At 34.1% G+C, this 144,179-nt stretch overlaps 2 long non-coding RNA genes and 2 pseudogenes across 2 annotated transcripts; all 4 read left to right on the top strand.

Moving 5' to 3' along the window:
* The first annotated feature begins 65,960 nt into the window (after window positions 1-65,960).
* On the top strand, window positions 65,961-73,713 carry LOC144287478 (uncharacterized). The gene is made up of 3 exons (XR_013355265.1): window positions 65,961-66,095; window positions 70,062-70,114; window positions 73,495-73,713. It is a non-coding gene; the product is annotated as an uncharacterized LOC144287478 (long non-coding RNA).
* A 6,645-nt stretch (window positions 73,714-80,358) lies between these two features.
* On the top strand, window positions 80,359-125,695 carry LOC144287477 (uncharacterized). Its single transcript, XR_013355264.1, has 4 exons — window positions 80,359-80,460; window positions 116,526-116,578; window positions 120,313-120,391; window positions 125,563-125,695. It is a non-coding gene; the product is annotated as an uncharacterized LOC144287477 (long non-coding RNA).
* Window positions 84,522-87,841, top strand: LOC144287600 (proline-rich protein 19 pseudogene; annotated as a pseudogene).
* Window positions 98,381-98,633, top strand: LOC144287476 (small ribosomal subunit protein eS21 pseudogene; annotated as a pseudogene).
* Window positions 125,696-144,179: the final 18,484 nt, after the last annotated feature.

The following is a 144,179-nucleotide window of genomic DNA, read 5'->3' as shown; positions in this document are numbered from 1 at the left end:
ATTTCTTTTTTATGAGAAAATTATACTGTTTTCTGAGCTCCTTAATATTTAGAAGGTTAGCTTTATTATTATAGAAAGATCTATATTTATGAGTTCTCATCAGCTATAATTCTTGAAGAAAAACACTTCTAGACCTTGAGGGCAATATGCTAAGTAATGTAAGTCAGACTAAGAAAGACAGAAAGTGTATAATATCACTTATATACAGAATCTAAAAAAGTAGATCTCATAGAAACAGAGTAGAATGGTGATTACCAGGGGCTGTAGGGTAGGAGAATTGGGGATATGTTGTGAAAGGGTGCACACTTATCCTTTAGAAGGTGAATTAATTTTGGAGATTTACTATGCTTCAAAGTTGCCAAGAGATCTTAAATGTTCTCACCACAAAAAAAGAAATAATTATGTGACCTATTAGAAGTGTTAAATACTGCTACAGTGATAATCATAGTTCAAATAAGTGTATCAAATCAACAGGGTGCACACCTTTAACTTACACAATTCTATCTCAATAAAAAATATGGTGGGGCACCTGGTGGCACAGTTGGCTCCTGGCCTAGGCTCAGGTGGAGATATGGAGCCTTGCCTTGGGCTCTGCTCTCAGTGAAGTCTGCTTAAGACTTTCTCTCCCTTTTCTTCTGCCTCCCCCTCCCCCTCAACCTACTCACATGCTCTCTCTCTCTCAAATAAATCAATAAACCTTCAGAAAATGTGGTAAGTATAAGGTACAAAAAAGGAAAGAAAAATTTTACTTTTGATATTTATAGTTAAAAAAGGACAATAACTATCATCCATGCTTTTAAGCTTTGATGAGTACAGACTGGTGAAATCAGAGATATTCTGTGATTTCCCCCTTAGAGCTTTGGATGCCATGTAACATCCCACAATCCAGTTTATAGAGATAAATAATGAAAACATTTGTACTTTACCTAAGTTTGTTTTGAAAAAAAATGTGCATACACACATACTCATATATATGGTAACCATGGTTAATATACATATATTCTTGAAATTTTCTAAGAGTAGATCTTAAGTGTCTCACCACACACACACAAAGATAACTATGACATGATTGGTATGTATTAGCTTGAAACAAGGCATAGTAGCAATCTTTAGATCTTAACTGGCATTCTTATTTTCATCCATCATCATCCCTGATATATTTGTTTTTAATATTTTTAAGAGTTCAACTGCTTTTTATTCAACAGGTTACAAAAGAGAGGTTTAATCAAAAAGATCAAAGTCCATGTCATCATCAGACCCCTCTGATTTTTCTTTCTTTGCTTCCACTTTCTTCTCCTCAGGTAGGGCACCAGTGGTAGAAGGACCTCTTGCTGGTGCAGCACCAGGTGCTTTAGGGTAGGAGGTCTATCAGCTCCAACATTGCAGATTAGGCTCCCTGTATGGACCTTTGCAAAGAGCCTGGCCAGAAAGTTTCAACATTTACATCTGCTGCTTTAATGAGGGCATTGATTGATCTTTTCATCCACTGTTTTCACCTCATCACCATGAAGGATGACTGCAGAGTAGGTGTAGGCAAGCTCAAGGTGCAGGTGGGGCTGAGTGGGTACTGGCTGCCTGGGAATGGCACTAGTCCTTTGATGAAGAATGGGCCTCACTCCAACCAGGCCTTAGCTTCCTCAGAAGAAAGGAGCACCTTGGCGCCAGGTGAGGAAAAGCTTCCCTGATATATTTGGATTTCTACCTATATATTTTGTCTCTTCCATTTGCCCCCCAAAACATACACCTTTTTTTCATATGTGTGTGTTTGTGTGTGTGTGTGTGTGTAATCTTTCTTTACCTTATTCTTATAGAACTTTTTTCTCTTATTCTAACTTTTCCATGTACTATTTTAGAATTGATGCATTCTATTTTTATGTTAGTGGTTATGCTAGAAACTTTACCATGGACACTTAAGTCAATGAGCCTAAAAATCTAAACTTATCTTCATCCTTAACAATGCAAGACTTTGGAAGACATGAACTCCAATCACTCTTCAAAGATTACATGCTACTATACAGTTCAGTTTAATAAGATAATTTTTGTTTGACTTTGTTTCTTTGATTCACTCATAGATGTACAATACCTTGCTTATATTCTTTTTTTTTAACCTCAGTCTTTTCTTCTGAGATCATTTTCTGTTAGATCTATAAAGTTAGAACTTCTTTGATCTTAAGCTGCTTCGCTCTTTATAATGTGACTCAAATGTAACTCACATTAATTTGTGTGGAAACTCTTTCTCCAGGAAAGGTTTGTGTCCTTTCCACTCTTTATCTTTCAAAATCTTTTGTCATTTACTCTTTGAGCATTTGTCAAGTCTTTGCATCCTAGACACCTGTCTTTATGATAAATTTCTTTCTATTGGATTTTATTTTCTTTGCTCTCTTCCTCTAGAGTTCATATTTAGTTGTATTTTGGATTTCTCATGAATGAATCTTCCCTCATTTTATCCTTTCGTTCTATATCTTTGGTATATTACTGACTTTTCTAAGTTGTCAATTATTTTTTATTTAATTTTAGAAATGTTATTGATTTTCAAGAGCTTCCTATTTTCTATTTGCTTTTTATGTTATAATTTTCTTGTATTATGGATACAATATTTAAGTGAAATACAATTATTTTAAAATCATTTTCTTTCCCTCAATCTGTTTCCTATAGAGCAAAGGGTCTCAACTGGAGATGATTTGGACATTAGCAATGTGTGAAGACATTTTTGATTATTACAGCTAGGAAGAACACATTCTTAGTTTCTACTGTATATCATTTCCAAGATGTCAATATTGCCATAGTAGAGAAACTCCTTTAGATTCACTTTTAAAATCTCAATCTTTCATTGTTCTACTGCTTCTAACATGTCCTTTCATATTTAAAGATTTATTTATTTATTTGAGAAAGAGTGAGAGCAGGGGGAGGGGCAAAGGGAGAGGGAACAAGAGAATCTCAAGCAGGCTTCACACTGAGTGAGGAGACTGATGTGAGCCTTGAGCTCATGACCCTGAGGTCATGACCTGAGCTAAACCAAAAGTTGGATGCTTAACTAACTGAGCCATCCAAGTGCCCCTGCCCTTTCATATTTAAGATTTATTTATTTATTTATTTATTTATTTATTTATTTATTTGAGAGAGAGAGAGAGGCAGAGACACAGGAGGAGGGAGAAGCAGGCCCCATGCAGGAGGGAGCCCGATCTGGGACTCGATCCCAGGACTCCAGGATTGCGCCCTGGGCCAAAGGCAGGTGCTAAACTGCTGAGCCACCCAGGGATCCCCTCCTTTCATATTTAAAAATGAGACAATAAAAGGTTGGTTTGGAACTGATGTGATTTATTCAATGGTAAGCTTTGTCACAGGATGAGTAGAACAAAAATAAGAATTTATACTTGGCATTTAATTGTTTTAGAAAAGAATAACTTAAATCTTTGCGTAAGTGCCTACCTTCCAGGCCTTTATGAAATGGTAAAAGAGAAGAGGTGATAGAATATTATGCTCGTATACAGAAGCCATATGTTGAATCCTCTTGTTTGGAACCAAACATTGATCTCACACTTTATTGTATGCAAGATTCTCAAGTTTCTATTTTCCCTACAGTTCTCCTATGACAAGACTGTTATTTCAGTCCTTATATTTGTACTAGACGCTCTGGCTTTTGCTGTCCTATTTCACCATTTGTCGCTTCATTATATGCTCTCAGCATTCAGAATTGTATTGAAATCTCTTCTCTGAAGATTGTACTTTACTCAACCTCTTGAATATTGTGAGTTTATAATTTTCGGGTTGTAACATTTTACCTTACTGAGGTTTTTGGGTATAAAGATAGACATGCAGAATGTATTGATCACTTGGCAGTGGTCATTGAAGAATATTTGCTTCTTTCACTTTTGGACTTGTTAAATCATCCGAAATTATTAAGAGCAAGTAATCTCGTTTTCACCATAGTTGAGGTGATCTTTTTAATATGCTTATTAAAAAAGATAACTGTCCTACTCAGAACCTTTTAAAAGCTCCCAATATCATTTTAGCTAAAACGTAAAATCCTTATCATGATTTCCTACCCAAAGTGTTTGATGATGGCCCTTGTATGCCTCTATAATATCACTCCTGTGATCACTCCAGAAATTTATATTATTTATATTTATATTATTCTTTCAAAGAATTAAGTTCTCTCCAGGTTTAGAGATATTATATATGCTGTTTCTTTTGCCTGGGAAAATCTTTCTAACTAAAGTATTGTTTCTACCAAGAGACCCTCTTGGACCATCACCCATTTCCTGTCTTGATGTCTAGTTGTAATAATTTCTTATTTTACTCCATATTTTTCTTTCAAATTACTTTCAAATTTTTTAACTATTACATAGTCACTATATGTGACTACTGTAAATATCTTTCCTTTCTACCAAGTGTTAAAGTTTTATGAGGGCATGGACCACATCTTTTCATTGAATACATTATTCTTGGTACTTATTACAGTATCTAGCACAGATTAAGCAGTAATTACATAATTATAAATGAGTTAGCAACACTTACAAATGCTATTTGTATCTTTGATGTTATCAAGAATTGTTATGACTCTTGTTTTCATTTTATTTTTTTTTAATATTTTATTTATTTGAGATAGAAAGTATGTGCACATGGGGGCATGGACAAGGTTGAGGAGCGGCAGAGGGAGAGGGAGAAACTGATTCCCCACTGAGCAGGGAGCCCTACAGAGGGCTCAATCCTTTTTTTTTTTTTTAATTTCCACAAGTATATCGAAGGTGTCCACTTACTGGACCAAATAGCAAAGTTGCTCCCTTCTGTGTCCTGAGAACACAGAAGTCTAGGTACTGTACATTCACTAAGGCTCCTTGTTTTTGCAAATCGCTTTTATGACAACCACAAGGCAAACAAATCTAAAGGAATGGTTATGAGTGTTCCTAGCATACAGACAGGTCTACTCTTGCCCAACAATACAGCATACACACCTGCACCTGCGGTTACTTTTGTGTTTTTTTGGGAGGGGACTCTGGAAAGGTGAAATTCTCGAGATATGTGCAGGAAGGGGAAACTGAAAAAGGAGAAAGAGGAAAATTATTTGGCTGGTGGTCAGATGGAAGAGGGGGATAAAATAAACTCCTAGGAAACTTAAATTTTTGCAGCATTTTTTTCAAAACTGGGTTGAACCAAAACCAGATGAAAATGTGTGGATGCCCATGGAGTGTAGGTTGTATTGTCTGGGAGCATTGCTGATGAGTTTGAGGCATGGGAATACAGCACAGCAAGTCTTTTTGCCTCTGCCTCTACTGACCTCGATGCTGTAAGCAAGGAGGAAGCAGGTGGGTTGCTCAGTCTAATTCGACACCTCACCTTCCTTCTGGTGCCTGACTGGTGCAAGAACCAAAGAGCTAGAGTCATGGGGAGGAAAAAGTGTAAAGGAGGAAGTCTAGGGCAGCTTTTAGCCCTGGCCAAGCTCATCAGTTCCTACAACAGGACTCTGGTGCTAAACTGCCTGACTTGAATAGCAACTATAAAAGTTACCGAACTTCTGTGTGTGCTCATTTGTAAAATGGAAAAACAATATAGTATCTGCCTCCAATCCTAGGACCCTGATGTCATGACCTGAACCAAAGACAGATGCTTAACTGACTTAGCCACCCAGGTGCCCTCTTTTTAGTAGATAAGCATTAGTTACCTAAAGTTTAATTGCTAAATGAATGGGAAGATAACTATACATAATGAAGAATGGGGAATATCTTGCAACTTGCATATGCATGTTTGCCTATGTGTGTGTGTCTGTGTGTATTTTCTTTTCATCTTGAAGTGACCAAAAGTCCTCATATTTTTAATGCTATCCAAAATCTTAGAGGTCAATACTAGATTATAACTTTTCTTGGTTTTTCAACTTTCTTTCCCCTTCTGACACATACACAGAGTTATGTGATCCTGACTTCTTTCCCACAGTGTTAATTTTGCTGCATGATATGGCATTTATATCTCTGGTATATACTATTATGAACAAAAATGCCTGAGCATTATGGTCTTGAAACACTATTATATAATAAGTTCCATGAGTTCAATAATTAAACTTACATACTATTGTTTTTTTTTCAGAAATATTAAGACAAAATATTTCTATATTTTACATTTGATATAGAATTTTCATCACTGAATAATAAAGCTCATGGGCAGATTTGTGTTTGTCATATAAACCAAAAATTTCATGTTATTTGAAAAGAATAAAGTGCTGTTACTTGATAGGGTAAATTTCCATTAGGTTTTAAAGCCACAAATAAGCACTCTACCGAAGTCCTCATTAACCTGTATCAGTAAATAGATGCTTTATATCTAGATAATGGAGAAATAGAACTCTATAAAGAGCTATGGTAATATTCACATCAGAATAGTTTCTTCAAACGTCCTTTTCCTCTCTACTAAATTACTTCATTATAATCATAAAAATGTAACTTTATGATTACATCAATGTTATATCCCTCTGCAATTGCATATGCCTTTTGACTTTTCAATACATGTCTGTATTGAGAAAAGAGTATCATGTTGAAAAATTAAACTTGCCTTGCCTCACAGACAAGTAATTTTTTCAGACTTCTTTTTGTTTAAGCATTTCACTACTGCCCAAGCTTAATCAATTCCAAAGTGCTGAATTCTATGTTTGCTTATGTGTATATGTAAGCAAAAATTTTTGGAGTTTTGTGGATACATGGCATTCTTCTTAGCACTTTTTTACATCTGTGAGGTAACTACTATCTAAAGACACAGGTCTAATCCACATGGTTGTCATTGGTGGACCCCTGATCTAAACCTAAGTTTACCTAATAGTAAAATCCACACTCTTACACTGAAGGCTACACTCTTAATTTATGATATATTTCACTGATGCTGATCACCTTGGAGTCTTAACATCTTAACATAAGTGCAAGAGAAAATATTTGCTTTAAATACATATTATACTAAATGTCATATTATTTTAAATAAATAAAATACTGCTGAAACCAAAATTTGGGGTATAACTAAAAATCTGTGATTCAGATCTGTAGATAGTAATACCATATAGTTCACATGCAAATATGGGAAGACAAATAAAATTGAAATATTATACAAAAATGGATTTTTTTTAAAGATTTTATTTATTTTTGAAAAAGACGCAGAGAGAGAGAGGCAGAGACACAGGCAGAGGGAGAAGCCGGCTCCATGCATGGAGCCCGACATGGGACTCGATCCCAGGACTCCAGGATCACGCCCGGGGCGGAAGGCAGATGCTCAACCACTGAGCCACCCAGGTGCCCCATAGATTTTCAATATAGTCCATATATTCTGATTCTTGTGATCTGTCTGTCTCTGTCTCTGTTTCTTTCTCTTTCTCTCTGTATATCTACATAATGTAAAACTCTGCCTTTTATGTCAAATTTTGAATAAAAATCTTATTTGTATGCCATAATCATAATGACTTCATCTCAGGGCAATGATAGAGTTTTTTTGCCCTCACTCTCCTCATGCTCAAGAGAGAAAATATATGAGATCATTGTCATTTGGAATTGGCCCAGAGGCAGAATGAGTTACAAGAACACAGTTGGAAGGTAAGCTTTATGAGAAAAGGGATCTTGTTCTCAATGATGGCTTTCCCCCAACACCAGCTGAGTGTCAAGCACAGGAGTGGAATAAAATTTTACTCAATAAATATCTGTTAATTCAATGAATAACTCTAATAATATCATTTCTATGATTAGATTTATGCTTAAGAGGTATATTTTTAAAAATATGTAGCCATTTACCTTCTAAAACTACAGTCAAAATCTTAAATTTATTTTTTTGCTCAAGTCCATATATGTACTATAATAAACTACTGGATAAAAAACATCTGTTTAAAATTGTTGGCTCAAGGGGTACCTAGGTATGCCAGTCAGTAGAGTGTGGGACTCTTGATCTTGGTGTTGTGAGTTTGAGCCCCATGCTGGATGTAGAGGAGAAGAAGAGGAAGAAGAAGAAGAAGAAGAAGAAGAAGAAGAAGAAGAAGAAGAAGAAGAAGAAGAAGAAGAAGAAGAAGAAGAAGAAGAAAGGAGAAGGAGAAGGAGAAGGAGAAGAGAAGAGGAGGAGGAGGAGGAGGAAGAGGAGGAAGAAAAAGAAAAATGTAAAAAAAAATTTTGGCTCAATATATTTAGTTCTATCATGAATTAATTTAGTTACATGACTTTTGATTGACTGAATAATTATGCAGGCATCATTTGTAAGGATTTAAATCAATTTAAAAAAGAACTATCCCTTTTAAGTTCAAATTAACCAATTTCCCAACACAAGAATGCTTTATGCTTTGTATGGCAACAAATTAAAAGACATGGTAATTATTAGATTTACTGGATGCAAGTCAAAGAAATAAAATTGCTCAAAAATTTATTTTTAACCCTTAAAATGATTTATCACATCAAGATCACCTGCAAATAAGCTCTCTAAGAGCAAATAGTGAATTTCCTGCCTCTTTGTATATACAAAGCCTATGGTATAACATTGAGTTACACCAAAAGGGTTTCTTGAATGTAGTACTGAATACCTTCTACATGGTCCAGGAAAGAACAAATTAGTTGTTCTCCTCCATTAGTTTGAAAGTATATGTTTAATTGATAAATAGAAAGCTTTAGGTGACTGATAAATAAAACCACTGTAAATTTCTGTATGTTTCCAAAATTGTTTGCAAGAAAACTTTGAACTCAAACACTAAATCGTATTATCAAATCTGGTAGATATAGTCATTTCTGTATTTCCTTCCAGTTTCATTATAATAGCAAACTTTTAAAAATCTTACTTTTCAATGAAATTGACTTATAGTTATTATGTCACTTAAATGTATTGGATGTGTTTTGAGGTTATTAATGCTATGCATTCCTGTTGTATAGCAAAATTCTATTTTGTGAGGCATCATCATTCTACTATTATACAAGAATCTCTGGCTGCCTCTTTGCTTATGATTTTGTTTTCCATTTAGGTTTAAGTCATATAGATCATACACACAGCTTATACCCTGATAGATCTTGATGCCATCTTTTATAGAAGTTAACTTTGGTTTAATTAAATTTAGTTAGCTATTTTGAGTTAATGAAACCTATAATAGAATCTGAAAGGAATGTTGAATTTTCTGACACAAACATCTATATAGCTCTATCATTAACATTTGTGGTATAGGTAACTACCTAATATTACAGGCAGTGAATATGTTTATATTTGAAACTGGCTATTTCAGGTAACAATTTACACTTTGTAAAATCAATTATGTACTAAGTGACCTCAAAGATGCAAGAAAAGGTAATTTCATTTACTGAAAACAGTTAATATCATCTCAAAATATTATTAATATATTTAGAATATGAAATTTTCATAGTGCTAACTCATTTGATGTCTAAGAAACTTTCTTGCAATGGCATACCATTTATAGTTAATTATGAAAGATTAATTTTTTAAGATTATGTTTAAACACCGAACCAAAATATCAAAAATGATTCTCAAATTATTACAAATGATTTCTCTGATACTCTTTTTTAGTTTTACACATTTATTTAGTTTGAGCAAATTAAATTGGTACAAACTGATACAAACCCAACTGGTACAAATATAAAAGGATATATTTCAAACATACCCATTTTTTATTTTATATACAACTTCAAATCAATATCTACAGAGAATTACAGTAACTAAGGATATAAATTATAAAGAAGTTTTAGAAAAACTTTATCAGTAAATGGCTTTTCTTGTTTATATATGTAATGTTTTATTGTGTATACATATATGTATGTGCTTTGTTCACATGTTGCTTTAAATTGAGTCCTTAATCTAAAGCAAAATACTATTGTATAACCTGTGAAATACTATAATACATTGTGCAAAATACTATATTGATGTCAAATTATGAAATATTTCATATGTGAAATATATGAATATGTTCGTGATCACATAAGTTGAATATTAGTGATATTTGGTTAAGAGCTTCCTGTGACTCTTTCCCCTTTCAAAACACAAATATAATGAATATACCCATCAAAGTATTTTCAAAGTATTATTTGTGGAAAGCAAGTAAGCACGTATATGAAAAAAGAAGTGTGGTAGAGATTAACAAAATATTTATTATTTCAAATGATAACAGCATTGCTTAGCATAAGGTAGAATTTGAGAATTTGAATAAAAAGTTATAATAATTTAAAGGTGGAAAGCTATTTACATAACAAAGAACATAAAAACTCTCAAATAAAAGATCCATATTTTTATCATTAGGCAGTAAAATAAAAAAAATTATCTCTACATAGTTTGTTTCTTTCATTATAGATGTAGTCCTATTAAACATACTTCCTCTCCGCACATTATTTAGCATACTTTTTTTCTTTAAATAGAAAATACTCCCAGCAAACTCTCACTCCTTACATCATTATCTTATGCCTATTTGGCTAATGCCAATGTAATATTTATATTAAAAAACATTTTGATCTTAAAAAGCAATTCTGTATTACTGGGGTACCTATTCATGATATATATGTTTTAAAGATATCTGGAGAAATTATAAGGATATGTATATGAGGACTACAGATGGATTTTCTGCTATACAAAAAAAATTAAATGTGTTTTTAATGTTCAAAAATGAATGGCTCCCAAACAACAAAAATCAAAATAGTTATAAACATTTTCTCAGGAATAAAATTTATTTCTAATTTACCTTTATGGCTCTTTTAATTTGAATTTATTTTATATTTTGAACACTCTAGTTTTAATTAATTTCTTCATAATAAATTAATTTTCAAATGGCAAAGCTATTATCTACTATACATAATAGAGGAATTCTACTTTCATGATTAGTTTATACTGTTTTTAAAGCACTAAAATTTTACTAAGATATTGAAAATTGCAGCATACAAACCATATTGTTTTTTCCGGTCTCTAAAAGTTATTTAAACATACAGAAGGGAAAATGCAAAGCCAAACAATTACTTCAAAAACCATATGTTGACAAAATTATTGTTATAAAAACTTCAAATATAAAACTCACAGTACAATAATTTATTATTACCTTCTTGGAAAATTTGGTTTGGATGATTCTTTAGTACCTTTTTAACTTCTTGCATTAAGACATCCATGAGCTAGAACATCAATTTCTGCATACTCTGACTATATTTCTATAATACACACAAAAGAGGCATAAGTATAACATACTGGTCTCTGTTTCTTAATCACACTTTTACTTCAAATTCAGCTTACATCAAGTCAACTATTTTTTTTTAATTTTTATTTACTTATGATAGTCACAGAGAGAGAGAGAGAGAGAGAGACACAAGCAGAGGGAGAAGCAGGCTCCATGCACCGGGAGCCCGACGTGGGATTCGATCCCGAGTCTCCAGGATCACGCCCTGGGCCAAAGGCAGGCACTAAACCGCTGCGCCACCCAGGGATCCCAAGTCAACTATTTATATGACATTCATACAGCTTTTACCATTTTATCTTCACAAGAAATTGTGAGGTTTACAAAGCTTTTCTCACCTTATAGAGAAATAAATTGGGGAATAGAGAATATAAGTAAATTTGTAAAATTCACAGTTGATAATTCCCAGACATGTGTACTTCTTTTCTTTATTTATACTTCTGTAAGAGCTAATGATAATGGCCTCTGAAATAAATTATTGCCTGATATCTGAATAATGTCCCTGAAAAATGTTACCTGTGTTTCTTGCTAAAATTATTTTGTGAGTTATAGATGGGATGGAATGAGTCTAGGGAATGGTTCAAAATATCTTATAGTGGAGCAAAGTGTGTGGGATATAGAGAAAAACAAGACTGGCCATGGGATAATAAAGCTGAGTAGTGGGTAAATAGAGGTTCATTATATTCTACTTCCTACATTTGTATATGTTTGAATTTTTTCATTAAAAATTTTAAGAATGTATTGCAAGTACTTCATTCAACAACAGCAGAATGCATATTCTCAAACACACATGGAACATTCACCAAGATAGACTACATTCTGGACCATAAAACACACTTCAAAAAATTTTAAATAATAGAAATCTTATAATATCTGCTTTCAGACTACAAAGGAATTAAACTAGAAATCAGTATCAGAAAGGTAACTCAAAAATCCCAAAAGACATAGAGATTATACAATATACCTCTAAACACATCGGTGAAAGAAGACACCTCAAGAGAAATTAAAAACAAAAACAAAAACAAAAACAAAAAAAAAAACAAAAACAAAAACAAAAAACAAAAAAAAACAAAAAACAAAAACAAAAAACAAAAAACAACGGGCAGGCTGGGTGGCTCAGCGGTTTAAGCGTCTGCCCTTCTGCCTGATCCTGGAGTCCCAGGATCAAGTCCCACATCGGGTTCCCTGCATGGAGCCTGCTTCTCCCTCTGCCTGTGTCTCTGCCTCTCTCTCTGTCTCTCTCTCATGAATAAATAAATAAATCTAAAAAAAAAAAAAAAAAAAACATTTGGAACTAAATGAAAATGAAAACACACATATTAAAATATGTGAGATGCAGCAAAAACAGTGTTCAGAGGGATATGGGTGTTTATAGTGTAAAGAAAGAAAAGTTTAAAATCATGATTTAAGTTTCCACATTAGGAAATTTGAAAAATAAGACAAAATTAAATACAAAGAAAACAAAAGAAAATAAATAATAAGATTTAGAGCAGAAATCAATTAAATCACATACATGAACTCAATAGAGAAAATCAACAAAACCAAAAACTGATCTTTTCAAAAGATTAATAGAATTAATAAACATCTATCTAGCCAGTACAAGAAAAAAAGAGAAAAGATACAAATTACTAATATTAGATGTGAAAGATCATACATGACAGATCTATGGGCATTAAAAGGATAATAAAATAATTCTATAAACAACCCTATGCTGGACACATTTGATAATCTAAGTAAGTGGACCAGTTCCTCGAGAGATACAAATTACCATGGCTTATATAAGAAGAAATATAATCTGAATAGGAATATGTTTACTAAATAAATTGATTTCATAATTATGAACCTCCTAAAATAGAAAGCATCAGACTTAGGTTTGTTTCACTGATGAATTCCATCAAACACAGAAGGAAAAATTACACCAATTGTCTATAATAAAAGTACTCTTACCACATGACCCACTAATCATTTTCCTTGGTATTAACCTAAAGAAGTTGAAATTTATGTCCACCCAAAGACCTTCACACAGATGTGTAAAACAACTTTATTCATAATTCTCAAAACTTGGAAGCAACCAAGGTGTCCTACAGTAGGTAAATGGATAAATTTTGGTACATCCAGACACAGAAATGAAAGAATATGAAAGAACCTTAATTATATATTATAAGTGAAAGAAGCCAATCTGAACAACTACATACTGTATCATTTCAGCTATATGACATTCCAGAAAGGGTAAAACTATGGAGACAGTGAAAAGATCAATAGTTGGTAGAGATGGGGAGAGAAGATAGAGGAACAGGTGGAGCACAGAGGATCTTTAGGTGGTGAAAATATTTTGTTGGATACCATAATAATAGATATATATCATTATGCATTTGTCCAAACTTATAGAATGCATAATACCAAGAGTGAATCCTAAGGTAAACTATGAATTTTGATGTAACAATGTTAATCAATGACTTATACAAATGTTCCCTCTGGTGAGAGATGTTGATAATGAGTGAGGCTATGCATTTGTGGAGGTAGAGGGTTATGATAAATCTCTGTATCTTCCTCTCAATTTGGTTCTGAATCTAAAACTGCTGTAAAAATTAGGCCTTTAAGAAATAAGAAAAAAGGGATCCCTGGGTGGCGCAGCGGTTTGGCGCCTGCCTTTGGCCCAGGGCGCGATCCTGGAGACCCGGGGTCGAATCCCACGTCGGGCTCCCGGTGCATGGAGCCTGCTTCTCCCTCTGCCTGTGTCTCTGCCTCTCTCTCTCTCTCTCTCTCTCTCTCGCTCTCTGATGACTGTCATAAATAAATTAATTAATTAAAAAAAAAAGAAATAAGAAAAAAATGTACTATAAGAAACATTTATGGGAAGAAATAACATTGTAAATGTAGACTGAACACCACACTATACCTAATAAATCCCAGCCAAACTTAAAAAATATAGAGTGAATAAAATAAAAGCCTTAATCTTTTTTTGTCCTGTTTGGGTAGACTTTGGGTAGACAAGTAGAAATTATGGTAACATGCTATCAGGGTCATTGATTGAGCTGTGAGGAAAAAAAAAATTGACAACACAAGAAAAATATACCAATGAAGTTAAACTTGAAATAATTAGTAAAAACAACAACAAAAAGACAGATTATAATACAAATGATGGCATTATTTTATAAACATTTTACTTTGTTATATTTATAATACATAGTTTTTAAATAATGTATAGTTTTTTAAATAACTCTTGGACACTAACCATGTTAATAAATTGTCTAAAATTCATAAAGTGGAAATTTCCTATTGACTCTTGCTCATTTACAAGATATACTAAATTTCTGTCTATATCTTTTTCCAGGAATTAAGGTCTGCTTGTGTTGAAAATTCACCTCTGCCATTTATTAGCTATGTAATATTAGGCATATTACTTAATCTCTGTATGCTTCAACATTTATATCATAAGTGAGGATAACAATAGTATGTATTTTATAGAGTTTATTTTGAAGAGTCATGGAATCAATATATGTTAAGCTATTAAGTATATAAAACAAAGCCTGATGTATACACAAAATAAATGTTAATTATGATGATGAAGATGATGATGATGATGGGGGATATAACAATCAGTCATGGTTTGAGCTTTTATTTTAATATTCACAGTAGAATAAATCCTTACTTAACCAGCATAGAACACAGATAGTTAATGAAATATCTAATGTCACCTGGCCTTATCAGAACCTCATAACGTTTTCCTTCTCCTGCAGTCATATTCTTAAAAGTCTACCGAGGAGGGAAAGGGGCTTCTGCTTACATTCTTAACCTAGGACCATTTTGATGAAGATTCCATAGAGTTCCCATTATTCCCATGCTATACTGATTGATAGAAAATAAGGAGAGAAACAACTGGAGGTTATGTACTTCTTTCTATTTTAGAAATCTAATCATTGGGGATCCCTGGGTGGCTCAGCGGTTTAGTGCCTGCCTTCAGCCCAGGGCGTGATCCTGGAGTCCTGGGATCGAGTCCCCATCAGGCTCCCTGCATGGAGCCTGCTTCTCCCTCTGCCTGTGTCTCTGTCTCTCTCTCTGTCTCTCTCTCTCTGTGTCTCTCTGCCTGTGTCTCTCATGAATTTTTTTCTATAGAAAAAAAAAATGACTCTTCTTGTTTCTTAATATTTATGCTTTAGTACAAAAATAATTGCCCGGGAATAACATTCAATTTTTTTATTTTGGACTTGACTCATGCCATAATCTCTAGGTATAGGAGCCTATCTCTAGGGATGAATTCTGCTCCCATGTAAGTATACTCCAACAAAATGAGATTCTCTCAGCTTTCCAGTTACTCTTCAATCTCTTCAGATGAACTGAAGATGAATTTCATTTCATCTCACATTAATTACTCTCAAGAGTGAATGATACATAAATGAGGTTCCTATATGATAGCTCAATGGACTGGTACATAACGCTATTTCAGAGACCTGATTATTACTTATGGAGTATATTTGACACTTGGTCATTCATTACCAAGTATTATATACGAAAATTTCCCACTAGCTAGTCTTTCTATCTAAGACTATATCTCTACCATAAAATCTAATATAACACAATGTTTGTAGTCCTTTTTTCACTTTTGGGTTTTTTGTTTGTTTTGGGGGGTTTTTTGGAGGGCTTAATTCATGATCTATTATGTGGGTTTCCCTATGCAGGAAGTGAGGATGATTAAGCCAGCCATTCAAACAATGAACACAAAATATTGTCAATCTCTGTTCAATCAATAGCATGTTCAGTTATTATATATCTTTATTTCTACAGCTATTGAATGAGTTTCAGAATACATATATCACTTATGCTTATGGATTTTCTTCTAGGTGTTGGAGTTGTAAATATAATGAATCACCATTATTATTTTAAGTTAGAATAGTAAAATGTTGCTTATGCTAAACCATGCAACAAATTATCATGGTACTCATTTGGCACTGACAACACTTCATTAGAGTTCCAATGAAAAGAAGATAACTAATTTAATTTCGATATTTAACACTGTAATATGGGAATGAGGTGAGAATGTTTATTACAAAAACAACCATCTTTCCCTCAGCCTTAACATCTTAAATATCTCTATATATCTTAAAATTCAGTTTTTACATTTCTAAAAAGGATCAGCTCTGATACTTTAGACAAAGGTAAACATTTCCCATTGTGTTTCCTCTGTTGTTTTCTCAATTTCATTTTTTAAATAATTTGGAATCTGCTAAATGCCTTGGATTGCACCTCAAATGCATTCTTCAATGATTCAACAAGCTTATTCTTTTTTAAATAAAATGGTAACAATGTAACTAGAACATTAAATCAATCACTCATGGAGCTGTTTCCTTCCAACCCACTGTATTGATGGTTTTCATCAGTGCCATTCATATGCCGTAGAAAATAATACCCCACTTATGCTGAGATGACTTTTTCAGTAATGTCAAATATTTAGAACAGTTAAAAACATAAAAGCAATAAACTCACACCATTCAATCATGTGCAAAAAATTATACAATTTCCTTAAAAAAAGTTCTTCAGACTGCCATTCAGAGCCTGTGCATGCTAATTTTAGACATCATTTTGATGAGATTATTTAGTTGTTATTTGAGTTTGGAGCACATTAGAAGCAGTAAATTAGAAGTCTTTCTGTGTGTGTGTGTGTGTGTGTGTGTGTGTGTAGTTGTAAGTGTGACAAAGGTTAAGACATATATTAAAATATTGGTAACAATAGAAGAAATTGTAAGTAGATACAGCTAGTGTAAAGACCCTAAAGTGAGAACAGCACTCATATCTTGAGAGAGTAGGAGAAAGTAAGATAAGAGCTGTAATGACGAACCCAGTCATGTAAAGTTTTTCAGGCCATTGTAAAAATCAATAGGACTTATTGGAGTGTGTTGAGCTGAGAAGTGACATGATCTGACTTAAATGCTAAAAAGATCATTCTGGTTTCTGTGACAACAAGCTGTAGTGGGTATATGGAAAAGTTAAGAAATCAGAAAGCAGGCATTAAAGCAATCCAGATGATACATGATATTTTTCTGGAGCAAAGTGGTATTGGTAAGGGTGGTATAAAGAGGTAGATACAGATAATTTTGAAGTTAGAGCCAGTTGATGTAGGTAATAAATGTCCTAAATCATTACAGAAAAGTTAAATTATTTTTAGTACATGTTATTTAAAAGGCAAGAACATGTATAAACAATTTTGGAAAAATTTTCATTAAAATGGTTAAACCAAGGTTACATTAAATGTTTAATTTTAAAGGGTAGGTTTCTATTCTGGGAAAAACCCTTACATGGTTTAGCATATTATCCGGTAATCTGAGGAAAAATGAATTTCTAAGTAATAAAACAATATCCCTACTAATGAGCTTCTGGAACACAGCCACTGTGATAGTTAATTTTATGTGTCAACCTCACTGGATTACAGATATTTGGCTAAACATTATTTCTGAATGTGTCCATGAGGGTGTTTCTGGGTGAAATTAGCATTTAAATCAGTAGACTCAGCAGTTTATGCTTCCCTATGTGGGTGGACATCATGCAATCTGCTGAGGGCCTGAATGGAAAAAAAAAAAAAAAAAAGAGAGAGAGAGAGAGTAAGTAAGATTTTGGCTTTTTCTGCCTGCTTACTTCAGTTGGACATCATTCCCCTGCCCTCACTGCTCCCAGTTTTCAGGCCTTTGGACTCATACTGAATTGCACCACCAGCTTTCTTGGGTATTCTGTTTACACATGCAATCAAGAAGGTTTCCAGCCTCCGTAATTGTGTGAGCCATTTCCTTATAATAAATATCTTCATAGCCTATGGATGGAGATATACATATCCATTCAATTGATTCTATTTCTCTAGAGAATCTGAACTAGTACAGCCACTATTCCTGCATTAAAGTCACAGTTCTTATTTATACCACTGATTCATTAAGTCCTACTATTAGGATTTCATAGGGCAGCCTGGGTGGCTCAGAGGTTTAGCGCCGCCTTTAGCCTGGGGTGTGATCCTGGAGACCCGGGATCGAGGCCATATCAAGTTCCCTGCATGGAGCCTGCTTCTCTCTCTGCCTGTGTCTCTGCCTCTCTCTCTCTCTGTGTGTGTCTCTCATGGATAAACAAATAAAATCTTTTGGAAAAAAAAAAAGGATTTCATAGAAACTGCAATGATGTGGAGTAATTACAAGAAGAATGTCTGGAGAAATTCTGAAAAGCCACCTTGAAGCAGGAGCACAAATTATAGATAGGGAGATTATTGGCTGTAAAGTGAAAAAGGAATGTAGAACCAGACCAAAGAGAGATATAGTTGGAAGTTAATGCAATAATCAATGTGGCGAATAACGAAGGGATAAATTAACTCAGTATCCCTAGTACGGGTGGTAACCAAATTTTGGTGATAGGATCTAATTAGGTTTTCTCAAAGCTGTTGTTGAAACATATTTGCAATTATAAAAATAAATTATATAATGTAGATTGTTCTGTTATACATATTTTGAGAAGTTGAGTGATCTATTTTATAGTATTAATATTTGAAAGTTGTAAAATCCATAACGAATATTTTGGAAAGCATGAGACTGTCAGATCATTACAAATTTAGTAGTAAATGATCACTTTGGGTCCTAACACCATGTTGGATTCCTGGGAGAACATAAAAATAAATGTAAAATGTTGCTTTCAGGATACAGAATTTAGAAATGTATACATACATAAAGTGGGTGAAACAATGTTACATATAACACAATGAAACACTATGACAATAAAGATTCCACCTGAGAGAGAGATTCGGAAAAATAATTTCTCTGTTTTTGAAGATGACATTTGTGTCAAAACCACCAAATATACACCTTCATCCAAATCTGCTTCTTCTACACTTCCCTCTCCATTGCCAGCTCATACTGACATTATACCACACTCCATTAGATCATAACCTAATACAGTACAATGAATTCATTAGTTTCTCCCTAGAGGGGCTTCTTTTGTGTTTATTATTTCTGTTGAAATTCTGTGCTTGCTTTCATTACTTTTCTCACAATATTTAGAAATATTAAAGTTACTCTTCCTTCATTTTTTTCCCATTTCTCATATCCACTCACCTGCTAAATTCTGTCAGTTATCTTACTACTGCATTTTGCAAAATTCTCTGCCTACTGTTTCCTCTTGTTAATATTTTGGTTCAGGTTTCCATCATCTGATTTATCTGTTGCAATATCTATCCAACTAGTCTCCAGGCTTCTGGATTCTAATCTTTTTAATCTGTTCTTCACATTGCCATCTGAGTTATCTTCATAAAAACAGGTAAAATACTGTCATTTTCCTTTTCAAAAACTTTCTGTGGTACCTCGTTATCTACAAAGGACAGTTCAAATTCTTTAACATAGCATTCAAAGATCTCAATTATTGACTGAATTACCTTTCTATTTTCATCACTTAAAACCAAATTACCTTTCCCTTTTCACAACCTCATCACTTGCATCATTTCTTTCAGAAACTCATGAGTTAATCATAACAGTATTCTCTCTACTCTTCAAATATGCCCTTCCAATACACGACATACACAAATTACCCACCCACGGTGCTGCTTTTTCATCTTAGATATGACCTCAAACTTATTTATTTTAATAACAAAATACCAAGCAAAATGTGTCTTTGACTTAAATTTAAAAAAGGTTGATTTTTTTTTTTTTTTTCAAATCATGGATGTCAGAACTTTTATGAGACTGATGCACTACCTACTGCCTTAAAGAGGCTGGTGGATTTCAGAACTTTTAACACAAGAGTTTACATCAGCAACCCTGGGGGTTTATGTCTGTGGCCCTGCCCAATAAGAATTTTTTAATTAAAATTTTTATTCAAATAAAACATTCCATATAGAAAAGTGCACAAGTCATACCTGAAGAGTTTGATGAATTTGCCTTTGTGAGCACAATCCCGTAAACAAGGATCAGATAAAGAAACAGAACTCTGACAATGCTTTTCCCCTCCGAGACTACAGTGCACCAAAGAATCTCTAACCTAATTTCTGCCACATACACATGCTCACATGTGTTTTGCTTTCTCTATTTTTCCTTAGATAAAATGGAATTATGCAGCATTGCTCTTTTGTGATGATCTTATTTGCTCAACATTTTATTTATGAAACCTATGTTGTTACGTGAAATTAAAGTTCACCCTTACTACTATATATATTCATTCATTAAATATCCATTAAATGAATATGCCATGGCATAATTATCCATAGCAACATTGAGGAACATTCCTTTTTTTTTTTTTTTTTTTTTTTTTTGAGGAATATTTCTGGTTTTGTTTACAATATTTGGCCATTTTTAATAGTCAAAAGTCTCATATCAAATTTAGTATGAAATATATACTGTAGAAGTCTCTATATTTAGTTGATTTTGGAACACATTTCTATTTGGTAATATTAGGCACTAAATTGCTGGGCAAAAGTGTTGGTAGAGTCTATTAAACAGTTTGCCAATGTGCTTATACAATAGCCTTCCCCTCCCATTCGTGGTGGCATTCCAAGACCCCCGCAGTGGTGCCTGAAACCATGGGTAGTAACAAACCCTATATATACCATGTTTTTCCCTATGCATAACTATGATAAAGTTTAATTTATAAATTAGGCCCAGTAAGAAAATGGCTAATAATAAAAAATTAAAAATTATAACAATATGTTGTTATATGAATGTGGTTTCTGTCTAAAGATATCTTATTGTACTGCTCTCACCCTTCTTGTGATGTGAGATGATAAAATGCTTATCTGATGAGATAAAGTGAGGTGAATGATTTAGGAAAACTAGTATTGACTTTCTGGTGATATATTAGGAGGAAGATCATCTCCTTCTTGATCTTGACTGGCCACAGGCAACTGAAACTGTGGAAAGTAAAATTACAGATGGGGGATGGGAGGTGGGGGTGGGTGGGTGAGGGCGGTTCCTCATTCCATATACCTACTAGTATTTAATATTTTTGTCTTTCTTATGCATTCAATTGTGTATACAGCAGTATCAAGTTTAGGGTTTTAATTTTAGGTTTTTATTTCCCTTGATGATGAGGAAAGTTGAGCACACTTTCTAATATTTATTGGCCATTTAGATTATCTTCTGTTGTGAAGTGCTTATTTAAGTGTTTTTCCCATTTTTCTCTTATATTGAGTGAATTCCTCCTTGTTTATTTAGAAGAGGTCTTTAGACATTGTGAAATTTTCATCCGATTTATGTGCTGCAAATGCTTCTATGACATGAATTGTCTTTTCACTTTCTTACTGGTCACTTTTGATAAAAAGACATTCTTATCACTAATGTAGCAATATTTATAATTTTTAATTTGCTGATTTTGCTGATCACTAAAAAATAACTGCCTGTTCCATAATTATAAAGATATTCTTATCTGCTACTTTCTGGAAACTTTATTATGTTGCTTTTCTTTCTTTTTTTTTTTTATGTTGCTTTTCATATGTAAATCTATAACACATCTGAAATAGTTTTTTGTTTATGAAGTGAGAGATCAAAATTCATTCTTAAAAAGAATAGATACCCAGTTGACAGAGCATCACTGATTGAAAATACAACATTTTCCAATTGTACTGCAGTATCAACTTTTTCATAAATTATTTTGTTGCAAATTTGTTATGCTTTTTTTACTAGAGCTAATACCCATGTTATCTTAGTTTCATTTCTTTTTTCTTTTTCTTTTTTAAGATTTTATTTATTTATTCATGAGAGACAGAGAGAGAGAGAGAGAGAGAGGCAGAGACACAGGCAGAGGGAGAAGCAGGCTCCATGCAGGGAGCCCGATGTGGAAAGATCATGCCCCGGGCTGAAGGCAGCGCTAAACCGCTGAGCCACCCAGTCTGCTCTAGTTTCAGATGTACAACATAGTGATTCCACTGGTTTATATATTATGCTATGTTCACTACAAGTGTAGTTTCTATCTCCATACAATATCATTGTATGATAATATCACTGATAATATTCCTTATGCTGTGCCTTTTATTCTCATGACTCACTCACTCCAAAACTAGCAGCTGCATCTCCTACTCTCCTTCATCCATTTTGCCCAACTTTTAACCCTCCTCCTCCCTAAGCAACCATAAGTTTGTTCTCTATATGTCTGATTCTGCTTTTTGTTTGTTTGTTGTTGTTGTTTGTTTTAGATTCTACTTGTAAGTGAAATCATATGGTATTTGTCTTTTTCAGTCTGACTTATTTCTCTTAGTATAATACTCTCCAGGTCCATCTACGTTGTCTAAAATGGCAAAACCTCATCCTTTTTTATGGCTGTGTAAGATGCCATTGTATATATGCCATATCTTTCTTATCCATTCATCTATTGATAGACACTTAGGTTGCCTTCATATCTTGGGTATTGTAAATAATGTTGCAATAAACATTAGGGTGCACATCTTTTCAAATTAGTGTTTTGTTTTCTTTATTACCCAAATGGTAGAGTTATTGGATCATGTATTTCTATTTTAATTTTTTGAGGAACCACCGTACTGTTTTCCACAGTGGCTGTACCAATTTACATTTCCACCAATAGTGCACAGGGCTTCCTTTTTTTCCACATTCTCACCAACACTTGTTATTTCTTATCTTTTTTATTTTAGCCATTGTCTAAGAGGTGTAGGGTGATATTGCATTGTGGTTTTGATTTCCATTTCCCTGATGATTAGTGGTATTGAACATTTTTTGTGTCTGTTGATCATCTGAATGTCTTCTTTGGTAAAATGTCTATTCAGATCCTCTGCCTATTTTTTAATTGTATTATTTGTTTTTTAGGTGTTAAATTGTATAAGTTCTTTATATATTTTGTTATTAATCCCTTATCCATCATTTGCAAGTATCTTTCCCATTCAATATGCTGTCTTTTTGTTTTGCTGATGGCTTCCTTTGCTTTCCAAAACCTTTTTGTTTTGATGTAGTCTCAATATGTTATTATTATTATTTTGTTTCCCTTTTCTTAGAAGACATACCAAGAAATATATTGCTATGACCAATGTTAGAGAAATTACTACCTGTGTTTTCTTCTAGGATTTTGTGGTTTCAGGTCTCACATTAGGTCTTTGGCATACTTTATTTTTGTAGATGCTGTAAGAAAGTAGTCCAGTTTCATCTTTTTACATATACCTGTCCAGTTTTCTCAGCACCTTTATTGAAGAGATTGTCTTTCCCCCATAGTATATTCTTGCCTCATTGTTAAAGATTAATTGACCATAAAATCATGGGTTTGTTTCTGGGTTCTTTATATTCTATTGAATATTTTTGAGCTCTGTATTCTGTTCCTATAATGTTGGAGAATCAAAAGCCAATTAGATTTTGGAAATCATGATACATATATTATAAAGTAGTAGGCAAATAATTAGAATTAATTGGTGACTATTTCTTTAGTAAACCATTTATTTCGTCTAACAGAATTTTTTTCTAGTTATTCATCAAGTATGCTTCTCTAATATCTGAACATTCATCTTACTCCTTCTGTCATATAAATCCACCCTAACTAAATTACCTCTCTTTATTCACTCATATAGATCCTATTCTAGCATGCTCAATACTACTTTCCAACATGCTACTTCTCTTCCCTAATTGTCTGTATGTATTCTCAAGTAATTCCCTCAAATCAAATTCTGATCTCACTTCTTTCTAATACACATAGCTCTACCAATTCAAGTTTATTATTATCTTCAAATATGACTTAAAAATTTATTTCTCTGGGAAGAGTTTTATAGATAACACAACTGTAAGCTTCTTAATTATTAAATGAATTGTTTCTTGTTTATATCACATTCTATTATATGGATCATAAAATGCATATGCTTAACCCCCACTCTAGTTTCCATCTAATATACAATTATAATATTTCTCTAATATACAATCCTTGTTCTTTTCCTTTTTGCTGAATAAATTGTACCTATGTAAACTCTCTCTTTAATTTTTTCTATTATTATTGAGATGTAATTGACATATAACATTATGTAAGTTTAAAGCATATAATGTAGTGATTTTGTATATGTATATGTTGCAAAATAATTATCAAAATAAGATTAGTTGACACATTCATCACTCCATATAATTACATTTTGTGTATGTACAGTGAGAAATTTTAAATTTGATTTTTCAGTAACTTCCAAATATACAATATGATACCATAAAATAATCATTATGCTATATATTGCATCCTCAGAATTTATTAATTTTATCACTGGAAGTTTTACCCTTGGACTATCTTCGTTCATTTTCCTAACTCCTCAAGCTCTTCTGGCAACTACGAATCTGTTCTCCATTCCTGTGTGATTATTTTTTTTTATTACACATGAAAATGAAATCATACTGTATTTGTCTTTTTCTGACATATTTCATTTAGCATAATGCCCTCAAGTTTTATCTATATTGCTGCAAATGGCAGAATTTTCTTCTTTTTTATGGCTGAATAGTATTTCTGTGTGTACGTGTGTTTATGTGTGTGTGTGTGTACACAATGGCATATGTACAATGGTATGTACACACATACCACACACACACACACACACACACACACCCCACATTTTGTTCATCTATTCATCCACTGATGGATACTTAGGTTGTTTCCATGTCTTGGCTATTGTAAATATTGTAATAATGCTGCAATGAATACAGGGATGCATATTTCTCTTCTATGTAGTGATTTCATTTCCTTTGTATATACACTTGAAGTGGGATTGCTGGATTATATTGTAGTCCTATTTTTATTTTTTTCAGGGTATGTCTTACTGTTTTGTATAATGTCTATACCAATTTATATTCCCACCAAAAGTGTACAAAGGTTCCTTTTCCCCACATCTTCCTCATCACTTGTTATCTTTTGTCTTTTTGATGACACTAGCCATCCCAATCAACATGAGGTACTCTTATTGTAATTTTGATCTTCATTTCCACAATTATTAGATATGTAGTACATCTTTTCATGTATCTCTTGACCATTTGATAATCTTCTTCAGAAAAATGTCTATTCAGGCCCTTTGCCCACTTTTTTAATTAGATTATTTTGAATTTTTTTGCTATTAATATAAGTTCCTTATGTATTTTTGATATTAACTCTGATCAAATATATGATTTGCAAATATTTTCTACTATTGTGTAGATTAACTATAGAGAATATACTGATGGTTACTAGAAGAAGAGAGCTGGATGCAGGATGGGTGATGGAGATTAAGGAGTGCAATTGTTGCGATGAGTACCAGGTGTTGTGTGGAAGTGTTGAATCATTATATTGTACACCTGAAACTAATATTATACTATATGTTACGGGAATTTAAATAAAAACTTTGAAAAATAAAAATGAGAAATGGGATTTTTTTGCCTACTGAAATTTTTGCCAAGGAACATCATTTTATGAATCTATTTTATAGATTGAGTCACTTTTCCATGATACCTACTGTTTATCATCAAACTATTTGTCACCAAACAGTGACAATTTAGGATATGATATAGGTTTTCTCTTGAAAAATATTGCCTTTGGATATAAAACCACATGCATCTACTTAATTTCCTATCACTTTCTTCTAAATAGCTTAGTATTCACAGAACAACCCCAATCCTACTTACATCCTTCATATTTCTAGATGCTCTTTTTTATGGGCAGCCAAATTTAAAACAAGTTTCCAGTATCTCTTTGAATCTAATTTATAGTAGTTACTGCAAGTGTAATTAGTTTTAATAATTTATTGCTTATTGATAAAATTTAGTCTTATAATCTTAGAACATCTGATGATTCATTTTCAATGGATTTTATCTACATGAAGTGTGGAAGGAAATATATGCCAATATAAAATTAGTACATAAAAATAAGAGTTATCTGTTCTAATTCGTTCAAATTAAAAACATGAAACTTCCTTTTTTATTTCTAACAAGAGCTTGGAAGCGGTCACTTCTATCCTTATTAGGAAACATCTGAACAAACTGAAAATTAATAACTTTTCTTAGATCTGTCAGAGAACTGAGGTTTTAGGGCTAACCACCACTCCCAAATCTGGAAAAGCGTGTAAATAAAGAGAATCACAATCAAGATCTGCTTACTTACAGCAAGAATCACTGATTTCAATACTGTTAGAAATTCTTAAATGATATTGTGGCAAATTGCTAGAGGTTGATTGTGGACAAATGTGAGATTCAGAAAGTCCTGAAGGCCCTAATCTTAGTGTGTGCCCAATACTTTTGTACATATTACCTCTGGAAACCTACCATGTCCTCATGTTGAAAAAACAAGAAGAAGACCCACTCCTGGATCTGGAAGGAGAAAGAGAAAATAGCCATTTTGAAATATGTTTAAACTTTCTCAAAGAGAAAAAAAACTAACAGAATCTCATCCCACCTAGGGAAAAAAACATATAGTTAATTCCAGGCCCCTCTGGTTTTCCTGTCACACTTAATGATGAGAAAAAGAACACTAAGGGACATTGTAAAGTTTATAGCCAAGGGATATAGGAATATACTAAAATACTGATAATTAATCATAACATTATGGAACACATCTTTCTCCCTCTCATACACACACTATTACCATATCAATAGGACTCCAGTCTAACTAACAGTACATTATAGTTAAGCAATCTGTAGAGCATAGAATCTTTTGTCTCCAATAGGACACTAAGTTGAAGTATCTGGCATCTACAGTCATAGCAAGCCTTATGAACAGCTCAACTTTTAGCAAAATTAACAGTAAATCTCACACTAAAATTCTTTACCTCAGTTCCTATCACCTGATATATCATGTCTTATTTTCATCAAAAATTATAAGGCATAATAAAAGGCAAGAGAAACACAGCCTGAAGAGACAAAGTAAACATCAGAACTAGACTCAGATATGACATAGATTTTGACTTTACCAGACAAGTAGTTTAAAATAACTATCAAGTCTTTAATGGAAAAAGAGACAATATGCAAAAACAGATGGGAAATACAAGCAGAGAGATGGAAACAAACACAACTCAAAAGAAATTGGTAGAAATGAAAAGCTATAACAGAAATGACTAATGCCTATAATGGGCTTATCAGAAGACTAGATATGACCAATGATAGAATCAGTGAACTTGAAGATACATCAATAGAAACTCACAAAACTAAAATAGAAAAAGAAAAATAATGAAAGAAAAAGAACAGAAAAGAACATCCAAAAAATGTGAGACAATTAAAAAGTCATAACATATCCATAATTGGAAGACAAGATAAATAGATAACTGAATAACAGAAATATTTGAAGTAACAATGTCTGAGAATTTCAAAAAATTAATAACACACATCAAAACACAGATCCAGAAAACTTAGAGAATGCTAAATATTTCATTATACCCAAGGAGTATCCTACCTAGATTGCAAAAAAGTAAACACAAACAGAATCTTGAAAGAAATCAGATAAACTAAGATTGTGATACTTTTTGCATTATATGAGATAAAATTTTGATAGGTAGTATTGTCTCGGTGGCTCAATCAGTTAAGCATCCAACTCTGGATTTTGGCTCAGGTCATGATCTTGGGGTCATGAGATACAGTCCCCTTCCTCGGAGCCTACTTAGGATTTGTTCTCTCCCTCTGTCCCTGCCCCCTCCTAATTTTTTTTTTTTGACAGATAAAGATAAACTAGAGGGAAATTATAGAAAAATTCCACCTAAAATACTGAATATCTATTATAAATTTTAGCAGTTTTATATCCAAATTATGATCTTTTACAATCTACTTTGAGATACATGAATACATCTTTTAGGAAGAATGCTACACCATATTTCTAGAGTACCACAGTAGACTTTTTAAAAATTGTAAGTGGTTTATTTGAGTGACTGCTATGAAAAAGATCATCAAAGTTTTAATTCACAGTCAGATGTCCAAATTCTACCATTGTGAAAGGTTTCAGTGAGTTCTGGCCTCTAAGTAAATCATAATAGAAAGGTGGCCAGCCCTCAGCTGCAGGAGAAAGCCACTGAATAATTTGGGTCATAGAAAATAGGGTCCACTCAGCTCTTACAAGCCATTCTCAAAGAAATTCATATTTGTCCTTTCCAAGGGCAGTGCAGAGCAGCTTACAGGATTAAAAGCTTGTCACATGAGAAAAAAATATTTCTAAAGTGAAATCAATGGTCAATATCCACAAAAGTCCTAGAGAAGCCTTCCATTGTACTACTAGAACATTCATCACCAATTCTATACTTTGGTTATACAAATTCATGAAACCAGTAGTTATATATTTAAGCAAATGTAAAAGTACACTATGTTTATTAAGAATACCAGACATAAAATTTTAAACATATTCTTTAAGAATTAAAAAGCTTTATAATTTGATCAATCAAGGACCTTGACTTCTCAGGAATACTAGTAACTATTTTACTTTGTTTTGTGTTAATTAAAAGAAGCAATCAGAAAGGCAGGAATCATTTGCTGAGAAAAGTCAGACATAAGTTCCTTTTAAAAGGCTTACTGTCTGAAACTTTCCTACACAAGAAAAAAAAAAAAGAGCTTCAGATCTTATTTTCAAAGTCTTAATATGTTAATTATAGTCATTAAGGATGATATAACTTAGAATCTCACACTTTGTCAAAGCTAAAAGCTAGTGAAGCAAAGATCTATCATTTACTGATTTGGCCTTAAAACACTCTAGATTTAAATATAATAACGTGTTACAGACAATTGTAAAAATGTCTTATTATAGATAGCTAATAAATTCTTTTTTTTTCTTTTCAAACTAAAAACAAATGACTTTTTTTTAGCCTTAATATAGGATGCATGCCTTTTTTATTAGCTTTTAAGAGATTTCAAGAAAATAAAAATTTTAATTATAAAATTTTTACAGAAGACTTACAACTGACGTTGGTAATGTCTTCAATTTGGGAAGCCTCTTACCCTTAGCAGCAAACATTGTCAAGATTCTCTCAATCCTGTTTCCTTCCTCTTCCTCTTCCTCCTCTCTCTTCCCCAGCTCTTTCTCCCCCTCCTCCTCCTTCCCCTCCTTCTGCTCCTGCTCCTCCTCCTCCTCCAATCACTTTCTCATGAGCCTGTAGTTATTTAGATTAAGGCTAAAGGAAAGTAAAGAAAAGTGATTAAGGCCATCTCTATGGTTGGCCATTAAATACTCTGCCTGAGAATCCACATTTTATTCCTTCACTGGACCTGCCAGATCCAGTGGAAGATTCCGAAAAGGATCCAGTGGATTTTGGAGCTGTAATAGAGAAATGGCCAAGATCTTTTTAGTCATTGCTAAGAGAACTCTACATATCTATATAGATATATCTAACTGCAGCAGACTGTTAGGTAAATGAAAAATTAACTTCTGTTATATTATGCCAATGAGAGTTTGGGATTGTGTCATTAGTTACCTCTAATTAAACTGATAAAACCATTGTAATACATTTTCTGATCAATTAGTTAATTGATGTGCTATAGTCAGCATGACACAACCTTCATTCTGCCACTAGACATGTAGTCATATGCAAGTCACATAATTTTGGGTTTTAGTTTTATTATTTAGAGAAATTGGGATAACAAGCTTTTATGTGGCTAAAGGAAGATAAATCAGTTTAACTCCTCAGAAACCTGTTCTACTAATTCTAAATTTTGCTGTTTATATTGATGATTGTTTCAAAAAGATTGTTTTAAAGTCTACTATAAGTTTAACACATTGTGAGAGATAGAATTACATGTTTTTTCTATGATTAAAGTACTGAACCATGAAATAAATTACAATAAAAAAGTAGAAAACATTATAATGTGTAATGTTTCCATAAGACATTAAAGTCAATGTGATTTTAAAGATTACAATGTTCCTTGTAAGTCTAACAATAAGAGAAGACACAGATGTGGAAGTTTCATGCTAGTTATGACTGATGGGATAGATGGGTGTGAGTTGTGGGCATAGAAAGGAAATCTCATTAGCTAAGCAACACACTGAGCATAGCACATTCAGATTTCAAGAATCACTGTTTCCTAATAATTTCTGTTCATTGTTTTCCCCATGGGATGAGACCTGAACCATAAAGACAATTTTAGTCCCCTTAATTTTAACAGATGAAAATTCATAATAGGTTTTGACAATTATTTTAGCTCTATACTTTTGTATATCAGGTTGTAGAGCTAAGCTGTCTTTTTTTCAGGCATTGGCAGACCATGTCCCTAATCCTTCTGCCACCTGTTTTTCTACGGCCTGCAAGCTGAGAATGGCTTTTACATTTTCAAATTATTGCAAAAAGAGAAAAATATATCATGAGATATGAAACTCATCTGGAAATCAAATATCAGTATCCAATAAATGAAGTTTTATGAGAAACAACCACACTCCTTTGTTTTTGTATTTTTGTGTTTGCTTTCATGCCACAACAAAACTGAGTAGTTGCTATAGAAATCATATGGCCAGCGATGCCAAAAGAATGTACTATCTGGCCTTTTCAGAACAATTTGGCAATTCTTGCTTTATTTTCTTCCTGTGACATTCACTGTGTTAATTTGTAAATATGCTAGATAATGTAAAAAGTTATCTGCAAAGACAAGCATAGATAACCGTACACTTTAAAAAATCAGTGCTGTTCATTTTTTGTGTAGTCTTTCAGAAAGAACTTAATCTTTGAAATAAGCCAGATATCAGTTTAAATGTGGGATCTTTCATTTACTATCTCCTTGATTTTATGAAGCCAGTTAACTTGTGTAAATTTCTTTTCTTCTACTAAAATATTATAATTCATCACAAAGTGGTAGTATGGAATAAGTAATGACATATGCATATATACATACGTTATACATGTATATAACATGTATAATATAATAACTATATACATAATACACTGTTAATATTTTTATTATTTGGCCATAAGAGAATAAATATACATTTTAATCTGAAATTTAAAACATTATTTTTGGTTTTATTTAATCTACTAGTTTTAATATGGAGACGCTTTATGTAATTTAGATAGATTTTTTTTGTTCCTTATTATGGATTAAAATCAGAATATTGTACATAATTTTTTAAGAAGATAGTTCTATAATACATATCCAATATAGTTACTAGGAAAGGTGTTCTATTCTTAGATTATTTTGGAAGCACATACAAGATTTCTCTGGATTATACTGTCAGAATTGACTTAGGAAATCAAGTTTTTGTATTTTTTGTATTATTTTTTGTTTTTGTATTATTACAAAAGGATCTGTTTTTGTATTATTACTTGTCATTAGCATTATATCATGCTAGTGAGATTTACTTTGAATATTCTATGTGTTTAGTATGAATTTATGCAGTTTTTATTTCAGTTTTCACAATAACTTAATCACATTTCAGTTGTATGAATTTTTTATCTACTCATATTATTTTATAGATATACATTAAGTGCAGTTTATATTGAGTTATATATACATAACTATACATAATCACTTGCATTTAAGACATTACTAATTAAGTGAGTAATTAGTTGATAGATATTCCAATTGAATTACAGTTTTAAGACATCATATACTATTAAAACCGTGAATTCCACAAATGGTGTTTCTGTTCCTACTCAGCTACTACATCCATCCTAAATTCAGTCCACTTACTTATTTACTTTAGGCATTTTTTTTTTATAATTAGTCCGTACCAGAAAGAAAAAGTTTGAATCTACAATGGCTGATAATACTAATTAAATTTCTATTCATATCCTTAGCTTGTTATTCATCTCACAATATTGATTAAGGGTCTATTAGTAACAATGAGAAGTATTTAAAGTGAATATTGGTCAAGAAAGATAGAATGAATGCCTAAAATAAAGTAGTTGTGTTGAAGCTGTAGAAGATTGGTACCAAGAGATATTTAAAAGTAAAATGGTAGAATTTCATTAAATAATTAAGTATAGGTGGTAACTAAAGGAGTTAAGTATGGTCCTCAGCAATATGACCTAGTAGATGGTTTGTCACCAATAAAGGTGGAAGATCACAAAAGCGAAGAAAGTGTTAGAAGTTCCAGAGACACACAGGAGATGTCTCTATGCAGTATCCTAATGGAAATACTCTGAAGGTAACAAGATAAATAAATTTGGGAGTCTTAAGTAAAGTTTAGGATTGGATATTTAGATTTTAAGACATTAGCATATAGGACAAATGTCTAAGATCATTAGCATTTAAATAACGCATAAGATGGAAATGTCTAAGAAATATATTAGGAACCAGAAGAACATTTTGCCATCTACAGAAATAATAGAACCATTTCATACTTAAAATTCTTGTATATATCCAAACATCCTATAGGAATAATAATTTAGCTTCTTTGCATGGCATTGAATGCAGTTCATATTCTGGCATTTGGGTTATTAGGCACATATCCAGCTGCACACATTTTTGAACTACATAGACTAGTAATGTGGAATACCTGTGCTCTCTTGACCAGGTCATATATTCTCAAACTGCTCTGATTTGCACATACTATTTCTTCTGTGTGGAATCATCTTCCTCTACTTATGAACCTGACAAATATGTTTAACCCTAAAATTTCAATTCAAAAATTTTTAATGAAGACCTCCCCAACTATAAAGGAAGATTTAATTCTTCTTTCATCAGTGCCTCCACTGAGTTTCTACTATTTCCAATAGTTTTTTTAATGACATTTTAATTGTCACTTATGTAACTGTTCCATATTGAGATTAATCTTCTTGAAGGCAATGTAGTTGAAAATATCAAAGTGACAATAATCACTGGGGTTGGTAAGATTATTCCTCAAAGAGAAGTAAATGTCATATAAAGTGTTGGTCAGTGAAAAGCTACTGGGATTTTGATCCCTGGGCTGTCAGTGTCTGTTATGGTCATAAAAGGAGTTCCTAAAGAAGGGTGTGAATGCAGGTCTCTAAAGGCTTTAGGCCAAGTGTTGTCAGGCTACGTTACTGAGTCATTCATCAGGATATTGAAGTTACCCTAGATGCTGGGATTATCTAAGGGTGAGAAGACAGAAGATTGAGTGCCTATAGCTTGCCTCAGTGATTGTGAAAGTCTGATGTGGAAGTTAGCAGAGATTGAAAGACTGGGGCCAATGGGTTCGATTCCTATTGCTGCCCCCACCCATTGCATTTCACAAACACTCTTCTGTTTTTCTACTGCTGCTTCTGGAAATGGTACAACTGAGTCAGCTACGTCTGTCAAAGGATACAAAGTGTGAGCTAAGAAAGATTTTTTTGCATGAAAATAGAAAAGCAAGAATTTCACTACCACTTCCAGAAGTATCTTCCTAATTAAGCAAATCTGGTAATACTGCTTCCATTTTTTAATACTTCTATTGGCCTTTCCTCTCCTAAAGATAAAGCTCATGCTCACAGTTCTTCCCAGCCCATCCCAGATCCAATTTTCTTCTTGCGTCCATCCTCCCATCCTCCTCCAGGCACAACGTGCTCTGCTTAATGTTATCTCATTAGTTCTCACTTTTTCTTTCATATGTTCTTCAGTATATGCCAATTTCTCTCCCTGGAAATAGCTGTCTCCCCAGAATCACGTGATAAACTCAGATTCAAAAGTCAGTTCAAGTGCTTATTCCTTGATAAATCTTTTTGTGAATATCTTTGCTCAGTGTTTTCATAGTACTTGGTTTATACTTCTGCTCTCTATATTTTATTTATAGTAATTTGTTCACACCTGCCTCTCGTTTTATTGTGGGCTCTCTGAGAGCGTGCATATTTTATTGACCTTTGTCCCTTCAACGGTAGGCATAGAACTTGGCACATGGTTCATGTCAATAATTACTGGCTGATTGTACAAAAGGAAATTGTACTGTTTCTTATAAAATGATGTTTTTATGTAAGTGTTCTGCTTAGCCAAATACGCATTTATAAAAGCAGTGTTGTTATACATGTACATTCCTTGTTTTATACCCTTCTGACTTTTCTAACATAGCTTTTTCCTCTTGTCAGTCATTATTATTTTTTATCATATGCCCAGCAATTGTTTTGAAGGAGAATAATGTGCTATGTAAGCTTACACACATGGACATACAGAGATACACATACACGTTAGTAATCAGTTAGTACTTTCATCCTTGCTCTTTTCAGAATTTCTTTATGTCTAAAACATAATCACTTAGAGTGTAAAATTTACATGCTTTAAAAAAAATCTTAGGGACAGGTAGATAATCCCCTCTTTCTTAACTTTATAAAGAAGTCTTTTCATTCATAAAATAACTAGCATGGTTTATTTTAAGTCATTTTTGTTTGAAAGTGTTTTTATCACATTTTTGTTATTTTATATTACCTAGCCTCTACTGTAAACATCTGGTCAGACTGTTATGTATGTAATTATTAACATTCATTACACTGTAAAGGGAATTATTGCATATCAAAAGGGAATGCTGCATAAGGAAATCTAAATTTAAAAGTGCTTTCAGTTGTGTAGCACAAAAACATACTTTGCATGAATAAAATATTCTGAAATTTAAAAAATATATATTTTTCTTATTTTGTTTTCATCCAAAACAATTCATCTTATACACTCAGTGGAAACTATAATCTACAGTTACAAAACCACATTTTCCTGTTTACATTTTAAAGCCAACAAAAAATTATTTAAACAGGCATCAAAATTCATCAAAATTGGGGCAATAATGAAAAGTGCTTAGAAATGCTGCTTCTAAATCCTAATCTCAAGTCTTCACTTACAATGTGTACAGTCTTGAATTGAATAATTTTCTTAGGTTCTGGAAAGGTCCTGTATTTATTTATAAAATGGAGTTTACTTATATATTATTTTCTTAATAGGGTTGTTGTTTAGTAGGGTTACCCCAAACAGCAAAAGCCAGTATACATAGGCAAGCATTGAAATAAGGAAAATGGGACTCTTGCAATACAGTAGGGAAAGATGAGGATTGTGGCAAGTCTTATTTTAAAAAACTTAAAGTTCAAAGTTTTGCTTAAATTTATTATTGTTGTTTTTACAATTTTCATTGTCCTATCACTAGAGCTGTAGTAATCCAGTATTATATACAGTAATTCATTGATTGTGCTATCCTATTTTGTGAATTTTGGCTTGTTCTGATTATCAGTCACGTTAAATAACAGCAAATTGGATTAAAAATTCAACGAAAGTTAATATTCATATTACTTCATAGAAATAAAATGATCTCAGTGACCATTTTAAAACAAATATTTAAAAAAGAATAGATCTGAATATAATTATGTAATAAACACTAGAAGTTCTAAACTGAAATTTAAATTTCACCTTATGCAAAAATGAAATAAGAACCTAAGTTTTTTTTTTTTTTAATTTTTATTTATTTATGATAGTCACACAGAGAGTGAGAGAGAGGCAGAGACAGAGGCAGAGGGAGAAGCAGGCTCCATGCACCGGGAGCCCGATGTAGGACTCGATCCTGGGTCTCCAGGATCGCGCCCTGGGCCAAAGGCAAGTGCCAAACCGCTGCGCCATCCAGGTATCCCCAGAACCTAAGTTTTTTTATTTGTTACCTAAGCAAACTGTTAATATTTACAAAAACCTTTTACTCTCTCTCTCTCTCTCTCTCTCTCTCTCTCTCTCTCTATATATATATATATATATATATATATATATGTTTCAATAATTTGCCACATGCATCTGTAAAGAGGAAAATATGAATAAAATTTTAGGACATCTCAGAGTCACTGAACACACAACACATGTTGCACAGAACTGCCAACTGTCCTTCATCCAGATGGAATGAGAGTCAGTGTAGAAACTATTTAAAGGTGGTTGAGAGCTGCCTTAGGTACATGCTGATAGTATTTTTACCACACTACAAGAGGTATTTTCTCCTCAAAAACAATGTCAGGGGCTCATAACACAGGCATTCTTAAGGGAGCCATCATTGCCTTAAAAGACCATTGAGCCTGAAGAAAATAGTGCAGTTTTTAGAACTCTAATTTATAATTCTGTTACTTTGTTCATGAAACAATTTTTTTCCTGGTTTCAGGAAGAAATAGCCAATGCATATTCTATATAACTAATAGAATTGAACAGAACGTGTTGTTCCTAATTTATAACCACCTACAGTTTGTTATCTTCTGAGGATTAATGTGGAAACATGTTCAATAAATAAGTGGAAGAGATAAAAGCTCTGGGGTTATTTGGGGTAAGCAAAACTAGGATTTGCAGGATTAAAGTCCAATAACTATCCTGGCAGTTTTTACAAATGTAAGTCAGAGAAAACCATTCCTTTCATTAACTGATTTCTTTTAATCTATTCACTTAATCTGGATAATCTTAGAAGATACATATATTTTTTTTTCCCTGAGATTAGAAAGAGAATGAAACTATGTCAACCTCAAACAAAAGCATTTTATATAAGCTATTAAAATATACTTCTTCCAGTAGTTGAATACATGAGTAACAAAAAATTCCAATGTTAAAGATAATACACTGGTAAGTGAAGAGAGTCATTAGCCATCTTTTTGTAAACAATTTTAAAAATATTAAAAAATAAGTACACATTTTTAAGAAAAGGGTTTCTATAAAAATAACTTTTGTATGTTCTCACAGTTCCACACATTCCATGATGCTATTCCTACAAAAACATTAGTATAGAATCATAGTCATAATAATGAATTTCCCTATATGAAAAATAATATTTTTATTTAAATTATGCAAATGCTTCATTTTGAGAAGTGGAAGAAAAATTAGGTCTTACTATAAGCTATTAATTAAATATCTGATAAACTAATAACAATTATAAGTATTGTGCCTATTGTAATATAGGATGCAGATAACATCACTGTATTAAAATAGTTATCCAAACTGCTGTGACTTATGCTATAACTAGAGTGTGATGCATAAATGGGTTTCTCTCGATTGCATAGGGCCCCCAAGTGTGGGGCAATGATCAAATGGAAGCTGGTAGCATGGGCAGTGAAAGAATTCACCTGATGCAGAGCAAAGATGATAGAAGTTTATTGAATACACCACAAGGGAGAGGTTGGCAGGATAGCAGAGGAGAAGCTGTTTGCAATAAGGCAGTGGGTAGGGGCTATTTTTGAAGATGGAAGATGAAAAGGTATGGTGATACATGGAATCTTCCTTTTTTGGGAACTGTGCCTTAATTGTAAGTGGTCCGTTAGGGCCTATGGATATTTTGGTGTGAGTTATCTGATGGGCTTGTCTGTGTTCAGTCAGGTGGTTACTGTGGCCCTTTCTGTATTCCATTGTTCACACCTCTTTGCCTAAAAGTAGCCTCTAAAATTCCCTTGACAGTTTGAAGACGACAAATCTTTGACATTTGTGTGGAGGTCTCATCTTCAGTAGCTTCTTCCTGTTGAATGAAAGCCTTAGAGATGTCCCTACACCAATTTGTCAGTTCATCAGGGATTCTGTGCAGTTATAGATCAGAGCATGGTATTATATTAATATACTAATAGGTGATTTGAGTGAAATTCCTTGGTGGTCAGGTCTATGGGATTTTGGAGAAGAGAACCCTCCAATGGTATGGATTGGAATCCCTGTTGAACCAGGATTCCTATATGGAATTGTTGGATCCTAGAAGACATAAATTTAACAAAGAGATAAAAGAGGAAAACCAATAATTAGGAGTAGGAGTACTAAGGCCAGGGATCCTAAGAATGGAAGAAGCCAGAAGAACCATGAATAGGTTTCTTTCTAGGACAGCTATCCTTGTGTTGTACAGAGCCGGAAGGAGGCAACCAAAGGAAGGTAATGATGGGAAGAAAGACAAAGCTTAGCCTAGAAAGGTAATGATTATATTGTGAGAGTAGGACATCAAAGGTGGGGGGCAGCTCTAGGTAAGTTATAATTTCGGACCAAGTAAATTCAGAAAGGCCACCCTGAAGGAAAATGTTGAGAATGAAGACATGGGACTGGGAAGGAAAAATTGTGAGAGTTTTGAGAGGAAAGTATTCAAGGAGTTTTTCTAAGATAATATCATAGAATGATTGAATGGGAAAGAGTACAGATTGACAATGGGCCAGATTCATGGACCTGTAGGCCTCTGGGTCTGTATCACCTGAATCTCATTTGAATAACAGGCTTAGATCTCCTACCCACTTGTAGCTGTACTTGGTGGAGGGCTCCTCATCCGGGGCTGGAGTGGTCTTGATTTTGAAAGGATGGGTTAGTGGGGAGAAGCTGTGAAGTTCTACCACTGTTGGAGCAGTGAACCTGATAGGAGACAGTTTAGACAGGTTCAAGTGGCTTTTTATCCTGTGAAAGAGCCTTAAAGTATACCCAATCCCCAGATATAAGTTTTGAGTGTATGTTATTTGAGAAAGAGGAATCAGGTTTTGGATTGTACTAGTTTTGGTGGTCATTAATGGTGGAGACAGTTTGCCTTAGGGATATCCTTTGATAGCTGACAAAAATCTTCCTCTAGTCCAGGAGTTTAACTAATCAACAAAGGAGAGAGATTGGTTAAAGCATCCATTTGAGTATTTATGTCTTCTAGTAACCCCGTTACATTTTTGTGGTAATCTGGAGTATATACATAACACTTTTAATAAAACAGTTTCCTCTTTGAGCTGCGGCCAAGGTATTAAGGGCCATTTGGTGTTGTATGGCCATTTTTTGAATTTGTGGTTGACTGCATGTTGATCTCAGTTAAAGGTAGCTGCTATTTGCTTGGCTAAAACCTCTATTTGCAACTTTACATCAACAGAGGTGACTCCTAGAACAAATATGGCTAAGGGATAAAACCATCAAGAAACCCTCTTTATTTGATGTTTAGCTGTAACAATATTCTAATTAAGAGGAGTTACTGGTAAAAGGGGGGAAAACTTGTCTCAGGGGATAAGAGCATTCCCAAGTGCATCACCTAATCCAGTCATAGGGAAAGTGAGGCCATTCATTATTTCCACAAGTCCATAGTTGACTCCATGGAGTGGGGTACACCCTGGCTTTTAGGGAATGATTCTGTTATTCAAGCCACACAGAATTGGTCAAGGTGCTAGGTGAGTTATACAATTGTTGGGGAATCAATCCCATTTTCTGGCTGCTCAAATAATCATATGCCCATGGGGTCCTCTTATTATCCCCACAGATCAACAAGCATGAAGATGGTCTATACATGTGCTATTGTGGCAAGTTCTCTGAAGTTGACCTCAAGTTGTCTAGCTTAGGCAAACAACACTCAGTGAAAATTAGAACTAGAATATAAAATTTGCAAAGGTGGGCTATTGAAACATAATTTTTCTCTCTAGAATCACACCTATTTCCAGAGGTAGCCAAAATGAAAATAATTCATTTGCAAAACAATTCCAGTTTTAATAAAGTTGGCCCAATTATTTACATAAGCTCAGCAGGAATAATGCTTGACCATATAGGTTTTCAAAATCTGCTTTGCTGGAACTTTCGTAAGGAATCCCAATTGACCTTTCAGTAGCATATATGGAATAGAAGCCAAGCCAAATACTTGCCATCAGACATGCCTGCAAAACCTTTAGACTTGGGCAGATTCTTCTTCATGGTTTCCCCCAAGTATCCTGGGGTTCCTGAACCTGCCATGCTGCATGCTTTATAAAGTCAATCTAAGTTCCTTAAAGCCATTTGGTCATATCTGAGTCTATGCATGTCTCTCAAATATGACATTCCAGTCAAAGCCTTGGTAAAATAACCAATGTTTCCAATGGTGTCTTGTTACAAGGAGAACAGATTCTTATTAAACTTATGCAAATTATTATGATTGCCATAAAAGAAAGAATACTCACTGAGACATTTTGAATTTCAGAGAGTTCAGGTAGAGAAAAAAGTTAAATGCTTGAATTTGTTTTGAAATGAATACTTTATAACATTTTTATAAGTCATATATACCTATTGTAAGAGAAAGTTTCCTTAATCTGGAAGAAAAAACAGTAGAGAACCAACAATGCTTCAAATAAGAGTTATAAAAACTACAATCAGGGACGTCTGGGTGGCTTAGCAGTTGAGCATCTGCCTTTGGCTCAGGGTGTGATTCTGGAGCCCCGGGATCGAGTCCCACATTGGGCTTCCTGCATGGAGCTTTCTTCTCTCTCTGCCTGTGTCTCTGCATCTCTCTCTCTCTGTGTCTTAAATAAATAAATAGAATCTTAAAAAAAACAAAAACAAACAAACAAAAAAACAAAACTAGTTCCTGGTTCTAAGCCTTGTTAGCTCAGACAGAGGAGCAAATGCCATGTTTTTTCACCAAACTGAAAATAGGCAGGCCATGTTGGGCCAGAGAAAACAGGGCACTTCCCTGAAACAAAAGAGTTTTGGCAGCTGCTTCTGAATACTCCTTAAAGTCCCTTACCCGAGTAGACTAACCATAGTTGGCTCCAATGATTGTGTCAATTAACCAGGGAAATGAATGAGGAGAAACCCTACATCTATTAGGAGGAGGAACAGAGAGTCACTGTCCAATATGTCAGGAGATGGCTGGTTATTACCCAAACACGTTCTGCAAGAGACTCTTAGGTCAGGCTCCTAATTTAGAGTCATAAAACTGAGCAAGACACATGAGGGACTTCCAACCTCATGGAGGAGTTCTAACAAAGGAGGTCAAACTGGAGAATAGTTTTAGAAGAGAGTTCTGTGGAAGGGCCATACCTCTTAACCTGAGAGTTTGTACTGAGGCCATGAAACATCAGGCCTTGGGGGTCAAATGTGTTCCAGCTTTTTGGTACACATCCCAAGGTGAGTCAGAAGAAACACAGAGGGTAGGAAAGATCGGCTGCCGATTCCCAAAGGGGGGTCCTGCCAAAGTGAACAGAGCTCTGACTCTAGGTCATGATTTCAGTCAGGGCATCTGCCTGACCTGAAAAAGGACTGGATTTATAGGAGGTTACAGAATCTTCTGGTGGCATCCCACCATGGGGAGGAGTTGCAGCAAGCAGTGGGAGACACTGGGGTGTCCCACCATGTTGGGGTATCCCACCAAGAGGGTCGAGCAAATGGCATGGTACCTTTGGTTGGCTAGTCCCCTGGCAACAGGAGAGCCAGACACCAGTTTGGTCAAACTGTGTAGGAAAAAGGAAGAGGACTCACCACTCAGATGCATAGGAAAACGTTTGCCCACAGGTGAAGATGGCATCTGGATCGCAGGAACAGAGGAAAAGGGGCAGTGGCTGAAAGAAGCAAGGTAGCTGAGAGCCAGTGTCAGGAAAGGGTCCCTGCCTAGTGCATAAGGTGTGTGATTCACCCTGTATGATCTAACAGTTGCACAAGACTTTGGGAGCAGATCTGCCAGAGAGAATGAGAAAGCAGAGGAAAGAGGTCCTTCCCCCTCACAGGCTGGGATAGTAGACTGGCTTGACCTCAGACCTTCAAGCAACACTAGGAAGCTGCCCTGGGCAGAGGCCTTCAGTTGTCTGAGGAGCACTACAGTTAGACTGCCAAAGGGCTAAAAATGAGAAAGGAGAGGAGGGACAGGTCCCTTCAAATAACAGAAGGGGAAATCCCTCAGCCTTTAGGGTGAGGGTGGTAGGCTGGATCCCCCCTTGGGGCTTTGGATCCTCAACCAGGAGTAACCCCAGTGGGAGATCGTCAATTCCCCAAGGAGTACTAGAGTCTATCTAGCAAGAGAAAGTCCTGAGAAATTCCCAGAAAATCCAGGGAGAATCTGGACTGGCAGAGGCTCCTCGTGTGGGGTTTCCCAAATGTGGAGGGGGGGCACAAAGTCTCCCGATATAGGCCACCTAATGTGGCAGCCAGATGGATTGTCTCCCCATGGATAGGATGGTGGCCCCCTAATGTAGGATGAGGATCGGGCGGAAAGCTGGTGGCACCAGTGGTCAAAGAATTCACCTGAGGCAGAGCACAAGAGCTAGAAGTTTATTGAATACACTGGAAGCGAGCTTGAGCAGGGTAGCAGAGGAGAGGTTGTCTGCAATGAGGCAGTAGGGAGGGGGTATTTTAAAGGGGGAAGATGAGGCGATATGGCACATATGGAATCTGCCCTTTTTTGGTAACTGCACTTGGTTGTAAGTAGCCCATTGGTCAGTTATTTCGGATATTTCACGGTAGGTCACCTGATGGACCTGTCCATGTTCAGCCAGGTGCTTGCTGTGTCCCTTTCTGCATTCCACTGCTCAAGCCTGTTTGCCTAAAAGTTGCCTCTACATATACAATTTATCAACAGTCAAGAATAATTTCATTTCTTTAAATGGTCACAAGTTTAAAAAGTTTGAATAGCTGAATAAATTATTTTATCTTAAGTAAAAGGTAGCTATATAACTGAATGAAATTTACCATCTGAGAAAAAGAACCAGGCTGAGTATTAGAAACTTTGTCCATTGCTTATGGCTGAAATAATATGTAGCCAGAAAATTGTTCTGCTGTGCCTATAAAACAACCTAGAAGAACTATTGGGATGGAACTGCTACTATGCCTTGGAAAATAAATTTGCAATTAGTTAACAGAGAAAAATACTTCTGACATGCATCAATCTTTCTCAAATTTATGTTGAAAGGGCCAGTAGGGATTAGTGTTGCTAATGAGATTCAACATAAGAGAAAGTTTGATAAGAATTAAACATGTTAGTTTGGGCATTTTTAATGATATTCCATGCTATTTTAAAAAAATGAAAAATTTAACAATCTGTTAAGCACAATATGTTCCATAATAAAGGCATATATAAAATCTTCTGAAGGTATAGTGGGAGGTTTTTGTTTTTTTTTTTTTTTTTTTTTTTAAAAGAAAGATCACAAAATATTAACAACCAGAAGAGACACATAGGCAGTGGAATTCTGATTAGTGGTTTGGCAACTGAAGGCTTTCCACCTTAAGGAAATTGGATATGCAAGGAAAGAAAGTGGGAAAGAGAAGAGGATGGAGGGAAGCTCAATACTTACTACTCTAAGGAGAAATAGTCAGGGATGAGGTTATGAGAATATGATATGCAGTGCTAATAAACTGAGCTTTCTGATTGGCAAAAGAAGCCAGAAATGATTCAACAGTTTTGAATCTAGAGTACATACAGAAAAATAATGTGAAAGACACAAGAAAGTCATGATCAAAGACTTTAGAGGTAAAAGGACATCCTACTAATATCTATCTTATCCCTTCCTGAATATCCATTAAAATGAAGTATGAAATATATAAAAAGAGGGGAAAAATCTCCAATCATAGGAAGTTATGTATGTATGTTCCTTCTATACGATAGATTTCAGGGAACTTAACTAAGCAGACCAGTATTTATACAATCTCTGTTCTATCCTGGATCCTAAAATAAAACAGAGTTTTTGGATACGGCAAACCTTTACCAAGGATATCAATATAGGAATGCAGATGAACAAAATAAGCTCAGAGAACATCAGTATAGTGATCTGGGAAGCAGAAAACACTATGTGAGCAATGGTGTGGAAAATCAACCTGATATACCTTCCCCAAAATATACTCTCTCTGAAGCATATTAATCAGTTTCAGGCTTCATGCTGTTAAAACAAAATAAACACAATAAAAAATTAACACAATAAATCTTTTTTGCTTGTTCATTTCACATTAAAATTTGGTAGGAGTGAGGAGAGTATGTGTAGATCCTACCTTCACATATATATTCTGTTCATACATGTCTGACAAGAATCTTGCATTCAGAATATAAAGAATTCCTACAAATCAGTAAGAAAAAAGGAAAACAATCCAGTTTTGTAAAAATGGTTAAACCCATGAATAGGACTTTCACAAAAAGAGATATTCAAGGAGATGATAAACAAAAAGCAAAAGGAACCTACTGGGCAAATGCAGACTACTGACATGCAGTTAGCTCACTATATAACCATCAAAAGGCTGAAAATGAAAACACAATATATCAAGAGTTAGTGAAGATGTGGAGAAGTGAGAACCCTATTCGAGTGTGAGTGGGGATATAAAGTAAACAACACTTTAAAGAGCTGTTGGACAGTATCTACTAAAACTGACAATGCCATAGCCAATGGAAACGGATGGAGACATTTCTATATTGTTTTTAATTTGGGTTAACATCTTACTATAAGTCATAATCTCATTTATACTTTTCAGTCACATTGATGCTGTTTTTTCAGTTGAGGAAATATTTAAAAAGTTAGATATGGTTAAAAATGGTTAAGAAGAGCATGTGTCTGAAGTCAGGTTAATATAGGCTCAAAATCAAATTCCATCATTTAATGACATTATTTTAGGGCAAGTTACTTTGCCTCTATCTGCCTCAAGTACATTATCAGTAAACTGGAAATAATAGGAGTACATAGAGATATTTTGGCAATTACATGACATAATGCATGCAAAACACTTTGCAATGTCCTGAAAATAATTAATACAATAATAATGATTACCGTAAAAAATTAAAGTATCTGGGAATAAACTTAAGAAAAAATTTCAGCTATATAAAGACTATACTTCATAACATAAGTAAAGGCTTGATTAATGGAAGAGGCATAGCTGATCACAATTATGGTTAGGAATCAAATTATTGTATTCTCAGCCTATCTTCTTAACAACTTGCTATATTTACTTTTACATAGGACATAAAATGCTTTTTTAAAATAAACTGTCTATCATAAACTTCAGTATATTACCCCAAAATGGACAGATTAAAAATCTCTTTTTATCTGTCATAGCCTAGAAGGCATCATAGGAATTAAGGAGTATAAATTGATTTTACTGAAACTCATTATTAGAGGTTGCTCTGGATGTCAAAGGATTGTTTGTGCTAACAAGTCTTGGTCCTCCATGATGAGTCCATCCATATTAATGCCATTTATTTATCCCTTACATTTTTAACTTCCATGGAACATTTTGTTTGAAGAAAAAAATTCCACTATTAATAAATTTTGGACAGTAATGTTTTTTTTTAACACATTGACTATTAATGACATATCGTTTATCTCAAGACAGAAGAACAACTGATGGTATATCTAAGGGTTTTGCCAATGACTTAAGAATCAAAGTATCCTCAAAGTATCCAAAATATATATGACTTTGAAGCAATACACTTTTAAAAATAAGCTAGATACAAATATTTTTAAAATATTTTTGTATTACATATTTATATATGTGCAAATACAAAATAAGAAACAGGCTTTACATTGCTGTTTCCATGTTCAGAAACATGCATACCTGGTGGGTCCTATTCTAGCACTCTGAAGTATTTATGTATGTTTAAGTTTTATTTTTTTTTGTATGTTTAAATTTTAGTATATTTCTTTTAGATATTTTTCACGGAACATTTCAGACATGTACAAAATATGAAAGAATAACATAATGTTCCCCCATTTGGTTATTCTTTAAACAACTTCAGCAATGACCAAATTATGGCCAACAGTATTTGATGCCTATAATACAACCCTTCTCCTGTGCTGGACTATTTTTTAATTAAAAATATCCCAAATGTCATTTAATTTCATCCATAAATCTTTCTGGGATATATGCATATGCGTATTTTCTTTTTAAATAAGTATAACCAAAATACTATTTCACACTAAAGTAATTAACAGTGATTCCCTTATATCATCAAATATCCAGTTTATAGTCAGGTTCTCCATTTCCCTTTCTTTGCTGTCTCCTTGCGCTTAAACTAATAGTTCTCTAAGTGGACATCTGTGAGATTGTGCATTTCAAACTTTTTTACATTTTCTCTTCCTGAAGGAGCATTTTTAGACATTTCTTTGCCCAGTTGCCTCCCCTCTCCATTAAATTTTATTGCCACCAACATACTATGTATAACTGTTTATGCATTGTGGCCTTTTACAGGGCCAAACCATATTGTAATATCTAAAATATTTTTGTCCACCAAGAACACATTTTGTCCCTTGGGGATAATACCCTATTAAAATATATTTCACATATCCCCCCTAACTTCTTGCACACTTTTTATTTTTATAGTGCATCTACATTGGGAAGTCTTGTGGCCACTGTATACGATACATTCTGTTTTATAGCCATCGTTTATTTTTAGTTCTCCTGATAAATATGTATCTAATTATCACTCCAGTTCTTATTTACTGTCTCTCTACTTTGTTCTAATACTTCATTCCTGAGTCAATTCTTCAAGAAGGGTTCATGAATAACTTTCCCTGAGTTCTTGACCATTTGTTTTTTTTGTTTTGTTTTTTTAAAGATAGTATTTTTTATTCATGAGAGACACAGAGAGAGAGGCAGAAACACAGGCAGAGGGAGAAGCAGGTTCCACGCAGGGAGCTTGATGTGGGACTTGATTCCAGGACTCCAGGATCACGCCTTGGGCAGAAAGCAGATGCTCAACTGCTGAGCCACCCAGGAGTCCCTCTTTTCCCTTGAACATTTAAAAACGTGATACTTCATCTTCTGCCATAAAGTGCTACTGTCAAAATTTCTAAAGCAATTTGATTTTTTTCTATTGTAAGTGGCTTTGCTGTATCACCTGAGTGATGAAAAGATATTTTATATTTTTTGAAATCAAATAATTTTACTAAAATATATTCTTATGTTAGTCATTCTAGTTGACTTATTATTAGTTAATATTTATATTGAATATATATTTATGTTTAGTATTTATATATAAATTAATATATTGGGCAGTCCTAGTGGCCCAGCGGTTTAGCACCACCTTCAGCCCAAGGTGTGATCCTGGAGACTCCAGATGGAGTCCCATGTCGGGCTCCCTGCATGGAGCCTGCTTCTCCCTCTGCCTGTGTCTCTGCCTCTCTCTCTCTCTCTCTCTCTCTCTCTCTCTCTCTCCCCCTGTCTGCCATGAGTAAATAAGTAAAATCTTTAAAAATAACAATAATTTTTAAAATAAAAATTATAGTAATTAATTAATTAATATATTAGTTATCTGGTTTATTTTCCAAGGAATCAATGTGCCTTTACAATTTGTATTTTCTTTTTTTTTTCTTTTCCAAAAGTTTTCCTGGATAGTTTTTAGAATGTGTATTGCTCAATTACTTTTTTTTTTTTTTTGTGAAGTCCTATGATACATTGGATTTTTGTCTGTCTTCACATGTATTCTTTCTCTGAAATTAAAAAAAGAACACTTTATTTCCTTTTGCTTAAAAAATTTTTTCCATCTGCCCAACTCCTTTTTTTCTTAAGGTGATACTAAGTTATATATTTGTGTTCCTTCCATTTTTTTCTTTAGTTGGGATTTTTTAAAGACATTTTTTAAATTGAATTCTTCATATCTTTTATTCAAAATTTAATTTTCTTCTAATTTATTTCTTTTCAGGTGTCCCAAAACATATTTATGCTGTTCTTTCATATCTCTTTTTTATTTTAAAAGTTATTTTAGTTCATTCTGATATATTAGGTGAGTTTTTTTCTCCTCTGAATATTTTTGGTGTGATTTCATTGCCTGTAGGGATGATTTTCTATTTCTTCTTCCCTTTCCTCTTACAAGGCTTTGTATAGAATTTGACAGCAACCCTTTTCTGCTGCTTATATTTATGTGATCTAGATGTCTCTGTACTTTTGCAAGGGACAAATGGATTAGAAAGTTTTTCTAGGTTTATGGCTCTACACTTATTTTTCTGTTCTTTTCATAAACAGTTGGCCTTTTACCTTAAAAATCTTCAACCTCTGAGCACTTCCTCACTTCCCTTTCTTTTACTCCTACCGACTCTATCCTGCTCATTTTTTATTCAATCCTTAGCAGATTGTTCTAAGAATAAGGTTTTGATTTGGAAAGAAGATGTGATAACAAAGCAAAGGATATATATTGCCCAAATGACTCCAGTATGTTTTTTCCTTTTACTTTTTCCCTTCCAAGTTATGAGTGCTATTTTTACACTAGATTGCCAAGCTATGAGAACACATACAGATGAATTCAGTATTTCTAGTTCTCAGTGCTATATGAAGCCCTGCTGCCTTCCTTTGATTCCTCCTATAAACTTATCAATATGACACAGGTTCTCTAGCTGTTAGGAATACCATGGGATTTGCTGCTGCACAGTGGAGATTAGAAGGACCTAGTTGGGAACTTTAAGGATTCATGGGGTGGTACTGAGTATACCATATTCAGCCCCAGGAAATAATAAAAAAAAAAAGAATGACAACAACTCTATAAAGATGGAATAGGTCCTTAACAGTCATAATTTAAATAACTTCCAGATGATACAAAAAATACAATTAAATGAAAAGACCACCTTGGGTGCTACTATAAGATGAGGGAACATGGAATGTGTTATGGGGGGAAAAAGTAAATATTATCCAATATAGATGTAGAATTTGTTACCACAGTGGGGAGTATAACTGCTATTTTAGGTATTAACACTTTATTCTTCCTTCCTTTGTGATGTTACCTTCTATGAAGAGTCATGATGGTGGCTAATATCAATTTAGTTTCCAGGTGTTATGTAAAGTAATTGACATCTTGTCACAGCAAAATAGTGACTGGCAGGGATTTGTTTCTCCTGTGTTTGAGGTGTGAGTTTCTTCATCTAGCCAAAGGACATGATTAAATACTAAAAAGCTGAATGGCATACTCTGCTGATTATTCTCCATTTACTCCCCACCTACCTCCACATTCCATTGTCTGTATTTTGTTGACCTACTCTTTCTATCAGAATCTGACCTCAAAACAAAACAAAACAAAACAAAACAAAACAAACAAACCTCCAAAGAGTCTGACCTCTATGGTCTACTTTACAAAAAGAACCCCAGTCACCAGTTTAACATTGCTTCCTATTTCTGTAATCATATCCAGTTTACTTCTGTGCATTAAATGCTACCCTTTGTCCCCTACACATACTATGATTCCTAGGAAGGAAGCCCAGTTGCATGCCAGTATCTCTCACTGTCAACTCCAAACAAAAGAGTATGGGCTCCAGTGAGTTTCAAAAAGATATTCTCATTGTTTCTAGGGTCATCATTAGCCAAATCCTGTAATTTCTTTGATGTATCCTATTATTTCCTGACAGAGCAGGAACTGGATTTCGCTAAGACTCTTCTGAGGCCAGATTATCAGCCTGGAGACAATGAGAGGAGTGTTCATTTGAATGTTTTCTAGTGAGACACCTGCCTTATTGAGGTAAAATATTTGTATCTGCAATAAAATATATGTATATATTGAGATTATTTTTTACTTATTTAGACTCCAGGGCCCTAAGTGTTAATTGTTATCAGTGTACCACTGATCAAAACTATTTATAAAAACACTACAGATTTTGATAACAAATATAATAAGTAAGATTTTATTAGAAGTGCCTAATTAAATAAGATAGATGAGACTTTTCCCCAATTATTTTGGATATCCATATGACTATTACATGTTAGAATATATAGAATTTATTTTTATAAAATTATCAAAGTGCAATTTATTTATTTATTTAGTTAGTTAGTTAGTTAAAGATATTATTTATTTATTCATGAGAGACACAGAGAGAGAGAGAGGTAGAGAATAGGGAAGGAGAGAGAGAAGCAGACTCCATGCAGGGAGCCTGATGTGGGACTCGATTCCGGGTCTCCGATCATGCCCTGTGCTAAAGGCAGACACTCAACTGCTGAGCCACTCAGGTGTCCCAAAGTGTAATTTATTTTTAACTTTTAGTGAAATTAAACCTGGAAATGCTTTATTGTATAAAGAAATATATAAGATAAGAAAATGTTTTATTTTTATCAGGATCATTAAGTTCTTGGAAATTCTTCTAATTTTAATGCCAAATATCATGAAGTGAACAGTATTTTCTTTTTTTTTTAATTTTTTATTTATTTATGATAGTCACAGAGAGAGAGAGAGAGGCAGAGACACAGGCAGAGGGAGAAGCAGGCTCCATGCACTGGGAGCCCGACGTGGGATTCGATCCCGGGTTTCCAGGATCACACCCTGGGCCAAGGCAGGCGCCAAACCGCTGCGTCACCCAGGGTTCCCTGAACAGTATTTTCAATTTTTTTTTTAAATCAGTTATTATCATTAGGTCCCCTTTTGGTGTTTTTGAATCAAAAAATTAGAAAAAATCTGATTTTTTAAAGGATTTAAGACCAAATTATTAATATCCTGCACTTTCTTAATGCAGATGCCAATAGCCCAAATTGCCCTTTTGTTCAGTGTTTGGGAAGTTTTATGGTATGTCAATTAGGAGACTGCATTGTATGGAGGTGGCTGATAAAAATGATCAACATGTATCTTCGACATCAGGCTTAATTTCAGACAGATGCTTTTAGGAAGGAATAGATTTGGAAATGAGTTTTGGACATTCTCTCCACATATAGGAAAAATACTGTGCATGTTTGTTTTTACACAAGCCAGCTTGATGACCACTGCTTTATTCCTTCCTTGGAATTTTTTACAGATTGTGCACAGAGGAATCTAACTAGTTCTATTTTTCTTTTGAAATACACATGCACTCCACACACATGGTAATTTTTTTCTATACTTATTATTTCTTAAATTATAAATCATCAAAGACTGTATCAAGCTATGCTTCTATTTCAATACTAGAGCCATGGGATTTATTATATACCTAATGTATGCAAACTGCATATTGACTAATAAGAGGTATTTTGGATGGGCCAAAATACCTAGATTTGTATCCTAGTCCTGCTACTTTTCTTCTCATACCTAAGACTGCCACATAAGTTCTCAGATTTTCCATCTCTTCACTTGTAAAATAGGTACTATAATAGCCTTTATCTCAGGTAGTATTAAGTATGAAGATTAAATAGTTAAATACATCAAAAGCACTTACAACACTATTAGGGGTATCATTAGTGCTCAGTAAATGTTAATTGGTATGATTCTTCTTAATATATTCTATGTATATATATATATATATATCATTGCTAGAATATTAGTTATAAATCCAATGGCATCAAAAGTTTTAGTTAGATCCAGTACAAGTTTTTATGTTTTTCATCATTTTGAGTCCTTTTTAGTTCCAACCCAAATTAGTACTATCATCTCAAGATTCTGTAGGTTTTTGTGGTTCTATTTCCTATCCAACTTCTTTAGTAAAAGACAACACTTTGTATTGTACACTTCATTTTCAAATCAAATATCTCCACACAATTTTCTGATGCATAATAATGATGAGTAGGACCCCTATAATCTCTGTACTCCAAAGAGTATGCAGATTAAGAAAAAGGCCTTGGGGCACCTGCCTAGATCAGTTGGTTGAGCCATGGTTTCAACTCAGGTCATGATCTCAGGGTTGCAAGATTGGGCTCTGCTCTTCACCCTTGGCCATGGCACCTGCTCAAGATTCTTCCTCTCTCTCTGCCTCCCACCACCCCCTAACTTTCTCTGTTTCCCTCTCTCAATTAAATAAATCTTTTAAAAAATAAGTCTTTAGCGAATTTCCTTGTAAATCACAACAGATTTCTATTTTGAGACAATTTAGAAAGATTTTTTTTTTTTTTTGGTTTTTGTTATTTTGTTTTTGAGAGAGTTTTTTGGTAAATGTAGAAGAAATTGTTACTAAACCTTCAATCATAGTATCAGATTTAGTTCAGGACTAGCAATTATCCCAGATCATATCTGTCAAAAAGTTTGCAACAGAATAAAATCAAACTATTCAAAATTAAATAAGTAAATTAAATGTGCCTTGCTTTCAATGTTTTATAGGAATAATCAAATCACTTAACAATAATCTTTAAAAAATAAGTGTTATGTGGACTCATGTAAATATGAAGAGCTTAATAAGAAAAAGGTTCAATCTTAGAAGAAGTCAATTTGAGGAATCATAAAAGTAAATCTCCACACTCATCAAGTAGATTACTAAAAGAAATGTAATAAACTCCTGATTCCCATCAACTCACCTAAGTGTCATTCACCTCAACATTTGTGAAAATTTAGTACAAAGTTTAAATTTCTATCATCTTTCCTCTTTAATATACAATAAAAAAATAAGGCAACCATTTATTATAAGATACATTTCCAAATATTTTAAATGGTTCATAGCAGACCTCTTTTTTGAAAAGCAAAAATAGCAAGCTAAGCTTTGCAGTTTCTAGTACATAAATCATTGTGATAGCAATAACAAGGGGGGTGTGATAATATTGACTATCTTATGAAGAAAGACTGGTATAGCTCAGTGTAGTGTGCAGAGCATTTGAACGGATTAATCATGACATTTTTATTTTTTTAATTTTTTTAAATTTTTTTGTATTTACTTATGATAGTCACAGAGAGAGAGAGAGAGAGAGAGAGAGAGGCAGAGACACAGGCAGAGGGAGAAGCAGGCTCCATGCACCGGGAGCCCGATGTGGGATTCGATCCTGGGTCTCCAGGATCGCACCCTGGGCCAAAGGCAGGCGCCAAACCGCTGTGCCACCCAGGGATCCCAATCATGACATTTTTATATTACCTTAAATGATGCATTCTTTTAAAAATATTATTATTGTCCAGGCCATTTTCCTTCATAAAATCCTTCATAATGCTACCATAGACTTGATTCAATGAAATTCCAAAGGCATGATTATTTGATTAAAGGAGATTTAAGTAAATGAATCCTTGTTAAGAATCTTTTAAAAATATATGTGTGTCATACTTTCTCTAAAAATTTATAATGTGAATAGAATATCTCATAGTTGTTTGGTGACCATGAGTTGTTTCCCCTAGTCACCATAAGGAAAACTAATTCTCACTGAATAGAAGGGTATTTAGTATAAGTAAAGGAGACTGTACTGTCTATCTAATCCCCCAGAACCCAAGAAATTTGTTGCATTTGTTTTTCTTTCTCCTAAAAGGATAGCCCAGAAAACAAAAATTCCTAAAGGTTTTGTTGTTTAGTTTTTCTTTTGAAAGGCTACTATATAGGCATATACAGATTTTATACACACACACACACCATGTTTGTTTGATGCTTCACTTACAACCTCAAAATATACTTGATAGTTTACCAGTTTTGCTTATTTTCATTTCATATTTGTCACCATCATTCCTTTTCAATTATCTGTATAGGCCTCCATTGCCTATAGAGGTGCTTCAGAAAATTATAAGAAATGGCTCTCATAAAAATACATCTAAATTGAATGTGTTGTATTTCTTAGGAATCACTTCTTTCCCTTTGATAAGAGCAGACATACACTTTTCTTTCTTTCGCTGGTTAATAGCACATATCCAAAAAAGGTCCTCAAAATTATAAAGTCACCCACATCTATGCCTTTTCCCTGTCCTGAAAATTGTCACCTAAATACCTTTGTTTCCTCTTTTCTGAGAAAACTTCTACCAGTCCTTCTTTCCAATCAATTGCTGCTGTAGTGATTATTCTGAAATGAAATCTATTCATGTCATTCCCCTACTTAAAATCATTCTGTAATCTTGCTCTTTACTTGTCTTTCCCAGACACACAAAACTTAACCAGTTTTATGAGAGTCAGTGTAATGTTATGCAGTGTTTTTCAACCTGTGCTTTATGATCTAGTATTAGCAGGTCATAAAATCAATTTAGTGGGTCATGTGACCTGCCGTTTTAGTAAAATAAAATTTAATAGACTAAGATAGAATGGAACAGAAAATAACATAGCACACACAACCACTGAATTCACGGCAGATCTAGGGCCTTGGAGAACACTGGTGAACCACAAATAGCCACATGTAGACAAGATGGAGAGTATTCTGTGTTAACTGGGGATTATAGACCTTTAGCAGAAGGCAGCAATTGGATGGATTTTTTTCACCCTTGGGGAGGCTGTGTTTTCCATACATGTAAGAAAAAGTGAAATCCATATTTGGTGATGTTTCAGTTTTCCATTGTTTGTTTCATAGAAGATTATCTCCAAATCCTCTGGCTTAATAGCAATAGTTTATTATTTATTATCATTCTATGGAATGAACGGGTCTGTTCTAGGTGGTAATCAATTACAGTCATCAACTCAGTTGTATTCAGCTGGCTTCTCATATGTCTGGGGTCTTGGGGACTGTAAGCTGGGGCTCCACATGTTCTCTGCTTCCTTGTGGTATTTCATTTTCCATGGGTTCTCTATGTGACCTCTCCTTCCAGAAAAATAAGCTAGACATCCTGATAGCCTCTTAAAGACTATACAACAAACAATCACTTCTCCCACTTTCTATTCAACAAAGCAAACAGTAAGGCCAATCTAGATGCAACAATAGGGGAAAATATACTCCATCTCTTTATTAGAGGAGTAACAAACTTGTGACACTCTTTAATCCACACAGGTCATCAACAGGACCCACTTTATTAGACACAGTATATAAGTTCCCAAAGTGTTTTAAATTTTTCACCCATGGCACCCAAATCCCTTGACATTTAGGTGGTATGACAACTACTCCTGGCCACTGGAGTATGAGCAGAAATGTTTGTTTCTACAAGGTAAGTTTAAGAAAATGTGTATGTCCTTAAACTGTAGTCTGTTTGATCCTGGGTTGATTAGAAGGTTCCAGTGAAGGACTTGGAGGTCATATGAAATGTTCAGTTACTAGGTTGCCAACTGACTACTTGGAGCAGAAAAATGAAAGTGAAAACAAAACAAGCCTTTCTTGTTTTATAGACTCTAGTTGTTTTTACGGGATCTAGTATTACTTATAATGATTTACACATAAGAAAATATATTCTTTAGTGAAACTTTTATTTCCAAGGTATTTGTATGGGGATGGGTTCAGTGGTTCTGGTGGTGTGACATAACATTTATTTCTTTGTGTGGGTCTTTGTAAACAAAATTCAGACCTATTAGGGTAATAGTGAAAATCACAGAATTTGGAATCAGACAACTTGGGTTCTATTATTAGTCCTGTTATTAGTGGTATGACCTTGGGCAAGTTACTTACCCATTCTATACCTCATTTACTTCATCTATTAGTGGGAATAATTTTTTTTTTTTTTTTTTATGATAGTTACACAGAGAGACAGAGAGAGAGGCAGAGACACAGGCAGAGGGAGAAGCAGGCTCCACGCACCGGGAGCCCGATGTGGGATTCGATCCCGGGTCTGCAGGATCGCGCCCTGGGCCAAAGGCAGGCGCTAAACCGCTGCGCCACCCAGGGATCCCTATTAGTGGGAATAAAATAGCACCTACATGTTAAGGTTGTTTTGAGATCCAAATCCCTTAACACATGTATATTGGTTGAAGCTCTAGAAAGAAAATAAAAACTAATCCAAGTAGAACAACAGACGAATTTAAGATGGGGCACTACGATTACAAAAGTGTGAGTTGAAGGGATAAACAAGATTGTAAGATAACACAGAGATTAACAGAAAGAAGAAAATATCTCTCCTAAATTTAAAGAACAAAGAACAGCTGTGTTCCCTCAGGATCAGGAGTTAAGAACACAAAGAGAGGAGCTTCCAGGCAGAAATTTGGAAAGCTGAAGCTGGCCCTGCCCAAGGCAGAGACCCTGACAGATGGGCAAGAGGAAATAGGAGAGAGGCAAGTACTTTGCTCTACTTCTAGCCCTTTAATCTCCCTCCTAAGCCTCCTGTGCCTGTGTCTAACTAGAAACTAGTTGGCAAAAGAACTTGGTTAAAATAATTTTCTCCTTAATACAGAGCAGAGAAATAAAGGACAGAGAATGGATCTGACAACAAACAAAATGGTCAGCATAACATGTAGAGATTAAACATGTAAACAAACACATCAAATGAATATTGGCTCTTATATTTTCATGCCCTTTATTTCAACCAGAAGCTCTGAATCACTTTAGAGAGTTTTAAAAAGGTCATGCACCCATTAGGAACTCATAGAATTCTTCAGGCAGCACTAAAGGAATCTATTTCTCCCTTTCCATAGTCAGTTCCATATTAGTAAATATTAGTTTTATTCACTGATTTATCCCCAGGCATCACCATATTACTCAGCAAACAGCATTCTTCAATGACTGTTTTGTTACTAAACAAATGAATGTTATGTTTTCTGAAACATTTTGGTTACTGACTGTATTCAGGCAATTTACACCTCCTTTAGGTCTGATCATTGTTCTTGTCCCATTCCCAATGTCCAATGTCCCAATGGAAAGGTGGACTCTTTCTATTCCACCTGCTGTCATACTTTCCATTTTTAAAAGAAAACATATAAATATGATAAACTACTTTAAATATGACACACTATAAAAAGAAAGTATAAAAATATAACAAGCCTTTTGCTTACAGGATACGCTGATATACTCTCTTATCTGGTTTCAACCTCGTTTTCCAGCTTCATGTTTTCTCTATGTTCAAGTGTACAGAGTTTGTTCAAGCACATTTGGCACAGCATACTTTAATACCCTACTACTTCCTCTCATGGACTATCCTTTCAGTATTCTTCTATAAGCTGCCTAGTGGTGACCACTTCTCCAAGATTTAATTCAACCTCTTTGGTGAAGTCCTTTTCAATACTCCTAAGGAGGAATTGTCAAGTTCTTCAATTGCAATTCCTCCCTTAGAGCTCTGTATTGGTTATATAGCTTTCATTATCAGTGGTTCTCAATCTTACCTGAACATTAGGATCGCCTGGAGACTTTGAAAAGCTTTTTTAGACCATAATCATTTCAATTATATCAGAATCTTGGGCACTGGTAATGGAACCTAGGCATCAGTAGTCTGATAATGTCAATATCAAGTTTGAAGAGTCCTGTATTAGGCTCTGAATTCTCTTAGGGCAGTGATGGAACCATTTAAAAAACATCTTATTTGTATGCACCTTAACACTTATAACAGTTTCTAAGGCACAATAGACCCTCAAAAATACTGATTAAGTAAAATAGAGAATATATACATCTACTCAAGTGTGAAATTTCTGGCCTACTTTTAGAATTGGATTATAAAAGGATGGGCATGCTTATATCACTAACTTAAAAGAATATTTTTCAGCCCTTTTAGAAATAGATAAATGTAGATAACACTGAAAAAATGGTAATCAAATAGTTGGGCTACCAATTAATTACATTCACTGATTAAGCTTAGAAAAATTCTCATTCTTCTAGCAATATAAATCTAGATGAGCTGTTACACTTTTATTAGAAGCTGTAAGTAGACTATATATGCTGATATATTAAGAAGTCTACACAAATGATTTACAAATGATTTGCTGTGCAGAAATCACTGGTTTAGTATGATCTATTATGGCATGTGATATCCAAATATTTTGGATTTGTTATAATTTAAATTAAACTTGGTTGAGTTCAAGCTTTCCAGAAAATTGACAACAAAGTAATCCTCATAGACTAAATAGGGATGCTTTTGCTAGTTAACTATTTCTATAACTAACTATAACTATAAGCACTTATTTTAGAGAAATGTCTAGATTGAGCCAAGTGTATAAGTTTGCTAGTTTTTCATTAAAAGATTTACCTGAAATTTTATCTACTGAGTTCTTAACCATCTAGGGTAATAATGCTATTCAATAAATATTGGGGAAAAATAAAGGAAATGTTTAATAAACAATGCCAGCTTAAGGACTTCAATTCCTTAAAAAAAGATCATTGAAAAAAGCCCATTTCAAAATAAGTGCTTTATGCTAGAGAGAAAAATAATAATAACCAACTTTGAATTCATGTTTAAAGCCATTAATATTTACCCTACTGATTAGATAAATAAAAAGAAGTAAATTCTAGCCATGCCTAGTCAAACTTTATTAATATTACAGAAACTCTCACCATTCTTTATTGATAAGCTAAAGAAGAGAAGATATCAAAGAACAATAGAATAACTCCAAACGGAGGATTGATTTTGAAAAAAACAAATGAGAAACTCCAACCAAATGTTATTATTTAAAGGGAAGAATTTTCTTTTCAATCTGCATAAAAGTAAAAAAATACATATTTGAATGATAAGTAATGCTGTTATGGTAATTAAAAATGCAGCAGAGTTTCTAAGTAGGCCACCTGGAAATATGAGAAATCAGAATTATAATTGAAGATATATCAAATGGCATGTATTATTCCTATATTAAACTAGTAGAAAGTAAATGGAAAAAATCTTTATTCTAGAGCATCTGGCTAAGCAGAGCATACAGACAGGCCTATCAACTACTTTCAAAAGTCTTCTTTGACTTTTTAAAGACACATGAAGTATAATTTCACTAAAAAGGAATATATTAAGAAGTTTTTCAGGGAATAATGATGAATTTCAAATTCTGTTTATGGCAACATTAGGAAGCAGAATCATTTTGGTATAAAAAATTAGTAGATATTAACTCTATAAGTCCTGATAAGATGATCTATTTACATGACCTTTGGTTATTAATTGTGATATGCCACCTATGTATTTAGAGAACTGGGTTGTTTGTTTGTTTGTTTTAATTTTATTTAAATTCAATTAGCCAACAGAGCACTAGGTTTTTATCTCTTCAACTGATTTCTCTTCTTGAGTTCTTATGCAAGACTCATATTTTCCTTTACTATCATTTCCTTTACAAAAATCAGAAGATAAATTTTTATTAAAGGGCTATATGTATCTGTCTCCTGCTCTTATCATCAGTTTTAGATCATTCACTTTGGTTGGTTTCCCTGCCATGATATTTTATTCTATTTTTTAAATGAGAACTATCAATACTTTTTCCCTTCTTCCTGTGTATCATTTTCTTCTTCCCCTTCTGCTGCACTCTTTCTTGGCTCATAATAAATTCTCATATTCTGAAGGATAATAAATATGCAGTGTTATATTAGTTTCAGGTGTACAACATACTGATTCAACAATTCTATGCATCATTTAGTGCTTACCATAAGTGTAGTCACCATGTGCAACCAAACAACATTGTTACAATGTTGTTGAGGATATTCTCTATACTGAATAATTGAAAGTTTGTAACTCTTAATCCTCTTTATCTATTTTACCTATCTTCCTATCCAGCTTTCTCTGGCAGCCACCAGTTTATTCACTGTACTTAACACATTTGTGCATTTCGCCCTTTGGTTGTGTGTTTGTTGTATTTCTTAAGTAACATATATGAGTGAAATCATATGGTATTTGTATTTATCTTTTTCTGACTTATTTCATTTAGCATCATGCCCTCTAGGTGCATTCATATTGTTGCAACCAGCAAGATCTCAGTCTTTTTTGTAGCTGAGTAGTATTCATATATATATCACATCTTTTTTATCTATTCATCTATTGATAGATACTTGGGTTGCTTCCATTTTTGGGGCATTGTAATTAATGTTTCAATAAACAAAGGGATACAACAGGACAATATCTCTGATAAACATAGATGCAAAAATCCTCAATAAAATATTAGTAAACCAACCTCAACAATACATTAAAAAGAAACATTCACCACTATCAAGTAGGATTTATTCAAGGAATGCAAAGGTGTTCAAGATTTGGAAATAAATCAATGCAACACATCACATGAATAAAAGAAAGGATAAACACCATATGATCATCTCAATAGATACATAAAATGCATTTGACAAAGTACAATATCCATTAGTGATAAAAACTCTCAACAAAGTAGGTTTAGACAGAATATATCTCAATATAATAAAGACCATATATAAAAAAACTCACAGCTAACATCATATTCAATGGTGAAAAACTGAGAGCTTTTCCTCTAAAATCAGAAACAAGACAAAGATGACTACTCTTGGCACTTATATTCAACTTAGTACTGAAAAGTCCTAGCTGCAGCAATCAGACAGGAAAAAGAAATAAAATGTATCCAAATTGATAAGGAACAAGAAGAACTGTCACTCTTTGCAGATGATATGATACTATATATATAGAAAACTCTAAAGACTCCCTCAAAAAATGATAAAGGACTTCAGTAAAGTCACAGAATACAAAATTAATATACAGAAATCTCATATTCTTTAAAAATGCCCTCCCAGAAGTTTATAGTAAAGATTCCATTAGCCTTTCCTCCTGGCATCCATATCTATTATTTAACAAACTTAGTATAAGCTCCAGATCCTTAATTGCTTGATTCTCTACAGAGAATCAAGCATTACCTCCCAGCAACATCCCTAGCAATTTCATACATTTCAATGGCAGATAGGAAAGATAAGTCGGCTACCAATTAAAAATGGCAAAGAAAGGCAAGATTTACATTATCCCTCATATGATCATAATTTGAAAATATATTTGAAATACATATGAATATGTGTGCATGTATATTTCAAACAATAATGGTTGTCAGTTATGTATTAAATATTTATACCTCAAAAAGGTGTCATATCATTGAAAGTACAAAAAATATGTAGAACCAGTGCCTGACTATAAGCAGCTAACATTCCAGTAGGAATTTTAATAAATATAAGGAATAGAGAATGCACCTGTACATCCGACTTATTAACTATATTGCAATATAACATATACAAAAAGTTCAGAACAAATATTGGCCAAATTGACATGTTTTTAAAGAGAGATTATGTCATGGAAGAATTTAATAATTTATTAAACATGGACAAAGACTATAAAATCTCAGAGCATAAAGATTAAATGAGATATCTAAACCTTTAGAGTAAAAGGATAATTTATATTAATAATGATTATTTTGAATTGAAATATTGAATTTTTAAGTGTCTTTCTCTTCTAATTTATTTTGTGACTTCTCATTCAAATCTGTCTGTATTAAAAATGAATCCTGTGCATGGCATAGGTTATATTTCCCAATTAGCCAGAATATTTAAATAAATAAACTATCCAATTCTCCAATAATAATAATGGTTTTAATTCATTGAGTACATACTATTCTAGGCTATAGGTTTATGTAATCTCATAGAAACCTCATTTGACTTGAGAGGAAGCTGGAGGCAGCAGGGTTAACCAACTTCTGCAAAGTCACATGGGTCATAAGTATCAGCTAATATCTTATTTTAAACAGCTAAATAAAACTAAGTAAAAATAAAATAAACAGCTAAATTTTCTACTCCTGGTATGACACAGAATTACTAGAGAGACTTATATACCTCTGAAATAAGGATAACCTTCTTGTTCATTTTCTTCTCATTATACTTAGCATTTTGTCCCAATTTACACAAACTTTGTTACTCTAAGTCTTCTTTAAAAAGTAATCTGTTTTTTTTCACACAACTGTACTGACAATATTTCTAATATTTCTAACTACTTTGAGCTAACACTAAGCTTTTCTTACTGAATGCTATAAGTGTGTAACCCAGTTCTATTAATGTCAGACTTTTCTGCCAAATATATACCTCCATTACTCCTGCCCCTTCGATCCATTTTTTTCTTTTCTCCTAATGTGGCTGTTCCTGCTCTAGTGACCCAGAACCTCTTATCTCACAATTTAAAATCAGTGCCAAATATGACCTAAGAATGGCAGGATAATTTCAAATAGTTTTTAACTGTAAAGATGCAGGATAAAATAAAATCTATCATTAAATATAAATAATTTTATTATACATTGTCTTTTTTGCTCTATAATCTGAGTATATATTTCAAGAAAACATTGAGTTTATATGTTTCAGCACCATGAAAAAATCTGGGCATCATTATAGAAAATTCTTTCAAATAAAATATAAATCTATCTTCTTATTATCTTTCCAAAGAGCAACATCAAATGTCTCTTCCATCTTAACATATAGACCTCTCTACATTTTTAATAGCTTTTGCAGATAGAATGTTAAAATTAATTTTTAATAGCATCTTTCTAAAAATGAATGTATTTTGGCACAAACCATCAAAATGAGAGATAACATACCTAACTGCCAAAGTGATTCTGTGAATCTTATCAGTAGGACACACTCTGCAACAGCATTAATCTACCTTTGAGAACAGGGGTAACATTTGTAGATGCTCACACTAAGAATCACAACTGTCAAGTTTTCCTAGAATTGTCCATGCCTCATTGAACACTCTTACTTGTGTTGAGAAAGCTACAATGGCTACTTTGAACTCTGTAAAATTATATTGTCAGAAGTTACTTTTATATCAACATAGATAAAACATACAAGTAACACAATATTATTCATTCTTACATTTTACATGTGTTTTTATATTAAACCAGGTGCAAAATGTGGCACTTAGGTCTTTCTCTATATTTTCTAAACATGTCCCAAATGTAGTCATAAACTGTAACATGAGGCATTATCACTGACTTATTTCTCATGGTAAAAGCTGCCTACTTAGGGATGACTGGGTTGCTCAGTGGTTAAGCATTTGCCTTTGGCTCAGGGCGTGATCCTGGGGTTTGGAGATTGAGTCCCATCGGGCTCTTTGCAAGGAGCCTGCTTCTCCCTCTGCCTATGTCTCTTCCTCTCTCTGTGTCTCTCATAAATAAATAAATAAAAATCTTTAGGAAAAAAAAAAAAGCTGTCTGCCTAAATTTTTACTCCAAAAGTGTAAATCTGTCAAAATACTTCATACTTAAAAACAGGACTTTCTGCAGATAAGATTATAAAATGTCATATTATGAACTTAATGAATCTTCAATTATAGAAGAGGATATTGAGGAATAACTGAAAAAGTAGGTCAATTTCTCATGGTGGTAATGGCAATTGAGAAGTGCAGATAACAATAGCAGGTAGTTATTATTATTTCTTAAGATCTTATTTATTTATTCATGAGAGACACAGAGAGAGAGGCAGAGACATAAGCAAAGGGAGGAGAAGAAATCTCCATGCAAGGAGCCTGATGTGGGACTCGATTCCAGGACTCCGGGATCACATCCTGAGCCAAAGGCAGATATGCAACCACTGAGCCCCACAGCTGGAAACTATTTAGAAAATCTGCCATATAGGTAGGAAGAATCATTGTACAACAGGGTGTCATGGACCCGTCCATTGAGTGAACACAAATACTGTGACCATAACAATTTAATAATTGCATTATTGATTAGGAACTAATTTTCAAATGAAGAACTGAAAACATTTTGATTATTAAAATGTATGAAGGTCATTAGATTTCCTTAATTAGTGGACATTTTGTTCCCTGCCTTTGGCACATTTTAATTGAGTAGAATTAATTACTGCTTTCAAATCTAAAACACACACAGAGAAGTTAGTTTATAATCATTTTCCTCATCTGGATTTCTTCTTGTGTTAGGCATTTGTTACAATTTCAAAACAGAGTCAATCTCAACTTAAATAAAAATATGTGGCTTAATTTGTAATCTTTTTTATAAAACTACCATGTTATTAAGGGGGAGCAACTTTTACATATGCTTAAACCTGTCTGCTAAATCCCAGCCATGGTTGTAAAAGAAAATGGATTCCTTATTATGAGTGCCTATTTTTCTTGATACTGTTTTGCTCTTTATAAAATTCAGAAACTGTGAGCACTCAGGACATCTCTAAGTATGCAATGAACACTTACTGAATACTAGTTGGTATGTGGGAAGGGTATATACATAATTATCTCAATTATTCTCTAAACAAGTCCATTACTTTGGAGATGCATAAAGTCCTATGAAAGGTTGCTAACTTTCCCATGGTTACATAGCATGTTCAACTTTGAGCCAGATTTCCAACCCGAGGTACCTTATTTGAAGGTTTTCATGTTTCATCTCTGAATGAGACTGCTCTGACGGTCAAGACTTTCTCAGTTCTATTCCTGTAATACATCCCTTTTGATGGTTCTAATCATGACTCACTATTAACCTGAGTTTCTGTATTTAACATTCACCTTGGGTGTAAAACAAAGGTAGCAATTTTGATAATGAATTCAGAAAAAATTATGAACAATCAGTCTTATTTATATATAGACACCTATAAGAGCACCTTTGCTTCTCCATTTAAAACTTATTGATAAAAATAGCTCTCCTTCCAAAACAATTACCTTATGAAGCAATCTTCAGCAAGTTATTATATAAAAAATCTGTTATCCTATTTCTTTCTGTAATCAGACCCCCCTGACTCACCTACTATTTCTCTGCATTAAAGTCTTAATTCCTTTCCTCCATTCTGTCTACTTACAATTGGTGTACTAGCAAGCAGTTCTAATATAGTTGCCTGAGGGTCTAGTGGGGAACTGCAGTGTTTGCACCTTTTTTATTCTTTGTATTTTTCAGGTGCTCAGAGAGAAAGCTATAGCTGTAATTTCAACACTAAGTTATATCATTTCATCATCTACTCAGTGTTCTGTAGCCATATAATCTTACCCTTTAATTTGCCCTATAATGACAAGTTCTACTTTAAGGAAGGGACTTTCTTTTTGCAGACAGGTGTAAAGATAAATAAATAGTATGTGAAACAAATAAAAGAAGTCCTTTGGAAGAGAGAGAGAGAGACAGAAGGAAGGAGGAAATGATATGTCAGTCTAAAGTGAAAAGAACAAGCAGAAGATTCACATGTAGCGTTACTAAGACACGCAATAGTGTATCATGCGTTCATAACAGAAAATTTCATCTTTATGCATATAATGACAATTAATATTTTGGCTATGGTAATTTAAAATGGACAAAACACCAAAAATAGTGAAAAAAAAAGGAGTGACTACTATGACTAAACTGGAAGTGAGCAGGAAGTCTATATATTTCAGTGGAATTTAAAGTAATTAGTTAAGTCTGGATTCTGAGCTACTTAGCAACCAATTAGCAAGGAGAGGAGTGGAGAGGTTAAAGTTCCTTTAACTCCATCTCTAGGCCAAAGCTGGTCTATAGCCTACTTTGGTATTTCTAGGAACCAAGAATTATTTTTGCATTTTAAAATGTGTCAAAAAATCAAAAGAAGGGTATTTTTGACACCTGAAAAGTACAGGAAATTCAAATTTCAGTGTTCACAAATAAAGTTCAATTCCGGCAATATAAAATATGTGGAAATTTGTTTTCTCCCTTGTTATATAAATACTTATGTAATATCCTTATTTTGTCACCTGGCTAGCAAAGCTTAAAATATTTACTAATAGGCCCTTTACCGAAAAAAAAAGTTCTCTAGATGCTGGTTCAACTCAGTCAGACCCACCCAAAAACTGGATACAATTCCTGAAACTACAGTCACTAGCCAATTGGGGTTGTAGATTGAATTGATTAAGGAAAGTTAACCATTACTCACACTTTTCACTGGAACAGATGGTATAAAAGAATAATATATATATATTAACTTTATAACTTAGTATTTATAATGTCATGTGGATTTTATATCATATTTAATATATAGTCATATGGACATAATATATCCATATTATAAATAGTCATTATTTTTTACCTGCATAAAAAGAGTGAGGCCTATTTTTTTTCATTCAGTTATATAAAGAAAAAAAACCTTAGAAAAGATAGGATATTATATCATCACAATGAGACTTTATTCTATATCAGTTTATGATTGACATCAATTATAATTGACATCAATTTTAATTTTAAGTTGTCAAGTTTCACTGCTTATAATCAGCAAACAATTGTGAGAGCTTTTTTTAGTTTGTGTTTTTTTTTTCTTTGCTTTTTCCCCACATATTTTCTTCAAAATGAACAGCTTTGGGACTACAAAAATATACATTGCAGGAATTAAATAATTTACTGAGAGTTCTATAACATATTTTCAGCAATCAAACACAATCTCTAGATTGCATTTTTTTGAGACAAAAGAACATACCTAAAATGATGAGAACTATTTCTTAATTGGTTTTATAAACTGAATTGGCACCCTGTAGTATGTTTAGATTATAAACTAGAGAAAACAGGGATTTAAAATATGAGCAAAACATTTAGAAAGAGAAAGAAGAAAGCATGCCTGAAATATTTTTAAGTCAAAGGTGACTCTCTAGATTGAAGTTAACTATCCACTGTTTAACCTCAGACAAGGCTACATTATTGAGGGCAAGTTTGACTGTTCCAGGCACCAGATAAGATTTCCCTTGATAACCCTATGCAAGCAACATATTTGAGATTTCTATAACTTACATATATAAATTTAAAAATAAGTGCTACTATAAAATTACAATGAAAGTACTTGATTCTTAAAAGACTTAAAGATAAAAAAATAAGCAAACTAAAATCAACTTTTGGTTTTGCATTATAGTAAGCATTTCTTCAACCAATTAAGTGTTTCAGTGTTCTATGCTTTGACTTCAGAATTTTTTGCGTCACAAAGATAATATAGATAAGTAAAAGGAAGTGGAGTTTCCAAAGTTTATTCTAGTCACAAATGTACATTTAAAATAAATTATAATCTTTAAAATTAACTCACAGTATTTTCTCCTTGGAAAAAGATAAAGCATTACCAATAAGGCTAAAGGAAGTTGTGTCTACCAGTCAAAACCCTTGTGCCATCTAATCTCTGAGTCAAAAGAGTTGAATACCAAACTGTCAGAATGAGGAAACAACTAGTGAAAAGTAAGTATGGGAAATATGTTAGTTGCTATAATCACATATATTATTATTAAAAGAACATATAATGTCAAATTTGAATAATATATTTTAGTATATAAATTGAATAGCAATCTTCTGATATATTTGTCAAGTGGCTTTCCATTTCATTCAGAGCAGAAGTCAAAGTCCTTCTGAGGAACACCAAGCCTCAGTCAGAAAACACTCCCATCTCATCTGCTTCTACATGCTCACTCATGCCCTCAGTCCAGTTGTACTGATCTAGTCGGTGCTCTCAAACCTGTCAGGCACACTCCCATTTCCAAGCACTGCCACTATTCCTGCTGGCTGGGATGATGTTCCCCAGACATACTCTTAGCAAACACTCTTATTTCTTTTAGGTCTTTGAATAAAAAGTCACTTTCTCTGTAAGGTCTGCCTGGACTCTGTATCTAATTTTCCATCCCTCCTTCCTGGTACTTCATCTCTTTATTTCATGGAACATTTTGTTTCCTTTGCTCTCATTCTATGCATTTGGTTTATTTACCTAGTTTCTTGACTAACCGTCTCATTGGCATATAAGGAATTGAATCCAGGGATTTTTCTCTGATGTGTTCACTGATAAATTCCTTACTATGGAAGTATGTGTCATGTGATATGTGTTTAATAAATACCTTTAAGAGGAGTAAATGTATATGAAATAAAACCTTTCAATATTTCAAGATTTACTCTTTTCATATTGAGACCATTATTTGGCATAGTGGGTGAATATGTTCAAATTTTTTATTTTACAAATTATATAAGCACAAATTAGAGTAGCTTGAATCTGAAAAGTGGGACTGAAATATCCAAGAATGTCATTAGGACTCCAAGTCTCTCTCTTGCTACTTTTACTTCCTCTGCTATTTGCCTCCACTTAACTTCATTCTCACAGACCCTGTTAGCAAATGGTTCTTGGTAGTCTCGTGGATTTTGAAATGCATGAATCTAGCATCATTCCCAATTGTGCCAACAGAAGTGAAGAGGGAAACTCTGTTTTAGCTGTTCATATGTCACTCTAAACTACTGATGATGGATATGGGTTACAATTCTATAATTCCTCAGGCTATATAATGTTCTCCTGACACAGCAGGAGAGGTCTTCCCATTCCTTCTTCTGGACCAATTGTTTAGCAATCTGTATGAAAACATCCACGGAAAAAGATCCCTCCATTTGTACTGAGTTGCAACATCTTCTGAATTTTATAAAATGTACATTCAGAAACTATTTTGTCCAGAAGTAGAATCTTAACCATTCCAGAGGAGGCTATTTAGGAAATGAAAACAAAAATTTCCTGCCAACCCAGAAAACCTAGTCATAAGTAGTGGAGAAAGAAAACAATTTTATTATTGAATAAGCATTACATCAGAATGTGATGCAAATCATAGGCAATCTACTAAAACATTGAAAAAAAAAAAGAAAACAAAAGAAAGAGGGATCCCTGGGTGGTGCAGCGGTTTGGCGCCTGCCTTTGGCCCAGGGCGCGATCCTGGAGACCCGGAATCGAATCCCACATGGGCTCCCGGTGCATGGAGCCTGCTTCTCCTTCTGCCTGTGTCTCTGCCTCTCTCTCTCTCTCTATCTCTGTGACTATCATAAAATAAAATTTAAAAAAAAAAAAAGAAAGAGATTTTACTCTTTTAGATAACCATGCAAGTGTGAACTATTGCATACGTTCTCAAATAATAATTAGTTCTTAGGTAAAAGGATGGAAAGCACCATTTGTCACACATATTCATCTTAGATTCACATGGTAATTAAGGTGACCATTTGGGTTTGCTAATTGTTTTTTACTGAGGGAAAAATATATCCTTATGACAAGAGATTGTTTTACAACTTGGAGGGAGAGGCCTGTCTATGTCAGGCTCCTGGCCTCTCACAGAATTTGGGAGGTAGGGACTCTATCTTCCTCAATAATTACATTTGAAAGAGATGGTTCCTGGTTCATGAAAAAGACATTTCTTGGTCCTGGTAAGAGGACCTATTTAGCAACTAAAAATATTTACATACATTTCAAAGAGAGAAAGCACTGAAAATTTCAAGTTTTCTGAAGTAGTAATGCTCTAAGAAAAAGGGAAAGTCTCTTTCTTGACTTTCAACAGGGAGAACTAAGTCTCTTATTTTTAATTTGCATTTCTCCTTTCAAGGTAAGTTGGAAAAATAAAGTAGAGCATATTGCATAAAAGAGGGTGTTTTGTGCAAGCAAGTGCACAAAAGGAGACAGAGTGAGAAGTTGGATGTAAAGAAAGGACCACAATTTCATAGAAGACAACATCCAAAAGCTTAGCACTTTAAGTTTTTTTTATTTATTTATTTTTTATTTATTTATGATAGTCACATAGAGAGAGAGGGAGGCAGAGACATAGGCAGAGGGAGAAGCAGGCTCCATGCACCGGGAGCCCGACGTGGGATCCGATCCCAGGTCTCCAGGATCGCGCCCTGGGCCAAAGGCAGGCGCCAAACCACTGCGCCACCCAGGGATCCCCAGCTTGGCACTTTAGAGCAAAATGTTCCCCATAACCATGATGAATAATTACAGAAACCTGAGTATGCAGTGCTCTTAAGAGAATGTTCCTTACCGTATTTCTTTCTACAGGACTAACCCTACAAATTGCAATTTTGTAACTAATGCTTAGAGACTTTAGCTTCATTCTACCCTTCAAAGCCATAGGAGTTCTCATGATAAATTTTCCACTTTTAAAAATTAAACATCAGTGTCAAACTATGCTTCCCTTTTATTCTCTTTTTTATTACCTGTCTTCATCTTTTGAATTTTATTTCTGTAAATGTAATAAACACTTTTGGTTAAAGTGGCAAGACAAGCTAATATGCAAAATCCTTCTCCTCCAAACTCCTAGAAATGCAGTTTAAAATAGAATAAGAAAATTAGCTATATAACTGAGCATTAAAAATAAAATTAAAAAGTAAGAAAGTGAATGAAAATCCCTAAATACCAAAGTGAAAGAGAAGGAGGAGGGGGAGGAAACATGAAAGCCAGAGTAAGTAAGCATGAGTAAACCAGCTCACCATAATGCTGCAACAGGTAGTCCATCTCATGCACTGGAGTTTTCATGCCCTACTTCTATGTGTGTGTCTGTGTGTGTCTGTGTGTTTAGGGAGAGGAAGTAATGTCAAAGCTGCAAAACTTAGGCTTGTAGGGGATTTAAAGCCCTGAGAGAATGAGTATACAAATGGACAATGACCAGACCAAATAAAAAATCAGAACTCTCATGTATAACCAGTACATGCAGTAACCAGCCCAGGAAGCTAGACTGCAGCCTCTAGCAATCATCCCCAAACGCTAGATCTAATCAAGAATTACCAGCTCACTGGAATGCCTGGGTGGCTCAGTGGTTGAGGTCAGGGTGTGATCCTGGAGTCTGGGGATTGAGTCCCGCATCAGGCTTCCAGCATGAAGCCTGCTCCTCCCTCTGCCTATGTCTCTGCCTCTCTCTCTCTCTCTCTGTCTCTCATGAATAAATAAATAAAATTAAAAAAAAAAAGAAAAAAGAATTACCAGCTTACTAATTTTACTAATTTTTGCCCCTCCCTTATAACTCAGGACTAACTAAAGAAAAACAAGTACGTTCCCCAAACAAATCATAAAAAATGCCTTGCATCCAGCTAGCCAGCTCAATCAGAACATACCTGAAGATTTTCCTTTTTTCATCCCAGGAACTTAGGAATTTTAAACAGCTTTGTGCATGCAGGATTCCATAAAAAGTAATTCACCCAGAATATAACTCATTATGAAAATATTTAGTATCAGCAAGTAAACAAGATTTCCATGAAAGGCAGCACAGATAACAAAGAACTAAATAAGGAACTATAGATAATGGAATCTGGTCTCTTACATTCTATCAAGTGTTTTGTTTTATATTTAGGCCATGAATTTCATGTACAGTTTTAAGGGAAATAATTATTTATTTACTATTTTAATTTTTATATTGCTAGTTCGGTTTGTGTATCTGTCGACCTTCAATTATCTACTCACACTCCAAAAGCAGGTTAGTGGATTTTTGCATTTTTCTCTTTACTATTGAATGGAAAGAACTCTACGTTTCTTCTTTGAGCAGGAATTCTGTGAAACAAGAGACCTGTGGGTTCTCGAAATATCTGAATGGGAAGAATTCTTTCCTAAGAACCTCAGTGTAGAACTAAGCCTCTTGTATCATTGGTTGTTTGCTGGGCAAGTTGGTTGGTTTTGTTTTTCAGTTTATTGAAAAGATATCTCAGTTTTGCTTACTCTGTACTTCATAGCCTTTCTTCTGTTTGGGGATGAGGGAAGAATGATCCAGTTGCCTGGTTTTACAACCTTCTGTGAGCTCTTAATGTGCAGCCCTGCTTCTCCACTCAGGTTTCTGCAGGCAATTCTGATAGAAGCCCTGAGGCCCACTGATGTTGTAACAGGCACACTGATTGTCACATTTTCTAGCGATGCTCAAAGTATATTCTAGGAATCTTAGCTTTGGAATTTTCCACATTCCCTTTTCACCTACACCCTTCATGAAATTTGATGAATTCACTCATAAACTGTTGACTAACATCACCTCTGACCCAGTCACTCTTCTCTACACTGCTACACTTTTCTTTCTCATGCACCCTAAGACTTTATTTTAGTGCAATTTTCAGTAAATAGAAAGGCAAAAACATATGCTTAAAATGTGCTTACTATTTCTCATGAGCCAACAGTGCTTTTTTTAAAAAAATTTAATGCTATATATTATAAGTTAAGGAGAGTTTTCCTTCTTATTTTCTGATATTCATAGTTAGGTTTTGTCTTACAATGTGTCAAGGAAAAATTGCACAGGATAAAATCAAATGAATAAGGAAGGCTATTCAAGACCATTCAACGGGAGAGAAAGGCCAGAACTCTGTGTGAGCACAACCCTCATAAAACAAATAGAAGAAATTTTAAGAATTGGAGTGGGAAGTGCTCAGGACAGGAGAGTTTTACAACATGGATGAAGATGCTCTTCAGCTGCTGTCCTTCTATAGAAAACTGGGAATAAGGCTGTTACCTTTCCTGAAGTTTGTATTTCAAAGGGATGGCTCCCAGGTCCTTGAGAAATACAGTCCTTGGTTGTAAAACTGACAAGAGGTTTTTTAAAAAGATTTACATCTCAAAGGGTCAGAGAAAGGATTGACAATTACTAGTTTTCTAAAGTAAATGTTCTAAGAAAAGGGAGGTCAGAAGACAAGAATCAAGAAGAAGCATGTCTAAAGTCTTTAGTCAATCTGAGGTGAACATGAAGGCCATTTTGGTCAGGTGCAATAGATTTCCAGCCAGATTTCATTAACTTCTCTCCCAGACTAGGTCAGTATTTAATGATTAAAGAAACCATTTGGTAGGAAATCCTAAAGACTGAGACACCTTTTCTAATTTATTGTATTTGTCACACCCTAGCCAGTCATTTTGCTTGTGCCACTCAAGGAATGCAGTTCACAAAACTAAATGATATTCTCTTCAAAATTTGGCTTGTCTTCACCTGATTTTATTTTGTTCTAAATTAGAGAAATGTCCTTGAAATAAACAAGGCAATATAGAGTATTTTATGAGTTGTCACGATTCATTGCCATTGAAAAGATCTAGTAAATTATAATGCAGTGCAGGTTCAGTATCAATCAGAATCTCAAAGATTGTGAATTACTAAACAAATATACAATAGGAAATAATTCTCACATTAAATTTCAAATATTTGGTGGAATTTTAAGCAATTCATTTATGCACTCTAAAGATTTCACTGGCACAAGAGATTAATTTTTATAAAATAGAACAGGATATACAATTGAACAAAATTATTTAAAGACTTGATTTGGAATAGATGTCTAACTTCTATGTTAAAGGAATGTTCTGGGAAGTTCTCAGTCTTTTTGGGTTTTGTTATAATATGACTGTGCTTTCATTGCTTGGGTTGATCCAAAAACAAAAATAATTAGAAGTTTTAGAGTTTGGGTAGCTATAATTCAAGGAAATTCTACCTCAGGCTGCAGTGCATAAATAAGCAATAACTCATACATAGGAGTGTGACATACAGTGACTGACAAATGTTTGCCCTTGAGTGTGTTATTGGCTTTAATTATTTTAACTGTTTTTGTGGTGAAGTTATATAACCTGTATAAATATAGGCATCAAATAAATGAACCCTATCTCAAGAAAAAAAAGAATAAAACTTTAGAAATTGTCAGATGTCAGTAAAACTGTCAAGTAACAAAAGTTGTTAAAGTATTAAAGTTATCTGCAATATGCTTAGCCTCTCCCAATCCCTAACAGAGATTTGAGAAATAGAGCTGCAGGGACAGATCTTCCAGAATCTATTTATTCCATCCTTTTACTTTTAGGAGGATTTTATATCATTTTTATCACACAGATACTCTTATCTAGTTTTATATCTTATCTTTAAATAATACACTTACTAAAACGCACATACACACAAAAACACAGAAAACTAGATACCAAAACAAGGAACTAAAGAATTCAGTTTAGGTTCATGGCCATGTATTCAATCTATCATTGGATAGAGATGATATACTTTGTCACAATAACTTTATAATAGAATTATATTTGTTAATATAAAAAAACACTTTCTGAACTATAAAGTACTATATAAATATAAGGCATTGTCATTAAAGTTAAATTTGCTAAACATAAGTCCTGAAATTATAATCTTTATATTAAATCTCTTATATTTAAATATATATATTTAACAACTTTAATGTATGCAAACCCAAATCATGGACTACAACAATCACATATCAATGAACTACAAATGATCTTGCTCATTACTTACAACTTAATTCACTATTTCTTGAAATCTAACCTTCAAAAGGAGGTTCATGTCATGTTTTATCAATATTAAGTCTTGTTTGTGAACTATTGTGATACCTGAGCAGAGTAAATACCATTCCCCTGCTATTCCTACCAAATTACACAGAGGAAATGATGATCAAAAAGACACAGTCATGTGACTTTAAGAAGTGACTATAAAGCACTTATTTTGTTACTCCAGGGTAGATAAATATTAATGATAACTAGCAGCCAAGTACAAAGTTTGAGTAAAGAAGTTCCTCCCAAGACTCCAAGGATCATTTTGACTTTGTTTCAAGTGTTCTAAAACACACAAATTTTGAGCTACTCTTTCGACATCAGTCACTTAAATAATCAAATGAGCATTAAAGAAAAAGAATGCATATAGCATCCTGAAGGTGTCCATGCCCTAATTTTCAGGAATTTGTGAATATGTTATATTGGATGTCAAAAGAGGACTTCACAGATGTAATTTAGATTCCAGACCTTTAAATAAGGGCATTACCCTGGATTATCCACGTGGGTTCAAATAATCACATGATTCATTAAAAGCAAATAACCTTCTCCATTTGTAAGCAGAAGAGAGATGCAGAACAAAAGGACTCATTGCACTGTTGCTGACCTTGAGATGAAAGGTCCACCTGTAAGGAAAGAAGAGAGACCTCTAGGAGTGAAGGACAGCTGCAAACTGACAGCCACCTGGGAAATAGAAACTCACATCCTCCAACCACAAGGAACTGGATTCTTCCAACAACTTAAGTGAGTCTGGAAGCATATTATTTCCCCAAACCTCCAGTAATAAATACAACCTTACTAAACAACTTGATGTTAGTTCAGTGAGATCTGTGTTGAACTTCTGGCCTCCAGTCCTTTAAGATAATAAATTTGTGTTCTAAACTACTTTGTAGGAAATTACTAAGGCAGCAGAAGAATTCTAATACAACGGGAAAGCTTCACAACAAAAAGGGGCCACTGTTTCATGATATACCTGAACTCATTTATTCAATCAATAAGTTTTACTGAAAGCCATGTATGAGTCAGGCACTGCATTGTACTGTGACTTGTCAGTAAAACCAAAGGAATTGGAAACATATACCAAATGCCTGAACTATGCAAAATTAGAATGTAGACTAAGCATGATATCAGGGATTTGAAGCAATAGTATTTACCTCTTCAAAAGTAGTTCACTTTCACAAATTCAGTGTAGGAAGGAAAATAGTTTTTACCTCTTCAAAAATAGAGTTCCACAAATTCAGTACACAAAGGGAAAAAAAGAAGTGAAGGAAGGGAGAATAAAGAAGAGAAAATAAATTTAAAAAAAGTGGGATACTAAAGTCCATTTTATATGTACTTAAGAGGTATTAGTTTTTTTTCTAATATTTTGGCACATGGAACCACATTCCTTTTTCGGTCTTAATCAAAAAATTTGTGACTTCAAAAAACAATTGCCACTATGGATGACACATTACATTCATCAGTATTATGTGAGCTTCCACATTTCTTTTTTTTTTTTTTTTTAATTTAATGTTTGTATTTTTCAAAGAAGACTCAGGTGAAATTTTGGGAGTATAACGATAGGGCAAATTTCTAGAAGGTGACCTCTTTCAGTTTACTCTGGAAAAATATACTTCTGAAATTTTTATAACCTTTATATAATTTAAACCACTTATGACACTGTCCTATCTAAAAGAAAATTCTCATTTATATATACTCAAACTGAAAATTAAGAAATTATTAAGATTTAACTAAATAAAACAAAAAGCCTACTCTCTCCCTACTTTAACCCATATGTCTTTCTCCCTCCCCTCCCCTCCCCTCCCCTCCCCTCCCCTCCCCTCCCCTCCCCTCCCCTCCCTTTCCCTTCCCTTCCCTTCCCTTCCCTTCCCTTCCCTTCCCTTCCCTTCCCTTCCCTTCCCTTCCCTTCCCTTCCCTTCCCTTCTTCTTTTTCTCCCTTTTGCTCATCCTTTCCCAACCCAGCCCTGGCCAGCTTTTCATCTTCAAAACTTGAACAAGTATTTGTGGCATTTTAATTACTTAGTCATTAGCAGCAGAATGAGTGATAACTCACAATTTATTCTCCTTCCCAAACAATACCCCTCAATTACTAATGATATCTATGTTTAGATGTAAGTAGCTCATAAAATGGCTGTATATTTTTTATTTTATTTAACTCTCTACTGTAAAGATGTTTGCCATCTCATCTGGGTTTTTTATTACCTGTTCCATGTTTGTTATTGAGATAAACAAGTAATGTATAAGGACACCTGGGTGGCTCAGCGGTTAAGGGCATCTGCCTTCAGCTCAGGGCGTGATCCTGGAGTCCCAGGATCAGAGTCCCACATCAGATTTCTTGCACAGAGCCTGCTTCTCCCTCTGCCTGTGTCTTTGCCTCTCCCTGTGTGTCTCTCATGAATAAACAAAATCTTTAAAAAGAAAAAACAAGTAATGTATAAAAACATAGTGATATCATAATTATTGTTATGGTCTATAATTTACTTTCCAAATTTTTCTTCTGCAGCTTTTAGAATTTCAATTTTTGCCATAAATAAATAAATAAATAAATACCATTTCTAAATACAAGCAATTCACTATGAATTAAATTCAGTCTATAACACTTACCATATGCATCTGAAATTTTTCAAAAATTCCTGTGATTTTGTTGAAAATACCTCATCATTAGAAAAAAAATCTTTTTAAATATCAGTGGGATTTTACTAGATAACATGTAAAATTCATTTTGTTGACATTTTCTCAAATAATAGTCATGGTTGAGGAGTTGGGATAGAATTTCTGGTAAGGGAAAAGCAATGTCATTAATTCTGAGAAAACATATTTCTTCTGTTTTCAACTCCACCAACTATTGCTGGAGCTCTAATTTCACCTAAACATTCCTCCTCCCATTTTATTTGCTGCTCAAAACTAGTTGTTAGTGGTGGATTGGCAGGGGTGGTGGTGGTGATTGCCTTCTGTGAGCAGAACAACTTCTAATTTTTTTTGTGAGTTACTAACTTTTTTTTATATAAAAAGCAAAAGCTAAGACTAACATAATGGTTGATTTAAGATTTCTGGATAGGAGAGTACAGAAGCTTCCTTATCTTTCAACTTTCTCAAGTTTGTGAAGAAAAATAAAACCTAATTAGATCTACCTAACAGGTCAATACATTTAATCTTAAAACTGAGAACAAGTATCTAATCCTTTAGTGTGCATATAATCATTAACATAGCACTTTGAATGTAGTGGAAGTTTGTATATTTAAATGGTACCAAAAACCCTGAAAATGGCATTTGAACATAGATTCAAATAACTTGTACTCAACACCTGCCATGCATACTGAGTACAGAAGAAGACTATTTGAAAACGTTATGGTCTATTGGAATATATTGGCATGTTACTAGTTAATTTATGATAGCGATTTACACTGAGATCTTTGGGAGCATATAAGAGGAAGTAAATGTAAGTGAAGTTGGAGATAAAATAAGGCTTCCTGAAATAGACAGGTAGGCCAATAAATAGGATATAGGGAGAGAATGATGTATGGTTTCAGGAGCAATGTACAAGGTAGAAGGCAAGAGAAAGCCTAGGGAATTTAGGAAATTCAAATATTTTGAGTTAGGAGAAATTCAGGGAATAGAGAACTTTGCATTATTTCAAAATCGTAATATCTGTGAAGTGGAATATTTGTGGCCAACTTTTTTTAATGGAGCTTTTTATGCTGACTTCCTTCACAGATATTTAAGGTAGATTTTATCAATGTCACGCAGCATTTACTCCTATTTCCTACTCTGAATGCCATAAAGCTAAAAACAACATTTTCACTTGAGCCTTGGAAGGCAAAAATGGAACACAAGCAATCCTCTTGTTATTTGGATATTTTCTTCTGGAAAGCAAAGATGTGGTTTTGTCTGAAACAGATTTTCAGCGTACTATGTCTGGGTTGTGGGTGTTAGGAGGTGATCATGGCAGTCAGTGGGGCAGAATCAGTGTCCGTGTCCATCCCCAACTGATGTGTGTCAAGACACATTTGTGCCTGTGGTGGCACTAGGTTTCTGGTCCTAGCCAACCAAAGGTAGATGAGCAATATGCTTTGGAATACAGTGAAACCAATGGCAACTTCCTAAAAATTCATGCTTAGTGCACAGGGGTTGTAGCTTCTCTGGAAAATGGGGATTATCATGTGTGTCCTTCTGAGAAACCTATTCTTTTATCATTTCCTCCCTTTCAATAGTTTCATAAGCATGGTATTCTTCATATTAAAATACTCTTTTTCAAATATCATTAGGTGGTTTCTGTTTCCTACATGAACTCAACCCTACTCATTGCTATAAACCAAGATGGAATAAACAATTCTTTGACTAAACTCTCAGCACACACCAGTGCAAACGAAGATCAGTAATAGAGACAAACAAAACACATTTAAAGTGGGTTTTGCCTGTAGGCAAAATTGTCTTGTATTTGGGAGCTTATATATAACAGTGAATTATTTCATTTTAATTGGTCCATCTTTATATTTTATTTCTTAGAGAGTAGTTATGCTAGATTCTCCATACCTCACCAAACAGTAAGTACCTCCATTTTGATATTAATAAAGGTTATGATTCCTAAAACTTTAAATCTCTAGAATATAAAATTAGAAATTAACTTAATTCCTAATAATCCATATCTGACTTTACATGGTATATTTAATGGTTACAGAAAAGTTATAGAAAAGGAAGATCCTACTTAAACAAACAAGAAACTGCCACCATGTTAAAAAAATAGCAGGTAAACTAATCCAGCATTTCAACTGTTGATACATAAAATGATATTATTGAACTATACTTCAGGTAATGTCTATAATCAGACATTCTCTAGATATTCCATTTTTTCCCCAGGCATATTCCAATACAGATATGTAGGGAATTTAAATATAGTATTCAAGTGAGAGAAGGTGTGCTGATCAATTCCCTGAAGGAATATGTAGCTGAGATATAGGATAATGTTGACAATTTATGCAAATCTGTAAGAGGAAATTAACCAGGACCATGAAGCATGTAGCATCACTAATAAGGTAGAAAGTAGCCTGATCAAAATGAATGATGTCAAATGCCCTGAAGGCACCAAAGTAAAAGCAGGTTCTCCCTTGGAGCAGAGCCTCCCACTCTGCCTGCAAGCAGGTAAAGACCTCCTTAGCTTAGCAAGAGAAGAGAAGATAAAGCTGTCAGTTACAGATATCAAATAAGAAAAAGAATGTATTGACAGGATATGATTACTTTCAATGAGACAAAGGAACAGCTGAAAACCTACTGTTTCTAAAAATTGTGAAAACATAGAGGAAATGCCAAATCCTTGACCTCTTCTCTAAGCCTTTATCCATGTAGATACAAATATTACTGTTGTAATAAGATCAAAGTAGTAGGTCTGTTTATTCACTCATTTAACAAACAAATATATCTTCTGTGTGTATTGCCCTGTATGATGTAAGATAGACAAAGTGACTAGAATATAAAAGTCAATGAAAACCATCTAAGAAAAGTACATGCAATATTAGTGTCTGACATTATGAAGACAGACATTAAGCAGGTAAAAATCACACAAATGTTTTTATAAACTATGTTCCATGAAGAAAATGAAAAGTATGCAGTGATCTATCTATCTATCTATCTATCTATCTATCTATCTATCTATCTCCAGAGATTGGGGGGGGGGAGGGAGAATGTGAGCACAAGAGAGAGCGCATCTGCAGGAGTAGGGGCATGGAGCAGAGGGAGAAGGAGAAGAAGACTCCCTGCTGAACAAGAAGCCTAACACGGGCTCCATCCCAGCACCTTAGGATCATGATGAGAGAGCCAAAGGCAGATGCTTAACCAACTGAGCCACCCAGGTGCCCCTTTAAGCGCTTTTAATTCAAAATAATCAATATACCAAAGTGGCATATTTTGGAGAGACACATTCATATTTTCTTTAGGTTCATTCAGATTTGGAACTTCAGAAGGAAAATATGGTGACAGGGATGGGGAAAAAGCAGAGGATGGATTCAAAAACACTCATGGAGGCATGGAGGAGTAATTATATATAATGTACCATAGACTCTAAGCTGCTCAATAAAAAAAAAAATGAAGTGAGGGAAATGGATAATGGACAGGTGATGAGCAAATTGTAAGATGTATAGATGGGAGGATATAATGGTTCAGAGGTCACAGAAGAGTTGAACTGAAAGTTCACGATAAAGCAAACTAAAAAGAAAGAGATTTGTTTTTGGAAGACTAGGGTTTTGCATTATAATTTTTGATAATGAGGTCAAGTTTTGATGATTATAATTGTCCTGAGTATTGTCATAAGAGAGAATAAGTGAATAAAACTTGGGGAAAATTTTATTAGAGATAAGACATTGAAAAATTATGTGTTATCTGAAATAACTATCGGTGTGGATATTGATGTTACCAAGAATTACAAAAACAACTGTGTGGGGCAGTCCCGTGGCGCAGCAGTTTAGCACCGCCTGCAGCCCAGGGCATGATGCTGGAGACCCGGGATCGAGTCCCATGTCGGCCTCTCTCTATGATGCCTGGTCTCCCTCTCCCTGTGTCTCTGCCTCTCTCTCTCTGTCTCTATGAATAAATAAAATAAAATCTTAAAAAAAAAAAACTATGTGAAAGTAAAACTCTCAGTAAAGAAGTACATTTTGACTGGATGAAGGGGAGGTAGCAAGAAGTTGGTACATCATGGAAACAAGGAAGATGAGTGAGTGTAATGAATAATGAGTAGCGTATTCATCTAGTTGATATATATCTTAAAGAAATGGAAATACTTTTTAGTTTGGAAAGATCTGATAATTACAATAGGGTTAAAGCTATATAACTTCTATGGAATTGTGATATAAAAGAAAATAAGGGGGGCAGCCCGGGTGGCTCAGCGGTTTAGCACCACCTTCATTCCGGGGCCTGATCCTGGGGACCTGGGATCAAGTCCCATGTCGGGCTCCCTGCATGGAGCCTGCTTCTCCCTCTGCCTGTGTCTCTGCCTCTCTCTCTGTGTGTCTCTCATGAATAAGTAAAATCTAAAAAAAAAAAAAAAAAAAAAAAAGAGAGAGAGAGAGAAAGAAGAAAGAAAGAAAGAAAGAAAGAAGAAAGAAAGAAAGAAAGAAAGAAAGAAAGAAAGAAAGAAAGAAAGAAAGAAAGAAAGAAAAAATAAAGTAAGCACCATGAGATTGAAATGGCCACAAAAGACATGGGGACTTTAGGGCACACTCAAGTTTCTTTAAGAGCTAGTAGGTAAACATTCTGGGGAGAGTTTCAGGATGCCAATTTGCTTTATACTGAGGTCAAATTTAAAAACAAGCATACAAAGAAACAAACAAACACCCCAAAAGACCATAGTTTAGAAGGTAGAGATCAGGAACGAGGTCAGATTAGAAGAGGTAAAGGAAAGGAAGATATGAGCTTAGGTCATAATGGATATCTGGAGGCACAGAGAAGAAGGAATATGCAACATCAAGGGATCATTCCTGGTTTCACTGAAGCTGGGTGGTTGGATCTGGTTCCATGGGTAGTAATGATTTACTCTGAGTAAGTGTAACATCCAGGAGATTTATAAAACTGAAATTTACCCAGAGGTGGTTGACTTTTCAGGCACAATGGAGTTGTGTGGCAGAAGAGGAGTTGTTTTTGCTTTCTTGTCACTTACACATTCTCTCTCGCACTATGCTTGTCTTATCCAGTGTCTCATCTTCTCCAGAGTACAGAACTCCTTTACAACAATGACCAGGCATATCTATCTTTCTGCTTTGCTCTCTGGAAGCATGCAAAACATCATTTTTGTATACTATTAGGTAGAAGACATAGAAATTATCTGATACAAATGTTCCCTATTCAAAATTTGTCACTAAAGGGTGACTTTAATTATGATTATGATTATGATTTTGATTATTAATTTAATGGATCACTTATTTAATTAGGTTCTTTGCAAGAAATGTAGGGAAAGAAACGAAATTTAGCACACTAGTTTGTCAGGATAGATCCAATTTGTGAGAAAAGACACGAGCAGAGGTAGCCCTGAAGCTGAGGAGGAGCTTTGATTTTTGGCAGAATTTGTGTGTCCATGGCTCTCTGACCAACCTTGCACTGCTCTGTAGTCTAATATTTCTCCTTCTCAGTATTGAAGATCTCACCTTCCTGGTATGTGGTTTTAGTCAGCTTCTTCTCAAACTTAGCATCAGTGAGATGTTTGGGGATTTTCACTCTTCTGATACCAATTTTGGGGGAAGTGGCATGACAAATTTCTAGTGTGCTCTACGCAGAGGAACTTGACTGAGGGCCAGAGGTCCTGTCACAAGTAGCAGCCCACTGTTCAGTTGCTTCAGGAAAACCATCCTCTTCTGTGGCTCCCAGTAAGATGATCAAAACAATCCCAGGCGTGATGCTAGCTAGCTTCCAGTTTTTTGCCCTGGCTCAACAAGCTTTCAAGGCACAGCTTCAGTAGGATAATATGTACACATTTTGCGAAGTTCAGCCACTTGGGTACCACCATTCTTGTCACTACCAACTGGTTTTGTGATAGTAGCAAAGAAATTTTTCCTTCTATTTCTTTTCAACCCTGAATTTAGCTGCTGAATGCTTTCTCTTGTATGTGACCTTTCTGGAGTACATAGCTGATCAGGATTATCTGCCAATTTCTCTAACGAGGACAGGATTTTGGCTGTAGCGGGGCTTCCTCTTCTTTGGTGTTTTAACCTTGAGATTACCATTCTTAACTTTTCCCCAGCAACAGCCTTCTTGGCTTCAGGTTTTTTTCCTCAGTATCCAGCTTCTCAGATTTTTCACCTGCCATCATGCAAGATGGAAAGTAGATAATTTTTAAATCAAAGTTTTTCACACACATACTATAAAGAAGCACCTACTTCTGCAGAGGTTTTTAAAACAATAGTCTCCAAAATGCCTTCCCTTTTCAATGACCTATATTTCATTTAACTGAATCTTTTTATTTTTTTTTAATTTAAAGATTTTATTTATTTATTTGAGAGAGAGAGAGAGAGAGAACCAACAGTGGGGAGGGGCAGAGGGAGAGAAAAGAGAGAGAAGCAAACTCCCTGCTAAGCAGGAAGACCCACACAAGGGCTCCATCCCAGGCCCCTGGGATCATGACCTGAGCGAAAGGCAGACACTTAACCAACTAAGCCACCCAGGTGCCCTCAGGTGATTTGATTCTTTTAGCATATCTCAAGTTTAGTTATGTTTTAATTTTTTGTTACTAGAAATCATCTATTACCTTGAGATAATTTATATTTAAACCCAAATTTTCTAAGGCAAAATTTTAGAAATAATAAAAATGCCTGCTTCATAGTTAAAAAATATCTTTGCAGGTTTTTTTTTACTTTTTTGAAAATATCAACACACACACACACACACACACATATACACACAGCACATCCCTCAGAATAACATTAATTCCTGAATACTTCATGCTGACATTTGGACTTTTGAATAAACTGTTTTTCAATGGTCTTGATCTAAGATGCATGCAAGTGAGATAATAGTTTGAAGCCACAGGTCCATTTCCAAACTGAATTTTCACTAAATGTCACAGTACAGCTCTCTGCCATTTCTCTAGAATGAGTGTATTGGTTCCCGGAAGGAAAATATATTTATGGAAAATCACATCCCAGTAACTCAAGGGTAATGTTGTGCTGGCTTTGAACCTGAAAGATCTCTATCCTGCTGCACATTCCTCTTTGTAATTTAAATGCAACCAAGTGCATATAATAGTCAAAGAAGTAGATTCTTGTGCAAAATTGTCTAACTTTACTTGGTTTGAAACTTATGTATAAATAGTTACAGCATTTTGCATGTGGATAGTAAAAAAAAAAAAAAAATAAAAACTTTGAACAATCATATTTCCAATAGGAAAAAGCAAGAGGATACTAATATACACGTGTGTATGAGTGTGTGTGCGTATGTGCATTGTATTTCTACAATAATTGCATTGTACTGTATTGTGTGTGCTTTGTGTTTCTACAGTAAGTATGTGGCACTTTTAAAATTCAAAATAGTATGTGGATAGTTTTGGACTTACTGGCTGAGAAAATATCTGGATGTTTCATAAGAAAATACTAGTAGGTTTTCAATATATGAATCTAAGTTTTTAGGGTTGAAGAAACCAGCTTGGACATTACAACCCCAATAAAGAACTAAATCCCTCATTGTAAGGCCAAGCCAAGCTTGCCCTGCCAAATCCAATCACCCAAGCCACTTTAGTTGAGGTGTAAAACATCACGAAGCAGGTATGTGCCATTCCTTCTTTTTCTAGAGGAAAAGAATCTAAAGATAAAAATACAAACAAAACCCAAGAACTCTCATTTTTCCTCTTCCAGTTTCTGGAGAACCATTAGTGACTATTTGCCTCTTTTGAAAGAATAAAATGCTAATTAATCACTTTTAAGAGAGTTACTTCATAAAAATGTTACTTCAAAAAAAAAAAAAAGAAAAAAAAGAAGTTCCTCCTAAAATAAATCTAGATTCCTTTAACAAACAAAAAGCATGGTTTGGAATTCTAGGCTAGTATTAAATAATACCAGTCAAATTAAGCCCAAATATCAATCATGTTAAAACCAAGACCAGACTTGCATGCATGAAGGATATTTCTAGGGTATAATCTATTTCTTAATCTGGGTACATGGTAAGGGGTTCCTTATGCTGTACCCTTGTGACTTATGCACTTTTCTCTCTGTATATTGTATTAAATAAAATGTTCAATGAGTAGTTCATATGATTTGTTCTATGCAACATGGTTAATTTTTTTATAAAAAGATAAAATGAAGTGTGAAAACATCCTTTCTCTGCCATATACCCCTGCCATAACCTAGTATTTCTCTCCAAAATGATTTATTTAAAATTGGTCTGCTTCCTTCTGCAAAGAAGACACTTTTCAACTGTCTCTTATCTAACTATGCATCTACTTCCTCGCCATTGATATATATACAGTAGCCTATCTATCCACTTGTTTGATTTGTACATAACAGGTAAATAATATATTGATATATTGTTTGGTATCTTGCTTTTTAATTAATTTGTTTGTTTAAATATCTTTCATTTATCTCATAACCTCCACAGCATAGTAATTCTTTATAATAACTTTTTATCAAATGAATATACCATAATTTATGTTTTTTTAATTTATTTATGATAGTCACAGAGAGAGAGAGAGAGAGAGAGAGAGAGAGGCAGAGACACAGGCAGAGGGAGAAGCAGGCTCCATGCACCGGGAGCCCGACATGGGATTTGATCCCGGGTCTCCAGAATCACGCCCTGGGCCAAAGGCAGGCGCCAAACCACTGCACCACCCAGGGATCCCCATAATTTATGTTATTAATCTTTTGCTGATAATCACTTTGGCTGACTCCGGATTTTGTCCACTATTCACAATAACTCACCACAGTTCACTTGAATTAAGCAATTAAGCTTATAGAGACATATACACTCAATACTCTTGGTTTGCCAGTTTAACAGTTTTAATAATATAGTAAGTGAAATTTTTTTTTTAATTTCTGTTGTGAACTTAATTTTTTTTAAACTGTTGTAAACTTAATGTTTGAGTCCCCTCGAAATTCATATGTTGAAACTCTAATCCCAAAATGATAATATTTGAAGATGGGGCCTTTGGTAGGTAATTAAGTCATAAAAGTAGACCTTCATGAATGGAATTATTGTCCCTATAAGCAGAGGCCGGAGAGCTAACTGGCTCCCTTTCAGCCATGAGAGGACACAGCAGAAGATAGTTATCTGTCTGTAGACCAGTGATAGAGCCTAACCAAGAACCAGACTACACTGATACCCTAATCTGGGTATTTTAGGCTCCAGAACTATGTGATATAAATGTTGTTTAAGCCACCCAGCCTATAGTAGTTTATTATAGCAGCCCAAATTTACTAAGATAATTTTCATCCTTAAAATGTGCTATCCAAAGTGTCTAGCTATTTTTAACTTTTTACAAAATCTTTGGTCTTTTTTTTTTTTTTTAAGATTTTATTTATTAATTCATGAGAGACAGAGAGAGAGGGGCAGATACCCAGGCAGAGGGAGAAGCAGGCTCCATGCAGGGAGCCCCACATGGGACTTGATCTGGGGACTCTAGGACCACGACCGGGGCTGAAGGCGGCGCTAAATTGCTGAGCCACACATTATGTTTTTCCGGGGTGCCCAATCTTTGGTCTTTTAAATATTTATGTATTCTGTCTGTTTTCCAAGTGAATTAACTGTGGTATATTTCTTCATTTATATCAGCTCTGTATTAGTTAAAAAATGAGAATTGGGGGATCCCTGGGTGGCTCAGCGGTTTAGCACCTGCCTTTGGCCCAGGGCATGATCCTGGAGACCTGGAATCAAGTCCCGCATCAGGCTCCCTGCATGGAGCCTGCTTCTCCCTCTGCCTGTGTCTCTGCCTCTCTCTCTCTCTCTCTATGTCTATCATGAATAAATTAAAAAATCTTAAAAAAATAATAATAAATAAAAAATGAGAATTCTCATTGCCTTATTTTCTCAGTTTGTTATATTCTGATAAATTATTTTATGTAGTATTTAATAGTTTTATATAGTTAGATATGTCTGTATTTCATTATAACTTATTAATGGTATATGGCATATGGTATATTTAGAAGTGACTTTTGAACTAAGTAAGCTAGGAGAACCTTGCAGAGTCCCATCCTGAGGCTCAGATTTGTTTCCGAGGTTATAATTATCCCTTATTTAAAGAAAACAAAGAAACAACAACAACAAAAAAAAAAAAAAAAAGGCAAACTGAAGTTAATAAAGTATAACTTTTTTTCCTTATAGATGGTAGTCTAAGCCTGATATTCAAATCCTAACAGGTTTTTATGCATGATACAACAAAAAACATGTCATATTTTGCAGAATTAATTTATCGTTTTCTCTCTTCAGAAATATTATATATGTGTAATATATTAGAGATTAGAAAAAGTTATCCTTACGAGCAGTACTTAAAGAGAAAAGTGGTGTAATAGATCCTAATTGTCTCATAACCTGATCATTAACAAAGGAGCAAACTAAACTTCTCAAGTTAGGAGTAGAAAGGTAGAAAACTGTCTAGGTACTTTATATAAAAACGTCCCATTTTCAATAGAATGTAAAAACAACATAATAGTATATAATGTGTATACCATTTTTCTGATGAAAAATAAAAGTCTCTTTATTAAAAATTCCCCTAATATTTGTATTTTAAGTGTTGTCTCATTCTACAATCAAGCCAAGCTTTAATCAGGTACTGGGTAAAAAGAAGGAATTCTCTCCTTTCTTTGGCAAAGATTTCCTTAAAAAAAGTGTTTCTAATAAGCACAATCTATTCTAATTTTTATATTCTCACTTTACCATTAAAACTTGATCTGTAAGGAAATTATTTTTGTAGTAAAGGGAAAACATAACTTGACACACATAAAATACACACACATATAACTTCTTTCCAGTAAGATTCATTTTTATTTCCTCACTGACTTAAAAAAAAAATTGCTACTTTTATTGTAGACTAAATTTCAAGTATATCTTGGTGTTATTTCTGACCTCCTGTCTATATGTTTTGATCATGGTAAAAAAGTGTTAATTATTCTAGCTTTCATCTTTTCATATCTCTGAAGATTATTTTACCTCATTACACTTTTTAAAATGCTTTTCCTGACGAGTTTATCATATTTATTCTATCAGACAAATTTGAGTTTCATTTTATTAAGTACAATGAACTCTGTCCTTTCTCATCATGAGGCTCAGCGTGAGGCCAGTGCGTCGGGAGCTGGGCTTACCGTGGAAAAGAAGCCACTGCACCCCACAGCCACGTGGGGTGTGTGGGGGTGGAGTTCGTTGGTCCAGGAGAAGGACCCTATGGACCCCCGGGGCCAGCCCCCCAGCCTTTCCAGCAGCCTGAGAAACCTGGTGGAGTCTGCCGTCGGAAGACCAGGCGGGAGCATAATGAGTCCCTGATGGGCAGCCGTGGCCATTGACCTGTCAGCATCCTTCTGTGACCAGTCAGGATCCTCTTGTGGCCCCTACTGCTCCCAAGCTTGTGGTCATAACCCAGGGCTGGCTGACCCCGGAGCACCGGGGTCTTTTCAACCATGAGATGAAATCTCTGGACGTGGCTCGGCTGCTTAGTGGTGGGCCCCTGGAACCAGGCACCCCATCACTCCCTGCCATACCCTCCCCAAGCCCAAACTGGGCACAAGAACCAGCTCTACAGTCAAGAGGCAAGGAGAACCAGATGCCTTGAGGCTCAGGCCCAGGCCCGCCCATTTCCAGTCCCGCAGAGCTCCCTGGCTTGGGGCAGCTGCTGGAGGAGCTCCAGTGCCAGCTGATTCTGCCACAGGCCTTCCCCAGGAGGAACCTAGTGCAAGAAGCCAGGGATGCCATTGTGAGCACCTTACAGGCCTGCCATGGCTGTGAGCCTGACCTCAGCCTGGTGCTCCGTGGCTGCCAGCTGCCCTTACCAGGGACCAAGCCTGGGGGCCCTGAAAGCCAAAGAATGACACTTTCCTGGATCAACAGCCCTGACCAGTGCCCAGGGGAGAGGAGGCAGAGGAGGCAACAGAGGACAAAGGAGCTCACCTTTGCCATGCCTCACAGCTCCAGCACTCCTATGGTGCATAGGGGGAGCTTGGCACCACCGAAAGGTCCCTGGCCACCCCCCTTGCCCTTGTTGCCTTCACCATCTGGGGCAGCCTGAGGCCCCCCAACAGCCTTTGACCTGCTGAAAAGCATCTGGCTGGTTGCCACACCATCCCCTCAGCAGTACTGGGGGGTTGGGCCACAAACAGCACCTGCCTCAGCCACCATCACCCTTGTTGCCCAGAACCTCTGCCCTGGACTGGAGCCCCAGCCCCCCTGCCCCACTGCCCAGCCTCTCCTGGGCAGCCCAGAGGCCTGGTCTTTTCCACCCATGACACTGTACTGAGGGGACGGGACAGGAGACAGGAAACCAGCACTCCTAATCACCTCAATAAAGTAACTTCTACATGGAAAAAAAAAAAAAAAAACCCACACACATTATGTTTTTCCATTTATTTTAATCTTTTTGTCTTTCAGTAGATATTGCTATTTTTTTTGCTCTCTCTCCTTTTCTTTCTCCCTCTCATCTCTCTGTAGATATTAATATAAATAAAAATATAGATATACAGATGCTAAACTATTCTTATAAACTTTATATATACTTTGTACTATAAACAGATTTGTTTGTTGTCATGTCAGCTGGTTTAATTTTTTTTAAGATTTATTTATTTATTTATTCATGAGAGACAGAGAGAGAGAGAGAGACAGAGAGAGAGAGAAAGGCAGAGACACAGGCAGAGGGATAGGTAGGCTCCTCACAGGGAGCCCAATGCAGTACTCCATCCTGCATCCCGGGATCACGACCTGAGCTAAAGGCAGGAGCCCAACCGCTGAGCCACCCAAATATCCTGTTTTAATTATAATAAAGGAAAGCGGTTTATGTTTATGTTTATATTAATTTTATAACATACCATTGTAGTGAATCTTTTTATTTTTACAAAGAGTGGGGTTTTTTGCTGGGGGGATCTATGTTTTTTTGTAGGCAAGTTACTAAATTGCCTCCAAGTTTTTCTTTTCTGGCCTATTATTTAAACTGATATTTTAACTAATTGGCTAGAACTGCTAAAAATAAGTAAAGTGATACTGGTTATAGGCAGAAAAATTGATTTGTCTAGTTTATGACTTTAGTAGTAAGGATTCCCGTGTTTTTTCTTTAAGCGTACCTACATGTTCATATGATTAGTTAATCATATTAGTTAAATTAATGGATATATACACACATGTATATGATGTACTAAAGATATAGATATCTATATTCCTTATTCAGATTCTAAAAAGTAAATATGAATGTTCACTTAGTCAATTGTCTTTAAAAAACTTGAATTTTTAGGGCAGTTTAAGGTTCACAGCAAAATTGAGAGGAATGTACAGAGATTTCTCAAGTACTCTGGCCCCAGTACATGTATGTGTAGCCTCTCCTATTATCAACATCCCCTACCCTAGTGGTACATTGATACATACATCAAAATCATCTAAAATATACAGTTTACTCCAAAGTTCACTCCTGGTGTTATACATTCCATGGATTTGGACAAATGCATGAAATTATGGTATCATAGGATTTCTTTTATTGCCCTAAAAAGTCTCCGTGACCTGCATCTCTAGAAACTACTAGTCTACTATCTCTGTGGTTTGCCTCTTCTAAAATATCATATAGTTAGAATCATACTGTATGTAGACTTTTCAATTTATCTCCTTTCACTTAATAATATGCAGTTAAATTTATTCCATGTCATCTAATGCCCTTATAATTCATTTCTTTTTAGTATTGAATAATTTTGCATTGTCCAATGTACCACAATTTATTCATCTATTCACTTTCTGAAGGACATCTTTGTTTTTAAATTTTGGCAATTATGAGTACATTTTCTATAAATATCTGTGTATAGGTTTTATGAAGACACAGATTTCCATCTCCTTTGGGTAAATACTGAAGAGTACAATTGCAGGACGTCTGGGTGGCTCAGTGGTTGAGTGTCTGCTTTCGGCTCAGGGCATGATCCTGGAGCCTCGGGATCGAGTCCCACATCAGGCTCCCTGCATGAACCCTGCTCCTCCCTCTGCCTATGTCTCTGCCTCTCTCTCTCTTTCTGTGTCTCTCATGAATAAATAAAATCTTAAAAAGAAAAGAGTACAATAGTTGGATCATATAGTCAGAGTATGTTTAATTTCCTAAGGTACCACGAAAATGTCTTACAAAGTGTCTATCAATTTGCGTTCCAACCAGCAATGAGTGAGAGTTCCTGTAGCTAGATATCCTTGCTAACATTAGGCGTTGTCAGTGTTCTGGATGTTGGTCATTCTAATAGGTCCATGGTGATGTCATTTTAATTTTTATTTCCTTGAGCAAATGATATGCAGCATCTTTTTACATGCTTATTTCCATCCACATATTTTGTGTGTGTGTGTGGGGGGAGCGTGTGTTAAGGTCCTTGGCTCACTTTTTAACTTGGTCATCTGTTGTATTGTTGAGTTTAAGAGTTCTTTGCATGTTTTGGTAACAGTCCTTTATCAGGTGTTCCGTTTGCAAATATTTTTTTTTTCCCAATTTATGGCTTGTCTTCTCATTCTCCTGACACTGTCTTTAGAAGAGCAGAAGTTTTTAATTTTAGCGAAGTTCAGTTTATCAGTTATTTCTTTCATGAGTCATGCTTTTGATGTTGTATCAGAAATATTATTTTCATACCCAAGGACATCTAGATTTCCTCCTATTTCATAATCTAGGAATTTTAAACTTTTACATTTTACATTGAGGGTGTGATCCATTTTGAGTTAATTTTCATGAAAGATGTAAAGGCTATAGATTCATTTTTATGTATATGGATGTCCAGATTTTCTTACTTCATTTGTTGAAAAGACTATTTTTGCTCTATTGTATTACTTTTGCTCCTTTGTCAAAATCAGTTCACTATATTTAGTGATTGGGTCTAATTCTGGGGTCTCTGTTCTATCTCATCGATCTATTTGTCTCTCTTTAGCAACTGCCACATTACCTTGATAATTGTAGCTATTTAGTAGGTCTAGACGTTGGGTAGTGTCAGTCCTCCAGTTTTGTTCAACTTCAATATTCTGTTAACTGTTCTGGGTCTTCTGCTTCATCATATAAACTTTAGAATCAGTTTGTGGAATATATGGAAGAACTTTTTAGGATTTTGATTGAGATTGCATTAAATCTGTAGATCAAGTTGGAAAAAAACTGAAATCTTGATAATAGTCTCTATCTATGAATATGGAATATCTATTTATTTAGTTCTTTGTCTCATCAGTTTTGTAGTTTTCCTCATATAGATCTTGTACATTTTTATTAAATATATACATAACTATTTCCTTTTTCAGATGCCAGTGGAAATATTATTGTGTCTTCAATTTCAAATTCCACTTTTTCCTTGCTGGTATATAAGCAAGTGATTGAACTTTAATTATTAACCTTGAGTCCTATAAGCTTACTATAATCACTTATTACTTCTAGGAATTTTGTTGTTGTTGATCCTTTTAGATTTTCTACATGGACAATTATGTCATCCATGAGCAAAGGCGGTTTTATTTCTTCCTTCCCAATCCGCATAGTTTTTATTCATTTTCTTAATGCATTAGTAAGAACTTCCAGCATGATGTTGAAAAAGAGTGGTGAGAAGGGATTTTGCCTGTACCTGATTTTGGTGAGAAAGTTTCACATTTTTCACCATTAAGTATGATGTTAGCTATAGGTTTTTATAGACATACTTTATCAGCTTGAGAAGAATTTGCTCTATTTTTTAGTATATTAAGAATTTATCCATTTTTTTTTCAGATTCACAATTTTTGTGTCATGATTGGAATTTCATCAATATTATAGATTCACTTGGAAGGATTGAATATTTTCACATTGTATCTTAAATCTTAACCCCCTGACCATCATATATTCACATATTTATTTCAGACTTTGTAAATATCTTTTGATAAAGTTTCATAGATTATTTCATAAATGCTTTTATATTTTTCTTATATTATTAGTGTTTTATGTTATTTTATATATTTTTATAATATGTATTTTTAACTGTTTCAGATATGCAGATATTCAAATATATTTTGTCTATTGAATTTCTTTTCACTAATTTTGAAAAACTGTCTTGTTAACTCTAGATAATCAGTGGAGTTTTTGTATTCTAAAGTAGGCAATCATATCATTTGGAAAAATGACAGAATTTTTTTCCTTCTCAATTCTTTTAGCTTTTCCTTCTTTCTTTTCATTTTATTCTCTTTCCTTCCTTCCTTCCTTCCTTCCTTCCTTCCTTCCTTCCTTCCTTCCTCCCTTCCTCCCTCCCTCCCTCCCTCTCTTTCCCTTCTTTTCTCCTATTGCTCTTGTTAGTATTTACATATAATATTTGCATACACATATTGAATAGCATTGTATACAGTAGGTACTCATCTCTTGCTCTTTTGAAACAGCATATTTTTTCTAAAAAAAAAGCATGTTTTTTAGTGTTTCATAATTAACCTTGCTATTCTCTTTTTTTTTTTTTTTTAATTTTTATTTATTTATGATAGTCACACAGAGAGAGAGAGGCAGAGACACAGGCAGAGGGAGAAGCAGGCTCCATGCACCGGGAGCCTGATGTGGGATTCGATCCTGGGTCTTCAGGATCGTGCCCTGGGCCAAAGGCAGGCGCCAAACCGCTGCGCCACCCAGGGATCCCAACCTTGCTATTCTCAATAGATTTTTGAGAATTCTGTTTATCAAGATAAAGAAATTTACTATTTCTGGTTTACTAAGAATTCATGTTAATAGATATACAGATAAATCAATGACTTTTCTATATTTGTTAAGGTCATTATGATTTTAATTCTTTAATCTACTTAATGAAATTGTATCCCTTTTATATGTGCTTCTTGTCATGTGTTAGTATCAATATTATAGTAGCTTACTAAAATAAGTTGAATAGTGTTCCCTCTTATCATACACTAGAATAATTTTTATACAATGAAATTATTCTTTGAATGTTTGGCTAATTAAAAATTTTAGGCTAGTATTTTCTATTTTAGGAAAAAAAATTACTAAGTCCTTTCCATTAATCATTCTGGAATTATTTGTGTTCTCTAATCTCTTGAGTCAATTTTTAACAACATTCTAGAATTCTGGAAAATCATTCCTAATTTAAAATTTTTGGCCTAGGGATCCCTGGGTGGCTCAGTGGTTTAGCGCCTGCCTTTGGCCCAGGGTGTGATCCTTGAGTCCCCAGATCGAGTCCCACATTGGGCTTCCTGCATGGAGCCTGCTTCTCTCTCTGCCTGTGTCTCTGCCTCTCTCTCTCTCTGTGTTTCTCATGAATAAATAAATAAAATCTTAAAAATTTTTTTTTGTCCTAAATGCACACACCATATCATCTTATTAATTTTTATACCTATAAATCTATCTTATAAATTTGCATACCTATAAATCTTATATATGTATATTATACATAATTTATATCTATATATCACCATTAAAATCTATATTATATATTATATTCTATATATCTTTATTAGTAATTTTTCTTTTTTTTCAATTTAAATTCAATTGACCAAAATATCATTAGTTTTAGATGTAAAGTTCAGTTACTAATATTTTTAACAGTTCCTTCTCATTTTCTTATCAACTTGTCTAAAGTTAGTTAAATTTGTTGATGCTTTTTAAATATCAACTTTAGGGGTCTTTTCAGTATCTCTCTCTTCTATAATATTATACTTTGCTCTGATCTTTATTATTCTCTCTTTTTTTTCCATGGCTTTATTCTCCTGTATTTTTGTAACTTCCTGAATTTGATCTTCAGCTCATTATTTTTCAGATTTTCTTCTTGTGCAACATAAATTTGCTCTAAGCACTACTTTCAGTACATCTACCATCCAATTTGTTATGTACTATTTTATTTATTTTCAAGCTATCCTCTTCCACTAGCTTCTTGTCCCAAATTGAATGCTTACTTCACTTGTTTGCTAGAATTCTTCTGAGGATGATACAGAAGATTCCCAAAGTGTCAGAAAATATATACTAAAGTTTTCCCCATTCCTGTGTGTTGTTGATGTTAGTATTTTATATAAAATATAACATAATTTTATTTTGCATAAAACAGAATTTAGGTCAAAAATAGAAATAAATTAATAAATATAATAAATGTATATATGTATATGACATAATATGTATTATCTAAAATATGTAGACATTCATGATTTTATATATATATATATTTTTTATTAACCTCTTTGTTTATTTCTTCATCTTTAGGCTTGGTTTAAAAAGCTTATGATAGTTAAATTGAAACTTGTCTTCAACCAGCATTTTGCATTATAGCTTTTATAATTTTTTATTCTTAATTGTCTACTTTGCCTTAAATTACCATCTTATCTGTAAGGTATCACAGGGCAGGAATTTTATACATTTCAATTGTATTCTTCAAGTCACCTAGCACATTGTAAGACCCAAGAGAAATTTTTGAATGATCTGTTTCATTTTTCTAAGAACATGAAAAATTAGATTTAGAAAATGCTTATACAAAAAAATGTTATTTATAGATGAAACATTTAAGTTGTTGAGAGTGTGTCCTTCTCTCTCTCTCTCTCTTTTTTTTTTTTCTATTTGACTTCAGTAAAACATGCACTCAAAGGGATATATGGTACTGATGTTTCTTAAGTGCTGTTTATTAAGGTCTCTCTGAACTTCTAATTTTTTTAAAAAAAATTGAAAAAAAAAGAAGATCATAATGTGTCTCTCAAACGATATTTTTAAGGAGACTTTCTCAGCACTGAGCATCATGTTGTACTTCAGGCTTTGGGTGATTGATGTGTTTCCATTCTAGTTATGTCAGGAGTCAAAGTAATGTTTTATTTTACTTTTATAACCAAAGTGTCATTTCTACAAATCTTAAACATGTTGTGGAAAGTTTCAGGCCAGTTTTGAACAGCTATTTAATGAACTGTGAACAAATCTCTGCAGTAAATTGTTTTTATATATAGTAGAATCACTTTCTATATAAGCACCTTAAAGCTCAGTTATCAAACATTACTAGAAATGGAACTTTCATTATGTAGACCAATTTTTAACATGTTGCCCTCACTAAAATAATATTCTAGTGAAGTTTTTCTTATTGTTGTTGTTGTTGTTGTTGTTGTTATTGTTGTTGTTGTTGCTTAATCTATTTGCAAAAATAGCAAGGTCTAGTGTGGTTTTGTAGAATTAACATTAGACTGGGGGCCAATATTTTGGTAGGCTATATTATTTATGCATATTTGCTCTTCTTTTCAACAGAAGATTATTTTTTCCTCTCCACATGGCTTGCCCATGTAACTTTTGTATACCACTTTATTGAAGGATTGTGAGTGTGTCCTCTTGAATTAGGATTGCCCATATGATTTACTCTTGTCAATTAAATGTAAGCACAAATAGCATCTGGCATTTCTAAGAGTGCTTTAAGAGGGAGATATGGTTAGCAATGTCCTTTCCCTCCTCCATAGAAAGTAGCAATGTTGAAGATAAAAGCTCCCTTTTCAGCCCGAGTTCTACCATGAAGATAATATGGATTAAAACAACAGTAAACATGTAAATATCAACAGACATTTGATATGAGTGAGAAAAGCCTTTATTTTTTTTAAAAAAGATTATTTATTTATTTATTTGAGAGGGAGAGAGAGAAAGAGAACAAGAGTGAGGAGAAGGGGCTGAGGGAGACAGAGAAGCAGACTCCCTGCTGAACAGGGAGCCCTATGAGGGGCTCAATTCCAGGACCCTGGGATCATGACCTGAGCCGAAGGTAGATGCTTAAGCAACTGAACCACCCAGATGCCCACTGACCATATCTTTAAACTTTCATTCTGGTTTCATAAATTTTTACTAAATTGATCTTGAGTTGTTTCAGTTTCTGGGGTACCACAGTCATTGAAATGGAGTATATGAATATACTTTTAGGTGAAATTCAAATTCATGTATTCACCTATTTAGTTAGTCATAAAAAAAATTTACAGCAGTTCTATTATGTGAATGACACTGTACTTGTACTAGTAACAAATCAATGAACAAGAAAGACAATATCCTTATCTAATTTATAATCTGGAGAATACAAATATTAGGCTCTAACCTCACTATTAATTACAAATATGAACACAATCATTACTATGCGATCTAAAATAATATGTTTTGAGGCCTTAGATTCAAGGGGTAGGAACAAGTTGCTTAAGAAAGCAATATTAACTTATCTTAACAGCCAAAAAAAATAGTGAAAATGAGGGGACTTGCATGACTCAGTTGTTTAAGTGTCTGACTCAAATTCAGTTCAGGTTATGATCTCAAAGTTGTGAGATCAAGCCCTGCAGCTGGCTCCATACTCAGCAGGAGTCTGCTTGAGATTCTTGCTCTCTCTACTCTTCCTCCCTCTCTCAAATAAATATATAAATATATATTTTTTAAAGAGTGAAAATGCCAGAGTAAGGACTTATATAAAGTATCTTCATAAAAATAATGAAAACACTGACACTGACAAAAATTGTGAGAATTCGCTTCTTTATAAATCTGTAAATTGGCCAAAGTCTTGCAAAAATCTAGGGAGAATTTCTTTAAGAAAAACAGCTGGAACTTAGTAAGAACAGTAAACTGTGGCATTTTTTCTTGCCTTATTTCCATCCTTGTCTCCAGCTCCACAGTGTTCTCTAAAAGCAACAGCCTGAAATCATGATAAAAAATAAAGGGTTGCAGACTTGTAGAGGGTAGAATGCTGTTGAAACTCCTTTTTGAACCCAATTTCTAGAAATTCTGCACTATTTGATTTGTCTATCGGTTCAAAGAGATTGTAAATTGTTAGCCTGTATAACACTGATCTGACTCAGAGTTTCTCCACTATGAACAGTCTTTTCCCATGGAGGAGAAAATAGTTAAGGATAATCAGTTAATATCACCATTATCTGAAGGAGTGGATAATAATTGAGTGGAACAAACCAAAGAAACTTAAAACGAACAGCTAGGGAATGAGAGGCCACAGGTGTCTTTAAAAACTCCCTGAGACTCTATTTACACATGTAGGACTGTGCAGATACTCAGAGAAATCTGAAATAGGCCCCAAGATCTCAATTTTGGCAAACCTTGAGACTTTGTACTGGCAGAAAGAGGAGATTAAAGCAGAGTTGTAAACTGACTAGCTGAGTGTTGAAAGCATACCACAATGTGTGTGTGGAGCTCTTTGTCAAAGACTGGAGACTTACTGGTTTCAGGAACTTGAATAAATTTCTGTCTAAACATTAATTAATCACTAAGCTACACATCATAGAACTCAGTCGTTACATGTGCAAAACAATACAGACTTTACAGAGATAACTCAGAAAACTAACTCAACAAACAACCTGTAATACAGCAAATGGCCAGTATAAGACATTAAAAAGAAAAGCAAACTCAATTCAAAGTAAGCCGAAGGAAAGAAATAATAAAGATTTGAGCGGAAATAAATGAAATAAAGACTAGTAAAACAATAGAGAAAATTTTTAAAAATACAAAACTTGATTCTTAGAAGATAAAATTGAGAAGCCCATAGCTATATTAACCAAGATAACAAAAGAACAAACTCAAATTACTAACATTGGGAAGGAGGGAACATACTACATGCCTTACAGAAATTTAAAAAATGATAAAAAATGAATATAATAAATAGTTGTGTAACAACAAATTAGATAATCTAGCTGAAATGGGCAAAATCCTGGAAAGAGTCAACCTACTGGAAATGATTTAAGAGGTAACAGAAAAATTGAATAAGTTATGAGAAGTAAAGTGATGTTATTAATTAGAAAATATCCCACAAATAAAATAAAAACCAAATGGCTTCATTGGTGAATTCTACTAAGTAGTTAAAGAAAAAATAACATCAATCTTTCCTGAACTCTTCTCTTAAAAAGAAGAGAAAGAAAGATTTCTCAACTCATTTTATATAACCAGTATTACTCTGATGCCAGTATTAGACCAAGAAAAAATTATGGGCCAGTATAACTTATGAATATAAGCAAAAATATACTCAACAATATACCAGCAAACTAAATCCAACAAAACATAAAGAGGAATAAATCTCATAACTCAGGTATAACCATAAACTCAGGAATGTAAGAGTTGTTCAAAATATAAAAGCTAATGGATTACATCATATTATAGAATAAATGACAAAAGCTAATATGTCATTTCAATAGATGCAGAAAGTCTTTCACAAGATGGAACACTCTTCCATGATAAAAAAAATATTCAACAAACTAGGAAAGCAGAGATCTTCCTCAACCTGAAAATGGGTATCTAAGAAAAACCCATACTTAACATTGTACTTAAATAGGAAAGACTGAAGCATTTCACCAACAAAGATTAGAAAAAAGACAAAATATCTGTTCAGATCATTTCTTTTCCTTTTTTTTTTTTTTTAAGACTTTATTTAGGGACGCCTGGGTGGCTCAGCAGTCGAGCGTCTGCCCTCAGCTCAGGGTATGATCCTAGAGTTCCAGAATTGAGTCCTACATCAGGCTTCCAGCATGGAGCCTGCTTCTCCCTCTGCCTATGTCCCTACTTCTCTCTCTGTCTGTCTCTCATGATTAAATAAAAAAAAAATATTTTTTAAAAAAAGATTATTTGTTTATAGAGCATATGTGAGCAGGGGTAAGGGCAGAGAAAGAAATAATCTCAAGCAGATTGTGAGGAGCCAGAGGTGAGGCTCGATCGCAAGACCCTGAGAACATTACCTGAGCTGAAATCAAGAGTCAATGCTTAACTGACTGAGCCACCCAGGCACCCCTATTCAGGCCATTTCTATTAAATATTGTGCTAAAGAGTCTGGTGAGTGAAATTAAGAAAAGGAAAAAAAAAGATAACAAAGAGAATGAAAAATATTTTTAAATTCTTCTGCACTTGTACTCCATGCAAAACAATGCCTATGAGTTCCTGGACTTATATGTGTTGTAGAAATACTCTGCCAACAACCAAATCATCCAGGCTAAGGACCATGCATCCATGCAGATGAACATGATGGAGGTTGACAAGGTGAAAGGCCTGGTTGAACAGCCAGTTTAAAACCTAAGATATCTGTGGGGCCATTTGCAGTATCAGTGAAGTATATGATTCCATCCTCCAACTGGTCAAGGCTGGTGGCACCATTCCAAAGGACTTCTGATTGCGGAGGATCACAGATGTGTAATATTTGTCATAACCCCCTCCCCCAAAAAAGAAAATATTTGTAAATTATAGATCTGATAAGAGTCTAGTATCTAAAATATATAAAGAACTTGTATAACTCAACAATATAAAGACAACCCAATTTAAAATGAGCAAAGATGTTGAACATACATTTCTCCAAAGAAGGTATACAAATGGAGAATAAGCACATGAAAAGATGCTGAATATAATCAGTCACTACAAAACACAAATTAAAACCTCAATAAGTGACCACATCATACCCACAGCATGAATATAAGACAGGTAATAACAAGCATTAATGAAGTTGTGAAGAAATTGAAGTCATCATACCTTGCTACTGGGAATAGATAATGATGAGGCTGCTTTATAAATTAGTTTTGCTCAAAACATTAAACATAGTGTTACCATATGACCCATTACTTCCTTTCTCTAGGTATAAGCCCAAGTGAAGCAAAAACACACCAAAATTTATACAAGAATTTTAATAGTAACGTTATTCACAATAAGTAAAAAAGGAAAACATCTCAATACATCAACTGATGAAGAGAAAAGCAAAATGTACTAAATCCATGAAATGGAACATTATTCATCAATTAAAAGGTATCATATTCTGGTACATGCAACCACATATGTGATCCTGTAAAACATAATGTAATGTAAAGAAGCCAGATACAAAAAGTCACATGTTGTATGACTCTTTCTATATGAATATCCGGAATAGCAAATTGATACAGACAGGAAACATAGCAGTGATTTCCAAGAGCTGGAGGAAAGGGACTAAGTGTTTGGAAGTAGATATCTTTATCTCCTAGGGCAAATATAATTTGAGGAAAAACATTTGGAAATTATTCATGTATTGATAATAATTAAACCTTGGACCAATGTAAATTTAGAAAGAAATAATGTAGGTAAAAAATCAGACATTACTTAAATGTCAAATAGAAGAAGAGGAGGTAGCAAGAGAAGGTGAGAACGAGTGAGAGGAAAAAAAGCAGATACTGTTGTGGAAGAAAAGAGGTAGCAGTTTTTCAAGCAGAAGTCAGTAAACAATATGTCCAAATGATATTAAGAGGTTGAGAAAGATGATGACAAATGCACATGTTGGATGTTGTCATAGAGAGGTGACTAGAGAATTTGGTAACTCCAGTCATGGAAAAACTAGGGCAAAAATTAGATTCTAATGGTTTAGAGAGTGACTCTAACTAAATATATTCTTTGCAAGAGATCTGTGATTAGGAGAAAAGCAATAAGGCTGTATGAAAATTAAAATTATGAAAATGTTTTAAACCAAAAAGTGCTCACTAAATACAAATGCAATTTAACTAATTCTGTTAATTGTGTAATCCAATATTGTATTTCCCTTTATTAAAAAGTAGGATTATAAATAATCTAAGAGGTTTTGCAATTTCATGGTAAAGGATTAAAAACACTGTCAATATTTTAATTTTATGTTTTCCTATAACATTTGAAGAAGGATTATTTTTACTATTTTTACTTATAAAAACATGTAAATATTATACACAGTCAAACCAAAATGAATTAGTGATTATTTAAATTGAGAAAAAATTATGATTATGGAGTATTGCTGTAGGAATACTTAAACCATATATTAAATCTGTAGAAGGAACAGTGTGGTATATGAATATTACATTAATTTGATTAAATTCCCCCAAGGTGGCATCCCACTCGAATGAGTTTGTGCAATTAACACTTATTGCCCTCCCCCCACCATAAACACACTTTTTCATTCCATAGAAATCCCAATTTATACTGTTAAGCAATCTATTTATCAGACATACACATGAATATCTAAGAAACTAACCTCATGTTGTTAACTCTTGAGAGGAAAGGCTTATTTGCATTTTTAGAAGAAATTTCTTAAATTAATTTCTAGTCGTGTAATATTTGTGAAACTTTCTGGCTTAAAAACACCCACAGAGTATCTCTATACTTCAGTCACACATTATCTATCATTTCTTACATTTTGTGGACTAACTCATTTTCACCATTTTGTTCAGTTAAAACATTAAACAGAATTTTCTCAGTACTATCCTTTGGGTGGCATTCTGATTGTTGCTAGGGTAAACATATAAACATGAAGTAGTCAAAAATTCAATCTTTATGAGGAAATTCAAGAGATTCTAGCCTATTGAGAAATTAAATGCAAACAATTCATGTAAGACATGTAAGCAAGTAAAACAAAACAGTACAATTGATCCTTGGACATCAAAGTGGTAGGGGGCCTAAACTGCCCTTGTAGTTGAAAATCCCCTATAACTTTTGAGTCCCTAAAAACCTAACTAGTAATAGCCTACTACTGCCTTACCAATAACATAAACGGTCAGTTAACTCATATTTTGTGTATGCATTTGGTACTATATTTTTACAATAAAGTAAGTTAGAAAAAAGAAAATGTTATTAAGAAAATAATTATGAAGAGAGGATACATTTATAGTACTACTGTAGTGTATCAAAAAAATCTGCATTTAAGTGGACCCATGCTGTTCAAACCCTTGTTGGTCAAGGGTTAACTGTACTAGGCATACAGTAAACATTAGATAAATCTAATCAATCATGATAGTGATAAGGGGAAAGAAATATTTTTTTAATTTCCTTTAACCAAAAACTTTGTATTCTCTTAATTATGACAGCATAAACTTTCAGAATTATTTTCCAAACTAAGAATTTCTATCATTATTATTTTTAAAAGATGTATTTATTTGTTTATTATTTATTTATTTATTTGCTTATTTTGAGAGATAGGTGGGGAGAGGCAAAGAGAGATAAAGAGAATCTCAAAAGAAAAAAGAGAGAGAGAGAGAGAGAATTTCAAGCAGACTCCCTGCTTAGCACAGAGCTGAATCTGAGCAGAAATCAGGCACCCCAAAGGAGTTTCTCTCTTTTTTTTTTTTTTTTTAAGATTTTATTTATTTATTCATAAGAGATGCAGAGAAAGAGAGGCAGAGACATAGGCAGAGGGAGAAGCAAGCTCCATGCAGGGAGCCCGATGTGGGACTCCATCCCAGAACTCCTGGATCATGACTTGCCACATCCAACCACTAAGCCACCCAGGTGTCCCACCCCAAAGGAATTTCTGTTAGTAAAATGAAAATCCTCAGTTTTGAAAAATATTATCAATTTAATTTTTTTTCAACTTAAGGTTTTCAATCTCATGAAACTTTCTTTAAAAGTTAGCATGTATGGTGACTTTAGAAACTTATAAACACTTGTTAAAGTTTATTCCAGATGGTTGTTGCCTACTGGTGTAAGTATATAAAATTTAATATGCTATGTAGTGAAAATATCATTAATTTTCATGTCTCGACAAAAGTCAAACTCAGGCCTTCCAGTTACATAATTTCTCTATCAAATTACATATTTTTGTCACACCAACCATTCTTTTCATCATAAGCTATTACTATTATTATAGACAACTAGCAGTGTAAATGTAGTGACTGATTATTATGAATATCATAAACTCCATATTAAAATACAGACTTTTTGGCATTGTAAATTCTATATTTAATCTATGCATATATATGTATAATACTTCTTGTGGAAAGACTAAGAATCCTTGACATTATTGCCAATAAAATGTGAAAGGATGTCTTTATTATCTTAAACTGCACAGTGCTCTGAAGCCAAAGTGAAGGGATTAGCACTAGTGTTCAAAGGCTGATGCTAGAAGTCCTTTCATCTTTTACTGAATTCCCAGATGTCAGGCCAAAGGCACAGACTTCAAGGGGTAGAGAATTTCTAACTTTGGTTATACATTGAGTTTCTTAGGTGATTATAAAAGAAGGCAATAATTTGCTGAGATCTAAAAAAGCATACCATATTGTCAAGGCAGGCATTTTGTTTCATATTATTTCAGAATCTATTTGCATGCTTTAAAAATTGATGATAGAAAGTCGAATTTTTGAATGGAATATGGAATTAGAATTATCATGTGGAAAATTCCGTATCGTCAATATTATATTATCTTTTAACTTTTCATCTAGGTTTTTTGTCTTATATTTATACACATTCCTTTTGGGAATAATTTATTTGCAGGAAAATATTTATGCATGCATGATTATTAGCAGGGTATAATATTTAAAGGCATGCCTTATACTGGACAGTGTGTCCCTCCCATGGTTTTGTGTCACTCAGTGTTTTGCTGAGGATTTCTGAATCTCCATGGTGGCTGTCCATATTTTTGGTGAATCATTTTAATTTAATTTAGATTAATTTTACATAAATTTTAAATAAGAGCCATTTTTTTAAAGGGTTTTATTTATTTATTCATGAGAGACACAGAGAGGCAGAGATACAAGCAGAAAGAGAAGCAGAGTCCCTGTGGGGAGCCTGATGTGGGACTAGATCCCAGCACCCTGGGATCATGACTTGAGCCAAAGGAAGACTCTCAACCACTGAGCCACTCAGGTATCCCAAGTGCTATATTTTGGAAATATTGAGAATAATAAGGGAGAAAAAAAGAGAAGAGGAAGGTTACAGAGAGGGAAGCAGAAGAGAAAGAAAGAGCACATTTCTTTTTATTATTATTATGTATTTATTCATGAGAGACACAAAGAGAGAGAGAAGCAAAGACACAAGGCAGAGGGAGAAGCAAGCCCCACGCAGGGAGCCCGACATGGGACTCGATCCCCGTTCTCCAGGTTCACGCCCTGGGCTGAAGGTGGCGTTAAACTGCTGAGCCCCCTGGGCTGCCCAGAAAGAACACATTTCTAAGCTTAAATATGAATCATTTCAAGTTTTAAATCAGAAACACATAGACAAATTCATATTGATTGAAACAAAGGCTCAAATGCCTCATGAATAAAAACATCAACATAAAATTAATCCAACCTAAGAGTAAACTTAAGATGTTCATATTTGCTGCGATAATTTTACTATATGATTCTAAAAGTGTGTAACACATACAGGATGTTGCACAGGATGTGATTGCAACCCCTCCCTCACCAGAAAAAGGAGGTAGAAATATGAAAAAGAAATAAGGCTATCATGGATAGTTCCAGTGTCAAGAGGTGCTGCCAAACATACAACTATCATACACTAAATTGAAATAAGCTAAGAAAATGACTTCACATTCAACATAGCTTAATTTCTAGAACATTTGAATTAACTCCCTTGTGAAGTTCACCATAGTCCACATTTTCAAAAATCACATTAGCTGTGTGACATCAGTCAGCATTGATAAATTACAAAAAATAGCCAGTGCAGGGAAACATGACCTTTAAGATTTTAAAAAGTCAATGATTTCCCAGAAGTTTCTCTGTTTATTAGATATTGCCTGTCTTCTTTCATACATAAAATTCATTTACTCAATATATACTAAGTATTTGATGCATGCAAGGCACTGTGTTGGATTCTATAGAGAATACAGAGATTTATAAAAGGTGGTGCCTAAAACCTCAAGAAATTTACAACAGAGTTTGAAAAAACAAATACAAAAAAACAAAAACAAAAACAAAAAAAAAGACCCAAATATCATTTAAAGCATCATATCATTATAATATAAATGGCACGTAGGAAATTCTCTTGAGTTTCTAAGAAAGTAGAAATGATTTTTGAGAGAACTTATTAGGATCTTGAGATGACACTATAGATATGTTAAACCAGTGGTAGTTATTAAAAGGTTTTGTTTAAACAACCATATTGCATGATCAATGTGCATACAACCTCTAGCAGGTATGCGAAGGATGAACTAGAGGTGTTAAAACATATGAAAATGGTTAACCAGCTGTTTCAACAGCAAGTTTTGTTTTATCCTGTTTAAATATTAATTATATTATCGTATTTCATACTCTTGAGAAATAAGAGTACTTCTCAAAGATGTTCTTGGTTTGAGGTTGTATAGTCATTCTAAATGTAATCAAAATTTTTTAGAAATATTTTTTATTGCCCTGGGACTCATATAAGTTTAAGTATTTCTGATGAAGCTGCAATGGATCAAAAGAGCATTTCAGTGAAAAATCTGGAGAGTTCCTATTTTAATAAAATTAAAATAATGTAAACAAAACTCGTAATACTTTGATGGAAAAGGAAGAGACAATTTTGAGCACAGCATAGTATAACTAGGATGTATCTCATAGCCTAGCCCTTTGTGAACTCATGTCTGATTAGTCTAAAGGTTGGGAAGTATTAATTAATTTTGACAGAGACATCGGTGATATGGCAACCATTTTTGGTAATAATATAAATTACCCTACCACCAAAACAATCAACCTTATCATGGCCCAACTCTGCAATATCCTTTGATGAGGATTGGTAAATTTAGTATTGCTAAGCCAATTTGGCATGCATTTCTGTTACTTTCATTAAAAATCAATTATAAGCCACATGGCCATGTGGAATAAACTACCATTAATAAAACTTGGAAGATGTGGCAGAGACACCTATTCAAAAATAGATCATTTTAATATTAATAGTATGAAATTGAAGCTGGAGCTATCTCTCTGAGCAAAATAATGGCAATGATTGTTCCTGCACATTTAATACATAGCACTAAAGAATTAGAAATAAAGCAAATATTAAGTCAAGAAATAACAAAATATTAAAACAAATGAAAAGAAGAAAACTACATGATTCAGAAGTAAATAGTATTTATAGTCCTAATTGTGATTTAACAAAAATAGTGATATAATATTTGACAGAAGAAGCTAAAATGATGAGATATATTCCATAACTACAAGTTAATAATATGTCTAAAACTGAGAAAATGCAATAGATATATTATTTGGAAATGTGAAAATAAAATAAGAAAGGATTTTGGAGAATCATGTTTTGGAGCAGAGTAGGGTATGGAAGGCATCTGAAGTTTTTCCTTATAAAAACTTAGTTTCATTTGAGTTTTTGAATAATTTTCAAATATTGAAAGTTAATTTTCAGGTTTAAGGCACGAATTAAGTGCATGTTTGTTATCTATCATAAATTCAGAGGTTTTTTTTTTTTAACTCTCAATAATAAGACAAGGCATTTATGAATACCTCTGAATATTTTCCTATTTTAGTAAGGTCTTACACTCCCTGATTAGATGCTTGTAAAAAAGGAAACTTTTAAATGGCCATTTTTAAATTAATGTAGTATTAAACATTTACTATATTCAGAATTTATAGTGGATTCTAAGGCTAGAAATATAATGGAATGTGTTTCCTGAAATTGAAAGCTCATAGTCTTCTCTGGAAGAATTAAATATATAGTTAGAATTATGTTTTAAGTGTGTTAATAGAAGCAACAATAATGCTAAAGAAGGTTTACACAAAGATATAGGTTTCAGGAGGCAGAAAATGAAATCATGATTGATAAGAAAAATAATCTAGAATTTTTAGAGAACTAGAATGACAGGAGGAGGTGGTACTTTTGAAGATGAATAGAGAGAAATTTGGGAAGATCATCAGAGGCAATAATATGAAACAAAAAGGAGTTACTCAAGTATTTTAACTAGAAGAAGGAAATGAAAAAGTAAAGCTTCCCTGTGTGAGCCATAGTTGTCCTGCTCTGCTTTCATTTCTATTGATGTATGTTAGACTTTTCACTTCTCTTTATACTCACACACAAATTGAAGTGATTATTTTTTATTTTGGTAATTGCAATTGTCTTTATTAATGTCATTTTAGGAATTCCTCCTCACCCTTTTTTTTAAGTTTTTATTTTAATTTCAGTTAGTTAACATACAGTGTTATATTAGTTTCAGATATATAATATAGTGATACAACAGTTCCATACATCCTTTTCACCTTTTGAAACTGCAGAGAATTGTTCTCTTTCATGAATATTGCACCTAATTTTCCTTCAAAGTTCATGCTAAACAATCATTCTTTGAACTACTTCTAATTTGAACACTTATTTGAAAGTGTTTTATATATCCCTTACTAAGGGTTCACACAGACATACACACACAAACACACACACTTATTGCTTTATTATTATAGAGGATGCTAATCTTTTTTTAAATGTGATGAGTCTATTTATAAAATAGGAAACCAAAGCGCAATCTCTATTGATTACATCTAAGCATCCCACAGTGTTGAGTCTCAATAAGCCATTTTAACGGTATGAATAAATATTATATATTATTCCCAATAATAGATTATCCACAGGCAGATGAAAGGATAAGAACACAACTAATCTCGAGTACATAAACAGCTTTTTTTCAAACCGTGGAAGGCATTCACCATTGTTTTCCAAATTGGTCATCTGCCCTTTCTATCACTAAAAGTTACACTAATTCCCGTGAGTTTTATTTTTTAATCGTACTCATTGCTATTTAAGATTCAATGCAGGGCAGCCCTGGTGGCTCAGTGGTTTAGCGCCACCTTCAGCCCAGGGCGTGATCCTGGGGTCCCGGGATCAAGTCCCACATCAGGCTCCCTGCATGGAGCCTGCTTCTCCCTCAGCCTGTGTCTCTGCCTCTCTGTCTCTCTCTCTCTCTGTGCCTCTCATAAATAAATAAAGTCTTAAAAAAAAAAGATTCAATGCATAGTCTTATCTGTACAAACAAACATACCCAAATAATTTGAAATTTTAAAAGAGAGCCTCAACTCTGTTCCAGATTTTGAGTTTCCTCTTTGAACATATCAACCAACTGCAAATTACACTAACCACATTAAGATAATCAAAATAGTAGGAAAATTTGTTCTTACAATTTTTAGGCTAAAGCTGATTAAGATGGATAGAGATAGTAGAACGATAAAAGGAAGTATAACAATGAATAAGTAATGTAAAAATTTTGAAATGTTTATTCTCAGCCCTTGAATGTAACATTTTACAATTTATTGTGTTTACATATAAATTATGAGTCAGATTGACTTTTTTGGAAAGTACAGAATATATATATTATGATGCCTGTATGAAAAAAATTACTGAATTAATTTTGACAAAATATTTGAATATGTGACTCCATGTAGATTCCAGCTTAATTTTTTAAATTCCTTATTTAAATCCAATTTAGTTAATATATATGGTATTATTAGTTTCAGGGGTAGAAGTTAGTGATTCACCAGTTGCATAAAACAGTGCTCATTAGATCACATTCCCTCATTAATGCCCATCACCCAATTATCCCTTCCCCATCCAGCTCCTCTCTACAGTGTCTCTTATGGTTTGCTTCCTTCTCTATTTTCATCTTATTTTGTTTTTCCTTCCCTTCCCCTATGTTCAACTGTTTTGTTTCTTAAATTCCACACGAGTGAAATCATATGGTATTTGTCTTTCTCTGACATATTTCACTTAGCATAACACTTTATTTCTATCTATATAATTGCAAATGGCAAGATTTCATTCTTTTTGATGGCTGAGTAATATTCTACTGTACATATATACCACAAATTCTTTATCTATTTATCTGTCAATGAACATCTGGGCTCTTTCCATATTTTGGCTATAATGGACATTCCAGCTCAGTATTTTTAAAGATTTTGTCTATTGCCATGAAAAAAAAATTATAAACCATTCTCATGAAATTGAACTAGCAACATTTTCCCTCTCTAATATATTACTACATGTTTCCCTTTAAAAATAATTATTAGTATCTGTAGGCCCCTGACAGCCACCAATCTACTCTGTTTCTATAAGTTCAACTTTGTTAGATTCCACATATAAGTGAAATAATGCAGTGTTTGTTTTCCCTTACCTGACTTATTTCACTTATTGGCATCACTATTTATAACAATAAAATCAAAGCACTATTAAGGATTAATATCTACCTGTTGAAAAAGCTGACATTTCCTGAAAGGAAGGTGTAGTTATCAGGCAGAGACAGCTTCAAACAGGTCGGATAGGAATTCTGATACAAACCTGAGCACAATATAGCCATATCTGGGGTGGTAAGAGTGCCTGGGATTATAGTGCCTCACATATTATGAGAAGACTATACAAGGGAACCCTTGGAAATTGAAATTTCAAGTTCTGTGTTTATAGATTGAGATTTTGATTTGAGGATACACTATTATCAATGTATTAGTTACAAGGTGGCAAAAGAAACAGAGAATGCTCTGCTATATCTTCTTCAAGGAGTCCTCTTTTTATTTGGATAATGTTTGGCTTTCACCATGATTATTTTTGGCAGCTGGAGGAACCTGCAAGAGAAATAGTAAGGACAAGCCATGTGATTGCTTTGCAGATTAAAGAACGCTACATCTGTGAGAGAGAAAAAGGGAGCAGAGAGCAGGTCGATTGGGGCTTCATTAACAATAATGGTGGAAATTCTATTGTCACCTCATAATTTTGAGAAACAGAGACAAAAAGCAAGATCAGACCATTAGAAACACTGGTCATCTAATATGGTGTCTTTGTCACCCTTGTGGTACAGCAATGTTCAGACACATGTGCATGGTAAATCAAACACACGGCCATAAGAAACTGGAAACTGCTGGACACCAAGATTTTTCTGACCAAGTCTATGTCCTGGCATTAGAAAGCACTGTTAAAATTCACAAAGCAATGTTCACTCAGAGGATCTGGAAATACCCAAATAAGGTAAACAGAAGACCTAGGAAGATAGGATATCCATTATATAAATAGAATATATTTTGAGAACAATGTCTCAAAAATGTAGTGTACAAACCAATAGAAAAGTGTAAGCAGGAAAATCCCTAGTTCCTCAGTTTCTACTGAATGGCTGAATTGAGTTTATAAAACTGGAGTATCTAGACTTCCAGAATGAAGTTAAAACTGTTTTTCTAGTGGCATTTAAGAAAAGGGCAGAAAGCCCAAAATTACACAACAACATTATTTTAGGATGATTAGCAGGTACTTTTTATAAGAAATAATTTTTTAAAAAGTAATTGATCCTAGTATTAACTGAGAGAGAGTTTAGAATATTGCCCCATTTCACAAAGCTAGTAGGTGGAAGATTCTAGATTGAACTCCTGTCTTTGCCTCAGATTTTAATTTTGTCTCTGCTTATCCAAATAAATACAAACCACTATCACTTCTGATACGGTACAGAATTTTCACAATGGAGAGAAATATTGGCTCATGAATATCTGCAGTTGCTTAATGGAAACCTAGATGAGTTTCATCAAATATTGTTTCCACAGTTAGAGGTTAGTTTTCCAGGGCAGTTTAGGGATTATCCTTGAAGCCATTCTCTAGAGGCACTATATGAGGATATCATGGGAACCTTTAGGGATGGATTAACCATACATTTTCTAGTTTTCAGAGATACTGTTGCATTATAAGGGCTAATCTCATGAAAAGCAGTGAACTTTGGGGGGATCCCTGGGTGGCTCAGTGGTTTAGCGCCGCCTTCAGCCCAGGGTGTGATCCTGGAATCCTGGGATGGAGTCCCACGTGGGTCTCCTGGCATGGAGCTTGCTTCTCCCTCCTCCTGTGTCTCTGCCTCTCTCGCTTTCTCTAAATATATATATATGTCTCTCGTGAATGAATGAATGAATGAATGAATAAATAAATATTTTTTAAAAAGCAGTGAACTTTTATTTCTAAGATTTTATTTATTTTATTTTGTTTTTAAGTATTTATTTATTCATGAGAGACACAGAGAAAGAGAGAGGCAGAGACATAGGCAGAGGGAGAAGCAGACTCCCTCCAGGGAGCCTGATGTGGGACTAGATGCCAGGACCCTAGGATCACGACCTGAGCCAAAGGCAGCCACTCAATCGCTGAGCCACCCAGGTGCCCCTATTTCTAAGATTTTAAAGCAAATGTTAGCAAAACAATGTAATTTATATTTTGGAAAAAATATATTGATGAGCTACAGAAAGAATGTAGAAAGACAGACATTAAACAGATAAATTGTAACATATAAAATAATCATTTGAATAATAGGTGAAATACATTTTGTTCATGGCCTTTGCTGGAACATCTTAAATATGATGAACTTTATGGGGTCATTCTCTTCTGAAGGGAGGGATATGGAGTGCACAGATCTAGATGTGTATCCTTTCACTTTAGGGATTCATCAGGATAAATCCTAAATTTAATGCCTACAACTGTGCTAAATTTTATGAGCTCATTATCCTCCATTTAAGGCTAAGAAAAAACAAATCTTATTCTATTGTGAAACTAGGCTTACCTGAGTGTTTATTGGTTGTGAATGGAAGGACACATTTAACAAAACTTAAATAATTCATCAAGAGTGAAAAGCAAGTCATGACTCCTTTTGCAATTTTTCTCCTAGGGCTTCACATATTATCTATCACCAGGGAGCAACGATACATGTGAGGTTGATCTGCGGTTGTTCTAGGGGCTTGTCCTTACAGCATTCCATGACAGATAATGCTTAAAGTGTTTGAGGAGATGCTTATGTAAAAAGGCTTTCTTAAACCTTATCTCTTATTTTTTTCTCATTTTAAATTGCAGGTATGCTACATTAACTCACTGGGCTACCTTTTTCATTTTCCTCTAACTATATAGCGACACCTTATTTTTCAATTAGAAAAGTGTGTTTATCTTCTTTTTAAGTTCTATTTACTCTTATCTAAAACGTTACCTTGTTTAAACTGTATTGCTCTTTGCTTGATTAAATTCCCAGTTAGTACTGAAGTGCCATGATGTAGGAGACAATTGTAAGCAGAAACTTGCTACAAAGTACTTAATTAATTAGGCCATTGAAGGCATACATTATTTCTCAAAAGCAACCTTATGCTAACTAAGCACAATTCCTGAAATCATGAAAACATTGGCCATTTCCTAAAATAGAAAAGAGAGGACCAGAGGTGGAGGAGGGTCATGCACACTGTATGTGTGCAACTTACTTCCAATATGAGCCTCAAAAAGGATTTGCATCTGATTCATTATGTCATGAATTCATTTAAAAATTATTTAAGGGAATTTTAAGTGCAGCACTATAAATTTGAAGTAGACAAATAAGTATGTTAACTAATTCTTGATGGTATTCTTTTACTGAATGGTCTATCTGAAACCTTTGGACCATTCACTTAAAATGTTGATTTTCTGATACAGGAGTGACTTTTACCCAGAGACTTTTTTTCAAGTTTTTAGTTCAGAGTAGAATATATTATTAAACAAATAATCATAATAGATAAGTTTAATATTAGTGCTACTGCTAAAACAGCTAAGAAGTAGACATAAATATTGCCTGTTAAGGTGAAGAAGACTTGGAGAGCTGATGAAAGTGGGGAAGGATCTTGAATTATAAGTAGGATATTAAAAGGTAAGCAATAAAGAAGGCAGTCAAGGCAACATTACCATCTTCAATAATGGCATAGGAACACAAAGGGGTATATGTTTTTTAGGAAACACTGAGAAATGTTGCAGTTAAAAAAAGCTGGTTGGGAAAAGAAGTAAATCAATGACAAATGATAAAGGGTCTAATAGACAGTGTTAAGGTGTTTGCATACTTAAGCTAGTAAATCTTTCTATATACAAAAAAATACTGTGTTAAATGAAGAATGGAGTATTAGAATCCTAAGTTATAAGTCCTTTATTTCCTTACAATAGCAGTGTCAGATCCAACTCACTTCCAGATTTAAAGCTCAGAGATACTCATTTTCTGAGGTTTTTATTTACACTCCAGTCTCAGAGACCTGTGTTAAAGGCACTTTTCTTCAGAAATGGCTCCACTGAGGGACATTTTGAGCCCAAATACACAAATACATACTTCATTCTTTTCTTTTTTTTTTCTTTTAACAACAGCAGGATTTTTTTTAACCCAAACTCATATTTTCTTAAATCTGCCACAACAGATATTTTTAAATAAACTGTAAGAAAGAGCTATTGTTGACGTGAAGGGGGAAATTGCTTACTCACATACATTTTGTTATTACCAACTTTTCTAGGTGTGCTTGGGAGTGACTGTTATACATATGATCCAGTTCCAGAAAAATACCTGACAGATATATTTTCTTCTCAATTATAACTGATAATAGGTTGGCTGTGACTGTTCAGGGGTCGTTAATTACCTCCTTCAATGTGTGATCTGTGTAAGGTATTTTGCCTATTCTTTTACTTTTTATTTCTTATCTTTTTTTGTCTGTGGGACAAGGCAAAGCTTTGCTGCACAGCTGCTAAAGGCGCCAGCCTCAGAAACAAATTGGGTTGTGAGATTAAACACCAGGAGACAGTTTGGGTTTTCAAATTTGCATGGCTAATGTAAACAGCCCCAAGATCTCATCAGTGAAAGTTGGAGAGGACCTCATGGGTGGGCTTTCTTCTCCCTGCTGGGAAAAAAAGAAAAATGGTTAGCCCTTGAGGAAACAAACCGAAATAAAACACAACAAAAAGTTGAATCATAAAAACATAACATGAACAAAAATGACATCTTTAAGACTCAGTTTATTCTTTGACGAATAAATATTGAGAAGTATAAACTTTACATATACAATAATCACAATATTCTAAGTCATAATCCCTGTGATTATAAGCATTTGTTTTCAATTTTCGAAAATGGAAAATTATGTTCTTACCTTAACTTAAAGATTGTACTTATATTTAATTTGCAATTACATGTGTATATCTAATTTATATTGTGTTGATGTGATCTTTTTTATCCTTTTTAAGAAATATGTTTTTATGGTAGAAACAAGAAGAATGATCTAGGTGTCTATTTCTGGAATTAAAGAGATAGAGTTCCTGCTATTTTTTTTTTTTTAATATAATATAGCTTACATCTACTCTTTTTATTCTTCCCCACATTTGCATTTATAACCTGCAGGATGATACGTATGATCTTAATCTATGTTTTTGCAGTAGCTGTAAAACTGACTTCTCTGCCTGGGTATCACTTTATTCTAATTCTTTTTGTATGCTTTTATAATATTAATCTTTCTGATCAATGAAAGTGGGTGCCTTGAAGACTTCTACTGGTCTATACCCCTGCCCCCAAGATAGTACCTGCCACCAAAAAATGCCTTTGCCCTTTTATTATTTTTGAATGATTAGATGTTACTATCCCAATCAAAATCATATTGAGTAAAATTTAAAATGGTATCCACTGTTCTCACATTCTCACTTCAATCTAATGGAAAGACTCTTAGAGGTAATTTAAACCAATACCCTCATTTGAATATGAGCAAAGAGAAATCCAGAAATATTATGTACATTTATTAATCTTACATAATTTGCCAGGTACTGTTCAATGCCCTGATAATCTAAAGAAAATATTATAGTTCCAACATCATGATACTCAGTGATTAATAATGTGGGAGAAACTGTGGTGAATATACAAGCTAGGTTAAAGGTTCTCAAAGTGTGGTCCCTGTGATCAGCAGCAGCATCTACCAGTACCTTGTCAGAAATCCACACTCAGAGGAGCCTAGGTGGCTCAGTCAGTTAAATCTCTGACTCTTGATTTAGGTTCAGGTCGTGATCTCAGGGTCCTGAGTTCAAGACCCATGTTGCGTTGGGCTCTGGAGTCCCCTTGCTCCCCCGACTTGCTCTCATGCTCTTTCTCTTTCTCTCTCTCTCTCTCTTTCAAATCAATCAATCAATCTTAAGGGATGGAGACAAACCTTGTGAGTGATTCTGATGCACACTTAGGTTTGTGAAATTCTGGGCTAATGGCAATATATAAATGCTCTCTTAGCTCATGTGTTAACACAAATGTTCACAGCCACAGTGTTGAGCTGTTGCTGTCAGGAAAGATATTTAAAATGTACTCATTATATGCAAGACTGTTTCCAGTTCTTGCAATATATTAACCTATGTATTTCTCATAATATCCTTTGAGGTTGTCCCTTCTTTTTCTTTTCTTCAGAGAAAGATGTTGAAACACATTGAACTTGTGTAGACTACCTGTAGACACAGAGTAGCAGTGTTGGGATTCTAACTCAGCCAGTTTATCTCCAGAGACTGACTGTGGTACTAATCCTTATGCATCAGCATTTTTTATTCTCTTAGAAAATTTCATTCCAGAAGCCCTCTAATTTTTACCCTATGATATGAGATTCATTGTTTCTTCTGATGAGTTTAATCATTCTCAACTAACATTTTCCATTGCCTGCAGATTATCCTATGTTAATGAGTACTTTAAGTTGGTGTGCTATGGAGTGGGTGTGGTGAACTCTGCCAGAGAAAGTGTTATTGATGAGGAGCTTTGAACAGGGTCTTAAAAGACTTGTTTGAAATTTCAAGGTGAAGCTGCGAAGACCAAGTGTACTAGTAATTGGACAGAGCACAGGCAACATCACAGTTCATAGACTATCTTGGTTTTCTCAGGGACTTGTGGTTTTGGTAGCATAGCAAACTTTTGGTGACCATCCACAGTCGTGGGAAAGAGTCTTGGAGTAACTTACTTCAAGATACAGTTAGACTAGCTACTTAGTAACATTTTAGTCTGTATTTCTCTAATCCTTAGTCTCCCTGCAGATGTTACTTTGTCTAAAGTAATTACCTTGCCTAGAGTAATATAGGAAAGGTTAAAAGTATTAGTTTCAAAAATAAGATAGATCTGAGTGTATAATTCTTATTTCTGCCTTTAGGGATTTATGTGACTTAACATGAAGTCATTCTTAACATTCTTTTGCATAATGGGGAAATTATTATCACCTAATATTGATAAAGATCAATGTATTCAATCCTAGATGACTAAAACACAACTTTCACAGTGCAGGGCAAATAAAGAGAACAAAGTCAAATAAGTAAATAAGGCAACTTATTTGATGAATTTTGTATTGCCTTGTTTCTTCTTACTTAACATTTCTTTACTGTTATTTTTTAAGCCTATTGTTGGTAAAAGGGCTCTTTGTAAAATTATAAAAACATTTTCTAACAAAATGTAAATAGGTTCAAATCATTTAAAAAATTACAAAATACTATAATAAAAGAATTCATATTACTTTGTAAGTCTAAGGCAGGTTCTGTTCTGCCTGTATTTTCTACATACACTTTAAATACATTTTTTTTTTAAATACATTTAAACATAAATTTCCCATTCCTCCTACTGGCCTCAACTGACAGCTTACACTTCAAAGTCTTTAGCACAAATCATGCCACAATGGGCTGGCACCCAGCAAGCAATAATGTCTTTAGAAACTCCTATACTGAAGCACATTTTTAAGGTGAGCACTCACATTTTGTTCTTGAAAGGAAAATGTTAATAACAGTGCTTCAGAAGGATGGAGGAAAGAGAAACAGGTCTTAGGAAGTGTTAAGGGCACTGAAGTATTGCACATTATGAAATGACATCATAGCAGGGACCAGAAATACACAGCCATCTCAGCTAATTTTAATGGACCTAGGTGTGGTTCAGGGGCAGGCTGCCCCCCAGAATGTGTCACTTTGGCATGCAGATTATTTTGACTTGAGGACTATCAAAGTCTAAATAAAAGATTCAAAGTTTTTTGTTTTGTTTTGTTTTTACTTCTCCCTTAATTGTCTAAAAGAATTTAAATAGGGAGCCTATATCAGGAAAGAACCTTTACCAAAGATACCTTTTTTTGCATAAAAAAGACTTCTCTCCTAGGTATGGCAAACCTTTGTTTTCTCAAATATCTGTCTTCCCGGGAATTTTCTTTCTCTCCTTTAAAGTTCTAGGACTCCTACCCCTTTCTTCCCGGGAATTTTCTTTCTCTCCTTTAAAGTTCTAGGACTCCTACCCCTTTTTCCTTAGCTCAGGATAGCATATAAATCTCAATTTCCTGAGAGCCTCTCCTGTCTTAGGGGAGTATGTAAGTATGTAATTAGATTTGTTTTCTCCTGTTAATCTTTCTTATTACAGGGGTGTCTTGGCCGGAAACCTGAAAGGGTAGAGGGAGATTTATTTTTACTCCCCAATAACCTCTTAATGCAATACTTCACCATTACTGGGCACAATCTCTATTTTGTGCGTTAATTGAATTTTAAATTTTATTGTCTTTAATTTTTTTCTTAATCAGGTGAAATTCTCTTGTAGGTTTAATAGGCATATATTTCCTTTTTCATTTCATATGACATATATGTGATACAGGAGAGCTTGGTTCTTGTCTCATGGAGTTGAAGAATGAAATCTCTCAGACACAGGTGAGTGAATGAAGGGACAGTTTATTAAGTAATGATACAGAGAAAGTCCTCAGAAGTGAGAGGGGTCCCGACAGGGTTGCCACTGAGGGTTTGTAGAGTTGGTCTTTCACTGGAAGCCTAAATCCTTTTAATATATCCATTGATATCACCATTCATTAAGGACTAGTGATAACTTCTTTAATGGCTTACTTCCTTTTTAGGATCCCATAATTCTTTGGGATTGGTCACAAGTAGCTGTTACAACAAGACACCCTCTCCACCCACACCTAAGGCAGGGTGGTCTGGCTTGTTCCCTTATCTCTGGTTTCCTTACACCTCAGCATTTTTGGGATTTTTGTGAGCCTGCCTCTATGACCCCCTAGCCTATGTCCCTTCTATGGCCCCCTAGCCCAAATTTGTCTTTACTTGGTTGCAGTGTTGGAGCCACATCTCCTACACACTGTCTAGGTCAGTTTACACAGTACCATCTACTGTCAATTAATGAAACAGTTAAGTAAAGATAGTTATTTCTATTGATTTAAATGTTGTGTATGTTGTGACAAAAAAATAGGGCAGCTGGATTTATCTAAGAGTATATACAGTTCTAAGATATTATATACATCTATAAGAGATACTCTGTTATTTCATAATAATTAATCTAAAAAAGGATTACATGTTATCACTAATATTTTAATGATGTTTACAATAATGAATTTGTCAAATTCAACTTAAGAATAAATCAAACATTCTCTACTTATAAAGCTCTTCTGATTTCTTTTGGTATATAATTTGATTACTGTGTGTCATAGCAATTTATGATATATTATGAAGAGAGATGGAAAATACATCTTCAAGCAATAGCTTATGTTGGAAAAAAACTATATATTTAAGATTTGTGCTTAAGAAGGTAATAGAAAATAGTTTTCTGAGAGTACAGTCTTCAAGTAGTAATATTTTAAAAATAATTAGTAAGTATAATTATGTTTCTTCAAAATACTAATTTATTTGATGTTCTTAATTTGCTTCTATTCTGTTTTTATATTCACTTCTGAGTTAAACACTATTTGTGCTTATTGCTACATTTAAGAAGAAAAAATAAAATGAATGTGCCAATATGCTTTTATCTAAGAGCATAATTAAACATGTTCATTGCCATGCATATTTACAAGGTAAAAAAATTTAAAAGGGAATAATATGATAATTTAGGTGTTATAAAACATATGTTTGTGTTTGTGTGCATTATTGTGAAATGCATTCTTTAAGAAACTGTGACTCAGACTATAGTTTTTGCATGACAATTTACTGAATTTGTGTTTATAGCCTTAATATTAAAACAGGAATTGCCAGAGGTGCCTGACTAGCTCAGTTGGTTAAGTGTCTGCCTTCTGTTCAGGTCATGATCTCAGGGTCCTAGGATTGAGCCCTGCATCAGGCTCCCTGCTCAGTGATGAGTCTGCTTCTCCCTCTCCCTCTGTGCTCTCTCTTGCTCTCACTCTCTCAAATAAATAGATAAATAAATAAATAAATAAATAAATATCTTTAAAACAAAACAAAATAAAAACAGGTATTGCTACTTTTTTATAATTATTCTTTCAGTTATGAAACCAACATTTACTAAGTTTGGATAGTAGATTAATCTATCATTGTTATATTTACTTTTCATTAATAGATATATACTAACAATCACTATCCCAACACCTCTGCTTAATAATTCTAGAAAGTTTAAAAAAATATGGATCAATCAAAATATTCCCACCAAAGCACCGAAGAAACGAATCAAAATCATAAGGCATTTCTTTTACCTCTCTAGTATTCATAGTGTGAAGATACCAATATATGTCAACCTTTGCAGTGACTCGGATCTACACTTTGATTTCAACCCCTTAAATAATTGTGTGGTTGTTGTTTCAATTGGTTTGATTTTTCTATAAAATGATCCTAATAGAACATGTGGCCTTGAAGGAACTTTGAAGCAAAAATTTGTTTAAAACCATAGTTATAACAAAATATCTTGTTCTTAGCTGAAATAATATTGAGAAACTACGTAACAAAAAAAATGCTTCTTTACTATTAAATAATAAACTAATCTATTATTATTAAATACTCTCTTATTATTACTCAACTAATCACAAAATGCTGATCACGGAGCTCAGCCTCTTTATTTACAGTGAGGAATTCATCAAATTCCCCCAAATTTGCCTTTACTTGATCGCAGTGTTGGAGCCACATCCCCTACACACTGTCTAGGTCAGTTTACACGGTGCCATCTACTGTGCATTACAAAATAATCTTAAAAATTACATGAATAAAAACAATAATATTAAATTTATAGTCAAGAATTTTCATTATCTAAGTTTGAGATGCTACTTGAACATAATTTATCATTTTGGAAATCACCTAAGAGTTTCCATCAAAATCTACTTCACCAGACCAAAATGGAAACAGCAGAGTATCTAAGTATTGCTGTCTATGTATTTCTCAGTAAGAAAGCTGAAAGAACAGAGCCTAAAGGAGTTCTTGTTAGAATGGATACAGTATCTTTTAGTTAGAATTAGAGAATTCTATCTGCCTATTTAGGGAGGAAAATGTAACTTCTGAGATTACGTGGTTGTACACAATTTTCTCTGACACTACTTAATAAAAATCAAATGAATTTTTTATTATCAGGATACAGTAAACCTAGGGGCAGGGAACAGAAACCTAGGGGACTCTAGGAAGAGCTTTTGCACTAAGAGAGATTAGAAGTAGGTAACCAAGAATAATTAGTGCAGAGAGTACAGAAGAATTTAGGCATCTATTGAAAAATAGGCAGAATCTCAGTGTTTCTGATTTTTCCCAGGAGGTTAAAATACTAGACTAGATAAACTACTTCCTTCCTACTGAAGTCCTTTTGTTCACAATACTACCGAAGTTCAGTTATCAAAAAGAGCACTTTCTTTTCCCTGATTATCACATCAGAGCAAGTAGAAGCTGACATAGTAGGGCTGGTTATCCATTTGAAGAGTTTGCCCCCAGCTGGGTTCTTTGCAATTTAATCGGAAAGGTAGGAAAGCAATTAGAAAAAAAGTTGCTCCAACACCAGAGATATATCCTGGAGCCAGCTGTGCTGTTGAAAAACATTTCCCATGCATGGCAATTAAAAAACGATTGGGAGCCTATTTCCAGTAAGTCACAGAAGAGACATTTTTAAAGAAGGTGGGCAGGATATGGCTTAACTATGTCACAGGGAAGCTACAGCTGCAGGAAGTGGAAACAAAAGGGGGAAAAAATCAAGATTAGACTAAAACTCAAAGTTTCAGAAAATGTTTTAGCAAATATAAAAGAATGATTGATCTGTACTATTGACAAAAATTTTATCTACATTACCTCTAAGTAACAATACTCACAAATAACCTGCTTTCATTTTTTCTGTTGCATTCATGCTGAGAAAACTATTTTATGTTATTTATTTATTTCTTATTCAAGCATGTTCCCAACCCTCCACTTTTTAATGTACCTGATAATATTTAGACTCTTTGAAAAGAGAGTGTGTAGAATGACTGATGTGGAAGTAAAAGTGAATGCTTGGTTATTAGAAAGTTTGTAAATCTTTATAGGCCCATATGCTACACAGAGATGAGATGCATATATTAATGATATTAAATTAAATTGTTTTTGCAAGGTGCCTCTCTGAATTAGTAGAAAGTCCACAATATTTTAAAACTTTAATTTTATAAGAGGCTAACTATTAACATCAGATATTAAATCCTTTCCAGAAACACTAAAAAGATGACCAATCTGTTGAACTGTGTTGGAATGTGTGGCTGAAACAGAAGAACTTCAAAATTTAATGGGGTAAAACAATAGATATTTATTTTTCACTCCTGAAACAGTCCAAATTGGTGTTCCTGGTTGCAAGGCAACTTTGTTTAATAGGTTGAATCAGGGTTACAGACTTTCATCTTAGGTTTTGCTATCCCCCAGAATTTGAAAGTTTTGTACATAAAGAAGGGAAAGAAAAAGTGAAAAGATATCACAGCATAAGTGCCAACAATATTGCCATTCACATGCTATTGGTGACACTAGTCACATGGCCAAAGCCGGAGGCCAAGTGGAGTATTGTCTCTGGGAAATGTTGTTCCTGTCTGAGCACTACCTCCCAGTTAGACCTTTGCACTATGGAAAGTTAAGCAAAACTTTTGATGGATCACTAGTCCCCAAAACATTTCTCTTAGCAGTTCTTCCTGCCACAGGTATGCATAACAAAGATGTTGAATAGAAAATATGTGATCATAAATGCCTGGAGGTGTGACAGTATAAGCAATGTGGGTTGTAGAAGAACTATTCACAGTCTTAAGATTTTATGATAAATTATGTGACAAATGAACCAAAAATTGACACATTTTTATTTTAAAAACTTATTTGACACAATCTTACAAATAAAGTTACAACAAATTAGAACTGCTAGTAACATGATGAGTTAGAAAGTGAAGAGAGTCATAAGATTCGTAATCTAGTACCAATTTTGCAAATCAAGCTAAGTGTGTCATCTTGGGCAAGTCACTACATACTTCTTATTCTACTGTCTAAATATAACACATGCTGGAGGATTAAAGTAGTTCATATTTAAATTTCCATAGAGTTTAAAACTTTTGAGAGTTTCTATTTTATAACTCAGGAGAATGATTTATCACGGATGTAAAAGTTCAATTCAACAGTTACTGTCTTTCACCAAAAAAGACTTTGGGAGATTCATATAAAATAACCAAAGTTGAGATTTAGTATGCAATCATGTGTCAACCACTGTTCCAAATGCTTTATTTTTATTTATTTGCACTTCTCAATAGGCCTATCATGTTATTATTCCTCTTTTACATATTCACACATTTATGTATAATGTATATATGTGTACATGATCTGATCCATGATGGGAGTTTAAAGACACTCTATTCTTTTCCCTGAAGACATAATCCTAAATTGTAATTATATTCTAATAAATCAATGTAATTTTGGCCACCCTACGGAAATCTTTGAAAGTAAAATCACACAACATTTTGCCATATATAAAACCACAGTGACAGTGAATTGGTAATGCTTAGTTTAGTACAAATCATTATATCAAATTATTTAAATAGATTAGGTAATTAGAAAAGATCTAAGGAAGACACACTAAACAACTAAAAATTTTAAAATGGCATATGTATGTATAAAGTATTGAAATAGAGAAGCTGAAGGGACTACATTTTTAGAAAGGCTCCATATCAGCTGTTTTTTGTTTTTGTTTTTGTTTTTTTTTGCTTGACCCCATTTACTCATTTTCTATATTTTGCATCTGAATAGGCTTCGCTATCCCCTAGGGGCAGGAAACAAGAAACAATCACTCTGAGTTTTTCCTAGGCCCCCACACACCTGATGGTTTCTAAGAAGGGCCATATCCTGAACCTGTTCCAGGACATTAATTCTAACAAACCTCATTGGCATTAGCATTAATACCCCCTATCGTCAATAATTTATAAAATAATGCCTATTATTCACTCGTCACTTGTTTTTGATTGAACCTTACCCTGGATTCCTGAAGGAATACATACTCTGGACTCCTCTCCAATATAAATGCCTAATCCCAAGCAAGGGAGAGACTCATCTTCTTTTCTTTTCAGAGTCTCCCAGACACTCTATCTGCTATACTCTATCAATCATGCTACTCAATAAACTCTGCTTTTACTTCATATTTGATTTCTATTCTGCGTGAAGCCAAGGATCCTTTTGGTTGGCCTTGCAGGACCCTCCTTTTTGTCCTTGGAGACAGGCTGTCTGTATCAGTATATTTTAAAAATTGGCACTCAGATCTAGAAAGATAGAAGCAATGTGATATGCCTAAAATCTCTAAAATTGTGGAGACATATATTGAGTAAACAACTGTATCCTTATCCAATCCTAATTTCTAGATGTAGAACTTAAAATAGGTCAAACCCTAAGTCCTTTAAGTCATAAAAAACTAAAAATATATATGGGCTAGAAAGAATTTAAAGTACATATGAATACAAAATATAAAATTGACTTTTATGAGCATCTGCAATATTTTTTCTTTTGTACAACATGCAGTTCATTCACTTACTACCCGTTAAATATATTCAGAATATATTCAGAAGAAATTTCAAATGTAAAATACCTTGAGTTTCATAACAGTATAATAAAACAAGTCTTTAACTTCAGTTATGAGACAAATACACAAATACCTCTAATACATAAATCTTTAAAAAATTAAAATATTAAAATGCCATGCATAGGTAACTGCCAGATACATTTCCATAAGATGAGGAAGAGCTTTTATTTGTTTGGTGTTGACTATAGGTACCAGAGAATTCTACAGGGAAAATGTGCTTTCTGTACTATGCTTTGATGACTGCACTCATGTAACTGTGAGAATAGTTTTCTACCAAGAGAAATTTAGAATAGTAAAGTGACAGATCTCCTGGGAAAGAGGATGTTCTGTGTTTATGGAATCTGAAGTACCAGTGGGAAATCCAGGTGATGATGCTGATCAAGTAACCAAAAGTATGAAATCTAAAGCTCATTAGGCAGGTTTCAGCTAGATATTTGGAAATCATTTGCATAGCAGATGTAAAGTACTGGAATCGGAAAGACTTTTTGAAAGAAAAATATCTAGAGGTGTCTAAGAATAGACAGATTTTGAATGGCAATTTATGATGTAAAAACAAAACAAAACCCAAAACTAATCAAATAAATAAGCCTCTTTAGATCATTACCTTGGAAGAAAGCTGGCTTATTTGGTGATGATCACTTGATATTGTCAGATGTCATCCACCTTAAAAAATTATTTATCTTAGGTTTATGTAGACAAGAACTTCAATGAGAATGACTTACTCCATATTGTAGAATGAAAGAAACAAATACATACGTTCACTCAACGTAAATTTAGATACTATATATATATATATATATACATACACACACACATACAAATAACAAACCACAAATTATAAAGAGAGGGAGATTCATGAATTAATGATCAATATCTTACTCATAAATATAATGGTGTACCCTTTTAGGAAGATATAATAAAGAGAATTTCTTCTATTCTGAGTTCTCCTTGACAAAATTCTGCTGATACTTCTTGATATGTTTGTCCTGAAGTAGACCATTTTGGGAAAAATAGAAAAAATTCTCAGACTTTTTGTGTTTATATATGTTAAATATTAAATAGCAGAGACTTTTTTCTTATTAATAGTATCCCTAAGACATTTTCATTACCTGCAATATCACCTATAAAATGTCAGCTACTGGAGCACCTGGGTGGTTCAGTGGCTGAGCATCTGCCTTTGGCTCAGGTTGTGATCCTGGGGTCCTGAGATTGAGTCCCTGCAGTGAGCCTGCTTCCCCTCTGCTTAAGTTTCTGCCTCTCTCTCTGTGTCTCTCATGAATAAATAAATAAAATTTAAAAAATAACATAAAGTAAAATAAAATGTCAGCTACTAGTTACATAATACTCATGAATAGCTTCTGCTTCTTTTCTAGCCCCTAAAGCATTTTTCTGTATTTTCTGTTCACCTTGTCCACTTTTTCTGTTATAAATAAACTGAGTTTTACTTACCATTTTTCCTATGATGTGATAATGGAACATTTAATTTTTTTTTTTAATTTTTATTTATTTATGATAGTCACAGAGAGAGAGAGAGGGGCAGAGACACAGGCAGAGGGAGAAGCAGGCTCCATGCACCGGGAGCCCGATGTGGGACTCGATCCCGGGTCTCCAGGATCGCGCCCTGGGCCAAAGGCAGGCGCCAAACCGCTGCGCCACCCAGGGATCCCTGATAATGGAACATTTAAATTTGCTTTTTTTCCCTAGTAATTCTCCAATTGGCATATAAGTTGAAAACAGAAATACAATTAAGATGCCATAACATTTCCTGTTAAACTTATTCCTTCCTCCTCAGCACAGACTTTTCATTCATTTAATTATTTAATACCAACTGTAATATAGACTGCCATATTTTTAAAAATGAGAATCATGAAAATTACTAAAAAAATAAGAATTATCATCCTCACAAAAATTAGCAGACCAGTGACATGGAAAGCAAAGGAAGATAAATTTAGATAAATTTAAGTAGTCAAAAAAACAGGATGGGAACTAATAGTAGTATCTGATGATTAGATGCATTTAGTGACTTCATAAGAGGAATCTGAGGAAAATAATAAATGAGAAAAGATGGAATCAACAGGACAGCATATGAGAAGTTAGGAAAGAAATGCAACTTAATCCATGTGTGGTTTTATAGGAGGAGAAATAAGAGTTTTCCTCTACCTTTCTGAGTTCTAGCCTGAGACCTCTGTAATAAAAGACAGATTAAAATGAGAAAAAAACAGCTGAACTTTATTAATATGTTACCTTATATACACATAGAAGATACCCAGGGAAGAATAAGTATCTCTCTGAAGGGGTTAGAACTTTGGTTAAAAAAACATCTTCAGCTGAAGACAAAAGAACAAAGAAGGTGAAAGAGGGGCTGTTATGAGGTGGTTACCAGGAAAAGTATGGTAAACAAAGGTCAGGTTTCTTATGCTTTATTTAAGCCAATATCTTCTTGCTTTCTTCTTTGATAAGATTATCTTGTGATTGGGATGCCTGAGTGGCTCAGTGGTTTAGCATCAACCTTCAGCTGGTGTCAAAATCCTGAGGTCCCTGCATCTGGCTCCCTACATGGAGCCTGCATCTCCCTCTGCCTCTGTCTCTGTCTTTCTCTCTCTGTGTCTCTCATGAATAAATAAATAAAATCTTTTTTTTAAATAAGATTATCTTGTGATTTTTTAAAAAGATTTTATTTATTGAGACAGAGAGAGAGGCAGAGACATAGGCACAGGGAGAAGCAGGCATCATACAGAGAGCCTGACATGGGACTCGATCCAGGGTCTCCAGGATCACACCCCAGGCTGCAGGTGGCGCTAAACCGCTGCACCAACCGGGGCTTCCTATCTTGTGATTTAGAAATCTTCTAAATCTCTTCCAGGTACAGAGAAGGAGGAATCCTTATAGTGGAGATTTCATCTAGAAATGTAAATTTCCCTTACAAAATGGTGACTTCTGTTTTTAGATCTTCTCTTGTGTCTACTGATCCTCAAAATAATCAGCTCAAAACAATCCTTATGACAAAGAGGTATATTTTCTCCTACTCTTCAATTTCTAAATACGTGATCAATATTAGTTACTTCATCACATTTTGACTTATTACATTTTTTTAGCTCTTAATTTTATCTTTTTAGTTCTTTCACATTCAGTTTAATTATACTGATATGATGCAAAGTGCATGGAAATGTATACCACCAAAGTGTCTGAAAAATTTGTTTTTCTAAATAGGTAAATTTTTTTTTCTTAAATCACTCCTTTTACCATTATTGAAAATTTTTGCTTAGTCTTTTCTGAAAAATTATAAGTTGATGAAATATAAACTACTTATTTTATCCACTTATGCAGGAATCTCTGTTGTACAGTAACTCTTCTGGGTATCTTAAATATGTCAGTATTGCTTTAAAGTCTGCTTTCTCTAGATAATTCTGGCTACTGAAAAATTAGTGCCTCAGGTAAAGAATCTGACTTTATGAGTATCCATAGAGAAACTTCCAAGTCTGTCCACACATCTAGTTCTTCCCAGTCTTGAGTATTTTCTATAAATGAATTGCACTTTGACACATTTTTATGTCTGAGAGACTGTCTCCATATATAGAAAAAAAAAAAAAAAAAAGATGATGAAGGGCCATAGTTCCATTACTTCTTTTATGTATGCAATGGATTGAATGTTTGTATCCCTCCAAAATGTATATATTGAAATCCTAACCCCCAATGTGATGATATTAGGAGGTGGAGCTTTTAGGAGGTAATTGGGCAATGCAGAGAGTCCTCATGAATGGAATTCATCCCCTATAGAAGGAATCCCAGGGAATCTCCTGCTTTCCACCATGTAAAGATGTAACCAGAAGCTGTCAGTCTGCAACCTAGAAAAAATTTCTCACCAGAACCTGACCATGCTGACACCCTGATTTTGAATTTCCCAGACTGTAGAACTGTGAGAAATTTATTTCTGTTGTTTATAAGCCACTCAGTCTATAGTACTTTGTTATAGCAGCCTGAACTGATTATGGCATTGGAATACATTCATCCCTAATTATACAGCCCTTTGTTATTAAATGTATTCATTTGAATGTGTCACTTGACATTCTAGCATTCAAGGAATTTGTGGATTCCTTTCAGAGCAAATGGAAAGGAGAGGTAATATTCTGAGGAATCTTTAGTCTCTCCCTCTGTTTCATGACTGTTTTTGCTCCTCGATTTCTGTTAACATCTTCACAGGATAATGGATGGGACAGAGGGTGTGGAAGCCTTTGTCCAGATTCCTTCTGCCTTTGTATTTTCTCCCACCCATTAAACTCTAAATTTCTTTATGTTGGGGCTTTGATCCAGACCAGGAAGGCCTAACCATGCATCTAACAGAGGGAACCCTTGACTCCATGTGCAGATTTTACTACATGTCAAATGCAGGTAGCACCAAATTTCTATAAACTCTTATAATGTTCTTAGATAAAGAATAACATTCATGTGTTCCAAAATTCAAGCTTCAGTATTTCACTCAGCTTTTCATTTTCCTTAGTAAATTACCTTTCATTCACAAGGTTGAATGTGAATGTATGATATTAACATTAGAAAGTATATCAGAAACAATAAATAAAAAACTTAAAGTGACATCACATGGCATGGACTAATTAATAAACCCATTATAAAGGAGAAAAGAGAATTGTTTTAGAACCAAGAAGATCTTACACATTATGTAAAATATTTATTTCTTAGATGAGGTGACTGGCCTAAATGATATTATAACATGCTTGACAATATATAATTAAGAGAACTAGGATAGAACACAGGTCACTTTACCCAGTGGTCTTTCCACTCATTGTGTAAGATTTAATGTATTTATCTTTAGATTTTCTGGGAAAAAAGAGGGAGATTTATTGTCAACGAACATGTTACTTAGCAAGAGCTGAAATGTCACAGTCATTTACAGGAGTATGGCTTTAGAAATAACGTTTCTCTTACATATTCCCATTCAGTCTGGGCCAGAAAGAAGACACTACATGTCTTTACATGAAACTTCTCAGGGTTTGCAAATAAATAAAAAATTTCAATTTTTGAACTGGAATGCAATTTTAGAGACCAATACAACAAAGGAATGCTGAATAAAACTAGGTGGATCTCAGAACTGTACACTTAACAAATATTTTGCAATTCAATTTTCTTATTTTTTAAGAAAGAAAACACCAAACATTCTTTAGAATCTGGCACTTTTATTGTTCTCAATATTAACTTTCCCCTCTGCATTACCTATATTATTACTAAATAAAATTTGGATTATTATTTTGATCATTGCCCATAGTAATGTATAGTAATGTTTTTTTTTCCCCTCAAAATGTAAATATAGGGATGCCTGGGTGGCTCAGCAGTTTAGCACCTTCAGCCCAGGGCATGATCCTGAAGTCCTAGCATCGAGCCCTGTATCAGGCTCCCTGCGTGGAAATCGCCTCTTCCTCTGCCTGTCTCTGCCTCTCTTTCTCTCTCTCTCTCTCTCTCTCTCTCTCTGTGTGTGTGTGTCTCTCATGAATAAATAAATAAAATCTTTTTAGAAAAAAGTAAATATAAAGTTAAAAAATACAGCAGTTAATGTTAACCTATTGGGATATTCACTTACAGAAATGTTTGTGTATAGAGACTACTTACCATATATTCTATTTTGTAACCTACATTTTTTCCACCATTCTCTACTGTTCTAAATAGTAATTTATATCATATTTTAGTAGTCGTGAAATTCTATGATATGGATATACTGTAATTGATTTATCCAATCTCCTAATAGCAAATGAGAATATTATTTCCTATTTTTTAAATATTTATTTTGGAGAGAGAGAGAGAGAGCAGGGGTGGTGGCAGAGGGAGAAGAAGAGAGAGAATCTCAAGCAGATGTCCCACCAAGCACAGAGCCAGAGGCAGGGCTATATTTCATATTTTTAAATGGCAGTCATTAGTGCAATAAATATATTAGAACATTACTATGAAATTGCATGCACATTTTTGCATATTTTCTTTATCATTTATAAGTCACTCTACTGTGGAAGAATGAATGTATTTTCAGATATTCCTCTTCCCATGTGACTCATATCCCTTCTATTAAGAGGTAGGTCCCATATTTCCTGCCCTTAAATCTGAGCGAGGCCTTCTGACTTCTCTGACCAACAAAATATGGTAGGAATGGTGTTATTTTTAAAACTATGTCTTGTAGATTACATAATAGCTCAACTGAATTGTGTTCTGTCATATGTGTGTTCTGTGATCACCTGTTTATTTTTCCTACAACTTTTTCACTAATAATAATCAACCTCCTCCCTCACTAATTTAAATTTCCAATATTACCATATAGGTCATTGGCTTGTTTTGCCCCTCACTCAGTAATCTTGAAAATGACAGAAACATAGCAGATAATAAATATGAGTACAACTAATTAAAAATATTCTTAATTTCCATACATCTCTATCTAATTTTGGAAAATTTATTCTATTTTACTTCTTTATCTATAGCTGTGCAGTAGGATATTTTTTAAATTATTATCATTTATGTTATATTTACACATATGGCAAAGCAACTAAGTTCCTCTTCACTGTTTTTCTTTTACAAATCATATTTTATTACCTATTGCATATTTCTTCTAGATAAAATTCAAAATCAATTTCTTCTAATACAGAAAAAAATAACATTGAGATGTTCATTGAATTTGCATTAAATAAATGGGTTAATCTGCAGTAGAAATGACAGTTTTAAAATAGTCTTCCCATCTAAGATCAAAGGAAGTTAATAGAAAAAAATACAGTGAAATAAGAGTAGGGAACTTATTAACTGTCTTGTCATCATTACTCAGTGTTATTGTCCATCAATGTTAAAAGAGTCAGTAGTAAAATAGATCAAAGAAGATGAAAATTGCCATTAGTATGATTACATTGACGGCTACTCAGAATTTATTTGGCTTGTTCTGATGTGTCTCATTCCTGTAATAAAATAACTTTATTTGCATTATCAGTGCTATTAACCAAAATGCGTTGATCTGTAATAATAATTCTAAAATTGCAATAAATACACAAGATTATTTTGGATGAAATGATAAACACCGTTGTAATATTATAAAATCAAGCAAGTAATCTAATATTTGTTAATCACCAGTGAAGTAAAATGAAATGTGTAAGATGCAACTTAACCAATTAATTTCATGATACAGCATACATACGTCATATACTATGATCTATAAAATTTTTCCTAGGTAATTAGGATAATGCATATTCTCATATTGGAAATTTACCATAAGAAATAATGAGGATTGAGTTTTCATTGAATAGATTCATCTGTTTTGAATGTGCAACTCCAGCTTGTTCATTGGGTGAATTCCTATCTATTTTCTTCCAGGTTAAAAATCATATTTTTATATTTCCTTCCTAGCTCCTCCTATTTTATGTATATTACTCTAATTGTTTCCAAAGCAGCTATTAGATCACGTAGGTATACAGTGTGTCTGCCATAAATGCTTAAGAGTTGATAAAATGAAAATAGTTAACCCTGGACTAAGTATTTGATCCATTAGTCTCTAGCTCTTTAACTGTGAGAAAATTGACTAATTGCTCCCAGTTCAAAACTTTTAGCTCCAATATATGTGACAATAGTTGCTGCAGAAGTTATAGCTGAGATATTAATATAATATATTTATTTATCTGAATACTTAACACATATGCACTGTTCAATAAATATTAGATGGTAGCTAACAGCAGGTGATGAAAATGTCAATGATGACATTGAGTGAAACATTTGGTGGAAGTTCACTGACTGAATTTCTCGGAGGCTGGAATTGTGTTCTGTTTATCTTCTGCAATGCCCACTGTATTTGAATGCACAATTAATGTTTGTTGAATGATAAAAAAAATATGCGGAATCAGGTAAAAAATAATAGGAGAGGGATGGTTAAACTGACCATTCTGTACAATTGAATGGAATTTATTATTCCTTATTTCTGGAATACTTGGTGCAGGTCTCAGAATTCTCTCCATGTTCTAGAAGAATGCCAAATCTGTTGCATAAGAAAAAAAGTCCTCCGACCTGATCCTTTGAGATCACTTCAGACTAGAATAAATTATAACTTTGAAAGAATCAGTAATGTCCAAAAAGGACTCCTGAGGATGATCACAGCACCACCAAGGAAAGGCAAGGGGAGTTATTCATATAATCCTGACTCCAATAGTTATTGTTGACATGTGAGAATATATGATCCCAGAGTGTTCCTCCTATTTGGCAAGAAATACACATATTGCACTCTTTTTTTTTTTTTATTGCACTCTTTAACATCAGTGATTTATTGTTCTAATTTTCTATCACTGTCCTTATTGAAAATAAGAATAAGAGCTCAATAAAGTGTATTTGTACCTTTTTATTTGCGATAAAGATGAACAATTGGCTTGCTTGATTGACTGAAAATATATGCAATTGATGTTTGTGTTTCACTTCACACTTTGGGTTCTTATATTCTATACTTTTCTTAGAATACTTTCATGCTCATTGGGCCTCTTAAATCCAATTTATCCATGTTAGATAATATACATTTTCCTTTCTTTTGTTTTTGTGACTTCAAAACCTAGGCAATAGAGATAAGCTTGTTTTGGTACATTCCACCCTACTCGCTTGATTCCCTTTCCCACAAGGATGATTCAGTTTTTGATACTGCGTTGAATGTTTTCAAAATCCTGACAGGAATCTTCAGGATTCACATACACAAAAAATGGAGTTCCTGAACTCAAAAACTTTTTCTTAAATGCTTCAAGCAATCTTCATATTCATTATGAACATCTTTAAAATTAAACAGAAAATATTGGGGAACCCTGGGTGGCTCAGTGGTTTAGAGCACCTGCCTTCGGCCCAGGGTGTGATCCTGGAGTCCTGGGATTGAATCTCACATTAGGCTACCTGTGTGGAGGCTGTTTCTCCCTCTGCCTGGGTATCTGCCCCTCTCTCTCTCTGTCTCTCATGAATAAATAAATAAACTCTTTAAAAAAACCAGAAAATATTAAGTTTAATAATATTTACAAAGAACTTCAGCCTATTATGAATATTCTTATAGTGGAACTTATGCCAGCAAAAGTTATTTAACATTATTTATTCATGTAGCATTTGTATCTCTAGTCAGATTAACAGTATTCATAGCAATATCAGATTTGCCAATTTAAGGGATTTATTTGGGTACTAAATTTTGCTAAGTATCAAGGGGCACTACTCATACAATTGGCATGAAGTATATATGATAGTTTAGTAATACTTATTTTATTTTCAAGAAAATGCTAATCTAGCCCCAAACATCCCTGACTACAGTTGTAGTAAATTCAGGACAATTTCTCATCCATATTCCTGGGTCCTAGAAATGTCAACCCAGCCCTTTAGCATTACATGTCTACATTTCCTGATCTTGCTCCCCACTTGAAGTTATAGGATTTTTTGGAATCACAAATGACTTTATAATATCAGAAGAATTAAATTACTCTTGGTCTCCTAATTTTTCAAATGATTTTTTTTTTTTAGAATTCAGTATTCAAAAACCAAAAATACAAATTTACCAATAATGCCAAGAAATAATTCCCTCATTAAACACTAACCCCATGTACAACCCACCTTAATTAAAACAAATATTTATTAATTCATGAGAGACAGAGAGAGAGGCAGAGACATAGGCAGAAGGACAAGAAGGCTCCCAGTAGGGAGCCTGATGGGGGACTCAATCCTAGGACCTGGGATCATGACCTGAGCCAAGGCATACGCTCAATCACTGAGCCACTCAGGTGCCTCAAATTCTATTTAAAAACATACATTAGTTACAACTGAATAATTTTACTCAGTTTCTAAAAAAAAAAAAAAAAAAAAAAAATTTTACTCAGTTTCTTTGTACTTCATTCTTAATTGTCCTACTTCATTCTCCTTCTGCTTTTCTCACTGAATGCTCCATCCCTTACTTTCTTGTCTCTGTCCCTTCCTTCCTCTTTTCACATTAAGCTCTCTTAAATTTTTTTCGACAAAAAACCCAAGACTAAGGATAATATAATACGAAAATTTCAAAATTTCAAGCAGAATTGTTGTAATTGTGAGACCACAAACTCAAGTGAAAATAGATGTCATCAAAGCTTAAATGAAATGTTCAACCATGCTGAAGAAGATGAGAGCAAATAACATATACTGCTCTTCATGATCTTCAAATCCAGGGAAAGCTCACGTCCCCTCATATACTGTCATAACTCTTTCTAATGGTGAGTAAGATTAACTGGAAGCCTTTTAGGTACTTTGATTTCCATGCTGAGTGACAATAAGAATAGTTGCAAAAATAAATGATTTTTAACTAGAACTTGGACATAAGGCATTTCCTCTTTGCTGTGTTCTATCTTTTCTATCATTTACCTTCTGGATCTCTCTTAAATCTCTCATTTATAAAGATAATATAATTGGCTTTTTATCTAACTTGACATGTTTAGTCCACTAATTGCACCATTTAGTTCAGTTATATTGAATGTAAGTACTGATATATTAGGGATTAATTCTACCCTTATAACATTTGTTTCCTGTTTTTCCTGCTTAGCAGGTTCCTTTCTCTCTTCTTTTCTACTTCCCTTTTAATTAATCTTTATTATTTAAAAAAATTCCCTTCAGAAGCCTAAAGTCTATGCAATCTTTTAGCATTCTTAAATGATTAAAAGGTTACAATAAGCAACGGAGATTTTACCTCTTCCTGTACAGTGCAAAAATCTTGAAACACTTGGAAGCCTCCTAAATTATATGCTAGTTTTATAATGAAATATATATTTGTATATATAGACATATGTATATAAATATATAAACATATAATAGATATATATTAAATATAATACTACCAAAATTGTTCTATGCAACCACCATACATTTTTATTTACCTTCATATTTACCATTTGGTTATTATTATTTTTTCCCCTACATTTTGTATGTAGGTTCCTTTAGGGTAATTTTCTTTTGGCCTGAAAACCACCTAATTATACCTTTTAATATAAATATGTTAGTGATAAATTCTCTCAGGTTTGGTTTTCTGAAAATATATCGATTTCCCTTTCTTTCTTTAAGAATACTCTTGTTGGTGAGAGAACTCAAGGTTGAGGTATTGTCTTTCAGTATTTTAAAGATATTACTATTGCTTTTTTGGATTTCATTTGGGTTGAGAAAACAGACATAAATGTCAATGTTACTGTTTTAAAAATATTTTATTTATTTATTCATGAGTGGCACAGAGAGTCAGAGACAGAGGCAGAGGGAGAGGCAAGTTCTCTGTGGGGAACCCCATGTGGGACTTGATCTTGGGACTTTGGGATCAAGCCCTGAGCCAAAGGCAGATGCTCAACCACTGAGCCTCCCAGGTGTCATTCTGTTACTGTTTTAAAAGAAAGCAGATAACTTTGGGTCATTTCCTTTTCTTGCTACTTATAAAAATTTCTGTTTTGTTTCTTTCAGTCTTCAATTGCTGAAGCACATAACTAGATGTAGCTTTCTTGTCAATCATCTGCAAAACTTTTCTGTTGACTTCTTAATTTAGGCTACTTTTTATTTTTCAGTTCTAAAATTACCATTTGATTCCTTTATATAATTTTAAATTTCTGTTCACAAATTTGAGCATATTTTTACATTTCTGTGTATATACCACTCAAAATAATTTCAAAATCTTTGTTGGATTTTGTATTACTTTGGTTTATTTTTTTCAGTATTACTCTGGTTTATTTTTTTTTTTTAAGGATTTAATTAATTAATTTATTTGACGGAGAGATAGAGCTGGAGAGCACAGCCAAGTGGGGAGTACGGGGGATGGCAGAGGGGGAGGGAGAAGCAGGCACCCCACAGAGCAGGGAGTCCAATGTGATACAGTGCTCCATCCCAGGAATCAAGACCTGAGCCCAAGGGATGCTAAACCAACTGGGTCACCCAGGCGCCTCTGGTTTATTTTTATTAGATATTTTTCTTTTGTTTTTCATTTGTGTTTTAACTTGCTCATGAGTCTAGTTACTTTGTCCTTAGTGACTGGAGATATAACATTCAATAATATAAATGGTATTTGAGGTCTGAGATAAAGTTATTTTTCTTCTAAAGAGATTTACTTTGGCTTCTGGAAATAAAAGAGGGATGCCGGCAATCTGGCATCCCACCATCCTTTAGGATGAATAAACTTGAAATTTCGGCTTCAGACTCTATGAGGGCAAATTTATTGCTTATTGATTTCTAACTGCTTGAAGATAGGGTTTTTAAGTTAGGAACAAATGGGGCTAGGCAGGGCTAGGTAACTGGCCACGGAAACAGGCTCACAAAAATCCCCAAAATACTGAGGTGTAAGGAAACCAGAGATAAGGGAGCAAGCCAGACCACCCTGCCCTAGGTGTGGGCAGGGAGGGTGTCCTGTTATATCAACTACTTGTGACCAACAAAGAATTACTGGATCCTAAAGAGGAAGTAAGCCATTAAAGACATAATGACTAGTCCGTGGTGATATCAATAGATACGTTAAAAGGATTTAGGTTCCCTGATTAGGCTTCCAATAAAAGACCAACCCTGTAAACCCTCAGTGGCAACCCTGTTGGGACCCCTCTCACTTCTGAGAGCTTTCTCTGTATCCTTACATAATAAACTTATGTCCCTTCACTCGCTCTCCTGTGTCCGCAAGATTCATTCTTCTACTCTGTGAGACAAGAACGAAGCTCTCCTGTATCATTTTTCAGGTCTTAACTCAAAATGTAGGGAATTAGCAGCTGTTTCTCCATGGCAGAACTTGGACCTTGTTACTCTAGTCCTGAAAGGTTGTCAAAAATGCTGCTCATGGGATGCCTGGTTGAGTGTCTGCCTTCAGCTCAGGATGTGATCCCAGGGTCCTGAGATTGAGTCCCACATCAGGCTCCCTCTGCCTATGTCTCTGCCTCTCTAATGAATAAATAAAATATTTAAAAAAGAATGCTGCTCATTTTCTTTGTTTCCCAGTATTCTTTCCAAATTGGTAGATAGTCTTAAAAGAAGGTTATTACCTTTCTAGGTTCCTATGTATCCCTGATACATATGTCTGGCAACATTACACTATATTATTATCTTTTTAGAACTTTCAAGCAGGTTTCTTAATACTTTGAACGGAGTTTTTAGTTGCCCTCAGCAATAAATTTTATCCAGATTAATTAGCTCTTTCTTTTCAGATACAGAAGAAGTTCTAGTTACACTCACTCCCTTGCTGATCTTACAAAATCTCTTATCTCTTAATACAGTTTATAAACTGAAACATGCAGAATTTGAATTTATACATTTCTTGTGAAATTGAAATATAGATATCTATAGCCATCTATTAGTCAATGCCACCTAAATGTCGAATCAATATGTTAAATGAATGTTGCCCAAACCAAATTTCAAATGATCTCCCTGAAATTGCTCCCTCTATGGTCTTTTTCATGTCAATTAAGTGGAATTCTAAAATTTTAGTTGTGGAGGACAAAAATTTGGAGTACTTCTCTTTTCTCATATACTGTTTTTTGTCCAACAGAAAAGTTTGCCAGCTCCAATTTTAGAAAATATCCTAGATCCTCTTTTGCTACTTTCACTGCTACCCTTTGAATCTAAATCACTACCATCATCTCTCTCCTGAATATCCAGGCTCAGATATTTGTGAGGATGGGAAGAAATTTCATCAACATTGATAAACAGAGATAAAGAGGAGTCAGAGAGACTAAGTAAATTACTTAACATCACTTTAGCTTATTTGTTCCTAAAAATTAAAAAAAAAAAATCACCTACATTATAAACTGCTCATGAGAAATAAAGGAGTTAATATTTATATAAATAGCATTGTGTATCATACAACAAATACATATATTAGCAATTATTACTATATCCTACCTTATTTGGCTTTATTTAGTTTTCATTATTGAAGGTGATAAAAAGACTGAGAAATATAAAAGTTTATTGAATACATATTCATATGTATTTTGAATACTTTGAATTCAATTCCTCATATTTTGAGCAATAAAGTCATTTCTATATTCAAATATACATGTAAAATTCTCATAACAAACTATGAAAACTGGTAACTAAAACTAGAGTAAATATTTCCTATTTGGAAAAGAATAAAAAATCTGAGTGTTTTGTTTGTTTGGTTTAGGTTATAACCATAATATGAGGTACCTTGATTTCCTTTCTTTATTCAGTATTTAGCATTGATCAGACTTATAAAAGGATTTTGGCTTTAAGTCTATTGAATATAAATGGTCTGTGTCCTATTTTAATGCCCGTTGTAAAGAATCGATTTTTTAAAATATTTTCTTCATCAGTTTGCTCAGACTCAGTTTAATCACCATTCATCATGCTGAGCTATCCTTCAAACTCCCAGAAACAAATTAAAGGAAGAAATCAGTAACGGAATTACTTTGTGTTCATTCTTTGAGAAGCCAATTTATTAATGTATTCTAATTTAAGAGAAACCGTTTCATCCAAAATAAAGCTATCTGTGATAATATATGTCACTACAACATATTACATACATTATTATTAAAATATAGGATACCTAGGAGTGGGATTCAAAATCAGGAAACTACAAGAATAAAGATACTACTCAATGGAATAAAAAGAAATTTCTATTTAAAAGCAAAGCAGCCTTCTAAGCAAGCAGGAACTTTGAAAAGGAATAAATATGGATTTTGTTAACTAAGTCCCTTACTTTAATTCACACAAAAATGGTCCTGAATCTGCAATTTGAGGTGGAGTAGCAGAGAGCTAATTTCCCTGCACTCCAGAATGAGAATCCCAGGTCCAGCAAGGCAAAGAAAAACAAAAACAACAATAAAAACAACATGAAAATGGCAAGTTGCTGGAACATTCACTTTGTAGAGTTATTTGCTAAGTGTGTTAGCTGTTTAACAGTTTAACTCGTATCTTTTCCCCACCTCATCTTCCAGTCTCCTCATCCCTCAGGGTAGCTGGAAATATGATCAGGGTTTGGCAAATGGAAAGCTAACAGATATGTAGGTAACAGGGGAAACTGTGGATTTTTATGACTGCATTAGCTTCATGGGCAGGATCACTAGATGGTTCAAAGTAAATGCAAGGTAGTACAAACTTATAGATGTATTAACCAAGACAATAAATGTATCCCCATCTCCTCAAAAATTATTAGAAATCTGGTGTAGGCATTGAACTCAATATATGTTATTAAATGTGAGAGTTAAAGTCAATCATATTTGGCTTGCAAACAAGTGTTGTGATTTAAATAAATATTTGAGTTATCAATAATTTACCAAAGGAATTAGGATGTTCAGATTTTGTGTCCTTTTTACTTCTATCAGACAAAATTACTCAGCTAATTTCAGGTATGTTGGAAAATTTATATATTAGTAAGCAAAAGGTATTTTTTTTTTTGCTTAAGATAACCAATTTTTATGAACTGAAGAAAAAAATGAGCATGTTCACACTTACCTTAAAATCTGAAATAAAATACACAGCTGTACCTGTGTCCCTTTGTCAGAACTGGGGTGTTAGGGTATGTATGTAGAGGGAGAGATGCGAGTGAGGAAGGAGCACAGATGGAAAAAAAAGAAACCTTTTATTGTTGCTGTCTTAATAATAAAATAAAATAATAATGGTTTTATGTACTTTATATTTGTCAGATAGTATAATACATTTTGCATTCTTTATTCCCTCTAATTTCCACAATAACTAAATGAGGTGGTGTTACTATCCTGATTGTACAGAAAGCAAACTACAATTCAGAGAAGTCATTCAGAGAGAAAAGTTATAAATTCAGTATTGAGAGAACTCCTTGAAAACTACATTTAACCATATATATATATATATATATGGTTAAATGTAGTTTATATATATATATATATATATATATATATATATATATATATATGAAAAGCTTTAAGGGAGATCCTATCTCCTTATTGAAAAAACTGGACCTAGAATACATACATCTTTAAGCAGAAGGAAAAAAATATAAAGCTATTTAAAAAAAACAAATTACCATGCACCAAGTACTGCTGAGTGCTTCCACACCAATCATTTCCTTTGATAGTGCCAGCAACCCTATGAGGTAGGTATTAATATCCTCATGTATAGAAAAGAGAATCCAATTTTTACAAAAATCTAAGCATTCCATTGAAACCAGAATTCAATCTAAGTCTGCTTAATTCTAAACTCCTAACTTCAAGCTACCTTGTGCACAGCCCTCCTCTCTATTACAAAGGTAAGAACTGAGTATGACTTAGAATCTGAGAGCAGATAAATTTACTAGATATAAAAAAATCTCTTTGAAAATGAACAATACTGTTGAAATTCTTTTAGTATGATTTTGAAAAATAAAATCTCCTAAATTCTCTATCAACTTATACTTATCTTCAAAGCTAGTGGATGCCATTCCCACAAATTCAATTGTTAATCTTTAAAGCCAGTTCTAAGACAAAACCAAATCTGAAGGTTTGCTTGAACTTTCGGGAGAGATAGGCTAATTTTGATACATTACATAGTCTCTATAGGTCACAATTCTCATATGAAATTAGGAATAGAGGCACAGTATAGTTTTCTTTTCATATGCTTTACCGAAGAATATTTGCCTAAAAGAGGATTTTTTTTTGTTAGTGATATAATAATAGGAAACAATTTCACTATGGTTTCTGAAGTGGGAAAACAATATTATGTTAGAGACTATCAGAAAATAATTTTGGCTATAACAGTCCTTTCCAAATACACATTCAGCGTGTTTGTCAGCATATTACATAACTTTGAGGTCACACCTTTTTGTGAGTATGAGAACATAAGAATTACTCAACTGTAATACATCACCATTCATAAAATAGGATTTTGTCACAGGGAATATAGCTATGAATCTTCTGTGGAACGCTAATTCTTCTGGCCTGAGATTTGCTGAATTTGTCCACATTTTAAATATTAAATTGTAAATGATTTTGAAGTTTCACCTTATGATCACACAAAAACTTAAACTATATCCTCACATCTTATTGTCTATTTTTGTTGTTTTTATTTTAAATTCAGTTAGTTAACATACAGTGTTATATCTTACTGTCATCAATGTTATCATGATGATTACTTGATGTCTTTCCTAACATGGTTTTCCTTTTGAAGTACTGTTATCATCAACATAATTTCACTATTCTCAAAGGCTCTTATCCAACAAGATGAAAGTTACAAATAACTTTGCGGTTAATTGCAGAAATTTCCTGAGAAATTCACTTAAATGAGCATCAAATGGTTCAACATGTAGAAAGCATCAAATGAAAGTATTTTTTCCTGAAGACTCTTGAAGATCCTCACTGCAATCTTCCTATTGCTGTGTTCACGGAGCATACACTACTATATGCTGACTCTTTCTAATCCTAATCAAGCCCCCACTTTGAAAAACTCACCTAAAAACAGACTCTGAAATCACAAAATTATCCCAAATTTGCTATTCTCTCTACTTAGACTCTGTCAGGTAAGAAGGCTCAGGCTTTTCTTATCAACAGAGTATTTTGCAGATATTTTCTGGGGGTTAGAATATAATGATACACTGAGAAATCCTATCATTTTAAAAGTATCTTGGTAAAAATCTCATTTTTTTAACTCTTGTCTTTTATCATTTTGGGAAGAAAAGTCATTTTGCTTTATATCATTAATTTTTTTAGTTATATAACATTTGTTAAAAATATTTCCTTTTATTTCACAAAGGAAAAGAATGCTTTATTTAAGAATTTTAATTGCTTAAAAACATAAATATGGGCGGCTCAGTGGTTGAGCATCTGTCTTTGGCTCAGGATGTGATCCCGGGTCCTGGGATTGAGTCCCACATTGGGCTCCCTGCAGGGAGCCTGCTTCTCCCTCTGCTTGTCGCTGCTCCTCTCTGTGTGTCTCATGAATAGATAAATAAAATCTTAAAAAAAAAAACACACACATAAATATGACACCCCCCCCGCCCCCCCACTGAAATCTCCCAAGACTGCAGAGGTATTCTCTGGAGTAGGTTTTAGTGAATAAATCTGAAACAAAGTCTGATTAAACTCAAATGTAAACTCCAAGATATAGTAGAAAAATATGCCTTAACTTTGATTTCAAGCTTTCAAACTTTCCTTTTGTAGGAAGTTTGATACTTGCTTGTCTAAAGATTTTTGTAAATTCTTGGGAGTGAAGAAATGGTTGTCCTTGATTCTGAGGTCTGGCCACCCCTAGATTAATTCACTTTAGGAACACTCTTCACGGGATCCCTGGGTGGCGCAGCGGTTTGGCGCCTGCCTTTGGCCCAGGGCGCGATCCTGGAGACCCAGGATCGAATCCCACGTCGGGCTCCCGGTGCATGGAGCCTGCTTCTCCCTCTGCCTGTGACTCTGCCTCTCTCTCTCTCTCTCTCTCTCTCTCTCTGTGACTATCATAAATAAATAAAATCTTTAAAAAAAAAAAAAAAAAAAGGAACACTCCACATCTGGCTTCTTTCCCGTTTAATGTGGATTCCAAAGAAGAACATGTTCCTAACTTTTCTGTTTAACACGTAACACATGCATACACACACTCACATGTGCACCCATATTCCAACAACGTCAGGTATTAGCATAGTTTACTACCGGTTTTCTGAAATGTCGGGTGTTTAAATGTCAATGGTCAAACAATTTAAAATTCTATTTTTATCCTTTCTAAGGTTTTTTTGTTTTTTGTTTTTTTAGCTGTTTCAATAACTTCAGCTCTAGCCTCCCATGATGGTGTCTGGCTTTCACCTCGCTGTCTCTACCTCTGATCTACATCAGGGCTTTCTTCTCCACATGTTATAGTCGCCTAAATAATTATAATCTTCATTAGTACAAAGATCCCAAATTATTAGATCTAGACTCAGAAGAGAATCATTAATTTCCTGTCCTTCCTTTTTTCCTTCCTTCCTTCCTTCCTTCCTTCCTTCCTTCCTTCCTTCCTTCCTTCCTCCCTTCCTTCCTCTTTCTTTCCTTCCTTCCTCTTTCCTTCCTTCCTTCCTCTTTCCTTCCTTCCTTTCCTTTTTTCCCCTTAAAATTCTATCATGGCTTTCATGCTGGAATGGTTTAGAAATGAAGGGAAAAGACAACTCTTGGTGAGGCCAGAGCTGACTAGGCATCATCTTCAGTTGGTACTGTTCTTCAAGAAACAGTTCAGTAAAACTGAACACGGAATAAAAATGAAGGCCAGCATTAATAAAGTTAGTTTTTTTTTAAATCATAAATTTATTTTTTATTGGTGTTCAATTTGCCAACATACAGAATAACACCCAGTGCTCATCCCGTCAAGTGCCCCCCTCAGTGCCCATCACCCAGTCACCCCCACCCCCTGCCCTCCTCCCCTTCCACCACCCCTAGTTCGTTTCCCAGAGTTAAGAGTATGTTCTGTCTCCCTTTCTGATATTTCCTACCCATTTCTTCTCCCTTCCCTTCTATTCCCTTTCACTATTATTTATATTCCCCAAATGAATGAGGAGAACATATAATGTTTGTCCTTCTCTGATTGACTTACTTCACTCAGCATAATACCCTCCAGTTCCATCCACGTCAAAGCAAATGGTGGGTATTTGTCGTTTCTAATGGCAGAGTAATGTTCCATTGTATACATAAACCACATCTTCTTTATCCATTCATCTTTTGATGGACACCGAAGCCCCTTCCTCAGTTTGGCTATTGTGGACAGTGCTGCTAGAAACATCGAGGTGCAGGTGTCCCGGCGTTTCATTGCATCTGTATCTTTGGGGTAAATCCCCAGCAGTGCAACTGCTGGGTCATAGGGCAGGTCTATTTTTGACTCTTTGAGGAACCTCCACACAGTTTTCCAGAGTGGCTGCACCAGTTCACATTCCCACCAACAGTGTAAGAGGGTTCCCCTTTCTCCACATCCTCTCCAACATTTGTGGTTTCCTGCCTTGTTAATTTTCCCCATTCTCACTGGTGTGAGGTGGTATCTCATTGTGGTTTTGATTTGTATTTCCCTGATGGCAAGTGATGCAGAGCATTTTCTCATGTGCATGTTGGCCATGTCTATGTCTTCCTCTGTGAGATTTCTCTTCATGTCTTTTGCCCATTTCATGATTGGATTGTTTCTTTGCTGTTGAGTTTAATAAGTTCTTTATAGATCTTGGAAACTAGCCCTTTATCTGATACGTCATTTGCAAATATCTTCTCCCATTCTGTAGGTTGTCTTTGAGTTTTGTTGACTGTATCCTTTGCTGTGCAAAAGCTTCTTATCTTGATGAAGTCCCAATAGTTCATTTTTGCTTTTGTTTCTTTTGCCTTCGTGGATGTATCTTGCAAGAAGTTACTGTGGCTGAGTTCAAAAAGGGTGTTGCCTGTGTTCTCCTCTAAGTAATGATAATTGATCACTGAGATGTTTCAAGAAAATTTCTCTCCTGATTACTTTTTTCATAATCCTGGAAGATTTCTTGATGATAAGACAACTTCCATTGCATGGTATCAGAAGCTGAATGTAAACAAAAGGGGAAAATATAGGGATTTAAAGGGAGATACTATCAGTAAATAGACATTTTTCTTTCATCTTTCTTGTTTTACGCTTTCTAGATGATGTTTTCACTTATCTTTCTCATGGATTTAGTTGATTAGATTAAAACTAGTGATTTTATTTTTTTGTTTTTTATTTATTTATTTTTTTATTTATTTATGATAGTCACACAGAGAGGGAGAGAGAGAGGCAGGGACATAGGTAGAGGGAGAAGCAAGCTCCATGCACCAGGAGCCCGATGTGGGACTCGATCCCGGGTCTCCAGGATGGCGCCCTGGGCCAAAGGCAGGCGCTAAACCACTGTGCCACCCAGGGATCCCTAAAACTAGTGATTTTAAATGGCAGTTTATTTAAAAATATATTTCTGATCCCTTTCTGACTATATTTTTTTACAAAATCCTCTTTTTGAAAAGACTTTACCTGACTTTTAAATTTCAGGATATCCTTATCTTTAACAAATAAAAATAAACTAGCAAGCAAAATATCTCCCAACTAGTAATATTTAAATAATTTTATTGAACGAATTAATATTCTTGTTCTCTCATTCTATATGCATATATCATCAAGATGAAGATGATACCTCAGAGTTAGGTGGACTCAATGTTTACAATATTAAATGATTTTTTGAACTGATAAAGTTCATAAAGAGTTAAAGATAACATTGCCAGGAGCATTTTGCTATAAGAAACATAAAATGTTTTTGTTTTTTTGTTTTTTGTTTTTTTTCATAAAATGTTTTTTTACTATGAAAGGAAAGCTCTAATTCAGGTCTATTCAACTACAGTAAATGATAAACAGAAATTTTGACCTAATGCATTGTCTGGTGACATAATTCAATTTAATTTTTATTTAGTAGGCATTTAAAAAGTTGTAGTCTTTGCATCAGGAGGTAGCTGTTATATTTGAAACTCTACATCTGCCCTTGAAGTGCTTGCAGTTTGCTGAAGGACCAAGTGTTATTCATACGAAGAGGTTACAAACTGATACAAGGACATACAAAAGCTATTAAGT

This window comes from Canis aureus, chromosome 17 (genome assembly GCF_053574225.1).
Source record: "Canis aureus isolate CA01 chromosome 17, VMU_Caureus_v.1.0, whole genome shotgun sequence".
Taxonomy (NCBI): domain Eukaryota; kingdom Metazoa; phylum Chordata; class Mammalia; order Carnivora; family Canidae; genus Canis; species Canis aureus.
Note: the sequence above shows the minus strand (reverse complement) of the source record. Positions and strands in the feature narration are given on the sequence as shown.